Source organism: Dromiciops gliroides, chromosome 3 (assembly GCF_019393635.1).
Source record: "Dromiciops gliroides isolate mDroGli1 chromosome 3, mDroGli1.pri, whole genome shotgun sequence".
Taxonomy (NCBI): domain Eukaryota; kingdom Metazoa; phylum Chordata; class Mammalia; order Microbiotheria; family Microbiotheriidae; genus Dromiciops; species Dromiciops gliroides.
In genome coordinates, this window is record NC_057863.1 from 381259642 (window position 1) to 381403820 (window position 144179).

General features: G+C 36.7%; 1 protein-coding gene across 1 annotated transcript; it reads left to right on the top strand.

The window, feature by feature from the left end:
- Nucleotides 1-25922: 25922 nt before the first annotated feature.
- Nucleotides 25923-86491, top strand: ACTR3 (actin related protein 3). The gene is made up of 12 exons (XM_043993287.1): nucleotides 25923-26116; nucleotides 56474-56529; nucleotides 61993-62117; nucleotides 63443-63553; nucleotides 64710-64805; nucleotides 67304-67411; nucleotides 71632-71775; nucleotides 74634-74807; nucleotides 78517-78609; nucleotides 78806-78931; nucleotides 81423-81506; nucleotides 83914-86491. The coding sequence occupies exons 1-12, from the start codon at nucleotides 26073-26075 to the stop codon at nucleotides 84007-84009; spliced, it is 1257 nt and encodes a 418-aa protein (XP_043849222.1). The 5' UTR covers nucleotides 25923-26072; the 3' UTR covers nucleotides 84010-86491.
- Nucleotides 86492-144179: the final 57688 nt, after the last annotated feature.

Sequence of the window (144179 nt, forward strand, 5' to 3'; positions counted from 1 at the left end):
GATAAAACACCAGCCCTGGATTCAGGAGGACCTGAGTTCAAATGTGACCTCAGACACTTGACACTTACTAGCTGTGTGACCCTGGGCAAGTCACTTAACCCCCATTGTCCCACAAAACAAAACAAAACAAAACAAAACCAAACAAAACAACAACAACAAAGGATATTGACTAGGCAATTACTAAATTACCACTTGAAAAATGTAGATGCCTTCCTAATAACAGGAAGTATTTTGATATTTTACTGTTTATTGTGTCTTCATAATTTTTTTTAAGTCAACAACTTGTCACCATATTTCTTTCTTGAACTTTCATACTTGTGGAGAGTTATTCAATTCAATAACTATTTATTTAGTGCCATTATGTGTAAGGCACTTTACGATAAACATGCAAACAAAACAAAGGCTTCCATAGCTGTGTGACCTTGGACAAATCATTTAACCTCTGTTTGCCTGAGTTTTCTCAGCTGTAAAATGAGGAAAATAGAAGCACTTACTTCCTAGAGTTGTTGTGAGGATCAAATGAGATAATATTTGTAAAGTGCTTACTTAGCACAGTGCCTAGCATGAAGTAGGTGCTATATAAATATCCATTTCCTTCCTTTCTCCCTTGTCCCTTTACATGATACTGAGAGGAAACAAGGTGAACAGAGATGATATGGGCTAGGTAGTGAAGGGATTAAAGAGTATTTGGGTAAATAACTTGGAATATTTGAGGTAGCTGAGAGCACCAATAGTTGGAGTGTTTGGATTAAGTGCAAGAAAACAGGGAAAGCTTCCCAAAAGAAGAGCTGAGCTTCGAAGAAGGATAAAAATTTTGACAAATGGAGAGAAAGAAGATTGTATTATTTATTTCTTTTTTAGGCTCTGGGGTTAAGTGACTTGCCTAGGATCACACAGCTAGGAGAATGCATTCTAAGGACAAAGATAAATGGCTCATCTGTGCAAAGGCATGGGAAGGACGTGTCATATTGAGTTGAGGAAATAGCAAGTAGTTCAGTTTGGCTGGAACTGTTTGATGGAGAATGATGTAAAATAAACCTGGGGTACTGAGATAGATTGTAGAGGGTATTAAATGCCAACCTAATGAATCTGTGTGCAGTAGAGATGTACTAAAGGTTTTTGAGGAGGGTATTGATGTGGTCAGTCCTTTACCTTAGAAAGATTTTTTTTTCTTTTTTCTTTTGCGGGGCAATGAGGGTTAAGTGACTTACCCAGGGTCACACAGCTAGTAAGTGTGTCAAGTGTCTGAGGCGGGATTTGAACTCAGGTCCTCCTGAATCCAGGGCCAATGCTTTATCCACTGTGTCACCTAGCTGCCTCTAGAAAGATAATTTTAAGAGTTATATGAAGCCTATGTCAGAGAGGAGAAAAAAAACTAGCAATAGGAAAAACAACTAGGAGGCTATTGTGGTGGTATAAAGGAATAGAACTTGGGAAACCATTTATGGGAGGTAAGGGAGAGGGAAGGGTTCTGAACCTTGACCCCTGGAAGGATAGTGGTGCCCTCAAGAGAAACAGTGAAATTTAGAGAGGGGAAGGTTTAGGAAGGAAGATGGATTTCATTTTGCATTCAAGCTGAAGTGTCAATGGGACATCTAGTTGGAGATGTCCCACATTTATCTTTCACATTCGCATTGTAGAAAGTACTTTCCGTCCCACTATTTCAGAGGAAGATTGGCTATATCTACCCCCTGAGAGTTCTAGGGATACCTCTGAAAAGTTGGATTTTTTTTCTTCTCTAATTTTATTAGTTTGAGCCCCCATGTTGAGGGCTCCCCCCCCCCAACTCAGACTGTTAGGTGCCAATGATTACCACTCCAGTGCCATTTAGCTAATTAATATCAATTAGCTTTTACATTGACTTCAAAGATATAGCAAGAATAGAAGTACAAAGTCTTTCCCCACATGCACATGTGCACATACATGTGCCCAATTCTCATTCTCTATAGAGAGTGGATTCAGGTTTAATTTAGTTTCTACATTTGTTCCACCAAGTTCACATCCAAATTCAATGTTGTTGCTAGATAAGTCTTTGTCTCAACTACTGGTGGGGTGGGTCCAGAAGGTTGCTCCAGTGCAAAGTCCTGGCACAAATTCCACCCCTGGATCTGCTCATGGCTTCCCTTAAAACCTTCCAAAATTCACAAAGTCATAATCATCTCTTTCTTCTTTACCTAGAACAAAAGAAAACATGCCAAGACAAAACAAACAAAAGCAAAAAAAAACCCCAAAACACAAAAAAAACCCCAAACCTAAAAGAACTCAAGGCCTGTGTACAGGGGCGGCACATTGGCCTCAGAGGGGAGGGTCAGAGGCCTTTCCTCTGATAGCATTGTCTCTCTTCTCTCACCAGATCCCATCAGCGAGGAAGAAGTCACAAAGAGAAGAGGCTGAGGCTTTTGTGCATTTTGAATGTAATCTCAGTTCTAACTACACAAGTAGAGCCAAAGAAGTTCTTATTTACCAAAGATTAGCAGACCAGAATGAGTAACAGAACACCTGAGGATGCCCCAAATCTCTCCATTACATATCATCATGATTCTCCCAGAACCAGGCTTCTCCAGCTATACCAGGGAGTAATTGCACCAGCAGCACTTACTCATGTTCATAGGGACTGGGTTCCATGGCCAGTCCTCTGTTCCACACATGTTAAATGCTCCTTAACTTTTCTTCATAGACCCTATTTTCTTTTTCTAATGTGAAAATTTTTATATTTTACTTTTTCCCCCAATCACATGTTAAAACAATCTTTAACATTTTTTAAAAATTTTGGGGTCTAAGGGGAGGCTAGGTGGCGCAGTGGATAAAGCACCAGCCCTGGAGTCAGGAGTACCTGAGTTCAAATCTTGCCTCAGACACTTGACACTTACTAGCTGTGTGACCCTGGGCAAGTCACTTAACCCCAATTGCCTCACTAAAAAAAAAAAAAATTTTTTTTTAAATTTTGAGGTCTAAATTCTCTCCCTCCCTCTCTTCCTCCCCTCCCTCCTCCTTGAGAAGGCAAGCAATTTGATATGGATTATATATGTGCAGTCATGCAAAACATATTTCCCTATTAACCATGCTGTAAAAGAAAACACAGACTATAAACAAGCAAACAAGAAAAATAAATAAAGTTTTTAACAGTATGCTTCAATCTGCATTCAGACTCCATTAATTCTTTCTCTGGAGAAAGCATTTTTCATCATAAGTCCTTCAGAATTTCATATATTGCTGAGGATAGTGTAAGGGCTAAATTTATTATGGGGAGTTAATTGGGCGGCTCACTGTAATATTGGGGTTCAGAAAATAATGAGAGGCATCTAGGTCCAAAGTTTTCTCCCTTCCAAACTGCCTTTTTTAGTTATTTCTCCCAGGCTAATAAGAAAGGAGATTAACAGCCTCTTTTCCACAAATAAACCAGGTTTTATTAATGAGAAAAAATTTACAACAAAGGTGAAATTAATAAAGCCAGGGACGAGGGAATAAGGGAAGAGAAAACGAATAAGCTCCCTGGCTCTAGCAAAGATTGACTCAAACCCCAAACTTGCTTCCAGCTCAGCTATCTCGAAGAGCTGGCCTTAATTCCACAAACTCACCACCTGGGGTCTGTAGTTTCAATGAGAGTCAGCTGTGCAGTCCCTCCCTGGTACAGTTCCGAAGCTCACCAAAAGGAAAAGAGAGCGCTCCTCAGAGTGAGCGTTCCCCTTCCTACTTTCTCTCTCCCTCCCCCAAAGGGGAGGTCCTTCAAGCTGGTTGGCTGAGAATGGTCCCCTGCTGAAATCAGTAGTACACCAACACGTCACTCAGGGCCAGCCAGGTGTGGCCTCCATCTAATCATCCCACTTAGTTTCTCATTCTCACCCAATTCAAACAATATTAAATCAATCAGGTGGGGCCCCTAGGTGTCTGCCAAATTCCATTATTTTATCACAATAGCTAAGTCATAGAGAGTTGATCATGGTACAATATTGCTATTACTGTATACAGTGTTCTCCTACTTCTATTCCACTTTGCAACAATTTTTTAAAGTCTTTCCAGGTTTTTCTGAAAGTATCCTGCTCACATAGACCCTATTTTCAAGTTGTTCAATCATTCTAATTACTTACTCTTTTCCCATCCTTCCCAAAATATACACAGAATTTAAATAAAGGACTTGAGAAAATTTATATTGAAAATAATTAAATTGAAGAAAGAAGTAAAGATTAGAATGAAGACTACTGAATAGATGACCTCAAAGTTTTCTCCAGTTCTATCATTCCATAACTCCGAGGATGAATTGCAAAAGCTGGCTTTTAAATGTGGACAACAGTTACAGAGATTTAGCTTTCTGTGTAAGGATGACTGGCTTCGCGAAATAAACAAATGAATAAACATGTGGAACTCTAAACTTAAAAATATATAATTATCTAAGGAATCTGTGTTTCATATTTATAAAGATACTCAACTTAAAAAATTATTCATTAGGCAATCTTTCTAGGTTGTACATCCTCTCAGTGAATTAAAGATGTGTTTTGATTTATACAGATTCCACACATCCATTGTATCAAGTAAGACACACCTATGCTTGATCAAAGATAAGTGTGCATTTGCTACACTATGGTGAGGATTAGGCTTTGTAATGAGGCCATTATAACCAATGGATTGAATAATTTTTAGCTTTTAATATAATTTCTCTGATAGGAATAGCTCAAGCTCATAAGCAGTGTGGATGAAATGGATATTGAAATAATCAAAAAGCTACTGTAATAATATACTGACTGCTTCTTGTCAGGAGAAGTGCCTTTTCCAGTTCAGGGTAGATTGAATCATTAAGTACTTACTTTAATGCATTGTGTGGAAAAGGTCCAAAGGCTTAGTTGGTCTTTCTGCTAGTATGAATCTATGGACTGATAATATGGAACAGCCAAGGAGAGAAAAAAAAGATAGTTCATCAACATTTGTTGTAAATCCAGCAAAATTTTCCAGTATATTTCTTTGTTATCTGAGCATATTGTATTCTATTGCTAATAACTGTTTTATATGAAAATTCCTCTGTGCAGGGAAATTATACTTTTAGTTTTGTTACTTTACAAGCTGATATAAATGTAAACATCCTGGACCCTGATTTTATCAATGTGGCAGGATTTGCTTTTTTCACAAGTATTGTATGTCTATTAAATGAGGTTTCACCTTTTGTAATATAAACTAAATGGCACAAATTTAATTTTAAAATTCTTTTTTTAAAAAAGCACTGATAAGACATTAGATTTGAGTGCAATATAAGAACTAAAAACCCCAAACTAGAAGCTCCAGTTTAGGGAGGGAATAAAATGATTTCCTTTAAGATCAAAAAAGAAAACCAGTATTTTTTTTATATTAGCATCATTAGCTTCCCCCATGATTTGGCAACTTGTTCTAGAAATGGAAGAACAACTCTCGCAGGCTGTCAGTTTGCAAGAGGATGAAAATAGAAGATGTGTCAGAAAAAATGCAACCACAATCCACAAAGGCAGTTTCCCCTCTCCCCCCCCCCTTTGCTAAACCAGAACTGACTTCAAATTTTTAGACTGACACAAATGACTTTTACATTTTTCAGACATGTGCCCTGAGTTGGGTAGAGGTCCAGGAAAGAAATAGACAAGGTGCAAAACACAGGATTTGTTCTTAATGAAACTCAGAGTGTTAGAGTTGAAATGACCCTTAGAGATAATCGATTTCAGTTCCCTTGTTTTATATATAAGGAATCTGAGCCCAAGAGAAGAAAAGTGGTTAGTCTAAGGTCACCTAGGCAATAAGTAGGCAGAGCTAGGATCCTAACTCAGGTCTTCTGAATTCTTTGATCCAAGTTCAATATATTTTCCATGAATGTCAAACTTCTCAATTTCTCAAACTGGTGAGCAGTATTTTAAAACTGCAGCCTTGGGGGGGGGGGGGGGGGGGAAGCACTGATGTAAGAAATACAGCAATTTGGTTCCTGGTTGGAAAGAGGACAAAGGTTGACAGCTTCTACAGGTTCCACCCTGCCCCTTTTCACCTTGTTCTGAGGTTGATTTGCATAGTAACCAGTGTCATTGCCTGGGTTGGGAAAGAAGCCCTTCGTTCTGGCTCCACCCAGTTCCCTTTTTGCTAAGTGGCATCTCTTGTATCATTTGAAAGGGACCTTGACTCCTGAGCCAGAGACAGTGTAGTTAATAGAAATTTTGGACCATGACCCAGATAAGAATTTAGAATGAGGGACTTTTCTGTACTGCAGCTAGAGAAAAGGAATTGAAAGGACCAAGTTAAAAATATCTGAAGGCTTCTCTAGCTTGTTGACTGGGTGAGACTAAGTGTATTCTACTTTCAACTGGCTAAGGAGAGAGCCCCAGGACTAAATAAAGAGCTAACAGACCATGTTCCCACCCTCCATGAAGAAGAAGCTCATAACAGCCATAGTGGAGCAGAGAGAATAGAGAAACCAAGGACCCCCATTTTGTGGAGAAAGCCGTTGATCTGATAATATCACCAGAAGACAGAAGGATGTCTGCTTCACTGGAGTCCTGCTGGGGAGGAACATGCTGCCTACTCATGCCCCTTCATGAATGTTCTCTGGCCATATGTGTTCCCTTGTTTCCTCTCCCCCACTGGTAATGTGGTAACTTGTGGGAGAGCATACTGTACTTCCTGTCTATGAGAGAGAAAAAACTTTCTTACCACTTATTTTGTCGTGCTTTGTAATTATATTTACTTTGTAATAATGTGTTCTCTGGTTGGCTTAGTAAAAATAAACATTTGTGGGAAAAATTTTCAATTTTGATTTTCAATGGATGCTTCCCCACAAAGCACCTCAAACTCGGGGTAACTTTCTGCGAACCTTTGTGTGAGGGGTTTGCCAAAGACTAAAGTTATTTAAAAAAAAAAGATCCAAATCAGTAGACTTGTTTAAATTATACGGAGGAGGAGGAGGAGGAGGAGGAGGAGGAGGTGAGGGTGGTGGTGATGGTGATGATGATGATCATGATGATTTTGGAAGAGAATAGGCTGGAAATTCAAACATTTTTCAATGTTTTTAATGACCATCAAATTTTCCCTAAAAAAAAAAAAAAGCCAAACTGGGAAAGTCACTTAACATCTGTCTGACTCAGTTTCTTCAACTGGAGTTGACAATAGAACCTATTTCACAGGGTTGTTGTGAGGAGCAGGTGTAAAGTACACAGCATAGTGCCTGGCACATAGCAGATACTTTAATAAATGCATGTTTTCTTCCCTTTTCCTTCTGGTGAATAATCTATAGTATATTGCTAATGAAGAATCGTACACCAAAGGCAAGTCAGAGACACAAAATGATGTAGGACCAGAAGAGAAGGTACAAGTCTATTGTCATGTAGTGACAATGAGGGATAGACCATTTACATGGTCCATTGATACTTACATAATGTCCTGAAATCTCAATGATTCCCAGAATGTTTAAAGGACTCCTTGTAGAGGATCTATGGGAAGATATGCAGAAGAGTCACAGGATGAGAAAACATCAGTAGATTGTGATCTACCTCCCTTTCAATAGTATATACATCTACTAATAAGCTACACCAAATTAGAATTTCAAAACTCAAAGAATGTTTCTTATTCTTTCTATTTTTTATAAAATAGAAAAAAAGAAACCCAGTAAAGAGTGCTTGGAACACTTAAAGAAATCTTTTTTATTATTTTAATAACATTTTTAACCTTAAACAGTTTTATCAGATTAGTAAATGTATAGTTAGTGAAGAAGAATCAACTGCATATAGCATAGACTATACCTTTCATTCAATCACTGGATAGCTTCTCCTAAGGCAGAAACACATCATTTCTCAGCTACAACATGGTATTATAAGAGAAAAAGAACCCAGGTCTCATTATCCTGTGACAGTCCTCCCATCTTCCTGTGAAATTGGAGCAGCACGGTTGGTTAACTCACAGTCAGTTGTCTACACAAATTTTCCAAAGTACTGTGGAACCTTTCAGTGATTCTCATGGTTACTGCTACATGAGTAAATGGGAAAGCAGAAGGCCAACTTTGGGGATTCAGGAACTCCTTTGCTAGGTCAGGAACTCTGTTCTATGGTCTACCCCAAAACCTCCAACACTGAAGTGGGAGGGAAGGAGAGAAGGAAACAAACATTATTCAGTGCCTAATATGTGTAAGGCACTGTTAGTCATATTACAAATGTTTTACAAATCTTCACAACAACCCTGGGAGGTAGTTACTATTCTTACCTCTATTTTACAATGGAGGAAACTGAGGCAGAGTGACTTGACATGGGTCATACAGCTAGTGTTTGACACTGCATTTAACTCAGATCTTCCTGACTCCAGACCCACACTCTGTTCACTGTACAACCTGGACACAGCTAGAACCAAAAGTGTGCTGGAGTTTGCATATGTTTTCTTTCTATTTCCCTCCTTTCTCCCATCCCTCCACCCTTCAATTGCTTGTTAAACATTTACCAGCTTACCTCTGTATTGTTCTAATAGTCTATAAACATTACTTGTGCTCAGTAGGATTGCAGTAGAAGGCTTAGGGAATGAAGGAATCGATGTATTGGAGACCTGATGACCTTCAAGCTAACAACAACAACTGGCATTTCTATAGTGTTTTAAGGTTTACAAAGTACTTTACATCCATTATCTCATTTGAGCCTCCCAATACCCCTGGCTAGCACCCAGAGAGTACCTCCTGACTGTTACAAATCTAATTCTGACAATGATAGGGTCATGGATGCTACCTAGCCTCTACTGTGTCTCTCTCCATACCTGTATTTACCTTGTTGCCTTGTCACCTTGCTTGGCCTCTGTTCAAACATGCTGGCCAGTCAATTTTATTATATTATAAAACATTTTGAACTTAAACTCAAACAATATAGTGATACACATAGCAGAACAGACACAAAAATGGGTTTTATGTGAAACCATTAATCTCAATTTTATTGTTTTTTAAATGCATAAAGCCTACCCACTACTTTCAAAATTGCCCTGCCTGCCTCTGCTTCTTTCTGAATTTCTTTTTGTTCTCTTCCTTCCCCTCAATAAAAATAAGTGAAGAAAAAAAAACATTGTAATTTTAAAAAAAAGCACAGTCAAGAAAAATGAATCCATGCAGTGGTCAGGTTTAAAAATATATGCTTTTAGGGGCAGCTAGGTGGTGCAGTAGATAAAGCACAGGCCCTGGATTCAGGAGTACCTGAGTTCAAATCTGACCTCAGACACTTGACACTTACTAGCTGTGTGACCCTGGGCAAGTCACTTAACCCCCATTGCCCTGCAAAAAAGAAAAACAAAGCAAAACAAAAAATGTATGCTTTTTCTGCACCATTAGTTCATCATCTTTCTGTCAGAAGTTGGATTATGTTTCATCATAGGTCCTCTAGAATGGTGGTTGGTCGTTGCATTGATTAGGTTTCTTAAATCTTTAAGTTTTTTATTTTATTTTTCAATTAACAAGCATTTATTTTTCTCTCCTTCCCACACCTCCCTTACCCACTGAGAAGGCAAGCAATATGATAGCAATCATATATGTGAAATTACACAAAGCTTATTTCCATAGTAGTAGCCATATTGTTAAAATAAACCAAACAAACAAGATAAAGTGAAAATTATACTTCAATTTGCACTCAGAGTTCATCATTTCTCTATCTGGAGGTAGGTGGCATTTTTTTCCATCATGAGTCCTTTGGAATTGTCTTGAATCACTGAATTGATCACTGTAGGCAACTTTTTCACAATTGCTCATTATCATAACATTGCTGTTACCATACATATTAATCTCCTAGTTCATCTCCCTTTACTTTGCATTAGTTTATATAGGTCTTGCCATCTTTTTCTGAAACTACTCTCAGCCCCCTGTAATTTCTTATAGGACAGAATTATAATTAATCACAATCATATGGCACAATTGGTTCAGCCATTCCCCAAATGATGAGCATTCCCTTGAAGTTCAATTCTTTGCAACCTCAAAAATAGCTGCTATAAATATTTTTGTACATACATGTCCTTTCCCTTTTTCTTTGCTCTCCTTGGGGTACAGATCTGGAAGGGCATTGCTCAGTCAAAAGTTATACATGATAGATGCTGAATAAACCATACTATTTCTTTTGTTTTTGGTGTTGATGTTTTTCTATTTTGATGTTTTTCGTCATTGCTCTGATTTTTCTCTTATAACATGACTAATGCAGAAATATGTTTAATGTTATTATGTATATATATATGTGATAAAATAATGAGATTTAGCAGATACTCAAAGACCCACCTGGAGATTAATCTAAGCTGATTGAATCAAGTGAGAGTGATTGACTGCTGATTAGCCTACTTCAAAGTTAACTAGATTGTAATCACACCTGGCTAGCCCTTAATGGATTTGGAGGATGCCAACCAATCAGCTTGAAGAAGTGTGTAAAGCCCGACTCTATTCCAGACCTATAAAAAGCTTCCACAATCAGTTTGCTAAAGAGTTCCTGATTAAAGCAGGCTCTTGGAGGAGGACTTCAGGAAGAACCCAACCAGGCTAGAATTCCAGGCTAGGTAGGACTTCTTTTTCTTAACTTTCTGAACTCCTCGTGAATACCTCTGTGCTTTAATAAATGTTTAATGCCCAAAGACTGGTGCTGAAGCTTCTAATTTAAGGTGACCACAATTTAGATTTTAAACATCATATATATATATATATATATATATATATGTAAATAACCTATATCAGATTACCTGCTGTCTAGGGGAAGGGGGAGGGAGGGAGAAAAATCTGAAATTGGAAAGCTTGTATAAACAAAAGTTGATAACTATCTTTACATGTAATGGGGGAAAATACTTTATTAATTTTTTAAAAAGTTATACATAGTTTTATTGCCCTTTGGACATAATTCCAAATTGTTTTCCAGAATGGTTGGACCAGTTCGCAGCTCTACCAACAGTGCGTTAGTGTACCTATTTTCCCTCCTAAAGAATAATACTCAGTTTTGCTAGTTAGATTATTCTTGGTTGTAATCCTAGATTCTTTGCCTTCCGGAATATCCTATTCCAAGCCTTCCTCTTCTATAACATGAGAGCCACCAGATTTTTTGTGACTCTGACTGTGGCTACATGATTTTGAATTGTTTTGTTCTGCCTGTTTGCAATATTTTCTTCTTGACCTGGGTGCTCTGGAATTTAACTATAAAATTCTTGGGAGTTTTCATTTTGGAATCTCTTTCAGAAAGTTATTGTTTTCAACTTCTCTTTCACCCTCTGGTTCTAGGATATCAGGGCAGTTTTCCTTGATAATTTCTTGAAAAATAATGTCTCAGTTCTTTTTTTGATCATGGCTTTTAGGTAGTCTGATATTTTTTTTTTATGGATAGTCTAATAATTCTTAAGTTATCTCTCCTTGATATATTTTGCAGACTTTGTTCGATTGTTTCTTGATGTCTCATGGATTTATTAGATTCCACTTGCCCAATTCTAATTTTTAGGGAATTATTTTCTTCAGTGAGCTTTTGTACCTCCTTTTCTATTTGGTCTTTCCTGATTTTTTAGGAGGGTTTTATTTTTTTTTAATTTTTTTTTTCTTCAGTGAATTTTTGTGCCTCCTTTTCCATTTGATTTAGCCTGCTTTTTAAGGAGCTATTTTCTTCAGTGAATTTTTGTGCCTCTTTTGTCATTAGGCTAATTCTGTTTTTTTTTTTTCAGTTTTTTTTTCATGCCTCTTTTACCAAGCTGTTGATTTTCTTTTCATAATTTTCTTGTATCAATCTCATTTCTCTTACCAATTTTTCCTCTACCACTCATCTCTTTCTTTTACTTTTCCAGGAATTATTATTGGACTTGTGTCCAGTTATTATTATTTTTTCCTTTGAGGCTTTTCTCGTAGCTATTTTCATGTTTTCATCTTCTGAGTTTGTGTCTTGTTCTTCTCTGCCACCACAGTAGCTTTTTATGCTCAAGGTTTTTTTGTTTTGTTTTGTTCTTTCTAATTTTTCCAGCATATTTTTTGACTTTGAACTTTATGTTGAAGTTGTGCTCTGCTTACTTGGGTTTGGGTAGGCCTTGTCTCGAGCTTAAAACTTGTTTTGTGCTGCTGTTTTCAGAGCTAGTTCTAGGGATCTGCAGATTTTCAGTGCTTCCAAGGTGCTTTGATCCAGAGAGAGGTGTGGTCACTGCTTTCCTGGTCTGCCCTCTGGCCTTTACTCAGGGAAACCCCCTGCTCTCCTGTAACCACAAAACTAGGTCTTCTTTCTGCTTTGGAACAGCCACCAGGGCCCCTGCTCCCTTGTGACTGACTGACTACAAGGATTCCTCTCCACTCTGGAAATGCAAAACTGCATATGTACAATAGAATTGCCAAGTAGCACCAAATGGATCCAGTGCCAGCAAAAGAACCCCTTTAATCTCTTTCTGACCTCTGACCCTCATCATCTGGGCTAAGAACTCCCAATGCTGCTGCTGTATCCCCTCCTCCTTTTAAAAGCAAAACAAAACCCTTGCAACAAATATGAACAGTAAAGGCTAATATCCAATTTTTCCATTTCTAAAAATGTATGTCTTGTTATGGGAGAGATATCTTTTTTATTTCATGAGGTAGGTTATTAATGCTAAATAAACTTATCAGAACACAGAAATTGCAGAGGTAAAAAGTTAGGTTTTATTATGCTTCAGCACAGGTTCAGGAGGTAGAAAAGTAATTCTGAATCTAGATTAGAGATTCTGACAAGCTGTGATAGAGAAAATTACATCTGAGAGACAGAGAAATAGATAAACATATAACCATCTTTATAGTTGTTTAGGCCATAAAGGTCACACAGGCCTAGTCAAACAAATTCATTATTTCATGTTTCCTTCAATTAAAGCTAAACAAACTGTTACACCAAATTAGTAAATAGACTATAAGTTACATATTTAAACAATAGGTTTGCAAAATCCTGCATTTATTTTTTTTAAATAGTAAACATTTTTGTTTAAAGTTTTGAGTTCCAACTTTTATCCTTCCTTCCCTCCCTCCCCTCCCCACTCCTGGGCAGTAAACAATCAGATATAGCTTAGACGTGTGCAATTATGTACAACATTACCATATCAGTAATTTTGTATAAGAAAACTTGAATAAAAGAAAGAAATGAAAGTGAAAAATAGCATGCTTCAGTCTTTGTTCAATCAATATCAGTTCTTTCTTTGGAGGTGGGTAGTATACTTCCTCATTAGTCTTTTGAGGTTGTCTTAAATCACTGTATTATTGAGAATAGTTGTCATTCACAGTTATTCATTGAATAATATTGCTGTCACTGTTCACAATGTTCTCCTGGTTCAGCTCACTTTACTATACATCAGTTCATACAAGTCTTTCCAAGCCTTTCTGAAATTATCCTGCTTGTCATTTCTTACAGCACAATAATATTCCATCACCACTATGTACTACAACTTGTTTAGCCATTTCCCAATTTATGGCTATTTCCTTGATTTTTCAATACTTAGCCACCATAAAAAGAGCCACTATAAATATTTTTGTACAAATAGGCCTTTTTCTCTTTTGTGGGGGATGTCTTTGGGATATAAACCTAGCAGTTGTACTGCTGCATAAATGGGTATGTACAATTCTATAGCCCTTTAGGCATAGTTTAGGAGGTTTTAAAAGAGACTATTCCCTTCTCTCATTTGGTTTCTTAGAAATAACAAAAGTTTTTCCTTAATACTATCATTCCATGAGTCAGGTTTTAGCCAAATGAGGTTAATATTAATAGGAAATAGGCTTTGGTTAACTAAATGTTCCAGGAGGAATGGCATAATAAAAATCAAATAAAAGGAAAATGAAAATTTATCATTATAGTCTAATTTTGCATATGGAATCCATCACCTTTTGGATAAGAGGTAGGTATCATAGTTCATTAGCAGTCCTTTGGAATCATGACTGGTCATTGTACTGATCAGAAATCTTAAGACTTTAAAAGTTGTTTTTCTTTACAGTGGTCTCCTTGTATAAATTGTTCTTTTGGTTCTTTACTTCGCTATGAATCAATTCATACTGCCCAGGAGTCCCTATAATCATCTCTTTTGTCATTTCTTTTTTTTTCTTTTATTTGTGATATATAATTAAATTTTATACATATATCAAACGTAAATATAATATATACACAAACACATTTATGACATATATAATGTATATTTTCTACATTATTACATTTAGATATACCTAGATATATTCTGGTACATGTAACTTAATATTTTAAATCCTTCCTCTTCCTTTTTTTTTAATAAACAGGTAGTTTTCTTTTTAAAAAATATATACAGGTAGGGGGCAGCTAGGTGGCACAGTGTATAAAGCACTGGCCCTGGATTCAGGAGGACCTGAGTTCCAATCCGGCCTCAGACATTTGACACTTACTAGCTGTGTGACCTTGGGCAAGTCACTTAACCCTCATTGCCCCACCAACCAAAAAAACAAAGAAAAATATATACAGGTAAATAATGGTATTATAAATAATATATACATATGAATTTATATATGACAAATTTGTTTAAATATAATTACTATAGAAATAAGACCTAAATAACTCATATATATAACATATATATATATATATTTATGTATGTGTGTATAAATACATATATACATCCTGTGCACCCTTCCTAGCACACCCCTCCCCCATAGAAACTGGAACAGAAAAATATAAATAAAAATGCTTAATCTTTTGTCATTTCTTACAGTGTAATAATATTCCATTTCACTTGTACATCCCAATTTGTTCAGCTATTTCCACTTAGTTTCTAGGCTGGCTTGATTCCTTCCTTCCTTTTGTTCTTCCTTCCTTTTTTCCTTTCCTTCCTCCCTCCCTTCCTTCCTTTCCCTAAGAGGTTGTTCTACACACACACTAAACTCTTCACATTTCCAAACACAAATGTTCCTAAGTTATAACACAAATCTAAAGTACAATGGAAATTATCTATACATGATCTTTTTTTTCCTTGAAGTAGACACATTGCTACTTGGAAAGAGCCAGGAGATATATACAACTTGAAGTTGAATATGAGGATAGGATCAGAAAAAGGCAAGTGTCCTGTAGTAAGGAATTGAAATATGAAAGACAGCGGGTGAAGAAAAGTGAAAACCATGGCTAGATTTTTTTTCAGCACTTAATTGTGAGTAGTGGCAGATTAGGATTCTTGGGTACTCACCAGCACCAAGACATTGGGGAAAGGGTGGGAGAAGCTTTCTTTATAGGTTGAAATATTAAAAACAAACACCATACATAATAACAAACCCTATAAAACTGTGGTAACATGTTTCATAAAGGTTTTAAAATATATAGCAATGTAAAAATACTTTTCATGGCAATCAGGCTTACTTTTAAAATAAGTTTTGATGGATGTCTTTAAAAATATTACTAAAGTTATTGCTAGTATCACTCTGCCTCCTCCACCAGAGAGCCATCTCAACTAACAAACAGTATTTTTAAAGACAAAAAAAAAATCAGAACAATTGGTCAATACGTTGAAAAGTCTGAAAACATGTTCAATCTATATTTCCTATGGACCTCCAAATTCCACCAAGTTGGAGGTCTTCTTATATCTCTTCATGCTTAATCTTTATAACATTTTTACATTCACTTTTGATTTGTGTGTTGTGGTTGTTCTTTCCATTTACATTGTTGTAGTTATTGTGTATGTATTGTTTTATTTACTCTGACTATTTCACTCTGTATCAGTTTATGTAGATCTTTCCATGCTTCTTTGTATTCATTACACAAATCATTTCTTATAGCACATTAATATTTAATCATATTCATGTACCACAATTTGTTTGGCTATTCTGATTGATGGACATCTACTTTGTTTCCGAAATATGCTGCTATAAATATTTTGGTGTATTTGGGGACCTTCTCCTTATTGATAGCTTCTTTGAATTATAATTTCAATAATTACTTTCTGTTCAAAGGCCATTACTATTTTAGTCACTTTACATAATTCCAAATTATTTATGTTATTCCAAATTATCCACAGCTTTACCAACAATGTATTAGTATGTCTATCATTCCATAACCGAGCATTGACTAGGCAATGAGGCTTATTTTTTGGTTTACAATTTGATTACATATTATTTTAAAATATGTTAATGTTACTATAATTATCTCATGGGGCTGAGAAAATGGGACATTTCTACTTGCACGTCTAACATTTTCCTTCTAGACCTGACTCTTGTTAATGCTGTACAGGATTGGTGTCACCCTTCTAATCTTTTCTTAGAGGCTTTTAGTGGTTAGTTATCAGTGACCTAAAAAAAAAAAAAAGTCCTCCAAAAAAAGAGGGCAGTAGGAGCACAGCAAGAATCAGCCAAGCTGGTTCCAATCAGGGAGCCAGCACTATAAAAAGGAATTTTCTCTGGTCAGGGAGGAAAGGGATGCAAGCTAATTTCTTCCTACTTTTTTTTTTTTCTATAGCACTTACCCACAAAGTCTTGGACACAAACAAGGATACGAATGATTATGAATTGGAGGAAACTGATGGAAAGACACACTTATAAAGGTGACTGGTTGAGTACAACGGATAATGTAAAAACAAAAGACTTTGTGACTCGGGCTTTTAGAAGAAGAATCAGATGATGGGTGATGAAGAAATGATGGCAGAGCCTTTGATGGTGAAAAGAAAAAGGACATGATGGGGAAAAGACATGTTTCTTTTACTGATGTGGATGTGCTGAATTCATAACTTTAGGTGGCAGCCACATGGCTAAAATTGAGTCTATGTACACATTGAGAGATTATACAAATTAAGTTGAAATATCTTAGAACAGTAAAGCAGCAACAAATAAAGATAGCAGATGAAAAATCAGTGATATACAAGTTAGCTTTGCCACCTTGAGTGAGACCAGTAGAAGTACCTGGGTATAATGAAGTGGACACTTATCCTACCATGAGGTTTGATTTTTAAATGGGAAAGCCTAGAAGTAGACACATTGCTGTTTTCCTATGGGAGTGGCTAGAGGGAGGACTTGAGTTCATGGGTTTTTAGCTTTCTTGCCAAAAATGAGGGTTGCTTTGTGGTCAAAAGAGAATCTTATGGGCTAGGAAGAAATAAGATTGCTCGGTTAAATAATTTTTGCCCATTTTACACTCCTACTGTAATTAGAACTAATGGTATTTTCTCAGTTGGAGAGGCTGGTGGGGAATCTGCCTTTGGAAGATTCATGATTGTGAGAAAATTATTAATAATGGGGTTTGGGGGGGACCCAGGGACTCCCCCACCTCCCCATTCGGGGCCTGATTTGTTTCCCAGAGCCAGCACAGAGTCAGTAGAATTGCAAAAGAAATGTAGTCTGATCTTCTTGACTATCTAAAGGAAGTTAACTTCTTTTGGCAACCCCCAAATCATGTCAATCAATGAACTTGAATGTTACTGGCCAATTAGCTTGGCTCAATGTGCAGTGGCCCTCCTCTACCTGAGAGGGGATAAAAATCCTTGGGGGGGGGGGGTGTGTCACTCTCTTCTCTCCTTGCTTGCCTCTCCGAGATACTGACTTACCTTACCACAGGGCTCTCTGCCCAGCCTCCTTCCTGGGATTCTATGCTGGGTATAAACATGGTTAAATTTATAATAAATGCTAAATGCCCTCTAATTTATAAGTAGCAATATATTAGAAACCCCAACTAAGTTTCCCAGTAACTTAGAACAAGGACAGGCTCCCCAAAATATTTTCAAATGACACATAATGATATTTGATGAAAGTGTTTTTGAGCATACACAGGTAATTTATAATTGGTTCTGGTCTGGCAAGCACATGGTTAATAGGAGGTTCTTTGATTGGATGTCTAGCCAGAATTGGGTTTACCTTTAAAAACCTTAATCAAGTTTAGTTTTACCTAATTCTCTTCAGCTGCATTTTGATGAGTTGATTCCTTCACTGATAACATCTGGTAAATGACAGTACTGTAAGAGAAAAGGTATTAGGTCTTCTCCCCTGTGAGGTTGGTATGTGGACCTGTAAAAATGGGCCTCAGTCCCTTTGCCTAATCTGGAGGCTCTGGCCTTTTGACTTTCAAAGGGTCAGGAGAACAAGCCTCTGGAATTCCATGATTCCAAATCCACACCAAATTTTGTCACCAGACAAACATAAACTTCCTGAGGAGCAAGAAGTGACCACTGAGAATGACTTTTGGCACCCAATCTCGTGGTAGATGAGATAAGGACTCATTCGGCAGTCATGAGATGTGAACTTGGTAGGCCCAATACTAATGAGGAACTGAGACAGGTCTAACTAAGCCCACTCTTCTTAGAGAAAGCGGTAGCATGGGGAGAGTATACTTGCATACTGATTATATTTATAGCTTCAGTGCTTAGCAAAATGCCCTTTAAAGACTCAGGAAGATGCTGTCAGACGCGGCATGTGTCAGTACTGGTCATACAAAGAAAGTAAAAAACAAAAAATAACAAACAAAACGAGTCCCTGGCTCAAGGAACTCACATTTCTAATGGTAGAGACCAACATGCAAACAATTATATACATATAAGATATATACAGAGTAGATAGAAGGTAATCTCAGAGGGAAGTCAAGGGAGACTAGGACATGCCTCCCCCAGAAGTTGGAAGGAAGCAGAGGAGAAGAAGGAAAGGATTCCAGGCAGGATGGACACATAGCAAAAAGGCACAGTCAGGAGAAGGATTGTTGTGTGTGAGGGGAAGCAAGAAGGCCTGATTTTCTGAATTGTAAAGTATATAAAGGGGACTGAAGTATAACAATACCAGAAACATAAGAAGGGACAAGGATGTGAAGGTCTTTAAAGGCCAAGCAAAGGATTTTGTATTTGATCCTGGAAGTAAAAGGGAGCTACTGGACTTTATTGAGGCAGGGCAGTAGATGGGGTTAGGGATGGTGTGTGACATTATCAGACCTGAGCTTTAGAAAAATCACTTTTGAAGCTGAATGAAGGATGGATTGGAGTGGGGAGATACTTGAGGTAGGGAGATCAACCAAAAAGTTGTTGCAATAGGGGGCAGCTAGGTGGCACAGTGGATAAAGTACTGACCCTGGATTCAGGGGGACCTGAGTTCAAATCCAACCTCAGACACTTGACATTTAAGTAGCTGTGTGACCCTGGGCAAGTCACTTAACCCTCATTGCCCTGCCCCCCCCCCCCAAAAAAAGTTATTGTAATAGTCCTGGTGTGAAGTGATGAGAGTGCACTGAGTGGTAGATATATAAATGGGCACCCAGGAGAGATGCTGTGAAAGAAGAAAAGACAAAGCCTTGGCCACAGATTAGATATATCGAGTGAATGTGAGAAGGGAGTAAAGATATGAGTCTGAGTGACTGAGAGAATGGCCCAGTCCTTAACAGTAACTGGGAAGTATGGAAGATAGAAGGGTTTAGGGGCAAAGATAATCCATTCTGTTTTGAAAATGTTGAGTTTCAGATGCATACAGGTAGTTGTTGATACTAGACTACATACAAGTCAGGAGAGAGATTAGGAATGGATGTGTAGATATCAAAATCATCTGTATAGGAATGATAATTAAATCTCTGGGAGCTGATGAGATCATCAAATGAGATAGTATAGAGGAAAAAGAAAAAAATTGAGGTCTGAGACTTGGAGGATAGCTGCAGTTAGTGGACATAGCCTGGATCAAGATTCAGCAAAGTAGATTAAGAACAGTCATATAGGTAGGAGAACTATGAGAGAGCAGTGTACCAAAAACCTAGAAAGGAAAGAGTTGTTAGAAGAGGGCAGTCTATAGTGTCAAATGCCTTAGCTCAGTCAAGAAGGATGAGTATTGAGAAAAGGCCGTTATGTTTGGCAATGAAGAGATTTTGTTTTAAGAGAGTCCAAAGCTCAGTCTTTTTGGCAGCAAAACCGGAAGCAAGATAGGATTTCAGCAGCTTTTACTCTGACATCAGTTAGCGTAATCTCATCCATCCCAAACAAGCAAGGTACTCTTTTTCCCAACATAGCTTTAGAAAAAAAAATCAAAAATCTTTTTTTGTTGTTGGTTCCTTAAGCATTCCTCATCTGTATCAGCTCATTTGACCTTTGGCCTTCTTGACACTCTTCTACTAGCACTGGTGTCAGTTTTGTATTCATTCTTTGCCTCTTCTATTGGAATGAACCTGCCAGAATGATATAAGGTAAGGCAGAGTGACAAGGACTTTGACTATAATAGCCATTGCTACTGTAGACCAAGGTTCTACCAGTGTCTTGACTGGGGAAGAAAGTCTGTGCCTGGAGCTGGGATGAAGGTGGGAGTTGTGACAAGAGGGCATACTGAGTGTGAGCTTTTGTGAATCTAGTTAGGTTGGCAAGTTGATAAAGGGAGATTTATTTCAAATGCTCCACTTACTTTCTCTTGTTATAGTCCATGGTCAAGGTAGAGTCCTAGACATATATACATCTCTCTTCTCTTACTCTAACTATTGGAGTGGGTATTCCTGGAATTTGATTCTGCCACTAATGAAGATCTGTGAAGGAGAGTGAAAGGTTTACAAAATGGCTCTATGTAGGGGCACTTGATTTACTTCCTTTCATTTTCATTATGTTTAATAAACGATATAATTACAGCATATAAAGCATTTGAATCCTATTATTTTGAGTAAGTAATAACCTGAGAGAGCAGAGTCTACATACAGGGTTGGAGCTTTAGTGCTATGTACAACCACAGATTTCATAATTTCATATTTTGAGTACTATTCTATTTCATCACTTGGCTTAATTCTGAACCTGGCTAGCACTGACTCTTGCTCTGGGTTTTTTTTTTTTTAAACTGCATTATTTGGGCATGAGTGTACGGGTTTATCTAGAGCTTGTGGGAGTCACAGACTCTCCTCTGCCCAGCACTGACTCTTGAAGCTCAGCAGTGGAAGAACATCCTAGGAGTTCCATAGGCTGAATATTCTTTTGGTGGCTAGTGAAGATATTGTTAAAGGTTTTTAGGAAACCTCTCCCATGAATGTCATACTTAGTGGAGGTTACTTGGTGGATGGGTTACAAAGACCATCACCTGGGAGAAAACTTGGATAATGTACTCTCTCATTGGATTAATACACTGACCTACTCTCCTTTTGGTGGGTTTAAGAAAGGCAGCACTTCAGCTCATCATGTGAGTTCATTTGGACTGTATAAAATGCAATATAACTGGATTGTAAATAAAGTTGTACTGTATCAGGTTGGAATGTATAAAGTATCATAGGTATCTCTTTAAAGACAGTGAGGATTTTGTGAAGTAAATGTGCTTTTGGACAAAAAAAATAATCTCTACTTTAAAACAAAAAGTATTCTATTAGGAGGTGCTATGATACTAAGCATCCAGTATTGAAGCGACACTTTCTGGAATGCAATTTAATTCATCATTCATTAAGCAACTGTGGTGGGCCAAGCACTTTGCTAGAGCTGGTAATGGCAAAAATCACTAGTCCTTGCCCTCAAGGAGCTTATATTCTATTGGGGAGAAACAAGGTCATAGAAACTGCAAGTAAAAGTGCTCAACTTTGGGTGAAGAAATTAGAATTCTAGTCCTGGTTTTTGTCACTAATGAATTGGGTAATGTTGGGCAAGTCACTTAACTACTCTTCCTGTTTCCTTATCTGTAAAATAGGGTTGGGCTATTTGAGCTCCAACTCCCCTTCTGACTCTATAAGTTTATTATTCTATGGGTGTAAAGAAGGGATGTAAGCAGGATTACTATCTGGGGATATGCCCCAAACAGGTGCTAAGAATAGCTTCCCCTACAAACTGGAGTATATCTGAAATAATTTGGTATGGCTGAAGATTGCTGAGCAATAAGCGTAGCAGGCAGACCAATCAGGTTTGTAACAATCAGGAAATGGGCTGGGGGTGGGGGAGGGGGCCGGGGCCGTCTTTTTGAGCAAAATCTTTTTGAGGACTGGGGAAAGGAAGTAAATATGAAGCTAAGTTAGTGGAACAATAATTGCAACTGCAAACCAAAATACAATCATTATTGTATAGTAGATATTAACATGTTGTTTCCTCACCACATTCACATAAATATAACTATACAATCATAATCATAATTTTTGAAATTGAAGAGCAATAACAGAGACTCTAGACAGCATAACCTGTTACTTTCCAGCCCAGGACAAATTCATTGGCAGAGATCTCGCTAGCTAACCAGCTTGCCCTGATCCAGGTTATCTGTTCAAGCTTCAGGTGTCTGTCATGTCTTGAATTAATTGTCTCTTTCTTCCACCTTCAATGTTTACAAAGTGCTTAACACCCATTGTCTTGTCTGATTCTCATAACAACTCTGAGAGGCAGACAGTACAAGTTATCATCCCTCTTTTATAAAGGAATAAAATGGCTCAGAGGCTTGTTCGTGATCATACAGTTTAGTGGTTGCATGGTTTCCATGAAATATAATCTCAAGGAGAATGGACTGTTTCATTTTGTCTTGGTCTCCTCCATCCTTAGGATTGTGGGCAGCTAGGTGGCTCAGAAGATAGGGCACTGGCCCTGGAGTCAGGAGGACTGGAGTTCAAATACAGCTTCAGACACTTGATACTACTAGCTGTGTCACCCTGGGCAAGTCATTTAGCTCAACAGCCTCAAAACAACAAGGGCCATCTCCAGTGGTTCTGATGTATATCTTGGCACTGGACCCAGATGGCTCTGTTGGAAAGAGTGAAGCTGGTGACTTTGAACAGCACTGCCTCACTTAAATCCAATTCACTGCAAGTCATGACACCACCTCCTGATGTCATGGTTCTCTTTGAGAATGAAAGACAACCAACGACAGAGCAAGGGAGCCAACCCAAGTCTTCCTGTCTCCATGTTCAGCACTCTTCAGTGGGCCCTGATGTTTTATACCTTTTCTTTACAGAAATGATCCCAGACATGAAGTAGGCAAACAATGCAGTGGCATCCCAGACCCAAGGCCACCTCAGGTTTTATTAATGAACAGAATTGCATTCTGTACTTGTTAGATGTTAGCTTCTGCCAAGTTATAATATTTTTTCCTTGACAGATCCCAAAAGCCAACCTTGATTAAATGGAAGTAAAAAGTAAAACAAATAATCCTAATCTTACCCAGTTGTACTGTGTCCTGACCCTTCTCTCCCCTGCCCCGCCCACCAATTCTGGTTAACATAAAATGATTTATTAAAAACAGAAAAAATACTATTGTTTTTTGGGAAGATACTTTTAAGGGTCAGGTTAATTATTCTGTAAATATAAAATGAGGATATTGATGGTCTTTTTTTGGGAGGCAATCTAGGTTGTGACTTGCCTAAGGTCACACAGCTAGTACATGCAGAGGTAGGATTTGAACTCAGGTCCTGATTCCAGGGCTGGTGCTCTATCTACTTCATCACCTAGCTGTCTCTGATATCTTTAGGTGGGTCTCTTTTTTCATGGCAGGGGCAGAGAATAAACATTTATTATAGCACCTACTACGTACTAGGAACTGTCCTTTTTTTTTTTTTAACAAAAGTTATCTCGTTTGATCACAAAGAGTAGGACAGCACTGAACAACAAAAATCTCATCTGATCGTGGGGGTTGGGAGAGGGAGGAGAGGGAGTTGCCTTATTCAGATCACTTAAATAACAGTAGATGGATCTATGGGCTTTAAGTCAGGAAAATCTGAGTTCAGATCTGGTCTCTGAATCTTACTAGCTGAGGGACTCTAGGGCAAGTCACTTAACCATGTTTGCCTCAGTTTCCTCATCTATAAAATGAGCTGGAGAAGAAAATGGCAAACTACTCCAGTATCTCTACCAAGAAAATCCCAAACGAATTTTCAGACATGACTGAAAAATGACAGCAACAAAAATCAACAATGCCATCCAAGGAATTATGATAAACAATGTATTATACACTTAATTCAGTGCCCAACCCATACCTGTTAGGTTTTTTTTTTTGTTCTAACACATCAAAATATCCTAAGAAAATCAAAGGTTGCTTTGTCAGTGGTGTTATTTGCTACATAAATGATCATCCAATGGCTACATTTTATCATGTAATTTTTTTATATCATAGTCTGCTTCTGCCTTTCCCCCCCTACTATAATATAAGCTCCAAGATGTGTGTGTGGGGGGCGGCTCTTATCTAAACTTTCCATTTACACCAGAGAATAGCACAGTGATCTTCACACAAGGAGTGTTTTAATAAATATTTGTGGAACTTAATGGCCTACTTTGAGATACTAGTAAGATTAACCACCTCCACATAGGGCTACCACCCTCCTCACTTCACTCCAGAATTATTGTAAGAGTACCTAAATTGGTCTCTGGCTCCACTTTCCATTCCAATCATTCCCCTACATAGATTCTAAATAAATTTTCCATAAGTCCAAGTCTGACGATGTCACTTTCCTACTTAATAAACTCCAGTGACTCATTACTGCCTCTAGAATCAAGGATAAATTTCAATTTGGCATTTAAAACTGTTCACAACCTTGCAACAACCTACCTTTTCCAGGCTTATTACACATTCCTCTTACCCAATCAAGAGGCACTTAAATGCTTGACACTTCCCCCAACCTCCAACACTACAGTATAACCAAACTGGCCTTATTTTGTTTTCCTCCTAGAGGACACAACAATTGTCTCCTGTCTCTTTGCCTTTGCACAGCCCTGGAAAATACACTCTTCCTTACTTCCTCTCTCAGAATCCTTAGTTTCCTTCAAGTCTCGGCTCAAGCTCTACTTTATACATGAAAGCTTTCCCAGCACGCCAATTGCTGGTGTTTTTTTCCTCCATATTACCTCTCATCCGTTTTGAACATTGTAGGCTCTTCCAAGACAAACGATTTCATTTGTCTTTGTATACAGGACGCCTAGCGCCCTGTCTGGCACATAGTGGACAATTAATAAAATGCTTGCTTAATCATCTTTCTTTACTTTTTCTCTTCTTTGCGCTTCTCTTCCTCTCCCCTTTCTGTCTTCATATGGACAAAGATTCCCTTTCAGAAAGGTCTGACGACTCACTCCAACAGGAAATTTATCTTTGTCTTGGTCGAAGTCGTCGTCATCATTGTCATGTCTTAAGTTCCCAATTTTGTGAGGAGTCCAACCCTGTGTACTCGATAGACCACAACATTTCAGATGAATATCTAGAAAGGGGTTCTTAACTTGGGGAGGGGTGTCTATGAACTTAAATTTTTTAAATAACTATTTCAATATAATTCATGTCCTTGGTAATTCTATTTATTTTATGCATTTAAAAACATTAGTTTGAGAAGGGCTCCATAGGCTTCATTAGACTGCCAATGGGGGTCTATTACACAAAAAAGGTTAAGAACCCACGAATGACAATGAAACACTTAAAATATACAGTTTGTCATATTTTGCCTCAGTTTTTTTTCCACCCAGAATCTCTCTTTATTCTTTTTCCCATTGTGAAGTAGCAACTTAAGTCACAGAAGACACGTGCTACTGATTTTATATTGGAATACTTTTTCCTTTGGATTCTTGAGAGAATATACGCCCCCCTTGCCTTTTTAAGGCTCTGCGCCAACCCTGGTAGCTGGCACCAGCCTCGCACCAGGAAGCTCTCGCAACCTACAGAACTAATAATTGAGGAGTAAGAAAAGGAGGCGGCTCCTCCTCACGTTTGTAAGGACCTCTGCTGACTTCACAGCTCCGCCTCCCCTGGAAAACCCGGCGTTGAATTAGCCAGAGCAAGTTCGGATCGGAGCCAGGAACCTGGGTGGGGAAGCTGCCACCGCCTCCGCCGCGCGCGCATGCTCCTTGGCTTCCTCCTGCTGGGTGGGAGGAAGCTGTGGCAGCTTTCTCCTTCGGGCTGGGCCGGGCTTGGGCGTCAGCGCCGGCGGCCATCTTGGCTTCTCCGAGAAAGGAATTGAGAGGGGAGAAGTTGTAGAGGGGGAGGGCCGGAGTGGGGCGGGGAGAGAGAGCAAGAGAGCGGGGAGGCGGCGGCGGCAGGGCTGGGCGGAGACTGCCGGTCTGACTGACTGGCTGGGTTGCGGAAGTGGAAGCCGCTGGCCGAGGCTGCTGCCCTCCCTCCCTGCTCGCCCGCCGCTGCCGCTGCTCCAGCTTCCTCTCTGCCTCCCGGGAGCGCGAGGCCGGCCCGGCTGTGGATGGTTAGATAGCGCCCGTCGCCAGCCCCCCGTCCTCCCCGCATCCAGCACGGACCCGACGGCGGCGGCGGCTGCAGCAAGAGCAGGAGGAGGCGGAAGATGGCGGGACGGCTGCCGGCCTGTGTGGTGGACTGTGGCACCGGGTGAGTGGCGAGGACGGGCCCCCCTCGGGGACCGAGCAGCGCCGAAGGGGGTGCGGGGGGAACTCCGGCGGAGAGGGAAAATGGCGGGGCGAGGGTGTGTGTGTGTGGGTGAGAGTGTGTGTGAGAAAGAGAGAGGGTGTGGGGGGAGAGATGAATGGCGTGGGGAGTTGCCACCGCCGCCGGTCGGGGTGTCAGTCACCGGCTCTGCTGGGTTCGGGAGGGGTGGGGCCCTGTAGAGAGGGACCCTCCCTCGGCTCCCCCTGACCTCGCCCTTCTCGGCCCTGGGCAAGTGTAGGGGGAAATTGGGGGGAGGGCGAGCACTCTTCTGGGGTTCAGGATCGGGGGTACAGTGAACAGGTTCTGTGAGCACCCCCTTTTTCTGGGCCTGCCCCTCCCCCATTCCCTCCTCTTGCCTTGGAAGACATGGGGACCCCCTTGCTTCTCAAAGATTGGGAGGAGGGTCTTCTCTCTGATCAAAAGCCCACACCCATTTCTCTCTGGCTCTCTCACCCTCCCTCCCGCCTCTTCGGGGAGAGCATGAGGGGTGGGGACCGGAGGAAGAGGACTAGACTGGGGAGGGGAAAAAAAAAAAGGCAAGCCCACGTTGTGGGTTTTGCAAGGTTGCTCTGACAAGACTCATGCCCAGGGTGTGGGTTGGGGAAAGGGAGGAATGCGCTTCCTTCATGGGAATTGAGAGCAGGGTTTAAGGGGAGAAAAACAGCACCCCACCCCCCTCAAAACTCGCTCACTATAGCTCTAAACATCCTCTTCGTTCCAACCTAGTCGCTGTAGCTCCATTCCCTTTTCATATTTTTCAAGGGAATCAAGTCACATTTTAATTTAGAGTGAAAGATGTCATGTGTTACTTCTCTAGTCTGAAAGAAAAAAAGTCCCTCAATGAGCAAGCGCGCAGCAACTTCCTTAGTTTTGTCAAAGCCTCTTCCTGCTTTAAATCTTTTATATCCTTATAAGGTAGTTTTCGATTTCAAACCTGAACAAATCGACTAGATTTTTTTTTTTAATTAAGCAAGTTTAGATACATGGTAGGCTAAGTTGCGGATGTTAGGCATTTTTATGAATTAAAATAAATTGCATCTCTGTCCCAGAAAAAGTTACCGAGAAAACATTTTATTAAGTAATTGTAGTCTTTCTGTTGCAATATTTTTTAAAAGGAGAAGTTGTCTAGGTGATTTTACAATAAATGTGGTAAACTTGGAAGTATTTCATTTTGTATCATGTAGGTTACCAAACAAAATTCAGAATATCTGGAAAACCTGGCCAGTATTGTGAGTGTTTTTTAAAAAATGTATTACAGAACACCTTATGTATTAAACATGTTTTAGTTTTAATAAGTTGTGGTATCTCAAAGAAAAATAAACTTTTTGCTGTACTTATTTGTTTATATGGTGCTTCACGATTTTCACAGCACCCTTTCCCCCCCATTAAGCCAGAGGCTAGATGGTTCAAAGTAGTTTTGCCCCTATTTTATGGAAGAGAAAAAACTGAGGCCCTGTGGTAAAGTGACTTGCTAAAGGTCACACACAACTAAGTTTTGGATCCAGTAGTAGGCTATTTTGCAGTCATCTTAATGCAGGTTCGTTTCTGTTTCCCATTAAACAGTATTTCTCATCTGCTTGACTTGACTTCTAATTCCCAAACATTTTCTTTTAAGTTTTGGTTTGCAGATTTTTTCTTTTCAGACTTTATTTTTGTTGCAAAATGTTTATCCCTTTTCTATATAAGGTACTACCTGTTATATTAATATAAGGTCTCTTTACACTAATATTCCACAACAGTGTCTGTTCTAAAGACAGTTTTAGAAGTTACACTGTTGTTAGAAAGAAACAGCAGAATTCCTAATACAGAACTTTACTTCAGTGGTCACATAAGTAGATATGTATCTGAATTTATCGTTTTCTGATAAAATCTTTCAGAATGAAAAATACTATCAATTTTTATAACATTTCATATTATTTTGAAATAGCAATGGCATTTTCAAGTTAGATATAGTCCTAGTAATTTTGCATTTTTGTTATTTTCTTTGTAATAGTTTTTTAGTTATTTTATGCTGGTATAATGAGGCTGAAGTTCAGTGTCCTCATATGACCCCATTTTCCAAAGGACAGCCTTGAATTTAACCTGTATTTCTAGTAGAAAAGGTCAGGTTTTTTTGAATTGCAAAAACACTTAAAATTAACATTTAATGTATAAGAAGATTTTCCCTAGAAAAACTATTTCTGAATCTGCATAATTAGGATTAATTCATATTTGGCAGGAATCTCAGTCACCATTTCATCCAATCCTTGGATGAAAGGAATTTCTTTAACATGTCCAACAAGTGGTCATTCTATTTCTGTTTGAAAACTTTCTGGGGGTAGAGGGGAGGGAACATGGGGTGGGGTGGGATGGGATGATCCATCATTTCCAGACTCAGCTCATATAACTTTTCAATAGTTCTAATAGCTTGAACCAAAGGGCTTTTTTATTTAAGTAATTTTTTGGTGGGAGTGGATTGAGGTACAACTCTATTTTCATCATTATTGGAATACCCAGTGTCAAATTCTCTCCAACACAAATTTGCAACTCCTCTGAAACTTGGGAAGTTGCCCTGAAGTATTGAGAAGCTGATACGGTAGAAAGAGCCATGATTCTGGAAATGGAGGGCTTGGGTTCAAATTCCATCGAAGAACATATTTTATAAAAGTCAGAGGTCCTGGGTTCAAATCCCATCTATGGTACTTACTAGCTGCTTGATTTCTGACAAGACATTTAACCTCATAGAATTTGAGAGTTGGGATTTTGAACCAACCGCCTAGTCTAAATCATACAAAAAGGAATCCCTACATAGTTGAAAGGTAGTGGATCCAATAACCTCTGTAAACTAGGGGGCTAGACAAAATAGCCTCTAAAGCACTAACCATCCCTTTCAGTCCTAGTTCTAGGATCCTGTGACAAATCATGGACTTGAATCTAGGTTTTCTCACTCCAAGGTACAATATCCCTATCTGGATATTATTTTTATAAATATACTATTTAAATGACAGTGTGTCCTTTGTATTATTACTGTTTAGCTAATATTTGACAAGAGAAAGTAGGTATTGGCCTAGTGGAACAGAATGTGAATGTGAGTGGAACAAAAATAGCTCAACTATTCTACCTCAGGTGTCTGACATAGTATTAGAGATTCATTTCTTTGTGTCTTCTCCCCATGGGAGGTAGAAAACCTTGTTATTTTCACATTTTCGTTTTCATCTGAGGACAAGACCCTGCTGAAATGCAACATAAAACAAGCATTTTGAAGACACTTTTAAAAAGGAATTCCCAAGGGCAGATTTTGCCTATTTTGTAATATTTTTGCAAGTTTTAGATACTTTTTAAAAAATTAAATTTATCCCGTTTAATAGAAATAGAACATACTGAATCAAATCCATCTTTCCATTATGTCAGTTTGTCAAAGCTTGTATGACAAAAGGAAAGAGATGACTTGTTTTAGAGACTGAAAAATGTTGACAAGATTCAGAAAAGTTACTAGTTCCAACAAAGTTCTGTTTTTCTCCCCATTCTCTACCCCCCCAATTTTTCTTTTTTTTTTTGGAGACTAGGTTTCTCTTTCTTCTAAGATGGAATGTAGGGGTCATTCATTGCCTTATCCTACAATAGACCATCTTGGAAGCTTTGACCTGTTCAGTTTCTGACCTGGATTGCCTCACCCCTTCTTAGGTGGTGTAGAGGCCTTGCACTTTTGGGAGTTCACCATATTGGTCAATCAACAGCCATTTATTAAGCACATATGTGGCAGGCACTGTGCTAAGTGCTAGAGATACAAGGAAAGGCTGTATTTGCCTTTACTGTTTTTGGGAGCTTACATTCTTTTTTTTTAAATTTTTAATTTTTTTTAGGAGTTTACATTCTAATGTAGAGATAATATATAAATATATATATATATATATATATATATATATATATATATATATATATATGTTGGTGTCAGACTTAGTTTGGCCCCCCAGTCCATCAGTTTTGGCCCTATTGGGGCTTAGAACTCCAGTACTCAAGGCATTCATCAGCCTCCCTAAATAACAGAGATTACAGACTTGTGCCAACAAGCCCAGCCCCTTCATTTTAATTTTTTTAATTTTAATTTTTCCCTTATTGTTAACAATTAAAAATCGGGAACTTTAAGCAGAAGTAACTCTGACCTTCTACATTAAGAAATAAGCAGCCAGGCCTCAGACCAGCCTCAAATTTTATCTTTTACAATGATAAGTTTTGAAACCACCCGGAAAAAGAAAATTCATCCTGCATAATAGTAAAATTAAATTTCTGTACTTTAAAAAAAAAAAAATTTTAAGTGAGGCAGTTGGGGTTAAGTGACTTGCTCAAAGTCACACAGTAAGTGTTGAGTGTCTGAGGCCGGATTTGAACTCAGGTACTCCTGACTCCAGGGCTGGTGCTCTATTCACTGTGCCACCTAGCTGCCCCCTGTACTTTTTTGTTGTAGATTGAAATTAGAACATAAAACTATCTCCATTCTGAGGCTGATTTTTTTTTCAATTTCCCAAAGTTTAATTGATAAGAATTAAATTCCTAGAACTGTAGCACATGGTAAAGTTTTAAATTATTTCCTGTATGCATTCAAGGTTCTCCAACATTTAAAAAAATAACATTTCCTTTTCCCCTTGTTTTAGATATCATCAGTTTTAATTATGAAATTTTGCTTTTTGATTTTGTCACATCATTTAAAAATTGTTAGTAAAATCTTTTTTTATTGGATACAATACCAGAATGCTGTCTCCTAACTATGGGACTCTTAATTGTTGGAATAGGCCACTGTTCGATAAACAGTTAAACTTTCCAAAAGTCATAATACAGATTAGTAGTAAACATTAGTAAATGTTTATTGAATGAATGGTCATGTGCTCTCCTTCCATCCCAAAGGACTGAAGGATTTGTAGTCCCTTTTGTTGTCATCATTAAATGTACTTATTAGTCCTTATCTGTACCTGGGGTGTTTGTTGTAGTTGCTTCACCAGTTAGGATATAAATAAGTTTAGAGTTTTGTCCCCTGTTCTCTAGGAGCTTATATTCATGGATTTAGACACCCTTTCTAGTTCATTATAATCTCTGGTTCTTTCCTCCACCCTAGGTGGAAAGATTTATTTTAGATTGTGTATATGTTTAATAAATGAACATTACTACTTTACTCTGGAGCTCACTTAAGCAACTTTTTTTGTATAGAATTCTAAGTGTTTCCTTTGAAATTTTTTGTTAGTGATGACCATTAGACTGCAATTGTACTATTTTACTTCATCAAAACATAATTATTTTTAAGGGTATAATGTTTTAGCTTTTTGAGACTTAATTTGATTGGAGCAATCTTCCATGACATTCTGTGAAATCGTGCAGTGTTTGGGGCTTTGATATTTTAGATGTGTGACTCCTCAGAATATCTATTACTGTGACCCAGGACTTAACTTTCTTTTTTTGGTTTTGCTAAATGAAAGAATAGAATTTTGGAAAAGAGTTTTAAATTGATAATATATCTTCCTTAGAATGTAGTTATGTAAGTAACTTGGTATTTGCAAATCATGCAAAAATGTGCTTGCACAGCTGGCAAAAGTGGCATTAATTGTAAAATTAAATTGAATCGGGTCTGTGCTCTATGCTTAATACTTCTAATTTCTCTGAAGAGGTGAAATACATCTAATAACACTTTTCCCATAAGATTACAATCCTAATGGGAAGATAAGACACATAATGCTCTTTGAGATATTGTTTCTTGCTGAAATGTATACTACATGTAAGTATTATGGGAATATGGAAGGGAGATGTTGGCTGGTGTAGTTAGGAAAGACTTTCCGATAGCGGAGGGGTTTGGGTTGACCTTTGAAGGATTTGGGTACTTATAAATTCAAGGGAAAATTGTGAACAAAGATAAGGTAGGAAAGAGTTGGTCTACTCAGTGAGGGGAGTAACTGATATGAAGAGTGTATATTGTTGGAAAATCTGACAGAAGGCCCTGATTGCCAGGTTGAAGATCTGAGTCTGATCATGTAGGGTCTTCATAAGCACTTGAGAGAACAATTGACATTATGAAAGTGGAGCTTAAGGAAGATTAATATGGCAGAAGTGTGCAAAGATTGGATGGGATGGGAGGGAGAGTTGGATGTGGGGAGAGAGACAGATATTCATAGTAAATCAGAGAGATGCTACAAAGGAAAGGCCTGGTTAATATGGTGGCAGAGGAAATAGAAAAGGAATAAATCTGGGAGAAAATATAAAGCCAAAAATAAATAGTGCTTGGTGATGGATTATATATGGTAAAAAGGATTTTGTGATTTTAGAACATGGTGGGGAGGATGCTTTTTGCAAAGCGGTAAACTGAGGCTTAATCAAAGATCACAAGATTTAAAGCCTGGATATAATAGCTAGGTAGAATCAGGTAGACTGAAGGAATTTGAGGTACACATTTTACATTTTGTAATCATATGTGAAAATAGGCCCTGGATAAAGGTTTAGCTTTGCTGATAGGCTAATGCTTACTCCGGATGCAGAATTTCCAAACCACCTACCAAAAGAAATACAAAGTCTAGGAATTTGGAAGATAAAAGGAGTGTACTTCCCCCATTGGATTCAGAGTATTAGTAACTGACTCAGTGTAGAGAAGTATCAGTGTTGGAAGTATCTTGAAGAACTCTTATGAAAAAATTTACCCTCAATTTCTTGAAAGTCCAGAAATGGCATTTTTTTATATAGATTATAGTTAGAAGCATAGAGATAAGAATAAGTTCCTTAATAAAGCAATTAAACGTGAGGACCAGTGAGATTCCTGGATTATTTGTTTTATTTTAAATTTAGTTCTTCCAGGCAGCATAATTCAATGGACCTTTGATCTTACATATTTACTTCCTCCAGTAATGTCGAATGCAGCTTATCCTGAATGATTTTTGTCTGTTTTAAATACTCATTAGAGGATCTGCTCTAGATCATTTAGTAGTCCATGGGTGTCAGTGACATAATTAGGCTGAACATCTGTTATTCTTTTTCAGCTATATAATGGCTGGACAACCCTTTCAACCTCCTTTTCAAATCACATTTCCTTATGTACAAACAACTGTTGATAATATGCTAACTTAAACCCACCATGTGTCATCTCTCCATTGCTTTTTGGGTCACCTTAGTTTTTCTTCAGAGACCATGGTATGGGGGGCAGCTAGGTGGTGCAGTAGATAGAACACCAGCCCCGGATTCATGAGGACCTGAGTTCAAATCTAGCCTCAGACACTTGACACTTACTAGCTGTGTGACCCTGGGCAAGTCAATTAACCCTCATTGCCCCACCAAAAAATTCCCCCCCCCCCAAAACTGAAGAGACTATGGTATGCCTTCTTTGAAGCCATATATATATATATATATATATATATATATATAAATTTATATATATATATACATAAATGGGAAAATACTGGTTTTGAAAATGTGGGTTTTGCATTGGAAAGCAGTTTGTCCCAAGTTTCTTCCCATTCCAGTCCATCCTCCATTAAGGATTTGGGTCTGACTATGTCATCTCTCTACTCATTAAACTCTAGTAACTCCCCAATATGGTAGCTTCAAATATAAGAGCCTCTCTTGGCATTTACAACTCATTTAAAATTGACCCCTTTCTAAGTTTTCCAATTTTCTTATACTTTTCTCCTCTTCAGGCAGTCTATAAGCCAGATACATTATTCTTCATACATGATAGACCCATCTCCTGTCCAGACCCATCTCTTGTCTTTGTGCCTTTGCACAGCTTGGTCCCCTTGCCTGTAATTTCTTCCCTCCTTACATACTCTTATCTTCCTTGGCTTTCTTCAAGTTATACCTCCAATCCCACCTTCTACGGGAGCTCTTTCTGGGCCCCCTCAGTAGCTACTTCCTTCTCTCCTGAGGTTTCTCACCATCAGCTTTGTGTATATTTTGTATATACTTAGCTATTTACATGTTGTTTCTACCATTAGAATATGAGTTGCCTAAGGGAAATGACTGATCTTGCCTTTGTATCCTTAGTGCCTGGCACATGGTAAGTGATTTATAAATACCTTTTGATTGACTGATTTTTATCATTGAAAGTATCGTACAATTTCCCAAAAGTATTTCAATGCTTGCTTCTTTTTTTTGGGGGGGGGGGATGAGGCAGTTGGGGTTAAGTGATTTGCCTAGGGTCATGCAGCTAGTAAGTGTCAAGTGTCTCAGGTCAGATTTGAACTCAGGTCCTCCTGGTTCCAGGGCCGGTTCTCTATCCACTGCGCCACCTAGCTGCTCCAGTGCTTGCCTTAAAAAAATTTTTTTTTTCCTATTTAATTATCTATTGGCCCTTTCCTTGTTTTTCTACAGTGACTATCCAATATGGATGTACTGATAGATTAACTCATTGGATTGCCCATGCAGCTGAATGTCTGGGCAGTAAGCAACTCCTGTTACCTTTGCTTTTTCTAACCAAAAATGTCCCACAGGGTTCTATCTTGGGCTCTTTTCTCTCTATATACTATTTGATAATCTCATTAGTTCCCATGGATTTAATTATTTCTATGTTTATGTTTCACAAATCTACCTTTTCCACCCTAACTGATCTCACAACTTCAGCTACATTTTAGATTTGAACTGTATGCCCAATAGACATCTTGAACTCAAAATGTCTAGAAGAGAACTTACTATTTTCCCCTTTAAACCCTCACCCTTTCCAAGCTTCCTTGTTACTGTGGAGGGCATTACCATCTTCCCATTCCCCCAAGCTCGAAATTTAGGTTTCATCCTTGACTCGTCACTATCTCCCCCCCCCCCCCCCCCCCATTAAGTCTATTGTCAAGGCCTTTAAATTTCATCTTTTCAACTTTGTTTCCTCTGACAGTGCCTTCACTCTAGTACAGATCCTCATCACCTAAAGCCTGGGCTGTTCCAATAGCCTGCAGGCACATCTGCCTGCCTCAAATCTCCCTATTTCAATCCATCCTCCATCCAGCTGGCAAAGTGATTTCTACTAAAGAGCAGGTCTGACTATGTAAATATCCCCCCATCCCCCCACACCCCAAACCCCAAACCCCAAACAAAACCAACAACAAAAAACAAAACCTAAAAAATTTCCAGGGGCTCTCTCTTGTCTCCAGGCTCAAATACAAAATGCTGTTTGTGAAAGCCCTTCATAACGTAGCCTCCTTCAACCTTTTTAGTCTTGTTACACCTATTCTCCACTATATACTATTTTTTGATCTAGAGAAACTGGCTTCCTTGCTGTTTCATGACCTCACATCTCTTGGCTCCAGGCATTTTCTCTGGTTGTCCCTCTATGACTGGAATGCTTTCCCTCCTCATCACTGCTTACTGATTTCCCTTAAGTCTCAACTAAAATCCCAGCTTTCCCAACTCTTCTTATTTCTAGTGCTTTCCCTCTCTAAATTATTTCATATTTATCCTATATGTAGCTTGTTTGTACATATTTATTTGCTTGTTGCTGCCCCATTAGAATGTGAGCTCTTGAGGGCAAGGACTGTCTTTTTCTTCTTTTTGTATCCCTACCACTTAGCACAGTGCCTGGAACATAGTGGACACTTAAATGTTTGACTGACCATTTGATTTTTCTTAAATGAATTGTTAAATTATCTCTTCTTCAAAAAAATTTCTTTTGAATGATAAGTTTAACGAGGTGCTTGTTCAGTATGTGCTTGACCCAACCAAACATTGTAGTGGTGAGAGGGGAGAGAAGGTTCAGAATAAGGTGTATATGAAATAAGGTGTATATGTGCAGAGGCAGAGAGAGTAAGGAGTTAGAATGCTGGATTCAGGGCATGGCAAGGTGGTCACTTTGCTGGAACATAGTGTATGAAAGGGAGTGATATGAAATAAGCCTTGAAAAGTAAATTAGAGCTATTTTGTGAAGGGATTTAAATGTCAAACAGGATTTCATGCTAACCTAGAGGCAGTGGGAACCACTGAAGCTTCTTGAGCAGGAGAATGGCAAGATCACATGTGCTTTAGGTAGAGTATTTTGGTTCTGTGTGGGATAGGGCAGCTAGGAAGACTTGAACTAGGATGGTGACAACATGAACAGAGAAAGGGGAACAGATGTATTGTGGAGTTGGGAGCTATAAGATTTGTTGTTGTTGTTTGTCCTTCGATCTCAAAGAGGACCTTGACAGATGTCATGCCTTACACTGAATTGGATTTAAGTGAGGAAGGGCGGTGCAAAATCACCAGCCTCACTTTCTCCTCCTGAGCCATTTGGGTCCAGTGGCAAGATATATATCAGGACAACTGGCCCTGGATGTTTGAGCCAGTTGGGGTTAAGTGACTTGCCCAAGGCCACACAGCTAGTAAATGGTTAGATTTGAACTCAGGTCCTCCCAACTTCAGGGCCAGTGCTTTATCCACTACACCACCTCATGTGAATATGCTGTGAGGGAAAGGGAAGACACACTTCTTTCATTCTTCTGGATTTAGGACTTAATCTGCAATTTAATTCATTGAATACTTAACTGTCAGTTCTATACAGACTGTGGTAGAGAGATGAAAAACAATAAAGCCTCCATCCTCAAGAAGGTTGGGAGAATGTGCAACTGTCCCACAACAGAGAAAGGGCAGGATAGTTTGGGGAAGGTGGCAGGGTGACCTCCAGTTGGAGGGAGGGGAGTTAAAGGAGTACTTCCAAGCTTTGATTCCTTATAACCGTAAAACTCTATATAATAGAAAGAAAGTTAATGTTTCTGTAAAGTTAATGCTGTAAGATTTTTCCTGTCAATTTAAGTAATAGAGTTTTTGAATGCAATCACAGATATATAAATATAGAAAAAATGTTTTGTATTTTTTCCCAACAATGAATGCATCTGGCACAGTAAAAGGTGTTAAGATGCCATTAACTATTTATAAATTGTGAACCTTGGTTCAGTAGATTGTGAATGTAACTAATAGCTAATAGAATTATAATCTTTCAGAGATGGAAGGGACCTTAGACATCTTTTCCAGTCTTGTTTCACAGATGAAATAAGGCATAGAAGATGCCTTATAGTATAATTTCTTCAAGATAGCTTTGGTTTAATATGAATTTCTTAAGGTTTAAAAAAAAATCATTTGTGCCTCTTTCCATAAACTTTTAACTTTATAGTAGTTGAAATTTTTGCCTAGGTAGTTGGTGCTATTTACATTTAGAAAAAGGAAGCTTGGTTGAAGCTCAGCATGATACATTTGAAATTCTGTTTTATATATCTGTTGTAATACAGAAGCATACTGTATGGTGCAAATGAAAAATGAATGTTGAATTCCCAGAAGACTTAGTAATAAGAAATGCAACATTCTGTGGATTCCAGGACAGACTACTTTAAAAATAAACATGACATTCAGACAAAAGTACTGTTTATCCCAAAGATTTAAGTCTCATCATTTTTTAATTTACTGGAATTTTTCATCCTATACATCTGTTAATAGGCAGTGTGAAATGAATAAGAACAATTTTCAAAATGCTGTATTGTATGAAAATTTAAAGGTAACCTAATGTTGGCATGACTATTATTTGTAGTTACTTTAGGTATTCCTAACAACAATTAAAATTGTAGGTCAAGTGTGTAATGAGTGACTATCCATTTTGAATAATTATTTTTAAAAATCTCATTATCTTTAGACCTAGTTTTAGTATAAATATAGAACATATAGGGAGCCTACTCACCACTAGGTTAATTTTTTATTAATTTTGATCTCCTGAGTTAAATTAGAATAGTTTTACCAGTTTGAACATTTAGAAGTTATTTTACAACTAAATGTTAGTTAAATTGGCCATTGCTAGTTAATACTGTAGGAATAACTAATACAGTATAATGAAGGATATTTATAAAGGAGCAGTTTGAATAAAGACAATCGACACCTTTAATTTTGATCTGAATTTTTTTTGTTATTCATCTTTCAAGTAGACACCCTCAAACAGAAGAAGGTTATAAAGATAAAATGACATTGACTAATACTTCAGTTCTTCAAGATAGGCACTTTTGTTAGTGTGATTTCTTAGGACTCATTGCAGCTCCTTTATTAATGCTTTATGGTATTGCTTTGAACAAAAAAATGAATCTATTGGGTGAAAGTGATAATGAATCTACAAAGTAAAGAACAGTAGAATGATTTTTGTTTTGGGATCCTGGAGTACTTTGAGGAGAGTACTATACTGGTTCACAGTGTGCCTCATTTTCCTATTAGAGGCTTCCCACTCTCCTCTCATGTTTTTCTTCGACTCTTCCATAGGCTTTGGGTTTCTTCTTAAGGATGCTGTAATGACAGTAGTATCAGTGGCCTATCAGAGATATGAGAAACTTAATCATGCTTAATCATGGAATTTGGGGTGACTAGTTTAAGAAAATAATTTGATGTGATTATGACCACATCTTCTGTGAATATAATATTCATTTTTATTTGCATCATAACAGTATGCTTCTTTATTACAACAGATATGTAAGCAGAATTTCAAATGTGTAATTCTGGGCTTTATCCAAGATTCTCGAGTAACTTTTTAAAATTTAAATTCCTTATGATGAACTTTGAATGGTTCTGTAAGGTCAGGTTTTATTAACACAGATTGTCTGTTGGATACTCTTATTTTTAAGGTCTTCTAGATAGGAGGTACGAAATAAAAAGTGAAAAGGAAGAGAAGGGCAGTGTTTTCCTTTTCCAAGAGAATTTGCCATTGTGGTTTAAGATTAGAGAGAAAACATGATATAGTGAAAATTAGGATGAACTTGAAAACTTGGATTTAAATTCCAGCTTGCCACTATTAATGCTTGTATGACTTTAGGCAAGTCACTTAGCTTCTCTAAGGACTTAGTTTCCTCATCTATAAAATAATGGTGGTTGTATCAAGTGGCCTCTGAGGTCTTTTTTATCTCTGCATCTCTGATTCTGTGATCGATTGGAAATGTTCGTACTTTTCATTGTTAACATTTTAGAGGTGGTATGGTCACTGATTCATAGGTTTTGGATGTAGGTAATTGAACTGCATATCTTTTTTTTGTAGTCTGATTGTGCTGAATATAGGATTTACAGGCAATTACCAGGGACTTCTGGGCTCAGAAGAAGGAGGAAAGAAAATATTGGAGACAGCAACAATTCAGAGGAGGGAGGGAATGCAGTAGGAAGTTTGAGGAGAAAAGAGATTTAGAAAAGCCACTGCAACAAGTGGGATAAAAGATCATTTAGGGAGAAGAAGGATTAGCCTAGTGGAGACTGTATAATATAAATTTGTAGTGGATTCAGTCATAGCTTTGTAACTTCTCCATCTCTGTTACTAATAGCATGAGATGGGGAGTAATAGAGTGTTAGAGTCTGGTAGAGTATTATCTGTAAACAGACAAAAGAGCAAAAGGATTAGAGTGGAGAATGGTGTTGAATTGAACTGGTTCACCAAAAGTTCAAAAGGAGAGTGTAGCCAGGAGCAAATGGCCTTGGAAAGTACTGTGGGATGGAGGGTTTGGAGCTCAGGATGAGGACAGAAACTAGATTTAGGAGTAATTAAAGCATAGGGAGAGATGGAATGATAGTAGATTGTGATTGGATAAATGAATTTCAGGGGTTTTTGCACATGGAAGTAGAACATATATGTGGTAGCAAGATCAAGGTTTCCCTATGTCTTATATAAGCTGAGGTGGAGTAGAGGAATAGGTCACGAGAGTTTAGTAGATTGAGTAAAATTTTCATTTTATTTTGATAACTTACTAAAATGCCACTACAGATTCCTCTGACTTATTAAGCACTGTGTGTATGTATATATCTTTTTATACAAGTTTATACAAGTTTGTACAGGTATGAAGCTGGAAAGGTTATCAGACTGATAGCTTTTTGGGCATTATAATTCAGTGGAATTGTTTTCTTAGTAACAGCTTACACCAGCTGCATTGATGAAATAGAACATTTTATAGTGGGGAGGAGTGCATTTTGAGAAGGTAAGATAGGTTGGAGGAGGTGGGGGTACAGCATTGGAAGTTTTTAGAGCAATATAGGGCACTGGAAAGGCTGGGTATAGAGAACTGGCCTTTTAGTCAGGAAGACTTGTGTTCTTTTCCTACCTGTCTGACATCTGTTGGCTTTGTGACAGAGCCAGTCACTTAACCTCTCTGTGCAATAGGCAACTGTCTAAGACTAAAGTTGCAGATCTATATTAGTAGATGAAATTATTAGTCCAGTTTAAAAGGGGATTTTAGGATTATAGGAGGTTGCCAAGGACAAATTGAGACTTTGACAATTTTATCTTTTCCCCAGGGAATTGCATGCCTCTTTGTTCAAGGATGCAGAATTTAGGCAGTCATTATATCCATTTAAATTTCCTTAACCTATATGATTTCACAATTACATGTTAATACATTGTAATTAATTTTACACTAAAACAAGATTCTTTTCTGTGAGGAAGGGTTTTCAACTAGTCCTAGGAATTGAACCCATTTTAGCCCTTGTACACAGTTGGAGTCTTAGTGGATTACTCCAGTTTTAAAATATCACAGAAATGTTAAATATTTTATTAATTTAATTTACTGATAAAGTCATTGCTGCTATGTGTAACTGTCTCTTGCAAGACAGCCTTCAAATCACCTAGGTGGTGCAGTGGATAGAGTATTGAACTTGGAGTCAGGAAATATTGAGCCTCCAAGCAAGTAAAATGGGGATAATAATAACTTCCCAGAGTTGTGAGGTTAAAAATGATATATATTTGTAGAGTGAGTTGTATTAAATATATTTGTCAAGTGCTTTGTAAACCTTAAAGTGTGTTATAAATGCTAGCTGTTATTAGTAATTATTATCAAATTAATTATTCTCTCTAGTTTTTGAAAGCCTTTAGGAAGCTTGATTGAGGATTCTTGCTCTGAGGTCCCTGTCAACTCTGAAATTCTGTCGGAAGTAGAGGGGTAGGGGAACGAACCCCAACTATGAGATTAAAATGTTTAGCTCAGTGTCTGCAATCTCAGCATCACCATTGGCTGCTATTCTTCTTAAGACTTGGAGAAAGTCAAAGGAGGGCATGTAAGTTCAGGGTAGACATCTGGGAGATCTGGCTCTTGAGCTCCTCAGCACCTGCAAAAAAGTTACCCTATTCTTTCCATCTGCTAGTGTAAAGCTTAACATTTTTCCGTTATTGTTCTGGTCCTTTAGTTAGATTGATTTTAACTTCTCTAGATACGAACGGTAGTTTTTCTAGGGATAAACATTTTCTGAACTTTTGAGATTGTCATCTACAGGTAGATCTAGAGGTAAAGAGATTTTTAAGGGAAAAAGTTTTTTTTTTTTTTTAAACTATTTTTCTCTCATATCACTGGATATCTGTCTCCCTTAACCATGGGAGGGTCCCATGTACTATATTTGCTTTTTAGTATCAAGCTGGCCCCCTTTCTCTAATCTCTGCCCCCTATATGCTCACCTTCATTTGGTCTCTTTACTTTATTCTATCATATTTGCAAATTAAATTCCCAATTTTTTAATCCCTGGAACTCTAGTCCTGAATTTCCAAACTCCCTTTTGCTTTGGATTCACATCTACCCATGACACTTAGCTGTGTGACCTTGGGCACAAGTCATTTAACTGCTGAGCCTCAGGTTCCTCATTTCTAAAATTGGAATAACAAAACCTGTAGGACCTATTTCACAGGGTTATTGTATGGCTAATATGATATAAATTCTAAAGAGATTGCAAACTTTAAGGTGATATACAAATGTGACAGGATGATTTCCTCATGAATGTCTCATTGATAACTCAAACTCAGACGTGGCATTTAGAGCTGGAAAAAGAATCTTGGAGATTTAAAATCCAAAACCTTTATTTTACAGATGAGGAATATAAGCCTAGAGAAGTTAAGTGACTTGTTCTATCTTTCAGATTTGCCTGTTTCTTTTCCTAGTCACCTAGGTTCATTATCTAGGACTCATTGACAAGCAATTCCTAAAAGTCTTGTAAATTCTCCCTTTACAGTATCTTTCACATCCCTTCTTTTTTTCCCCTTACTTACCTGGTGACTATTCTAGTTCAGGCCCTCATCACCACTCAGTTGGACTGTCATAATCTTCTGTTGTTTTCTATTGCCTCTCGAGTTTAAAAAAAAAATAATGCCAATGATAATGATGCCTTCTCCCTACCAGAGAGCCATCCCATTTAATAAAGAAGAAAAAAAGAAAGGAAAAGCAGTTCAACAAAACTTAACTAAGACTTCAGAAAAATCTAACATTTCTAGTGTTCCTCACCTATGTTTTCCCTCATGCATTGAAGCAGAAGGAAAGGAAATACTTTCTCATGTCTCTTTGGGCCAAGCTTTGTTGTTATTTTTCTATTTCCATTGACATTAGAGATATTTTCCTGATTCTTACATACTTTCCCATCAATTCATGTAAATTTTCCTATTTCCTATATTTATCAGTATCATTGTTTCTTTTTCTTTCTTTCTTTCTTTCTTTTTTTTTTTTTTGGTGGGGCAATGAGGTTTAAGTAACTTGCCCAGGGTCACACAGCTAGTAAGTGTCAAGTGTCTCAGGCTGGATTTGAACTCAGGTCCTCCTGAATCCAGGGCCTGTGTTTTATCCACTGCGCCACCTAGCTGCCCATTGTCATTGTTTCTTATAGCACAGTACAGTAATTCCTTCACATTAATGTACTACAACTGTTTTAGTCATTAGCCTTTCAATGACCATTGTTTTTGGTTCTTTGAGACTAAAAAAAAAAGTATTGCTATGTATATATAGAGCTTTTCATTAGCCTTTATCATTAGCCTTCTTGAGGTATATGCTTAGTTGTGCAATCTTTGGATCTCAAAGGATATGGACATTTTAGTCACTTTTCCCATAATTCAGCTTCAAAATGTGCCTCCAGCTTTTTAACCTTATGTCACAGTACTCTTCTTCATGTACTATTTATCCCAGGCAAGCTCTTTCTTGAATTCAACATGTCATTTCTCTGCCTCCTTTCATTTCCACAAAGCATTCTTCATACATACATGGTATATACTCTTAAGTAAGGTCTCCCACTGCATCCGGGGCCATCTTCAGTCATCCTGATCTTTCCACTGTATCTCTCCACTGGACCTAGGTGGCTGTGGAGGAAAGAGTGAGGGTGGTGTCTTTGCACAGCCCTCCCTCACTTAAGTGCTATTCACTTGCAAGCCATGTCATCACTTTTTTGATGTCATGGTCCTCTTCAAGAATGAAGGACAAAAACAAAGACCAGTTCTCCCAGCTCTTAGTGGATTCTTTCCTTTCAGCTTTTCCTGGAGCCCTGTGATCTCTTCCTCCCCTTTACCCCCTCACCTCCCTCACCCCCAACCTTGCTTTGTTTTATGGGACTAAGTTGTAAACTCTGGTGGCAGGGATTTGAATTTTTTTGTCTTTGTATCCTCATTGCTTAGTTTGGTAACTTACACACAGTAGGAACTTAAACAGTTGTTGAATCAGATTGAATTCCTTAGATTCTTATCCATAAGTGGTATATTTCTGGCAGCAGACTCTGTGTTTTAGCCATGAGTTGCAGGTCTTTGTAAAAACTTTGAAAAACTTTTTAGTTAGAATTTTAACCGTCCTGAATTGTATTTGCCATATGTAACATTGTTACTTTGAAACGAAGTCTTCCCCTATATTGCTATTGGATCTAAAGTCATCTTTTCTTAGAACCAGTTAATGGCATTAGGTGGGGTATTCAAAGTAATGTTTACTCACAGTAGGGACTAAGTAAATTTTGGTAGACTAGTTCTTGGAGCTTCATACCTTTTTATAATGTTTATATATGAAAACATATTTTGACTATTACTATGGGAGAATAATTGAATACATATACAAAGAAGTCATTAAATTTACCTTTTAAGGCAAGTGCAATTAGTATTAATATTCAGTATTATTTTTTTCTGCACTTTTAAAACCGAAATCTTGAAATGGTTTACAGTTTTACTTTCAGGACCATATGATCTAGTTGGGGAGTAGATGATAAGAGTTAACATTTACATAACTATTTAAGGTTTGCAAAATGTTTCCTGTATTATTTCATTAGATCCTCACAATCAAATCCTTGAGATATGTGTTATATTATTCCCATTTTACAGATGAGGAAAATGATGCTGAGAGAATTAAGTGACTTGCCTAGAGACACAAAGCAATTTAAGGTGTCAGAGGCATAGGATTTAAACTTAGGTTTTCCTGACTTCTAATATGGACTCTAGCACATCTAACAAACAATAAATGGTAGTTGTTACTAAGTATTTAATTGTGGCATAAAGTATTTAGGAGTTCAGAGAATGGGAAAATAGGTGAGGCCTGGAGTAGATAGAGAAGAGTTCATATAGTAGATAGAACTAGATCAGGGTCATGGGAGATCCATAAATTGTGGTGAAAAGGAAAGCTTTTCAGGAATATGATTTCTATGAGGAATGGGAGAAGAGATAATAATAATAGTGATGTTTACATAGCTTCTCAAAGTTTTCAATGTTCTTAAGATACATTACCTCATTTGAGCTTTCTGACAACCCTTTGACCTATCAGTAATGTGTGACCTGTTGGCACACCAAGGAGATTAATTTGAATGGAGGGGTGGGTCTCTGTTCAAAACAATGAGAAGTTAGTGAAGGTGCTGTCTGCTTTGGTAGAGTTCTTCACTCTTCTCTAGTCTTTCAAAAACCACTGACTTAAGTCAGCAGATTTGCTGGTTCTTTTCCGTATGCTAGGATATTCTTTTGGGTTAGGTGACTGAATTTGTGAAGAGCAACTAACTAGGTGTTCTCTTATTATCTCCTTGTCTATCTTGGGTATCAACTACTTACTAGTTATTTCTTGTTGAACCTTTTCCAGGACAAAAGTTGTTCTTTCTCCTTGGCAGAGAAAATAGAAGCAAAATAAAGGTTGAGTTTTTTTTATCTCTGGTGGTATTGTTATTGTCCAGTTCACGCTAAGTGGCCATCCTATCCCTTCTTTGATCTTCCTCTTTTCCTCAGTTCGGTTAAAAACAAAAACCAAACATACTTTATATCACTTTCCAGACTCAGTTCACCTTGAGCTGTACTTTCAAAACATTAGTTGCTTGTGCTGCTTTGTCTTCTTTATATGTTTCCTTAAAATTAAAGTTCATTGGTGAATTCCCTGAAAACAACTTTAAATGCCACTCAATGAAACTTCACAATTCTTTACATTAGAAATAAGCTTTCCCGGGCAGCTAGATGGTGAAGTGGATAGAGCACCAGCCCTGGATTCAGGAGTACCTGAGTTCAAATCCGGCCTCAGACACTTAACACTTACTAGCTGTGTGACCCTGGGCAAGTCACTTAACCCCAATTGCCTCAGTAAAAAAAAAAAAAAAGAAAGAAAGGAAAAAAAGAAATAAGCTTTCCCACCCTTCACTCACAACCTCCTTGAATATTGTTTTTCTTTTTTAAATTAATTTTTATTAATATCTTTGGGTTTCCCTTTAAACTATTAATAGCACTTTATTTGCACTTCTGTAATGTGTTTATTGATATTTATATACTATTTTGATTACTATAAACAGTGCTAATATCTCCATTTTACAGATGAGGAAACTGAGGCAAAGAAAGGTTGAAGTGACTTGCCCAGGATCACTCAACTACTAAGGGTTTAATTCAGGTCTTCCTGGCTCCAATTCCAGCAGTCTGTGTACTGTACCGCCTAGCTATCTACTATAAACTCCTTGAGGGCAGGAGTCTTATTTAAGTTTTTTTATTCTCCCTTAGCTTAGGCATTCTGTATTCAGTAGGTAATTAATAAATATTGCTGAGTGAAATCCACTCTTTGAGGACTGGGAACTTTGTATTAGGTACTTAATAAATCCTGATTGAACGGACATAGGTTTGTTACAAACTACTGTTTGAGTTTTGATTGGACGAGCATTGGTCTTATATGATTTCTTTAACCTAATTATTTTCCATTATTAATTAAGTGAACAATTGATTATTTGTTTTGAAAAATCTGAGTTTTAAAAGATTTTTTTGTTATTAAAATAATATTTTTATAACATTGTTTTAAATTGCTCTTTTTCATCTGTACATAGATAGGGCCTAATGTGTTTAAAATAGGCACACCCATTTTCAAATGGAACTAAACATTGCTTGAATGTTTTTGTTTAATTGGTGTCTTAAATATTATGAACAGTGTTGTATTTTTTTGGCCTATAGAATGTGTACTTTGAATTTTATTTTGGACATTTTATTAAATATTTGTCATTCAATAAGTTTTTATTGATGTCTTCTGTTTCTTATATCATCATACTTATTCCAAGTATCTTTCTTTCTCCCAGAGAGCCATCCCAGATAACAAATATTTTTAAAGAGGAAAAAAATATTTAAAATTTAAAATAATTTTAAAAATACAAAAATGGACTTTTTTTGGTCTTATGTAAAACTTGTGGGGGGTTTTAACCCACAGAGGGATTGGTTGGGAGTGTCCTCATCTCTTCATTTAAGTACTGCTTAATCTGTATAATTTTGTCAGATTCACTTTTGATTTTTTTGGTGTATAGTTTTTTTTCCATTTATGTTATAGTTATTGCGTATTGTTTTCTCAACTCTGCTTATTTTACCCTGCATCAGTTCATGTAGATCTTCCCATGTTTCTTTATACAGTATTCATCACACATAATTTCTTACAGCACAGTCATATTCCATTACATTCATATACTACAGTTTGTTTAGTCATACCTAATAGACAAATATCTATTTTGTTTCTAATTCCTTGCTAACACAATAAATGCTGCTAAATATTTTGGTGTATATTCGGCCTTTCCTATTATATCTTTCTGGGGCTATAAACCTAGTAATGGAGTTTGTTATTCAAAGGATGTGGACATTTTAGTCACTTTATTTGTATTGTCACTAAGTTTTGACTATCTAAATCAGTTTTGTCAAAGCAGTGGTTCGAATCAATGGGAGCCAATAGAAAAACCTGCTTTTCCATCATAAAATGGCAGGAATAGAGTCAGAGGACCTGGGTTTGAATGCCAACTCTGTAACTACCTGTGAGACTGGGCAAATGACTTAACCTTTATAAGCCTTAGTTTCATCAGCCAAAAAAATGATAGAGTTGGACTAGATGACTTGCCATGCAAGGTACCTTTTGGTTCAAAATCTATAGTTTTATGAAAGGCTAAAGTTGATGGGAAGGGTTTCTAAATCTGAGTGATCTTATTTTCTACTGTTAGTGGAGTCTTTCTTTTTTCTATAGAAGTGGTATATTTTGAAATTTGCTCATTTCTATGTGTTAATTTCTACTTTTCTGCGTGAAAAATTACTCTTTTAGGTTTTAAAAAATCATCTAATATGGCATAGACATTTTTTTCCCCTTCAGTTTTAAGGACACAAATAAAGTTTGAATTGTGTCTTATGCTGGTTTTTTTCTTTTTATATCCTAAGCAGTTTTTAAGATGTGATAAACTAGGTTTTGCCCACCCACATATTCATAAAAATTCACAAAAACTTTTTAATTGTATCTTAAGTACTTTCACATGTTATAAGCACAAAGCGTATGGCACAAAGAATATTAGTCTTGAAGGTAGGTAGAAACAAGTTCATATCCTTTCTGTAGCTCAGTAGAATGTGAATATACAAGTCACATCTTTGAATCTATTTCCTTATCTGTAAAACAGGTAGTAATAACTATATTAACTATTTTGCAGTATTTTTAGGAGAATCAAATGAGATAAATCTTATGCAAAGTGCTTTACAAACCTTACAGTGCTATAAAATTTTAGCTCTTACTAACATTATAATTATTGTGGTTTTGCTGGAGTATGTATAATGGGTCTCTGTCCCGAATACTATAATGTTTGAACTTGGCATTGAAGGTAGCATAATGCTAGTCAGTGTATTTGAAGGACATTGGCTTAGAGCACATTTGGAAAACTTCTTTTTTTTGATTACTACATTAAAAGTAATTTGACTTACTAGCTGTGTGACCCTGGGTAAGTCACTTAACCCTCATTACCCTGCCCCCCCCACCCCCGAAAAAAAGGTAACTTGAAACTGAAATTAATAAAGAAAGCAAAGATTGCAGAGTATGGAATGGTTATATTCAAGTTTGGAAAAGATTATACTACCATGGACAAGAATTTCATATTTATACATAATGGTTTTTTTGCAATCACTTCGTGCAAATAAATGCTTCACCATTTTATCTCCAGATGAAGTGAGACTTATAGTGTTGTGATTTGTTCAGTTATATAGATAGGAAGCCTCACTTTGAGCTAACATCTTCTCTATCTCTTATACCATATTATAGGAAATATGAGTGGGTTTCTGATAGAAGTAGAAGTAGCAATCATCTACAACTATTCTTGCTTTCTTTCTTTTTTTTTTTTTTTGCAGGGCAATGAGGGTTAAGTGACTTGCCCAGGGTCACACAGCTAGTTAAGTGTCAAGTGTCTGAGGCTGGATTTGAACTCAGGTCCCTCCTGAATCCAAGGCCAGTGCTTTATCCACTGCGTCACCTAGCTGCCCCTACAACTATTCTTGTACATGACTTCCCATAAATCATTCTGATAATATCTACCCAGTAGACTTGAGACCTTTACCTAGGTTTTTTTTAATATTTAGTGGGTAGCAATACAGCACTTGAGTTTACTTTTGTTATCCCTCATACTCTTTAAGCTACTTCCTGTGCATAAATCAATAATATACTTTCAGCTCACACATACTATTTTCCTCTCTTTATTCCATTTTGGATTAACTAAAATTTTGATTCTTTGAAGAAAGACATTGCATGACTTGCAGCCATATAACATAATTAGGTGAACACTAATGCTATCTTAGCTCTAGCTATTTTGCTCTAGGGTACAGTTTGGGGTCATTGAAAGTGCTTTATAGTTTCTCAGATGCATTCCAGCTCACTTTCCTCCTTTTCAGTTGTGGCCTCAATCTTGTAATAGATAGCAACAGATATTGCTTTCAATGAATTTAAATCTTTTGGTAATCTGCCACTGAATATGTATACATACTCACTAACATCCTTTGTATGGGTGATACAGATGAGCTTAAAGTTAGGGGTTTGATAGTATCCACAGCCAAGTGTATTCCTATGTTCCTCACTACAGGCCACCAGTTTGGTTGTGATATGCATATTATTGGTAAAAAGGAAAAAAAAATAAAAAGAGAATAGTTGAAGATTCAACCATATCTCCCTAGTCTTCAATAAATTTAGCCTCCTTTTCCCTTTCTGGAATTTTCATTATCTCTAAATATATTTTGCTCATTCCAAGCCTTTTTTTCTCCCCCTTCGTTTCCCCTGCCTGATCAGCAGTGTGTTCAAAAGAAATGTAATCAATGGACTCTCCTCTTTTTTTCCTTCCTCCTCTCCAAATCCTATCTTTTAAAAATTTTTATTTTTTTTTATTTTTCAGGTCTCTTCATCAAACCTTTTTTCCATGAGACCTTTTCTAGTTACTTTGGTGTCAGGTATTTTCTAAACTCCAATGTTACTTTTTTTTGATGAGGCAATTGGGGTTAAGTGATCCAATATTACTTACTAACTATGTAACTTATTTTGTCACTTAAATCATATGTTACCCTTTGTTTAAGAGTTTTATGATGTACATTCTGGACTTAAATCACAAGTATATATTTTTTCTTCCTTTTTTTCTAGCAATTAAATGGGAAATATGGCTTGCAAGAACTATATTTTTGCATTTCTTTGATATTCTTTCACCATTTAGCAAACTATATTTAAATATTTGAACCAGTGAACAAAAGAAGGTTCAGTTTCATTCATGGATCTTTAAAAAAAGTATAAGGCTTATTGATCACAGAAATAACCCATCTTTATTTAGAAAGAATACATTAGCATATATTTTGATTAGAAAACTATTTGAGAGGAACTTTTTAATAGTGAAAACTTGAATATGTTTTCCCAAAATGAACTTCTAATTTTTCTACCCAATAGCTATATGTATCCTTGTTTATCTATTTTTGTGGATGGCTCCACTTTTATTTCCTAGTTACCTAGGCCCCAAATTGTAATAGTCATCTTTGACTCTTCCTTTACTCTCATCACTTATATTGATTCGGTTACAAAGTATCATCAATTCAAATTCTATATTATTATTTCTCTAGTAGTATTCACCTTTACATTCCTACTGTAACCACCTTAGTTTAGGCCTTCACTGTCTTTTGCTTGGACTGTTGTAGTACTTTTTTTTTTCTTTTCTTTTCTTTTTTTTTTTTGCAGGGCAATGAGGGTTAAGTGACTTGCCCAGGGTCATACAGCTAGTTAAGTGTCAAGTGTCTGAGGCCGGATTCGAACTCAGGTACTCCTGAATCCAGAGCTGGTGCTTTATCCACTACACCACCTAGCTCCCCCTGTTGTAATACTTTTCTAACGTGTCTCCTTGTCCTCAGAGTCTTCCTTTTCTATACTATAGAGTGAGTTTATAAGTTTGGAAGCACTATAAATTCATATTTCCTTTTTTCATCCTCTAAATTCAGGGTATAACCTGTATTAATGCTTGACCTTCCCAACAGTGATTTAATGTATATACATGTATGATTCATTTTTCAACATGTGCTTTTGCCATCTTTATACACAGATTTAAAAAAAAAAGTTTCCTTCAGCTACTATTTAGAAAACATAGGATGGATTTTGTCCAATAAAATTGTAAGGTTTTTGTTTTTGGTTTTTTTTTGGCAGAGGTTTGGGGGAAGAGGGAGTCATGAACCCTCTTACAATATACCAGTAAGGTTTTCAGCCTTTTGTTTGAAGACTTGAAGTGAGAGAACTTGTTGTATCTTGTGGCAGCCCTTTCTACTTTCAGAACACAATATTTGTGGGAAGTTTTTCCTTACATTAAGGTCAAATTTGTTCTTGTCATTTTCTTTGCATTGATCCTAGTCCAGCCTCTGGATCCAAATAGAACAAGTCTAATTACCTATTCTTCATGATTGCCCTTCAGATATTTGTAGACAGATACTGTAGCCTACCCAAATCTTCTCTTCAAGTGTATTATCTCCATTTCCTTCAGTGGATTCTTATGTGGCCTGAACTTAAGGCTCCTCACTTTCTGGGTTGCTGTCATTTGGATATCTTCAGGCTTACTAATATCTTTCCTAAAATGTGATTCCCAGAACTGAACATAACATTTTATTCAGGATCTCACTAGGGCAAAGTGCAACAGGACTATTGTTCCCTGGGCTTTATCTTAATACAGCTTAAATGCATTCTTTTTCTTGCCTGCTATATTACACTGTTGATTCAGTGAGCTCATAGTTCACTAAAACCTCCAGATCTTTTTCAAACTGCTCTTTAGTCATACTTCCCTCATTTTGTATTTGTGAAATTCATTTCTTGAACTTGAGTGTAAGACTTTATATTTATCCCTATTTGATTGAATAGATTTGGCTTATATTCTATCCTATCATGATACTTTATAATCCTTTCACCAAGTATATTAACTGTCCTTCCAGCTTTGTGTCATCCACAGATTTCATAAGCATAACATCTATGACTTTATTTAGGACCGTTCTCTGGAGACTTCTTTTCAATTTGTAATCCTGCTATTCAAGCACTTCTAAACTTACCTATTTATATTATAATACATCCACCTTTTCTCCATTTTCCCCACAAGAATAGCATGAGAGTTTTGTCATATGCTTTGCTAACATCTAGGTAAACTCTATCTATAGCATTTGCCTGATGTACTCAGCTTAATAACCCTGTCATAAAATAAAATAGAGTTAATCTGGTGTGTTTATCCTTGATAAACTTTGGTGTCTCTTTGTCATTACTGCTTTTTCTTCTTAAATGCTTACTATCACTTTAATAATACTTTCTAGAATTGTGCCAGGAGTCAATCACACTCAAGTTCAGAATTTATTATCTATTCTTTTCCTTTTTATGTAAATTAGGGCATTATGCTTTTCAATTAATTATTGACATAAAATTGAGATTCTCACTGTAGTGCAGAATAGGATAGGGCTATCAACTGGTACAGTGTGAAAGGAACTCCCAGGTGAGGGAAACTCCTCTATCCACAAAGATCAGCTTATATCTCATTGGGGAATTGTTGACCTTTTTTTTTTTTTTTTAAAGTGAGGCAATTGGGGTTAAGTGACTTGCCCCAGGGTCACACAGCTAGTGTTAAGTGTTTGAAGCCGGATTTGAACTCAGGTACTTCTGACTCCAGGGCTGGTGCTCTATCTACTGCTCCACCTAGCTGCTGCCCCGTTGACCTTATTTTAATTGTGCTTCTGCTGTTTTAGTATGGAATTGTATTTCTGACTAACTAAATTTTATACAGCTTAAAAGTATACCTTAATTTTCTTTATGAGAATGAGACTACTTGAATCTTTGTTAACTACAGAATTTTTTAGTTGAAATTACAGCTCATAACAGCTTCCAGGTTTGAAGATTTCTTTTATAAAACAGATTGGTGGCTATGAAACTAAAATTTATGTTTCTGTCCTTGTCTTTTGCATTAGCATAACAGCAACCACATTAAACTCTGGTTAAGGTTATTTTTCTAAATTAAAATCTAGTCTTAGAATACTTTTCTCATTCAGATGAAATGTTTGACTATGTTTTCTAAATGATTTTCTAAAGGTTTTCTATTGGGAACAAAAAAGAATAAAAATAGCTGTTAATTCTTAATTCTGTGTTTGAAAGATGGAGCAAGGTGCTTGGTTTTGATGACTTCTTGGTTCTTTTAAGCTATACTTAAAAAAAAAAATTATGTGTTTTTGTGGGGCAGTGAAGCTTAAGTGATTTGTCCAGGGTCACACAGCTCATGCCAAGTGTTTGAGGCTGGATCTGAACTCAGGTCCTCCTGAATCCAGGGCCAGTGATTTATCCACTGTGCCACCTAATTGCCCCCTATATTTTTTTATAAGAAGTCATTTTACATACGTTAAAAATGCTAACCTATTAATACCCTGCATTATAATACTGAATTTTAAACATGGAATATTTGGTTTTTGACTCCCATTTCTTCCCCCAGCCTCCCCTCCCCCTTCCCCAGAAGTTTGAGTATTCAGTTATTATCTGTTAATTCTTACGATAATTCCTTCAATCACTCATTAACTTGAATACAAAAATAGTCCATTGAATCATAGAAAAACAAAAACCCAAACAGCCCATTTTCTGAGCACTTAATATTTGTGAGATACTTTATTATGATCTGAGTTTTCAAATAGATAGTTTCTTGCCTTTAGGGACCTTAAGTCTAGTTGGGATACATGAAATATCTTACTCTTCACTATTTTCCTACAATATGAATTGTTGTATGTTGATGGAGAAGAGATTGGGTCAGTGGAACTTAACATCCATTTGAGAAGAACCATGGTACAGTGGAGAAAAGGTACAACTGAAACTGCTTTCTTCATTGTTTTGTGTGTGTGTTTTTTGTTTTTTGGTGAGGCAGTTGGGGTTAAGTGACTTGCCAGGGTCACACAGTTAGTAAATGTCAAGTGTCTGAGGACAGATTTGAACTCAGGTCCTCCTGACTCCAGGGCCAGTGCTCTATCCACCGTGCCACCTAGCTGCCCCGAAATCCAATGGCCTTTTTTCAATTCTCCTCATTCTTGACTTCTCTGCAGCCTTTGCTACTATCGTTCACTCTTTTCTTGAAACTCCCTTCTCTCTGGGGTTTGGGACACTAGTCTCCTGATTCTCTTCCTATCTATCTGACATTCCTTCTCAATTTATTTTGCTAGATCTTCATCCAAGTTACTTTTGCTAAGCATGGGTGTCACTCAGAGCTCTGTCCAAGGTTCTTTTGTTCTTCCCTCTATACAGTTTTATTTGGTTATCTCATCAACTCCTATGGATTCAGTTGTCATCTCTATGTTGATGATTCTTAAATCTCCTTATCCAGTTCAAACTCTGCTGACCTCCAATCTTACATGTCCAACTGCACATTAGACATTTTAAACTGGGTGTTATGTAGACATCTCTAGCTCAGCATGTTCCAAACTGAACTCATCTTTCTACCCAAACCCTTCCCTGTCTTTCAAAATTCCCAGTTACAGTCAAGGGTATCACTATCATTCCAGTCTTCTAGGCTGGCAATGTAAGAGGTCATCTTCTATCTGTCACTGTCTATTTCAACATCCAATCTCTTGCCAAGATCTGTTGATTTTAATAACTTTGTAACTAATGTCTTTTTTATATGCCCCCTTTTTTCCTCTGAAACTGCTCAACACCCTGGTGAGGGCCCTCATGTCTTACTTCTATACTGTTGGGATAGTGTTTGTTGATCTGCTTGCCACAAGTCTCTCTCCACAAGTCCATCCTTCACTTAGCAGTCATAGTGATCTTCTTAAAGCACAGATCTGATCATGTCACCCCACAAACTCAGCAATTCCAGTGACTTCCTATCCCCTCCAGAATCAAATATAAAATCGTGTTTTGTGTTTAAAGCTCTTCATTACTTGCCTTTCTCCTACTTTTCCAGTCTTTTTACGTGTCACCGCCCCCTCCTTCCCCCCAGTTATTAACCCCTGCCCCCAGCCTGTAATGCTGTCCTTCATCTTAGCCTCTTGGCTTCCTTCAAGTCCCATCTAAAATCCCACCTTCCATAGGAATCCTTTCTCGAGCCTTAATTTCAGTGACTTCCCTCTTGATTATTTCCAGTTTACGCTGTATATGGCTTTATACATAATTGTTTGCATGTTGTCGCCTTCATTAGATTGTGAGCTTCTTGACACCAGGGACTGACTATTCTCTTCCCTTGTATCCCCAGTGCTTAGCCCAACGCCTGCCATATAGTAGATGTTTAATAAATGTTGACTGACTGGATTAGAATCAAGAGGCTTGAGTTCAAATGTGCCTCTGAGGCTGTGTGAGTTTAAGCAAGTCACTTCAACTCTTGGTTTCTTCATCCATAAAGTGAGAAATAGGAATAGAGAGTTTCTGAGGTCCCTTCTAGTTCTAAATCTATGATTCAATGATCCTATGGTCCTTTTTAGAAAGAGTAGAACTTAAATTCCAAGTGGAGGAAATGAAACAAAGAAATACAACACAGTTTTCCAGTTCATTTCATCATGTTTTTGAAAAATGAGCAGAATGTTTTAGTTGGAGTGAAAGGGTAGTATAGGGAAATAGTAGGAAATAAGGTTGGAAAGAGAGAGGCCAGATTATAGATTTCTTTGATAAACTAAAGACTTTTGCCCCTAGGGAGTACCTTACAATGTTTTAGGAAGATTGAACATTTATTCCCTCAACAAGCATTCATCAGGCGCTTAACCCTGTACAGAACACTAGAGAGAAAACTGAAATATCTTTGATCTGTGGTCTCATGAGTACAATTGCCTTTCCTATGGTAAAGTTTATAAGTCTCATCCCATAAGACTCTTGCCCATGCTTTCTTATAAATCACTATTGGGAATCCATTTGGTATATTGGGCATTTCTAGATCTGGTCATGTTGCTTAAGGTCTGACCATTGGTTATCCTTTGTTCATATCATATGACTTATCTCTCTTTTTTTGGTGTTATGAATTATGTCTATTGGAGTTTTTCATTGGTAATAAGATGTTCACTACTTAAAACCACCATGTACTCCATTGCTATTTAGGTGACCTGAAACTTTAATTTGGAAGTTTTGATATTTCATAGCTCATCATACAGCATCACCAAAAGAATATTGATATAAAAATATAGAATATATTGTTATAAAAATATGAAATATTTTTATATAACAATTCCTATGTTCTCATGAAACTTACAGTATAGTAGCAATGTGACATAGGGTAGACTAAAAATGGAGGGATAGTACTTGAAAAAGAGACTTTTACAATAATTCTAGTTTGATGAGGCACTATGATGATGGCAGGTATGTAGTAGCACAGTGTATAGAGTACTCTTCCTGAAATTAGGAAGACTTATTTTCCTGAGTTGAACTCTGGCCCTAGACACTTACCAGCTGTGTGACCCTGAGGAAGTCACTTAAATCACCCCTGTTTGTCTCAGTTCCTCATCTGTAAAATGAGCTGGAGAAGGAAAATGGCAAACTACTCCAATATCTTTGCCAAGAAAACTCCAAATGGAGTCATGAAAAATTGGACATAACTAAAATGACTGAACAGCTGAACGATTAGGATGATGTCATTGTTAATAGAATAGAGGGGGACATTGGATATGGTGAAGTGAAGGAAGATTTCTGAGGATTCTGGTGTATTACATGTGAGGAGAGAAGAATAAGTATAAGGTAACTTGTTTAGAGATTGCTAGTTAGTATCATTGGGAAAAGTAGAATGTGGTGAGAAATAGGATTATTAATTGGGGTTCTAGCAAGTTGTTTTATAAAATTTTCATTTTTGAGATAGGGTTGATTCTTGGGCATATATGAATTAGATTCTCATACTAATGAAGGGTTTTACAGAATGTTTTCTGTTTTTCAGGTATACAAAACTTGGATATGCTGGAAATACTGAACCTCAGTTTATCATCCCTTCATGTAAGTACTGCCTCAAATGAACACATAGATTTAATATTGTTTCTGCTTGCTGTAAATTTCTAATTAGTAAATAATTCTGCTAAAGTAATAGGCATATAGTTTACCACATTCCAAGCATTCCATGTATTTCTAAGACTGAGTGAGGGAATAACTTCACTATAAAGAGCACAGTTAGCATTAAATTTAGAATTAAAGTTTTTCTAAAAGAAGAAAGGATGGGAAAAGTCAGAAAATATGAGACAAAATATCTCCCCTCTTTTCCTTTCCCTCCCCACCTCCTTTTTACTTTTATTTTCAATATTTCATTTTTTCCCCCAATTACATATGAAGTGTTAAAGGCTAAAATTCTAGCTAGTCTGTCTCAAATATCTAATGAGTGGTCACCAATAAATTATAAGCTTTAGCAAGAGTTAGACTTTTAAGCATTTATTAAGGAGAATAAGAATTTGGTAAAGAGAGAGAGAAAGGCCTACATTCATCTATCTATTAAAGGGAGAGCGCATTTCTAGCTCCGCTCTCCGCCAGAGTCCACAGGAAAGAGCCGGAGTCAGGGCGCCAGGCTCCCCCCTTCTTCCTCCCACAAGCAAACGAGTGACAGCAAAGAAAAGACATGGTCTCCCCCTCAAAGACCTTCGCCTCATGGGCGGAGCTCTTCTACAGTAAGTCTCCAGCAGGTGGCGTCATTCCAATCGTTACAAAAGACAATTTTAAACTTTTTGGCGGGGGAGGTGGGGCAATGAGGGTTAAGTGATTTGCCCAGGGTCACATAGCTAGTAAGTGTCATGTGTCTGAGGCTGGATTTGAACTCAGGTCCTCCTGCATCCAGGGCTGGTGGTTTATCCACTACGCCACCTAGCTTCCCTTTTAACCTTCTTTTCTTTTTTTTTTTTTTTTTTTCTGGTGAGGCAATCAGGGTTAAGTGACTTGCCCAGGATCACACAGCTAGTGTCGTATCTGAGGCTGCATTTGAACTCAGGTCCTCCTGACTCCAGATCCAGTACTCTATTAAATGATCCACCTAGCTGCCCCTAACATTCATTTAAAAAAACCCAAAAACTTGAGTTCCAAACTTTCCCTCTCTCACCTTCCCTCTCCTTAAGATGGTAAGCAATTTGGTATAGGTTATATATGTGCAGCCATGTAAAACATTTCCAAATTAGTCATATTGTGAAAGAAGAAACTGTAACGATTGGAATAACGCCACCTGCTGGATACTAACTGTAGAAGAGTTCTGCCCATGAAGCGAAGGTCTTTGAGGGCAAGACCAGGAGTCTTGTCTTTGGTATCAGGAAGTGACGCGGACTAGTGGGAGGAAAAAGAGCGAGACTGAGCGCCAGTCTCTTCCTTCCTCCTCCCACTAGTCCGCGTCACTTCCTGATACCAAAGACAAGACTCCTGGTCTTGCCCTCAAAGACCTTCGCTTCATGGGCAGAACTCTTCTACAGTTAGTATCCAGCAGGTGGCGTTATTCCAATCGTTACAGTACAGACCAAAAGAAAAAAATATATACTTCCTTTAAACAAACAAACAAAAAAAATCCATTTGGATTGTCTTCCTGCAGGGCTGTTGACATTGCTTTTCATGGGTATGGGTAGCTGATTCCCTTCCACTACAGACTTATGTGGATGTGCCCTTTGATTTATGGTTAGGTAACCACTGAACTTGTATCTGTTGTCATTCCTGCGTCTCTCATTTTAGGCTCCACTTAGTTCAAAATGAGGTATCTTATTTCATAAACAGTTGATATATTTCCACTACTACAAGTTTTTGCTGATTATTTGAATTTATGTATCAGTATGTCTCTTAAAGTGTATTTGTTGTCTGTCTTTTTTGTGCTTCTAGCACCTCAGCTGTCCTGCTTACTTACATACAGCCTTGTGGAGCAGTGCTGCACAAGCATTCCTTGGGTTTTCATAGTTTGTATACCAGGGCCATTATTGGGTTATTATTTAATATTGAACAATGTAATACCATTTAATCTAAACAATGACTTTTCAGCTTATTGATGCTGGTAGTTGTTTGTTGAGTTGCTTTTAGTTGTGTGTAATTCTTTGTGACCCCATTTGGGGTTTTCTTTGGCAGAGGTATTGGAGTGGTTTGCCATTTCCTTCTGCAGCTCATTTTATAGATGAGGAACTGAGGCAAACAGTATTAAATGACTTGCACAGGGTCACATAGCTAGTAAGTGTCTGAGGCTGGATTTGAAATCATGAAGCTGAGTCTCTCATTCTAAGCCTGGTGCTCTATCCATTGTACCACCTAGCTGCCCCAAAGATAACTATGATAGATCTTGTGATATAGGACCCCTATACATTTCAGCCATTTCAGTTGTTTCCAGCTCTTTGTGACCCCATTTGGGGTTTTCTTGGCAAAGATACTGGAGTAGTTTGTCATTTCCTTTCCAGCTTATTTTACAGATGAGGAAACTGAAACAAAAAGGGTAAAGTAACTTGCCCAGGGCTACACAGCTACTAAGAGTCAGAGGCCACATTTGAACTCATGAAGATGGATCTTCCTGACTCTAGTCCCAGTGTTCTATCCATTTAACTATCTAGCTGCAATGCTTGTAGACTGAATGAAAATAAACTGCCTTTTCAGTTGGATTTGTTAGTCTATTTTTGAAGCTAATTGTTTTCTAGAATCTCTCTGCTTCATTGGTGTTGTCATAAGAAGTTTTAACAAAGGATGATGTCCTGGTTTTCTTTGTTTTTACTTTTATAAATCATATTATCTTTTATTTTTGTGATAGATTTCGTTTCTCTTGCTGAATATCTTGAGATAACTATATATCCATATCTGTCTGTCTGTCTCTGTCTTTCTAATCTATCATCCATTCATCCATCCATCTATCATGATTTCTCCCAGGAAGCTTTGTCTATGACAAAATGTATGTTGTTGTTTTTTTTTCCTAATTATTCTTTGCTTATTCTGCAAAATAGGCCATAGTACCATGAATTCAATCTTGTTTGTTTTTGTAACATTTGGTGTAGTGGAAATAGCATTGGAGTTGAAATTATAAAATTATGTTGAAATCTCTACTATGACTTAACCTGTGTGACCTTGGGTAAAGTGGTTAACTCTGGGTGCCTCACTTTTCTCAACTGTAAAATGAGGATATTAGGGTAGATGGCCTTTAAAGGTTCTTCTAAGTCTTATTCTATGATCCATTGAGTTTAACATGATGGTTATAAGTGCATTACAGAAAATCATTAGCTTGTAATTTCTTTGACTTATGTGACCCTTGGCAAATCACTTAACTTCTGGATCTCTGTTTCCTCTAGGATGAGACTAGATGATCTGAGGTCCCTTTGAACAGTAAATCCTGTAATACTAAATCTCCATGGAATTCCTGTTTTTGTTTTTAAGTAACACCAAGGGAATTGGATAGGCTTCTACTTTTCAGGGTTTAGAAGGTTTAAATTTTTAGAAAGTTGTATAGAAGCAATCTTTTGCATTTCATTTCTGCTTGCATGTGTTCTTGCTATTTCATTTTATTTCAAAATCCAGACTTGGCTTTCATTCTTTCTTTTTTCTTATGAGGATCTGAAATATTTATAATTTATTTATTTGCTGCAAGTAACTGTTGGATTTTCAAGTCTTTTTCATCAAACTAGTTCTGAGGCTGCTGACTCAGTATTATAATCACTTTATGGCTTTTATAATTATTTTCATCATTTAATCACAGTAAGTATTTAAATTAGAAAGCCTGTTAGTAATACTTTGAGTAGCTTAATTTATTTTGAGCCATATAGATGCCACTATGAATTAGAAATATATTGCTTGTGAGAATGTAGAGCATGTTAACTGATGGCACAAATATTTTAAATAAACCACTGGATATGCTGAAGGAATATCAGGAATTCTAGGGGATAATTATATCTTACAAAAAATTTCCTGTTTCTGTCTTAAAAGTTTTTAGTTGGAATTAAAATGAAAAAAAAATATGTATACTTGAAGGGTTTCCAAGACTTCAGTAGTGGTGGTTGCTATTATATTTCATATGTTAATAAGGTTGGCACAATGCTGTTTATTCCCCTTCCTTACTCTTGAAAATTACACTTAGAAGATATTGGTAAGCTAAGCCTTGTTGCTACACATTTTTGTTTATAAGGCCAATCTCTTCGAGTACCATTTTCTTGTATGAGCTATGAAAATACTAAGACCTAGATGATGAATTGCTTTTTGAATTTTAAATGATATTCTCAATTTTTGATTTTTAAAGTTAGCAATTTTTGCTACATGGTTTTTAGTTTTTACTGGCTGATTGATAAAATATATAGAATGAGCATGACATTTTAGGTTAATTACTGTTTGAGAGTCTTGTATATAGCTTTCAAAAGCATAACAGTTACATAATTTTCACTATTTCTACCCTCGGGTTAACATTTTATTCTCAGGTCATGTAGTACTTTTATTTTGCTTTGGTTCACTAAGGATAAACTTAGAGACATATGTTATGCTGAATCCAACTTAACCTGTCTTCTTGAATTGCCATATTTTCCAAACACTGAACCAGGAGTAGACAACTGCAATAGTACTTTTTTGCCCAAATATCAACAAACAACATTGAAATACACTGAAATAAATTCAAGATAATTGTTTTCCAATTGGCTTTTTAAATACTTAGCAATTTGGGCACATTTTGGGACAGGTTTTTAGAGAATCTTGGACATTTGATCCCCTTTTGATTTACAAGATTGCCTAATACCAATAGGTTGTTTATATAAAAGTTAGAAGGGGCTGACTGTGGATACAGAATTTTTCTCTTTCAGTATTCTCTGCCCAACTTATTAAGGATTTAACTATTAAAAAATGATGGCAACACAGTTGAATGCCAGATCAACCTAAGTACATTCAGATAAAGACTGTTATGAATGAAGAACTGTTTTACTTGAAGGATTCAAAATTTCATAATTTAAGTAAGTTTTAGCTGTGATGTGATGTGTTAAATTGGATAAATAGTTTGAGAATTATTGTTGGTTTTGAAAAGTGACTTGATTTTTAAAAAATGACCTTTAAAACTAAATCCTATCAGTATTTTTAGTTCAAACTATTGTTCATCATCTGTAGTACAAAATTACAGAATAGAAAAGTTTGAAGGGGAAAATATTTTTGTATGTCCTCTGCAGTTCTTTTTTGTTGGTGTATTTCACCTTTTCCTTTTTGGGCTTTCAGATGACTTTTGAGGTGATGATAATGTCTGCTGGTTAAAAAGGAATCTCATGGTTATTGAAATACCAAGAAAAAAATTTCTCCGTAATACATTTTTAGTTTTCATTACATTTACAGTTTTTTTATGCCATTATCTATTTAAAGTTTCATATGTGGTCTCATACATGAGTGTGATAAAATGAAAGATTATATTTGTATATGTCTAAGGTGGGAGAGATGAAAGATACAGTATAAATGTAGTTTGAGGAATGCCAGCTTCTAACATGTCTAAATAACTGTTTCTTTTTAAAGGTATTGCTATCAAGGAGTCTGCAAAAGTAGGAGATCAAGCCCAAAGGAGGGTGATGAAGGGTGTTGATGATCTAGACTTCTTTATTGGGGATGAAGCAATAGAAAAGCCAACTTATGCAACAAAGGTATGATTCTGTGGTTAGGTGAGAAAAATGAGAAATTTTGTTTAAAAATTCCATGGTGTTTCTAAGAATATTTGTTTTCTACCCTCATGAATCCTGGCTCTGTCACTTTCTGCCTGTTAAGTCTTGACTGCCTTGGTTAAGTCTTAACTTTTCTGATATTTAGTTTACTCTTCTTTAGGATAAAGAGTTTATATATATACTAGGTTGACATCTAAGGTTCCTTCTACTTCAAAATCTGTGATCTGTGATCTCCAGTTCTCTAAATCCTTAGTTGCCTTAAAGGCTCAACTGAGATGTCATCTCTTGTGTGTAAGCTACTCCAGTCTTGCTTAATTATTAATGCTCTCTGTCTTCCCCTAAATTACTTTATATTTACCTATATGTAGCATGTTACATATCTCCAAATAGATTGATAACTCTTCAAGAACAAGGACTATTTAATTTTTCTATTTTAATCTATTTCCATCCATAGTGTCTAGAACTAGTAAATACTTTAATAAATAGTTTTTGAGTTGAATTGGGTAGTAATACAACTTTAAAAAATGTTATTTTTAAAAAGATTGATAAAATAGAAGAGCATTTTAAAAGGTATCTAATTATCAAATATGTTACATGTAAGTATTAAACAAAAGGAAAATAAAAAATACTTAGGAAAAAACGAACTGTGAAGTGTTAGCTCCAGGACATGGTTTTAGGAATTGAGGATTGGAGAAAATGGAAGATTAGACGTAATGGAACAAATAGGAGTGTGTTTGTTTGAATGAGCAATGAATCATGACCACAGCTAACCAGTGATTTGTTGCTTCCAAAAAAGGTATATTCAGTAACTACTGTACATATTAAATGCTGTCATGGCTTTCTTTAAAAATGTAAAACAGGGGGGCAGCTAGGTGGCGTAGTGGATAAAGCACCGGCCCTGGATTCAGGACTCCCTGAGTTCAAATCCGGCCTCAGACACTTGACACTTAACTAGCTGTGTGACCCTGGGCAAGTCACTTAATCCTCATTGCCCTGAAAAAAAAAATGTAAAACAGGGTTCCTGCTTTCTTGAAGCTCATACTTCAAGGTTTTGCTGAAGTGTTTTTGGTTTATGATTTTTCAGGTTATCTAACATCAAAGTATATTGTGCATAGTAGTTTTTTAGAAATAATTTATTAAATGGATGAATGCTTTGACAAAATACTTAAATACAATTTTGTAACTGAGTATTATTGCAGATTTTTACTTCTTGTAGACATTAAGTTCAACTGGATGAATTTTTTCTTATAAAATTAGTGCTATTTAAAAATTAAAATAAGATTATATTTTGTTTGTTTATTTAATAGTGGCCAATCCGTCATGGTATAGTTGAAGATTGGGACCTGATGGAGAGATTCATGGAACAAGTGATCTTTAAATACCTAAGGGCAGAACCTGAAGATCATTATTTTCTTTTGGTGAGTTCAAATAACAGTTTTGTTGAATAGACTTTCTAAAAGATTTCATTGAAGTCTTTATGAGTTACCTCACTAAATACACTGTTTTTATAGATTGGGCCTTTAGAGGTATCTAAGAGGTGTTAAGGTATTCTCACCTATAAGACAATTTGATATTTGGGATTACAAGAATAGTTTTATAATAAAGCTCTAATTCAGGTACTTAAAAATTATTTTATTATGAGGTAATAACAAAAGACTTGCATAATGTATGAACATTAATAATTCTTGACTTCTTTCTCCTAAGTCTCTCATATCCATTTAGTAAAAAATTCTGCCATTTTTACTTCTCCACTGTTTCTTGCATCATTTTTTCTCATCTACTCATCATTTCTACTGCCTCTATTCTAGTTGTTCTCCAATAACGTCTTTCTCTCCCATCTTCTGTATTCAGCTTTTGAAATTATGCTCATTCTTTAATGCCCAGTCAAAAAACTCTCTCCTCCTTTAAGTCTTTTGTTATTCCTTCACCTTGTCACAAAACCCTCACCTTACCTTCTATGAATGTTCATAGCATCTTGCTCTTAACTGTGCTGTATCTCTTTTCTAGTCTGTATTTTTGTTATGTATGTTCATGTCTTACCTCCTATACTAGATTATGACCTCTCTGAAACCAGTTAGTGTGTCTTATTTATCTTTATCTCACTCAGTGCCACGCATAGTGACTTGTACATGAGACACTTAATAAATGTTTTCTGAGTGAATAATAACTCACATTTTATAGATTTTAAGGTTGCAAGTACATTTTCCTTGTAATCTATTGCCAACAAAACGACATGTCATATTAATATGGCATATTATTATGACATAATATTAATATGTTAGATGCTATTATCTTTGTTGCTATTCATAATAAGCAGATTTGATTGAATTACAAGTATTTAGAAAGTTTTAATTCATGCATATTGTATATGGTAACTTTTTGTTAATCAGTATATCTAGTTGATTAGACTACTCTATAACTCTGACAGTAGAAATTAATTGAATCAGTGATATTTTATGCAAAGTAATAAATTCTTTCTCTTGTATTTATTTGCTTGAGAAGAGGTTTCTTCATTAATGGGACTTTTAGAAATTTTTAAACTTGGCTTATTTTAAAATATTCTTTATTGAATAGACTGAACCTCCACTAAATACACCAGAAAACAGGGAATATACAGCTGAAATTATGTTTGAATCCTTTAATGTTCCAGGCCTATACATAGCTGTACAGGTAAGCATGTATTCATGTTTCTCTAAACCTGAATCTTAAGAATTAAAAATCTCACTTTTTGAATGTCATATTTTTAGTATTTTTCACAGCAAAAATAAATTCATAATAAATGTTAATTAGTTCTAAACATAGTGTACTTTGTGAATTATTAATTCTAGTTATTTGTCTTTACAATGGATAAACCGTTCACTGTTTTATAAATTTCTGGTTTTTCTAATGGTTGTAAAATATCCTTTCTACATAAAATTGTTTATAATTATCTGTTCAGAAAACTTGTCTATTGGCTATTTCAGAGTTTTTCCTTAAAAGTGATATATATATATATATACATTATGTCCTAGAACTTCTTCCATTAGGTATCAACCCATTCATGCTTTCTTTTCCCATATATTTATTGCACAATTTATGTTCTATAAATCCTCTCCATTATACCCTCCTCGAGGGTTGAAGGTTTTCCCACTGGTCTTTTTATCTGGGGTACTTGGTTCTCCACCTGATGTACCACGACAGCCTCACATCCCTTTCCTTTCATACATTGCCTAAGTAGCTTTTATGCTACTTCTTGAGCCAGAATCATCATTGGAAATTTGATATCCCTATGCAGCTAGGGGGAATAATGGATAGAGCTGTGGGCCTGGAGTCTGGAAGACCAGATTCAAATCTAGCCTCTGAAACTTAGTAGCTATGGTACTTTTGCCAAGTCCTATAACTTTTTTTTTTTTTTTTTTGGCCTCAATTTCCTTAACTGTAAAATGAGGGAAATAATAGCACCTGCCTTACAGGGTTTTTGCAAGGATCAAATGAGATACTATTTATAAAACTCTTAGCATAGTACCTGATGCAAAATAAGTGCTTAATAAATGCTTATTCTTTCCCCACCCCATCTATCACTCCATTGCCTTTTGGGTCAACTGTAATTGTATTGAAGGGAGAAAGAACATAATGTTAATGTGCCAAGGGAAATTATATATTTTTTTTTGTGAGGCAATTGGGGTTGAGTGACTTGCCCAGGGTCACACAGCTAGTAAGTGTTAAGTGTCTGAGGCCAGATTTGAACTCATATACTCCTGACTCCAGGGCCAGTGCTCTATCCACTGCGCCACCTAGCTGCCCCCAATTGTATTTGTTTTTAAAATTAAAAAGCAATCTTTTAAGGTTCATTCCCTGTTATTTCTGGTTGATGTCAAATGTCCATTTGATTTCTACACCCACAAAATTGAGCCTTTTCCCCCTAATAATTTGAGGTTCTTAATTTGGTATCCTTTTGACTAAATGTTATTAATTTTATCACATAGCAAATTTGTGGTGAAGGTCAGTTAGGAACATGAACTTTTGGATTCCCAAAGTCCAAGTAATTGGATGGAATGTAAAGAAGAAATAGAAGGCATCATTCTACCCCTCTAGTTGAAAATGTATAAATATATGCATGTGAAAAAAGACTTACACAATTACAAATGCATCCCATGACTATATTTGAAGGAATTAACAGAGAAAAGAACTTTCTTTTCGTTACACCCTAGTTTAAGGACCAGTAACTGATTGATATGGGAAACATAGGGAATCTTTCATTTGAGATTTTTAAAGCTAGGACTTGGTCTCCAACCATCTGTAATGATTGGGGGGGGCGGGGAGGTCGGGTCCTACCTAAAGGTAGGGATTGGAATAGAGGATATCTTCCCATATCTTTTAGCTAACATTTTGCAAGTGAATAAAATAAAGTAGATGGTAATTTTTAAAAGCATTCTGTATTTGGTATAGCTTCATTCAGTATTTTCTTTGTATTTTCCCCATAAAGCTATTCTGGCTAACTTTTAAATGTTAGTTGTTAAAGTTGGTGTTTGTAAGGTGACTAAATTTAAAAATTAAGTACAGGTTGAATTTTATGAACATCATTTTAGTATTAGCTCTCACCTAGCCTTCCTTGGGAAAGAAAGGGTTATTTAGCCATTGATTAAGTCATAGTGATAATTTTTGAGACATACAGTAGAATATCCCTCATTTATAGTCACTAATTTTACAGTTTTTAAAATTGCTACTTTTTTCTTGAATGTAATCACTTCCCAAGAAACAATTCTCCTTCCCTCAAAAGGCCTTTGTAATAGAACTTTTTAAAAATCTATAAGTCTTTTTTGAAGTTGATCTTTGTATAAGGAAATGGCTAATTAATTAGAACAATAATTTACAACTTGGTAATTCACATAGTTGCCTGTGTTCACTTCACCATATTTTTGTAAGTATGTTCCATGTCAAGGTTTTGAAAAATTCTAGCTTCTTTTGCATGTTATATTTCATGAGAAAGCTATGCATTTTTAAAGTAATTCTTTATTTTTTAAAATACTGAAATTAGTAAGATTGTATGAATTAAAATTCCTTTATTGAAATGAAAATAATGGGCAGTTTTGATTTTGGAAGATTTTGCTTTTGAGATTATAAGGTAAATAAAAACAGTATGCCTTTTGATATTTCTCACTGTTTTTCCTTTTTATATTTTTGTCAAGGCTGTCCTTGCTTTAGCTGCATCTTGGACATCAAGACAGGTAGGAGAGCGGACATTGACTGGTACAGTTATAGACAGTGGAGATGGTGTCACTCATGTCATTCCTGTGGTAAGAATGTTTTAAAAATATCTATCAAGAGAATACTAGTGTAAAAGGCCATCTGGCACTAGTAAAAAGCCTGTCTGGTATATTTAGAATATGAAAATTACCATTACTAAAACCTCCAAGTATCCCTTCATTAGTTACTATAATTATTTGAATTTTTTTTTCAGTTACTGCTATATTTGGATAAAAATGCCAAAATGTGTTTTTTTAAAAAAGTCTTAACCCTTGCTGTAAAACTACGTTACATTTCAGATGATTACATACTGCAAAAAAAAAATTTGGAATATGTAATTTCTTATCTTAATCAGCAAGAAATTAGCTTTTCTTATTTTTAATATTTTTATAGCCATTTGATGACTTTCCATTCATAATTTAGCCATTTAAAGAACCAAAGGCTATTTTACAATTACTAGTAAGCACATCAGTTTAAGAGAATTTTCATAGTGATTTATTTTTTTATTGAAGTAACATTTTAGTTGTACTTAACTATTTCTGGTTATTAAAACATTTTAACAAAAACTTTTAGTATGTTGCTTTTGGGAAAGTACATTTTTTCTGCCAAGGTTTATTTAACCATTGAGTTTCTAGTGCTTAATGGGTAAATTTCATTGCTTTTTATTGTGCCAAATGGATTGAAAATGACTATTGAAAATGACTGAGCTTATTAAGGACCTGAAATTTTTAATGTTTTTATGGAATTGAAGGCATCTTTTAAAGAACCACATTTTTTTAATTGATTTAATTACTTCATTAAAATATAATTGTGGGGACATTGAAAGACAGATATATAAGATATGTGAATGTGGGTAAGATTCTAAAATTGTGGTGAAAAATGTGGGACAGTATTAATGCTGAAAAAGGTGACCTATCTATACAGAATCTTTATAAGGGTCATCATCTATTCATGAATTGAGGGAATCTTTGATCAGTTTATTAGTTAGGATGGAACAGGCTTTTTCTAGTTAGAGTCGACAGTGGACCTCATTTTTATCATGTCACAATTAAGTGAAAAGATGTAGGAAATATAAGATGTCATTAGGCTTATTATTGATTGCAAAAAGTTAAACATTTGATTTGATGAGGCTCTTCTGTTTACACATCATGATCATTCAGGATTCTGTAGATTTTACTGTTTATAATAATATAATACAATATAATGTTTATATTTTACTGATATAAGCATCAGGTAAGGTATAAAACAGATGTATGCTCATAAAAGGTATTTGCCACTGTGATGGAAGAAAATCTTGTGCAGAGTTTAGGTTGAAGAGGGTTTCTCTAGATGTTCCTGTTTGTGGATGACATTGTTTTGATTGCATCAAGTCCCAAGACTTTGCAGAACCTTCTAGAAGAGATCATCACTCAAAGGAGTTTGACATATCTATCCATCTAGGAAAGACCAAGTAGAAAAAGACTACTGTCTCTTGCCCAAATATCAGCATTCATTTAGATGGACACTCTAGTTTGGACGGTGAGCTGTGCCCACAGTTGAAAAGAAGTAAGAAAGTGGGCTGGATTGCTTTCTGGAAATTTTAAAGCTTTATGCTACTCCTCGAAGCTTCTCATGGAAGCAAAGATCCACTGTTTGAATACTAATGTTTTACTGGTGTTGCTTTATGACAGAGAAGATGAATAATATACAGAGGGCAACAGCAAGGTTTATGGTGAGTGTGACTTCATTGTGTAACCAATGAGAAACTCCAAAGAAGATCAGGGTAAAGGATTTTATCAAGGGATTATATGATAAGAAGAGAAGTTAAACTGGTCTTGTGGCAAGGGGAGGGGATGACAGGTGGACTAGTCAGACTGCTGACTAGTCCTCTAGCATGTTGGGTGGACTTTAGTAGTGAACTTTTGGGAAAATGGAAAGAAAAGTCATTCAGGATGGGGAGACATGAATGAGAGTAATCTTCATTATTGGAGGGAACTCCAGAATCAAGAGATCACAGATCCATTTGAGTATTGAGAGATTACAGCTTCTTTTTCCCATTTATGTTTTGAGATTTTATTGCTTCATTACCCTCATTTATGTTTTTAATACTGCTACTTTAATAAATATTCCTAATAAATGCCTTTTTAGTATTATCTTCTAAAGGGAGGTAGTGGAGTATAGCGGAAAGAGTGTTAGACATTGAATTTGGGAAACCTGGGTTCAAATCCTGCCTTAGACAATTAGTAGCTAGCTGTATGACTTTAGGCATGTTACTTAACTTCTCTGAACCTCAGTTTCATTATTTGTCAAATGAAGGTACCAGTAGTTTCTATCTGCATTGTCATGTATGTAAAATATTTCCATTTCTTAATGTTCTGTATAAATGCACCTAGTTGGTTACTATCATTGGGTTAGGATTTTAAAGTGGTCTTCATAAGAGGTTAATTAGAGCCAATGATTGTCACATATAGGGTGTGCATTAAGTTTACATGTGACTTGTAAGTGAATAGAATTGTCAACAGTTTAGAACAAGTGTTCTTAACTTGGCGTCCATGAATTAAAAAAATCTAAAACATTTCAGTATAATTGGCATCTTTTGTAATTCTATGCATGTGATGTGTTTAAAAACATTCTGGAAAGTATTCCATAAGCTTCACCAGACTTCTGAAGGTGTCCATGATACAGGAAAGGTTTAGAACCCCTACTTTCAAAAATAGGATCATAGTAATGATTTGCTGATTTAGAGAAGACCAGTAGTAAGCAATTATTTTCAGTCAGGAAAGTTCTAGAGAAAATACCACTGGGAGGAAAAAACAAAACAACCCATGTGGATTGAAGGGTAAAAAAAAAGTTGAAATTAAAAGTGCAATGTGGTAAAAATTTGGGGTAGAAGTGATAATTTTTATGGTTTGATACAACAAAGAATATTCTGATAAGCTATTGTTTGGTACCTCCCAACCAGGCATTCCAGCTCCCTAAGTCACACCATGCATGATGTATCCTTTTGTTCAGACAAAATATATGGCACTGATAGTTTTATTTGGCAAAAAAAAAAATTTTTTAGATAATGAAATTATAGTAATCTCTAACTTGAAACAGTCATAATTTCAAGACTATATTTAGTACCTTTTATAGATGCTTCAAAGTTTAAGATTGTTTCACACAAATTTTTAGATGGTTTTATGCTTTTTCTTTGTTCCTTTAAAAGCATTTTGTTATTGATATAATAAACTGGGAACATTTTAATGATTCCTGGCAGTTTGGAGTTGCAAGTAGACTTGGTCTTGGAGTGAAGCTGCCCGTGTTGTGTTGTAGAAAGTTTAGTCTATTCTGGTCCAGTAATTAGCTACTTTCTAAAAAAAAATCAAATCATTTTGCCTTTGGTTAAATAAAAAGATATTAGTTCTTTTTACTGAAGTCTATATATATTCAAGAGCTTTTAAAAAATATACTATTTGATAGTAAGTAGACTATCCTTAAGCTTAGTTATGCTTAACATACATCTTTTCAAGCTTGTTGCTTTCTTCCTTTTTTTTTTTTTTTTTTTTTTGGATGAGGCAATTGGGGTTAAGTGACTTGCCCAGGGTCACCCAGCTAGTAAGTGTTAAGTGTCTGAAGTCAGATTTGAACTCAGGTACTCCTGAATCCAGGGCCGGTGCTCTATCTACTGCGCCATCTAGTTGCCCCACTGCGCCATCTAGCTGCCCCGTTGCTTTCTTGATTAATTGAAGTATAGTTGTAAATTCTCTATATATTAATGGAAGAAAAAACTTAAAATAATGGTAAATTACTTAGTTAGGAAAATTGCATTTCTGCTCTGTCTTCATTTACTGTTACTGTTCCACATTACTGTTAGAAGTAGTAAGTAAAGAATGAAATTGTCATTTAAAAAAAAAGAGTTTTTTCTAATTGAGATGGTGCATAGATGGAATTCCAGTAGTTAACATATTGAATCATATTAATTTTACCTTTAAATTGTTAATAGAAATTTTATACCTGTCATTTAAAGCCCTGTTCTCATGCCACCTGTGTGATCTTTTCTGTTAATAACAACTTTCCCCCTTATTTAGGAGTTTGTTTTGCATCCCTGTAATGCCTTGGTATTATGTCATAGATTTTAGTTGTCTTTGTGACTTACCTCACATTGAGTTATAGGCCTCAAGAGGTATGGTTTTTGTTTTTTGGGGGAGTTTTCCCAGTTCATGTCACCAGACTGCACCCAAAAGGTGCCCAATAAATATTACTTAAATTTGGATTGACTTTTTTTGTTTGTTTGTTTTTTTATTCCTAGGCTGAAGGATATGTCATTGGCAGCTGTATCAAGCACATTCCAATTGCTGGGAGAGATATAACATATTTTATTCAACAGTTATTGAGAGAACGAGAAGTAGGAATTCCTCCTGAACAATCTCTGGAAACAGCTAAAGCTGTGAAGGTAAAGTGGAAATGTATTGATTGGGGTAAGGGTGGGACTTACCTAGGAACTGAAAATTAAATTTATACTATAAAATACCTATATTGAATGACAGTGCTTGTTCATCTTAAAAGTTATTTACCCATTAAAATTATTGTTGATTACTTGTATTTCTTAAAAGTAAGTCGTTGAGGGGCCAGCCAGATGGCGCAGTGGATAAAGCACCGGCCCTGGATTCAGGAGTACCTGAGTTCAAATCCGGCCTCAGACACTTGACACTTACTAGCTGTGTGACCCTGGGCAAGTCACTTAACCCCCATTACCCTGCTTCCCCAAAATAAAATTAAATTAAATTAAAAAAGTAAGTTGTTGAAAGTTACCAGCACCTTTATGTCCTTTCTTAACACTAAAACAGTTGCATTTTAAGAGAGAGCACATTCTTTTATTTTTTGTTTTTGTTTTGTTTTGGTTTTTTGTGGGGCAGCGAGGGTTAAGTGACTTGCCCAGGGTCACACAGCTAGTAAGTGTTAAGTGTCTGAGGCTAGATTTGAACTCAGGTCCTCCTGAATCCAGGGCCGGTGCTCTATCCACTGCACCACCTAGCTGCCCCCAGAGCATATTCTTTTAATGAAGCTTTTCTTATTTGGCAAAACTTGGAAATGGAAACATTTATACAACATTGTCATTGCACATTGTTTATATGTATTCCTTTTGATAAAAGTAAAAATAACCATCTCTTGATGCAAATTCTTCCACATCTAATTTTTCAATAAATTCCTTGTGTTCTCCCTAACATTGTTTTACAAATTGCCTTGATTGATGTCATACTGTACTCTTCAATAGATTGTAGAACCGAAGAAATTACATCAGTTTAAGTAGGTTGTATTTTGGCAAATGGAAGAGAAATATGAGTTATCATTTAGATATTTTCATTTGCTATGAGTCTTCCTTACTTAACTCACCAGAACATTTGCAACATTTTAACAAATTAATCAGCCCCCAAAATGATACTTATTTGCATATTGGAGATATGTTCTTGCACTTGAGCAATGCTAAGGAGTAATTCTCTTACCTGAGCAGAATGTCCTTCTCTTCTTTTTTTCCTTCTCTTGCATATTGCAGAATTCTTCTGTTATTCTGTCTAATATCTCACAAACTGAAGATAATCCAAGCTATATAAATGCCATTTCTGTTTTTTTTCTTTGTTTTTCTGATGCCTATTCTTTTGGGAGCATTGAAAAGTATAATAAATTATCCATGAAACTACCAGAAGTATATTGTATGAATAGGCAAACTTTAGTCTTGTTTGTTTGCTGTTACTTAGGGTGACTGTGACTGGCCTAATCCTGTTTATAAACTCTCTGTGGGGAAATAAAAAAATTACATATATCAAATTCACTTCAGAGTAGACAAAGGACCAGGACAAAACTAACTAAACTAAGCTTTTTAAGTGAGCCTCTATTTCCTTGGGAGACTTTAGTTTGTGTAGAGGCTAAGTGTCATCTTAATCTGGGTGTAATTTAATATTTCCAATAATCTTACCACAGATGGCATGTTTTAAGGCAAATGACCATTCATTCACCAGTCCACTGGTTTCATTCTTTTATTTACTCTCTATAAAGGCAGTCACATTGGGTTAGGGACCTGAAATAAAAAGTAAATGTGTCTTCTGCATTCTTTTAAAGTAAATTCTTTGCTGAGTCTTTTGAAAGTAGTTTTTTGCTTGAATGTCTTGACTTTATATCTTTTCTTAGATTTGGTTTTTCTTGAAGGAAAAAAAAAACCCTGTAAATTAGCACATACTTTGTATCAGTATTTATGATACCAAGAAGAAGTAGCTTGCCACTGAAAATTTATCAACTCATTTTTTTCTTGATCATGAATAGCCTAAAGAGATTGGTTTACATATTTTCTCCTTTTTTTATTTTACAAAAATCAATCTAGCCGTGTTGACCCTGGGCAAGTCACTTAACCCTCGTTTTCCTGCCGCCCCCCCCCCCATCAGTCTTATTTAAGCAGTGTTTTTCTTAATTTAAAAAATTTTGAACCCAATAACCATCAACTAAAACAAGCACACGAAGTAGTATGTTATAAGAAGTCTTTATAGCTACGAATTTCTATTATTTACAACTTTTTAAAAGTATAATAAATTGAACATGTTATTTTTTGTAACTCCTTTTGGCTTCTAAGTATTTCATAAAAAACTTGTAAACATTTCAAAAATATGTTTCTTTATCTTTTTTTAAGGGTAAAACTTCGTCCATAATTCTCTTTCTTCCCAATTCACTTTCCCCATAACCACTCAGTTGAGAAAAGTGGAAAATAAAACCTTTAGAACAAATTTGTTTGCCCAGTAATTTATGTTCTCAGTTTTATTTGTACTAGGACTTGAGGTCTGTGCCGATTTATGTTGCTCTATCACCTATTGTAAGGGATTGGTAAATTTTGAAGATTTTTTTTTCTTGAATATGTAGCATATACTTCATCCTTTCTGTATTATAAATATTTATTATTATTAATGGGTACTGCACAAAGAAGACTGCTTTCATGATAGTAGATTGGTTTAGTTTAGTACTATTTGCATGTTTCATAAAAAAATAGAAATCAGAACTTTTGTCTTATATATTCTGTTCACACTATGTAGTATGAAAATGAAATATAGCAGAAAAATTAAATACTTAAATTTATAAATTGCAATTATAAAATTATTTGGCAACCTTATTAATTTTCCTGCATCCTAAATTATTCTCTGAAGAGTTTTCCCCTCCCCTTTTACCTATTTGGTTCTTGGTCACTGAAAATACCTGTCTTTATTCCTTTCCATTATGTTTTTTAAAGAATTTTGGAGATGAAGTTCTTTTTCTTTTTTCTTTTTTAAGGAACGTTATAGTTATGTCTGCCCCGATTTAGTCAAAGAATTTAACAAGTATGATACAGATGGGTCGAAGTGGATTAAACAGTATACTGGAATCAATGCAATCTCAAAGAAAGAATTTTCCATTGATGTTGGTTATGAACGGTTTCTGGGTCCAGAAATCTTCTTTCACCCAGAGGTAAGTTTGCTTGGATTGAGTCATGCTTCCAAATGTAAGAAAATGTTAACTTTAGTTTTAGATATTCACAAATTTGACAAATATTCTTATAGGGAGAGAGATAATCCTAAATGGGGAAAAAATTATTTCACATTTTTGTTACAAAGTCATCTGAGTAAAACTATGAAAATGTACGTGACTTATTTTAGAAACTAAATTCTGAAATAATTATTGATGTCTAATAGTTTTTTAAAGTATAAAGATTTTGAAATGCTTCTATGTAAGAAATTTTCTGTATTAAAGTTCTTTTTTTTGACATTTCAAAACAATATTTTGATGGTATAGGTCTTAGTGTGCCTTTATGTTATTAAAGTATTTATTAAATGTCTACTATGTATCAGACACCCTGCTAAGTTCTGGAGGTATGAAAAATGGCAAAAGACAGCCCCTGACATCAGAGAGCTAACATTCTAATTGGGGAGACTACATGCAAATAACTATATACAAGTACACTATTTATAGAATAAGTAGGAAATAATCAATAGAGGAAAGGCACTAGAATTGAGATCAAGAAGACTTCAATAAGAATTGAGATTTGAAGGAAGCCAGGGAAGTTAGGAGAATCAGATGAGGTGTATTTCAGACATGAGGGACAACCAGAAATGGAATATCATTTTCCTTCATCACTGAGGAAGCCAATGTCACTGTTTTCCTCAGCCTAGATACCCCCTTCTATTTGCTTTTGAGTCCTTATCCTCAAGGATCTGACATTCTATCTGAGGAAACAATGTGTACATTCATAAAGATATACTCAAATAAGTACAAAATAAATACAAAGTAGTTTAAAAGGGAGAGAACTAGCAAATGTAGAATTAGGAAGAGATTCACTTGATCTGAGTTTTGGAGGAAGTAAGGGATTTTAAGATTTGTGGTGAGGAGCGGAATGCATTACAGGCATAAAGACCTACAGATAGGTGATAGTGAATGAGAACAAGGCCACTTTGGTAGAATCTTTGAGTTCAGAAATTAACATAATGATAGTGGAAGGGTGGGTTCGGGCTTGGTTGTGAAAGTCTTCAAGAGCCAAAGAGGAGAGTGTATATTTTATTATAGAGATAGTAGAGAACCATTGGAATTTAATAAATTTATTAAAAATAGTTCAGGTATCTGTAGTCAGAAAGAAAAGCCACTGGCAGCTGTGTGGAAGATGTTTTGGAGTGGGGAGAGACTTGTGACAGGCAGAGCAGTTAGGAAGATATTTCAGTAGGTCAGGTGAGAGATGAAGACCTGGGGTGGTAGTATGAGTAGTTAGACATCAAAAGATGTGAAAGATGTTATCAAGATAGAAATCTAAAGATTAGCAACTGATTAGTTATTTGCAATGAGTAAAGAATCAACCAAGGATGACAGCAAGATTTCAAACTGAGAGACTGAAAAGGTGTTGGTGCCCTGGAGAGAAATAGAAAAATTAGGAAGATGATTTCTCTTTGGACATGTTGATTTTGAGATATCTATGGGACATCCATTTTGAAGTATTCAGTGGAAGAGAGCTCAGGAGAGAGACTTAAGCTGGAAGTCATCAGTAGAGAGATAATTAAAGCAATGGTAGCTAATGAGGTCACAAAGCGAGATCATAGATGGTGAGAGAAGAGAAGGCCCAAGATAGAGCTGTGGGGTAAGGGTTAGGGTACATGATATGGATTTTAAGGCAGCAAAGGCAATTTGGTGTTAGGTGTGTAGGAAAGCAGAGTAGCAAAAAGGGCAGAAGTAATTAGAGGAGAGTTTAGTTAGACTGATTAAGTCTAGGATTGAGATTAGGACAGGAAGAAAATTAAGCAAGATTTGCAGACGTAATGACCTGAAAAAGTACTGAGAGATTCAAAATCATAGGAGGATGAAGAATACATTTTGAAAGGGTAAGGTATAGGGAGAGATTGAATGATAGGATGTGATTAGAGGAATATCAGAATTTTTGGTGATGGAAGTGGAAAACATTTGAATGAAAGCCAGATTGTGTGATCCACCTATAAGTGGTTGAGGTGGAGTGAAATAGTAAGTAGGTCACAGGCTTAGAGGATACTGAGGAACTGGGAGGGTGTTTTAGGGAACATTATCATGAATGTTGAAGTCCTCTAAGAAAGAGGAAGATAGTGAGCCACATTGCGGGCATGGTAGAAAACCTAACTTTCCCTATTATCTGGATTGGGTGATACATTTTTACTCAGCTCTGATTTCATCCTCTTCTTTTTTCTTTATCCAGGATACAATGTGATTTGCTTCTATCTTGGGCATCCTAACAATTTGGGCTGGCAAAAACCTAGGAGTCACCCATTCTGCTTGTATTTTCTTACATATTGCTTCTGTGATTTCTTTTTCTCCCTCCCTTCTCTTAACATGGAAGTAGGGTATTATGTAATTCAAGTTAATTAGAACTGTTATATTCCACATAAAACCATTTTCTCCATTATGCTTCATAGTCTAAAAAGTTTTATCATTTAGTACCTTTTGTCACCATGTAATAAATTAATAACTCTAAAATTTCTATGATCAATAATATGTTCTCTGGCAGTCTGATTTGTAGGTGTGTTGTTAAGTGAAAAGTGGAATAAGAACTTGGATCAAACTTATTTACAAGACAGTGTTCACATTTTATTTTTCTTTTAATTTAGCTTTTAAAAGTACAGTATGCATTTTAACTCATAGATCAGGATATATAGTCACTTGGATTTATTTATTTTTTATTTAAATTTTTGTTTTTGTTTTTGCGGGGCTATGGGGGGTTAAGTGACTTGCCCAGGGTCACACAACTAGTAAGTGTCAAGTATTTGAGGCTGGATTTTGAATTCAGGTTCTCCTGAATCCAGGGCTGGTAGGTGCTTTATCCACTGTGCCACCTAGCTGTCCCCTGATTTATTTTTTTTAAAGGCTCAGGTAATTGAGATTATCTTCGTACTTCTGCAGAATTCTTTTATTCATTCATTCATCTATCGTCTATCTATCAATTTATCTGTCTATCTAGGCAATGAAGGTTAAGTGACTTACCCCAGGGTCACGAAGCTAGTAAGTGTCATTTGTCTGAGGCCAGATCTGAACTTAGGTCCTCCTGAATTCAGGGCCAGTGCTCTCTCCACTGTGCCACCTAGCTGCTCCCTTTGCAGAATTCTTAAGAGGAAGCTAGGAAGCATTGGATAGAACACTGAGTTCAGATTCAGCCTTAGACACTTGCTGAATGACCCTAGGCAGTTAGTTACCTCTGTCTGCCTTAGTTTCCTCAACTGTAAAATGGGGATAATAATAGAAACTGTTTTATAGGGGTATTGTAAAGGTCAGATGACAACCTGTTTAGAAAGTACTTAGCACAATGCTTGGCACATCATAGGTGCTTAATAAATACTTATTCCCATACCCATGCTGAATATATCAGGTTCCTGGAGCTAAAATGTAAAATACTTATTCTAGAAAAAAGAGGGAAAATCTGTCCCTCTTACTTAATAAATGATTTAAATTTTTTTTCTTCCATCTCATACCAATATTGGTAAATGCTTTCTTTTAAACTAAAACACTGGTGACCATTCATTAGTTATTTCTCAGTTCCCTTAATTCTTTTTAAATTCACTGTAATCATTTACATTTCTGTATGTATAATGACTTATATATAATTAACATTTTCTTTTTCTTAACTTTAATGAGTAAATCCATTTGGACTTGTTCAATTTGTCTTGTTTTTCAGTTTGCTAATCCAGACTTCACACAGCCTATCTCAGAAGTAGTAGATGAGGTAATTCAGAATTGTCCCATCGATGTCAGACGTCCTCTCTACAAGGTCAGTGTTTCAGGGAAAGTGTCATGTAGGGTGATCCTGTAGTGTTGATATCAGTTTGTTAAATATTGAAAAGGGTTTTTAACATCATTAAAAAGATGCAGACATTTTTTTGGAAAGTATACAATGGGGTTTCAGCTTTAAAATGGTCTCATTAATAATTTTGGTTTTAAAAATTATTTCAATTTTTTCAATATAGAATATTGTCCTCTCTGGGGGTTCAACCATGTTCAGGGATTTTGGACGTCGACTACAACGAGATTTGAAAAGAACTGTTGATGCAAGGCTAAAACTAAGTGAAGAATTAAGTGGTGGTAGACTGAAGGTTGGTTTTCTTATTTTTTCTTTCTTTCTTTTTTTTTGCTGGGCAATGAGGGTTAAGTGACTTGCCCAGGGTCACACAGCTAGTAAGTGTCAAGTGTCTGAGGCCGGATTTGAACTCAAGTACTCCTGAATCCAGGGCTGGTGTTTTATCCACTGCGCCACCTAGCTGCCCCTGGTTTTCTTAATTACATTTTGGATAGGATATATGTACATGGTATTAACAAATAAGTTTAGTCATATAACTTGACTATATGCATCTTGGTAAAACTTCATAATCATTAACATTGTTGGAATAGTTATGACTTATGATCTCTCAGCTTTCAGTATTCTGCGTAATTTTTATGAACTATGAACCATGTAATGAATTTTTAATCTTTAAAATGGCTATCAGAATGCCAAATGAAGGTATTGTAATTTGTAAGTTATTTGTAACAATGGCTTTTACAAAGTATGCACTGTTGAATGAATATATGAAATTATAAATGCGCATACATTTATTGAGTTATGTATATTATTTTATTTCCCATGAAAATAAATAAGGAATCTTAAGACAAATAGCAGTTGCCTATTTAAATGTAGACTAAAAAAATCAGGGATATGATGTTTGGTGAGAGATATACTTGTTAGCCGATACTTTATTATCTGATGACCCTACTTCATGTAAACATATTCCCTGGAGTGCAGTGGAATGGAAAAGGGTATGGTGGAGTCAGGGCCAGAGGTGTTAAGTTTTATTGAACTGTGAAGCCATAATGGCATGATCTGAAACTTCAAACAGTTTTGTTGTTCTTTGTAATAGACAACTTTTGCCTTGTTTAAAAAAAAAAATTCCATCTATGAGTCTCTTTGACTTGGGAAATGTACTAATAATCATGGTGATAACCTGCCCAAATCAGAATTCATTGCCCTTTCTTCCAAAGATTTCCTTCCTTCCAAATTTCCCTATTTGTTTTTAAGGCACCACCATCCTTCCATTTTCCCAGGTTCAGACATAAACTTAAAGTTGAATTCTTGTTGACTGATACCCTCTTCTTTCACCCCACTTAGTTAGTCACTTGCCAGATATTACTGTGTACTTCCACATCATGCCCATCCATAGTCTTTTATTGATACTTTAGTTCAAAACCCCTATCATCTCTTGCTTAATTTTTTTGTATGATATCTTTCTAAGTAGTCCCACTGTCTCAAGTCTTTCACTACTCCATTCCATTCTACACACTGCTGCCAAAGTAATTTTTCTTCAGCAGAGATTTGACTTCAGTGTCTTTCTAGTGCTTCCAGCTTAAGAATATATACTCTTCTGATTAAAGTCCTACATGACTTAGTTCCAACCTATTTTTCTGGGTTGTTCTTTATGTACAACCTGAGCTGTGTGTCTTTGTATTGGCTGTCCTACAAGATTTTTAACTTTACCTCACAGAGTCCCTCTCTAACTTTAAGATTTATTGTTTTCTGTGTGAAGCCTTTCTTTTTTTTTTTTAAGTGAGGCAATTGGGGTTAAGTGACTTGCCCAGGGTCACACAGCTAGTAAGTGTTAAGTGTCTGAGGCCAGATTTGAACCCAGGTACTCCTGACTCCAGGGCCAGTGCTCTATCCATTATGCTACCTAGCTGCCCCCATATGAAGCCTTTCTTGATCCCTACAACTATTGGTGCCTTCCCTTCTAAACTACCTTATATTTAACTACGTTGTATGTATTTGTCCACTTTATATTTATGCTGAATATATTTATATATGTACTTACTTAGTTCCCCATTAGAATGTAAGCTCATTGAGAGAAGGGATTGTTTTACTCTTTGTATCCCTGTGCACCATAGCACCTTGCCATATATGAGGTGCTAAGTAAATAATTGGTGATTGATCGATTGGTTGATTCTCATCTCTGTTATGCCAAGTAGTTGGCATGTATAATTTCTACATAATACTGAAGTAACAATCAGTGGACTTCGTTACTAGATTTCAGTTTTTACAGTTCCTTTTTCTGGCGGTTTAACAAATCAAAATGAATCTTCCTAAAAGCCATAATAGTGTTTTCTAGCCACGTTAAAAAGAATAATATTTTTGACATGTTTTTAAAACCTTTTTTTTTTTTGTAACTGCTAAAATAAGATTTTTTTTTAAAGTTTAGAATAAAAAACAAGGCATTATTATTTTCCCCAATAATGTAACTTAAATAAATGGTTTTAGAAGAGCCTTTTAATTTTGTTTCATTTTCATATCTTAATGATGAGCTATAAAACTATGACTATCTCTTGTATATAAAATAAAGATTCTTCATCTTGAACATTTAGACCCGTTTTCTGTAATAGCAGTCTGTTAATGGATTTATCATTTTCCCTTTTCCCCCTCCCCCATTAATTGTAAGCATTAACTTTTGATTGTATTTGTTTCAAAATGTATTATTTTTGTCTGGGGGTAGAAGTAATGTTGACATTTAAATCCTTTATTCTTAATTGACTTTAATTCCTAAAATACATTTTTTTCTGTTTTAGCCCAAGCCAATTGATGTGCAGGTCATTACACACCACATGCAGCGATACGCAGTATGGTTTGGGGGATCAATGCTGGCTTCCACAGTAAGTTTGCAAAAAACATCTTTATTTTAAATTTTCTTTTGCTTTTCTTCTTGCTGAAAATATGATGGTACAATTTAATATACTGTCAGTAATAATAACTAGTAAACTCTTACCAGTTAAGTAATTTTAATTTCATTAAACACTATTGTCTGAAAATTATAAGGTTTGGCATTATTTCCTTGTTTTATTAATTTTGTATGTAATTTTAAAATTAAAAAACTAATTTTTTTAAGGTGTGTTTTCTGCTATAGTAACTGATAACTTGTTTCCCTATGGCCTTGGAAAGATTAATTTATTGAATTTATTGAGTTATGTCATTGTAGTTAAATATACACATCTCAATAAGCCCAGGAAAAATTTATTTATTGAATTTTGTGGAAGTGTAAGTACATACATATCAATATTTTCTCTTCTGAAGGTCAACATGGTGTAGTAGAATAAGCACGGTACTTGAATTCAGAATTCAAGTTCCAACTTAAACATATTTTAACCTGTGACTTTGGGCAAATCACTTAATTCAGTATCTCATCTCCCTCAAAATTAAATGGGGTTACCTTCTGCTCAGACATATGACAGTAACAAAACTAGCTGCTTTAACATAAATATTTACAGTGTTAAGATGGGAATCAGCAGCCCTGGATTTAGGAGAACCTGAGTTCAAATCCAGCCCTAGACACTTAATTAGCTGTGTGATGCTGGGCAAGTCACTTAACCCCAGTTACTTCACCCCCCTCCCAATTTTATAGATTGTTTACAGCTGGGGTATAACCCAACCAACATTGTCTTCTAGCCCTCTGGAAATAAGGAAGCAAAAAGGATATGATTTGCACTTACCTGGCCTGTTTCTATCAAAGCTATCTAATTGGAGGTCAAACTAAGAAGTTTGGAAGCTGGTTGTGCTAGTATGTAGATCTGAGGCTTGTCTCCACCTTCACTTTTATCCCATTTTTAGATTACTGATTCATTTGAGATTTGTGGAAGCAGCCTTCAGTCAATATAGCCAAATTATTAAGGGAGAGTTTACCTTCCTTAACTAAAATATTTCTAGTCCTTAGTTAACTATCAGTTAAAAGAGCAAAGCAAAACCTAAAAAAAACTAACCCAAAATGAAAAATTATGCCTGAGCATTGATTGATGCTTTTTAGAAAATATTTGAGCATGAATCATGCCACCCATTTCCTGCCAGAGATGGTATGCTTAATTTTTCAAAATTCATTTTTAACTTAAATACAAAAAGATAAAAAAATTTTCCATGTACACAGCACAACACAAAGAGAGGATTTGATATGAATCTCCATTTTGCACTATTAAAAAACCTCCAAAACTATAATAAAATATTATACATGGTTTTCAACCCTACCTTGCTTTTCTGTGCTTCCTTCTGAGTTTTTTTTTGTTCTCTGCTGTGCACTTTTTATTTTTTCCTCCCTCACCACCCCACACTAGAGAGGGTCACCATTAAACATGCATTCGGTGTGTAAAACCATACTATACATACTTCTCTTTGTCAGTTTTCTCTGGAGGTGGATAGCATCTTCCTTTATAGGTCCTTTGTAGTTGATTTGAGTATAACATAAAGATAATTTAGTCATTCACAGTTGTTCTTTGAGCAATGTTGCTTTTACTGTATACAATGTTCTCTTGGTTCTGCTCATTTCATTTTTCATTATTTCATGCAAGTCTTTCTAAAATTAACCCATTCATCATTTCTTATATCACAGTAGTATTCCATCACAATCATATCCCACAACTTTTGTAGCCATTCCCCAGTTGTTGAGCATCCCCTCAATTTCCAGTTCTTTGACACCACAGAGAGCTGCTATAATTATTTAGAACATACAAGTTCTTTTTACCCTGATCACCTTGGCAAACAGACCCAATAGTAATATTGTTGGGTCAGAGAGCATATACAGTTTTTTAACTCTTTGGGCATAATTCAAAATGGTGGATGTATATAATCCAGAATGAAAACAGTTTTGGATTTGACCAATACTGGAATGTTTTGTTGGACTTATGAGTGTTATCTGTGAGAGTTTTATTTTGTTTTTAATTGTCCATAGCAGGGAGGGGTCATGGAATAGAGAGATAAAATGCTTGTAAAAACTAATTTTTAAAAATTAGAAAAAGTTTTTGGAGATAAGGCAATTAATGGCTTTATTAAAAAACAACAGCAAGAAATGCTTTGAGCCAAGTTTGTTTTTGACATAGACTCTTCATTTGTAAAATAAGAATTATAAAGTAAATCTTTTCACAATAGTACTGCTAATGATTTGATTCAGAGGTTTTTTTCCCAAAAGTATTCATAGCAGACCTGGGTGAACCAGATGATGTAGATAAAAACATACTAATTTTAAAAATATTGCATAGTAACAAGTGTTATTGACAGTTTTTGTGTTTTCTTTTCCAGCCTGAGTTCTACCAAGTATGCCACACCAAAAAGGATTATGAAGAAATTGGACCTAGTATTTGCCGCCACAACCCAGTGTTTGGGGTCATGTCTTAAAATTGACTTCATAGATAACAGTTAGGGAAGTGGGGAAGAGCTCATCTTTCTGATTACCTGTTTTGTCTGGATGGCTGATATTAAGATAGCAAACTGACTTGACAAGTAAAAGACCAAACATAATTCAACAGGAATATTTTAATAAATGTATCAACATACGAATGTAGAAGAAAGCCAAAATGATTAAAAGTGTTTTTTCTTTAGACAATATTTGAATCTGTGTGTAACAAAAAGAAGTGGGTTTTAGTTCTGTGACCTGATATTTTGTATATTAATGGATTATCCAAGATTTGATGGAATTTAACGGTATGTAGATAGCTCTATGATGCTTGAATTATACACTTTTAAGTGTACAATGCAAGAGCTTGTTTATATTTCATACTTTTTTATACTTTGAGGAAAAAATGTCAAAGAAAAACTGTCGTATTTGAGGAAAAGAGAGACCAACCCTAAGGTAAATTTAAAAAAGAGCCTCATGACACTTGCTTACACACACATATTATTCTAGTTATTAAAATTTTCAACCATCCAAAAAAAAAAAATCTGGTTTTCTTTGCAAGTGCTTTTTGGAACTAAAGCTAGTATCGTGGATTAACTGATGCCTGCTAGTGCTTTCTGAATATTCTCATTCTGTTTCTTGCTTTAGAAGAAAAGTAAAGACAAGACTGTTGGACCAGTATTGCAGTTATGTAGTGTCATTTCTGATAAAAAACAAATCCGAATATCAAAATTGGTGTGTTTAAAGCCTAACACCATTCCAATAAAGACACAAAATTTCTTTTGATGTTTGTTTGAAGCTCTTCAATCTCCTTACAAGATAAATGATAAATCTTTTCTGAAGACCTCACAATCAACAGTTGGGTTAGCAAGATGAATTTTTTTATGTGCTTTGTACAACCAAGTGTGTAATTTTAGAACTAAAATATTGACTGCTTTCATTTTGATAACTGTACCAACATTTGATATTTTCATTTGCATAATGAATTTTCACAGTTTTTTTTTTCCCGGTCACCAACAATATCATGCAGGTTAGATTTTCATTGCATTTTTAAATCTCTGGATCATGCAAAAAAAAAAAAAAGGAAAATAAATTGAAACTGAACTACCTTTTCTAATGTTTTTTAAAAAGCAATATAATTTCATTTTATGTATATTAGATGTGATTTCTTCTACATTCTATTGAAGTTGTGGAAATTGAAATCTTTATAGTGTGTGTGGTGGGAAAAATTATCTTGAACTCACTTATACCTGTTATGTACAAAAGACCAGAAGAGGGAAATTTTTTAGACAGTTTTTTGTTCTACAGTATGATTGCATCAGTAATGTCAATATTTGAACTGTAAAATGTGTTATCTTTGAAAATAATATATAGTTAGAACATTAAAGTAAATCTGTCCAAAAGATGAAGACCAATTTTTTAAAAAGTTGGAATATGTTATAGTGTAGGTACAGAATTTGGGAGCAAAAACTAGTTTTCATTTGGAATGATTCTGAAATGTGAGAATTTACTAAATATATGTCAAAGTTCATTCTTTGAGAATGGGAGTAAATGCTAATAGAATGTATGTCGTCTATTCTTTGTAGCAATCATTTTTCAAAAATCATGTGGTTTAGAAATAAATTGGATAAACAATGAAAAAGGAATTTTCTCTCCCCCCTCCATTTAAGGATTGTTTAAATTCCAGAATTCATAAATTTGTTTCATTCAGGACCAGTTTTATAATTTGGGCAAATGAACTGGAACTACATGGTTACAAAGTTGTTGGTTATAAGTAAATGTTTTTATGGGAAAAAAAATTCTCTAGAATGTAAAAAAAAAACCCAAACCATGTCAAAAATTAACTTTGATCAGCTGTTGCAAATGTTGAAGCAAGATGAACAAATACATTTCATTCATTGCACACAATATTTACAGTGGCCTTTTGAAGAGAGCACTGGAGTCTGTCCCTTTTCCTTCTTGTCTTCCTCCCCATGTTTTCCTTTTCCTTTCCCCCTCCTTCAGTGTTCCTTTGAAAATAAGTAAACCATTATTTCCACTAATTCCATTCTCTGTAAGAATTGGCAAAAACTTAAACTTTCCTTTCTCAGTAGATGAATTTTGAGAACATGGGTAAAATTTGTGACTCTATATAGAAAACAAAGCCTCCTATATATAATGCAGCCCATTTGTTTTTATTTGTTTCTTTTCTCAGTACCTTTTGATAAAGGATTATAAGATGGGCATATATTCACATGGCCAAAAGTCTTTTACTTGTAAAGCCTGCTTCATTAGAGTTTGAAATGTCAAAAATCTAGGATCCATTCTTAAAAAATATTTGTAGAAAATTAAACATTTCAGTCATCTTTAAAAACATGTTAAGGATGTTATAGATCTCATTTATATTTGAATTTATTATGAACCTTTCAGTATCTGTTTTCGTTTCAATAGTAAATTAACTTAGAAAAACAGATTTTGCTCTTTTAAATAAACTTAAAAATGGTATCAGTGTGTTTGTAAAATTATCAGGGAATAACTCATACAATTAGGTTTCCTTATGCTGTTGTATGAAGCAGTATCCCCTAAATATCCAATTCAAATGAGGTAATATGTGTAAAAAATTATACATTGTCAAACACTTCATATAGACATACCTATACCTATATGCACAGACACATACACATATTTAGGAAATTTGACATTTTCTTTTTATTCTTATCTATACAACTTTGTAGTGACTTGTATTCCTAGATGATATGTATATTTCCATCAAAGGCATATACTTTCCTATGAGTGACATCCTGGTGCCATTTCTCTGGGTTTTGTGGGGTTCTCTGCCTGGTCTTGGCACAGAAACTTCAGATCTTACCATATGAGTTAGGATACTTATAAACAGATATGTAGATGATAACTTTTGCTCTTATATTAACTAGATTGAAATCTTTTGAAATACTCTTGCAAGACAGAGAATCCTTTAACGTGGAGGACAGTCCGTGTATAGTGTTTATTAGCATTAAAATGATGTCAGCTGGAGCTGAAAATATTGCCTTCAAGTCCCATGTTGAGATTGACTCTAGCTGATGTTTTTGGATTTGTGATAGGATCTGGGACATTTTTACACTTTGGTAAAAGCAGCTCTATGTATCTCAGTGCAACATTGCTTATGAAGGCTTGCTTTTTGCTTTATTTCCTTATATCTTGTATGTTTTATTTTAAGGAAGAGAACTCAAGTCTTTTAGTAGTTGATTTTCTTCATACTCTAAGCCTTCAAGTAAACTGATGAATTTTGAATGTGAAATGATATTAAAACCTACCTGAATTGAGTTTTTGCCTTACTTAGGTTGGGACAAAATCACTTTAATAGTTTACAGTGCTGCTCCATAAATGTGAGAATTAACTTACATTCATCTCTGATATAGTCAGTGTGAATATGCTACTTATCAGAATATATCCCGATACCTCCCTTCCATACCTTTATTTCTCTCTGATGAATAATGTTTTTTTGGTTTTTTGTTTTGTTTTGTTTTGTTTTTTTAGTGAGGCAATTGGGATTAAGTGACTTGCCCAGGGTCACACAGCTAGTAAGTGTTAAGTTTCTGAGGCCGAGTTTGAACTCAGGTACTCCTGATTCCAGGGCCGATGCTCTGCGCCACCTAGCTGCCCCTAATGTATTTTTTTTTTAACCACTTCAGTGCTATACTAAGTTGGTAATATATTGTAGTCTATCCACCACTGGAAAAAAGCCCCCACCAAAATCCGACTTGAAAATGGAAGTTAACCCACTACTTAATGTGAATGAGCAATTAATCATGCCTATTTCCAGATGTCCTAATTTTTTATTTTTTAAGCTTTGACATTTTGTTATTTTAAAATTAGTCTAAGGACTGATTTGGGGTTTATCAAGAAGTGGATGAAGGATCATTGGATTTGAAGTTAGTAGCTGAATAGATGTATCTCAGATCTATCTAATCTTGGGTAATCAATAAGCATTTTTAAAAAATGTATACTGTGTACTAGGCATTGTATTAGTTGCTGGGATTACACATACAAAAGTGACCTTATAGAGTACATTTTAATAAAAGGATATAATATATTGGGAGTAGTTACCGAGTCAAGATCAGGCAGATGGAGGACCAAATGCAAAGGATACTATATTACTATGCCATTTTCAGTGTCTTTCATTGCTTATTCTTAGAGGAAGATGTAGAAGGGAGTAATGGCAGGGCAAGTAACAAATACCTGTACCATATTATGTCTTTGTCTTTAAAGTGGATGGGATCTGAAACATTCAGAGTTGGCTAAATAGAGTAGGTTAGATGAATTTTTACTTACTCTGCATGTCAGTAATAATAGTAGTTGACATATAATGGGTTAAGATTTACAGAGCACACTTGAAGCTGTGTTATTTGGGTAGTGCTGGGAAGACCTGGGTTCAGATTCCACTCCTGATACTGATCACAGGCAGGTCACTATGCTGAACTTAGTGTCCTTATCTATAAAATGGAGATGATGATTAACAGGGTTGTAAGGTCCAAATGAGTTAAAGTATATATAACATGCATTGAAACTCTTAAGATACTAAGTAAATGTCATAGTTCTATAGACATGTATGTAACCATTACAACTTTGGTCACATAGCTATTAAGTGTTGGGAGTGATAGTTAAACCTAGATCTCTCCTGACTCCAAGCCCCTAAGCATTTTTCATTATTTCATTTAACTTCCTTGTACCACAGTTTCTTTACCTGGAAAATGGGTAAAGAAGAAATATACTAGTTATAAAGTTATTCCCAGAGCTAATTCCTATGATTTTATCAACATATAATGCATTTCGATTTTATTAGAACAGAGAATTTGCCTGTCTACAATTTGCAGTAACTATGCTAGTGTTTTGTAGGATTCATTTTTATATTTAGTGATATGTTTAGTTTCACCCCATGAAAGTATTTGAACTTTAAGAAGAAAAATAAACTATAGTAACTTCTGTCATATTCAGAGATGTTTCAGATAAATGTCAATCCAATGGATTATTTTTTACCTCATGGATTTGGTTATACTTTATGCAGTTTGCAGCCCATTCAAGCTTGCTCATCTTATATGCCTCGATGTCAGAAATTTTCCACAGAGATGTCCAATATTCTGGGGACATTATTCACATGTTCTTCACATTGTAAGGATATTAGTGTATCATACAGGTTGCACATTATTTATCCCTTGCTCTATGTGTCTAGTCCTCTTGGTACCCCTTACCCCACCCTCCCTTTTTTTAAACTTAAGTTGCCTTTGATAAAGTTTATTACATCACTTCGTAATTATTTGTTTGTAATGTATTATTCATACCAACCACTTCCCTTTTGGTAATGCTCAACTTTAAACCTTAGAGACTAATGTCCTATGACACCCAGCCGCACATCACCATGGAAGGAGTTAAAATGTATTAAAAATCTGGACTTTTGTTTCAGGGGGAAGCTTGGGATCTTTAAAAGAACTATAATCCATCTCCCAATGGAAAGTAAGGTCTTTATTTGATCATAGTATAGTTTGTTGTACATTTGAAACATCTGGCCAAGTACCTTTTTTTTTTTTTAAAGTGTTTTTCTGAACTTCATCAAATAGAATCTATAAAAACAGGATTATACGTGAAATTATAGCTCTATTATGTACAGTTTTCTTTTTAAGTATTTAAGATCATCTATAGATTTCAAAGCTATTTTCCTTCTCTTTCTGTTCTTTTCTCCATTAAAAAGATGATCTAAATGACCCTCGTCATTTTAATTTGCTTTCTTATTTGGGACTCCTTATTGACTTTTTGACTCACTCCTGTGGCAGGAGATTGGGGTGGAGGGAGGGGGAAGAAAGACCTTGTAACAATATAACTCCGGAAGGAAAGAAACACACTTCTATTAAGCAGCTGCTTGGGCACTGTGGCAAGTGCTTTACAAATATTTGATTCTTAGAACAACCCTTTGAGGTAGGTGGGGTCATTCTCATTTTACAGTTGAGGAAATGGCCAGACAAGTGACTTCCCTAGGTTTGTCCAGTGTCTGAGCCTGGATATGAACTCAAGACTTTAAGACTCCAGACCCAGTGTTATATCCATTTTGCCACCTGGATAGTCAAGGAAAAGGAATTACTACTTTGCCCGTACCTGAAAATATGCCTCATTATTGGTCTTGAATCCATTCCCTCTGTTAAAAGGTGGATAGGAAGCTTCATCATCAGCCCTCTGGATTTGTTGTTGGTCATTGCATTGATAAAAGTTCTGAAGCCTGTTGCAACTTTATAATGTGGTGAGTTTATAAGTTGTAGTTATGCTGAATTTACTGAATCCATACAAGTCTTCCCAAGTTTCTCTGAAACTGTCCATTTCATCATTTCTTGTGATGCAATAGTATTCTTATACCGCAATTTGACTGGTTCCCAATAGACAACTCTTAGTTTTTATTTCTTTACTATTTCAAAAAGCTGCTATATATGGGTGTTTCTCTATTTGATCTTGATGTGCAGACAATGATACTGGCTGAAAGGCTGTGGACAGTTTAGTAACTTTAGGGCATTATTTCAATTTGCTTTACAGAATGGATATACCAATTCACATCTCTGCCAACAGTGCATTAGTGTTCTTGTCTTGTCATTTTCCATTTTTGTCACCTTCTAATCTGATGTGAAGCCTCAAGAACTTCCTTAATTTTTATTTCCCTAAAAGTGAGATAATGGAGCACTTGTTGTGTGTTGATTTCTTCCTTTGGAAAATGCCTGATCATAATCTTAGGACCATTTATCTATTTCTTATAAATTTGAATTAGTTCCTTATACTCATTATGCACTGACAAATAAGCTCAACAGGTTACCCATCTAGCTGCCCATCTAGTTAAGACAGTGAATGTTACTTATGTTTCCCTTATAGATAAAGTCAGTTTATTATAGATCTTACTTAGAAAGCTGCAGTGTTCATTGGCTTGATGCAGGCAGCACAGTGTCAACCACAAAGAATAGTATCTGGAGTAACATTTACTGAGAACAGTCTCTACACTGAATGCTTCCAGAAGGCTTGGTGAACACCTTTGGTAAATATATGTCTCCTCGTGACTTTCCCCATGAATTATGTTAATAATCAGTGCAGTTGAACAAAGTTATTTCATATTTGAAGATAGATAATTTTTGCATGCAGAGAGCCTTTAAGCTGACATTTTGCTTTACTGAATCAAATGCTATATCATAGTAAAAAAGTTCAATCCTATATTTTCTATATCTCTTCAGTAAGCAGTGTGATTGAAAAGATATTTTATACAGATAAAATACTGTTTGTAAAACCTTTATCTTTCTAGTTACTTCATCAGGTATGGCCTGGATATATGTATAGATTCTCAATAATAGTAAAATAAGTTAGATTGTTCAACATTTAATTTCCTGTTATGTGCCATGTATTATGCTAGGATCTATGGATGCAGACAGCAGTCCGTACTCAAGGAATTTACAATCTATTGGGAAAAACAACAGGCACGCAAGTAAATACATAATACAAGATAATTCAAAGGTAAAGAGGAAACACTTTATAGTTGGTGGAGGGAGGGATTAGGAAAGGCTTAATTTAGGACATGGTATTCAAGCTTTGGAAGAACTAAGGAATCCTACCAGGCAGAGATGTGGAGGGCCATCTTGTACAAAGGTACAGAAGTGGATGGTGGTGTATTGTGTAAAGAGTAACTACAATGTGAGTTTGGAAGGGATAGGGCATGTGGTAGGGAGTAATATATAATAAGTGTAAAGGTAGACTAGTGGTAGTTTGTGAAGGGAGTTAAATAAACAGAGAAATTTATATTTTTATCTGGGAATCAGTAGAGAGCTTTTTGAGCAGGTAAGTTGTAAATGTGCTTCATGATAACTGTCAGCTGTGGAGAATGAATTGGAAAGGTGAGAGACTGGTGTGGCAGGGCAATTATAATTAGACTTATTAGTCAGCAAGATTTACTAAGTATTTTCTATGTGCCCATCTCCATCAGAGGTGATGAGGACCTGAGTCGGGTTGGTGGCTCTGTGAGTAGAGAGACAAGGATGGATGTGAGAGATGTTGTGAAGATAGATTCAACAGTATTTGTCAGCTGATTAGCTATAAGGGATAAAGCAGAGTGAGAGATTGAGAGCAACTTTGAAGTTGTGAACTTGAGTGACTAGAGGATGGTAGTGCTATTGAGATTAATGAAGTCCCAATAGGGGTGAGTTTAAGAGAGCGATAAATTTGAGATGTTTTCAGAACAGCTATTCATAAATGTCTAATAGATGGTTGGTGATATGGGTCTGAAACTCATCTTGATAGAGATAATAGCTGAACCCAGGTATGATGACATCACTGAGGGTGGACATAAAGCAAGTCTGTGTGTGTGGGGGGGGGGGGAGGGACACACAGCCCCATTGGACTCCATTGGCAATCTCCATTGGAATTCTATAGATCCCTTCTCAGAACAATGCTTTCAAGTGCATGAAATAAAATACATAGCATTACAAAAGAAATTATATTGAAAATAGTTATTTAAGTGTTTTTAGTTATTAAAATTATTAAGAAGTTCATGGATCCCAGATTAAGGACTCCAGATACAGAGAAAGAAAAGACGAGGGTTTTAGATAGAGCTTTAGGATCTACAGTTTGGACGTGGATGGCATTCAGTGAAAGAGTACTAGACAGGTTAGAAGAAGAACCAAAAGTAGTGTCAGGAAAATCTAGTGAAGAGGAGGGTAGTCAACAGTCAGTGTTGCAGAGAATTCAAGAAAGATGAAGATAGAGAAAAGGCTTTTGGTTATTTTTTTTGTAGGATAAGTTCCAAGGTTTTTCCCATTCCTTTGGTGTTATCCCCTTATTTGATATGTTTAGAATCAACAACATCAGAATTGTATTGTGTTCAGCACAACCTTAATGGGTTGTACATAACTGATGTCATCCGGCTACTCTCTCCATCTTTGTTTCAATATGGCTTCTATTTAGTAAGTATATGGTGGTTCCATTGTCCTTGATGCAAGGTTTGTCATAAAAATCTTTACAGATATTTTCCATCTTTCATGAGTTTTTTGTCTTCGGGTTTTATTGTTAAATGCCTTTAATGACTTTTTACTGCCTGTTAGAGTGGAATTATGGTATGGAAAATGGTATTTGCAAATTTGAATTGCCTTTTAAAAAAAGTTGGTGTCGATGTTTTTGTTGCTGTTTAGAGTCAATAATCAGTAAAGAACAAGCTGCCTTCTGTTTGTCATATGTTAGCACAATTTTTTGAATCATTTGAGTATAACATTTTGGTTTGTGAAAAATTTTTATCTTTTGAAAATATCCATATTTATCAAAAGAGATAGCACAGTTATTTTTCTTGTAAGCTAGAGAAATGTCCTCTATCTTTCCAGCATCATTTATCAAGGATCTTTTGGTTGGAATAAATTTGATAGACATTAAAGTGTAGTACCCCATTTAGGTTAACTCCCGCTTAACTGATGCTCATACCTTCAGGTTGGGGTTCCGCAGGTGAGTGGCTACTATTCCAGGTTCAACCCTTTGTATGTGGCTATACTGCTAACACTGTAGCTCTTGTGTTTCTTTTATGCTTCCTTTTAGTAATTACTCTTGCTCATTTATATTTAAATGCACATTTAACAGATAATAAATAATGGCAAGAATACATATTGATAAATTATAATATTTTGACCAACATCAAGATATTGAACCAATATGACTAATGTCACCATCCAGGTAACCTCTAATTCTTGAAATATCAGTAGTTGACTATATATTATATCTATATTTATCTGTTTCAAGGTAACAAGTTTTTTTTGTTTGTTTTGTTTTGGTGGGGCAATGAGGGTTAAGTGACTTGCCCAGGGTCACACAGCTAGTAAGTGTCAAGTGTCTGAAGCTGGATTTGAACTCAGGTACTCCTGAATCCAGGGCTAGCACTTTATCCATTGTGCCACCTAGCTGCCCCACAAGTCTCTTTTCTTAATTCTTTTTCCTAAGATAAAGTTGGAAATAGTATTCTCAGAAAAGAAAAATCTTTTTATCTCTCTGTCTTAATTTATTCTCCACTAGTGACAAGAAATATCTCTTCATCTTCTCTCAAATTAACACATAGTTATATCTTAACACAGATTGTTGAGGAATCTTCACAGATAAAAAGTCAAAATATACAATCTTCCTATAATTCCATAGGGAAACTATATAACAGTACAAAATCTTATGTAATCACAGTAAACACACCTTTATGACTCTAGAGTGAGATGCCATTTCTAAAATGTCATGCACAGTTGCCAACTTTCCCCAAGATTAGATTTGCTCTTAAAGCTACAATAACAATATCATTGCTATGATAAAGATTTTTGAAACAAGAATTATATTCTGCCCTGTAGTCAAAAGTTTCCAGCCCCTTAGACTAAGGATCCATCAAAGCCACAGTAATACTAATTAATATGTGTTAAATACACATATATCAATGCAAAGTACTTGGTAACAGGATGCTGATTATATAAAGTACCATAGTGGCTTATGATTACTACATGAATACTTTTCAGTGTTGATTCTGAGACATTTCCCAGCTCAGTCTGATCCAAATTAGTTGTGGGATACATCTGTAAAGGAAGTATTAAGTGTCCTGTCCACTAAGAACAAAAATCAATAAAGAACTAAGATTATAATTAATCTGATAATTATTTTAGTTGGTCTTTCAGTCAGCTAACTGATGTAAGGGGCTAAAATTCTAGCTATACTGTCTAAAATATCTAATGAGTGGTCGCCAATAAATTATAAGCTTTAGCAAGAATTTGGAATTTTTAAGCATTTATTAAGGAGAATAAGAATTTGGTGAAGAGAGAGAGAAAGGCCTAGATTCTTCTGTCTCTCGTGGGGAGCCACGAGAGTCCTGGTGAAAGAGAGCAAGAGAGCCAGCCTCGCCCCTTCTTCCTCCCACAAGCAAATGTCACTTTCTGACATCAAAGAAAAGCCTCATGGTTTGCCCTCAGATGCCTTCTCCTCATGGTGGAGCTTTCCTACAGTAGCTCTCCAGCAGGTGGCGTTATTCTAATCGTTACACTGACCAACTGATCAACTAGGCTCTGTGAGCCTATATGAAAAACCAATTCAGTCATCTCTTAATAAGTTAGTTCAAAGAAGTCAAGAAGAAATCCAGCTATGGAGGAAGAACTTAGCTATTAGAGAATTCTCTCAACTTTCCTTGCACTTCCAACACAGTGTGGGGGGTGGGGCAGGTGTTAACATTTTTCCTTTCTCCCTTCCAGTGGTAATGCCAGCAAAAGCATATGGCAACATTTAGTAAAACTGGAGCCCATTGAGTTAGTGAAACAGAAAACTTGATGCCAACTGGGGTCCTACTTAAAAAATTATAGGCCTTTGGACCAAGTATTCTGCTGGTCCAAGTGTGTGGCATCTGGTTCCTTTTTTTTTTTTTTTTTTTTGGTGAGGCAATGTGGGTTAAGTGACTTGCCCAGGGTCACACAGCTAGTAAGTGTCAAGTGTCTGAGGCCAGATTTGAACTCAGGTCCTCCTGAATCCAGGGCCGGTGCTTTATCCACTGTGCCACCTAGCTGCCCTGGTTCCTTTTTCAAAAGCATGATATCTTAAGCTAGGATTTCACCTGTGTCTAAATATGGAGACAGTGGAAATTATGACCAGGCAACAGAGTTACAGTAGGGAGCAAACTTGAGAATCCCAGGAGAATGATATATCCCATAGAGATATCACTCCCCAAGAAGGATAATTGGATGACAGTTTGAGAGGACATCAGGGGCTTTGCATTATTAGAGGCACAAGTGGCCCCTTGCACATGTATTAGTCATGTGTGTTCTTCAGATGTGACTTTTTTTATTCTATTCCATGTGTTGCCACTCTTCCACCAGCACTGTGTGCATTTGTGGAAGCATATACCTTGGGTTTAAATGGGTGGTGATGTATTACTACTCTTCTTACTAAACCACACCAGTAAATGTGTTTGCCTTGAGCTAATTGTGTCTTCTGACTAATTATTCAGAATGTCCACCCCAGTGGGGTCTTATGGACCATAGTTTTAAGGGTGTGGACCCCCAGAGGACCTTGTACTTGGAGTAGTTATACCTTGAGGAATTCAACCTATCAGTGTGAGTTTTGTTTTGTTTTGTTTCTAGATAGGGTATAGGCAGCACTTTTGTTGTTCAGTCATTTTTGACTCTTGTTTTGGTCCCATGGACCATAGCATACCAGGACTATCCCCCAAAGTCTGGCCAAGCTCAAGTTCATTGCTTCTTTGACACTATCTTATCCTGTCCCATCCCCTTCTCTTTTTGTTTTCAATCTTTCCCAGAATCAGGATTTTTCCCAATGAGTCCTGTTCTTACCATTATGTGGCCAAAGTATTTACACTTCAGCTTCAGAATTTGTCTTTCCAATGAGTAGTCTGAATTAATTTCTTTAAATATTGATTAATTTGATCTCCTTGGTGTCCAAGGTCAAAAGTCTCTAGCACCACAATTTGAAAGCTTCAATTCTGCAATACTCAGTTTTCCTTATAGCTCAACTCTTGCAGCTATGCATTGCTGCTGGAAAAGCCATAGCTTTGACTATATGGACATGTGTCAGCAAGGTGATGTCTCTGCTTTTTAGTATGCTGTTCAGATTTTCCATAGCTTTCCTTCCAAGAAGCAAGCATCTTTTGATTCCATGGCTCCAGTTGCCAGAATCTGCAGCAATCTTTGAGCCCAAGAATATAAAAACCAACATTGCTTCCATTTTTTCCCCCCTCTTTTTGACAGGAAGTGATGGGATCAGTTGCCATAATCTTAGGGTTTTTTTTTGTTTTGTTGTTAAGCTTCAAGCCAGATTTTACACTCTCCTCTTTCACACTCATCAAGAGACTTAAGTCTTTTTCACTCTCTGCCATCAGATTGGTATGTCTGCATCTCTGAGATTGTAGATATTTCTCCCAACAAGATTAATTTCACCTTTTGATTCATACATAGTGGCATTTCACATGATGTACTCTGCATATAAGTTAAATAAATAAGGTGACGACATATAGCCTTCTTGTATTCCTTTTCCAATCTTAAACCAATTAGTTGTTTCATGTTTGATTCTAACTGTTGCTTCTTGACCTGCACATAGGTTCCTCAGGAGACAAGTAAGATCATCTGGCACTCCCATCTCTGAGGCCTTGCCACATTTTGTTGTGATCCACACAGTCAAAGGCTTCAGTGTAGTCAATGAAGCAGAAGTAAATGCCTTTCTGGAACTCTTTTACTTTCTTCATAATCCAGAGAATGTTGTCGATTTGGTCTTTAGTTCCTCTGCCTCTTTGAAAACCAGCTTACTTTTCTAGTAATTCTCAGTTCACATATTGCTGAAGCCTAGCTTTCAGAATCTTAAATATAACCTTGCTGGCATGTGAAATAAGTGCAATTGTTTGGTAATTTGAACATCCTTTGGTATTGCCATTCTTTAGTATTGGGACCTAAACTGATCTTTTCCAATCCGGTGGCCACAATTTTTTCCAAATTTGCTTCCATGTTGAGGGCCTTTTAGGATTTTAAATAGCTCAATTGGAATTCCATTACCTCCACCAGCCTTATTGTTAGCAATTCTTCATAAGGCTCAGTTGTCTTCATTCTCCAGGATGTTTTGCTCTGGATCAGTAACCATACCAACGTGGTTATTGGTGATGTTAAGATCTTTCTTGCATAGCTCTTCTGTATATTCTTGCCACCTCTTCTTAATCTCTTCTACTTCTGTTATGTCTCTACTATTTTTGAATTTTATAATGCCGATTTTTTGCATGAAACATTCCCTTGATATCTCTAATTTTCTTGGAGAGGAATTTTGTCTTTCCTATAATATTATTTTCTTCCATTTCTTTGCTCATTGCTCATTGAAGAAGACCTTATCTCTCCTTGCTATTCTCCAGAATTCTGCATTCAGTTGTGTATATCTTTCCCTTTTCCTTTTCCTTCCTTTTCCTTCTTTCCTCACTTATTTGTAAAGCCTCATCAGACAGCCATTTTGCTTTCTTGCTCTTCTTTTCCTTTGGGATTTGTTGTTGTTGTTGTTGCTGCCTCCTATATGATATTGTGATCCTTTATTCATAGTTCTTCAAGCACTCTATCTACCAAATCTAATCCCTTAAATCTACTCATCACTTCCACTTCATATTCATAAGGGATGTTATTTATGTCATACCCATATGGCTTGATGGTTTTCCTAACTTCAATTTAAATCTGAATTTTTCAATAAGAAGCTCATGATATGAGACACAGTCAGCTACAGGTCTTGTTTTAACTGATTACATAGATCTTTTCTACCTTTGTCTGCAAAGTCTGATTTCTGTAATCACCATTTGGTGTTCATGTGTAGATTTGCCTTTTGGGTTGTTGAAAAAGAGTATTTGCTATGACCAGCGAGTTATCTTGACACAATTCTCTTAGTCTCTGCCTTGTTTCATTTTGTACTACAAGTCTAAAATTGTTATTCCAAATATCTTCTGATTTCCTACTTTAGCACTCCAATCTCCTATGATGAATGTGACATCTTTTTGGAGGTGTTATTTCTACAAGATGTTGTAAATCCTCATAGAATGAGTAACATTGGTATCACTGGTTGTAACATAGACTTGTGTCACTGTGGGTGTTAAATGGTTTGGCTTGGATTTGAACAGATATTTGAGAATATATCCCACTACTGCTTTTCTCACCCTTCTATTGATAATGAGGACTACTTCATTTCAGGGATTTTCTCCACTATGACATATCTGGCTTGGGTAACTCTGCACAACATAGCTCATGGTTTCACTGAGCTATGCCCTTCTGCCATGACAAGGCAGTGGTCTGGGAGGGGAAGGGGGATCATTAATATCAATGAATATTTATTAAGTATTTACATAGGTTAAATACCTTGATAGGTTAAAGCAATGTCATAAGACTTAGCTATTTATACCAGATCACTCATGCTGACCCACCAGCCCCAGACTGTGAGCTGATAAAAGTCCTAGAATAACCTGGAACCCAGGCAGGTTCTAAATCCTGCTTATGTTATTACCTTTGAGCTCTTGGGCCTGTCACCCTCTCTGTGCCTCAGTTTCCTCATAAAATGAGGATGTTGGACTAGATAACCACTGAGGTCCCTTCCAGTTCTAGATCTGTGATCCTAGTTTTTTCATTTTGTAAAGAAGGACAAAGAGATAAATGAATTGCTCTAAGACATGCAATAAATGTGATAAAGAAATAGAACCCCACTCGTTTGGATTTCTAGTCCCTTGGACCAACCACTAGATGTCTCCCTGCCCCCCCCTTTTAAAATAGCCATTTAACCTAGGCTTGTAGTTTCCAAACGCAAATTGGAATGTATAAAAATGTTCAAATTTTGTTTTTCCACTTAGGGATGCAGCATTTTTACAGACTTCAAATGGAAGAAACAAGCTCTATTCTTCAAACCTGAAAAACAATGCATAATGGCAAATATTTTAAAATAGATATTAATTGAAGTAAATAGTCCAGTGATATTAACAGTATTGTTCAAACTATTTTTAAAAATCATTCAGCTATTTCCATTAAAAATATTAAAAAGTGTTGCACAAAATTTCCAACACGTGGTATTGTTAAATTTCAAGTTCAGTTTTTAGCACAATACTTACTATGGTCTAAAAGTTTTTTGAGGTCGAGCTGTTTCTTCTTAGTTGGTGTAAGTCTAAGTGATTGAAGCAATAGCAAGGTTAATTGCAAAGTCAGCTGAAAAATGTAAGTTTAAATTGAATGATTTTTTTTCTGAAAATTAGATCATTTGGCACTATATAATTATTTTAATTTATCATGTAGCTCTAAGATGCCAAATGAATTTGTATCTTCGATCCTTCACTGGCCAGGGAGAGATGAGGAGGTTGGGAAGATAATTTTATTTGCAATTAACTCTTCTCTATTTTTTCCCAGAAGGAAAAAAAGAAAAAACACCTTGTTCTCCCCAGATTTGTAATGTGCCATCTAGAATGCTTATTGTCTCTGAATACTGGGGCCTGGTGTTAGAAAGGAATAGGGCAGATACTCTTCTTAATACCATTTGCTAAAACACTTGTTGGTTACTTCCAAATTTTTATAATTAGGACATTTTGAAATAAGGTTAGATGAGTCTGACCTATCATGAATCCTTTATTGTTAGAATTGTAAAACTAGTTTCTAGGTTTGCTTTGGAGAGTTCAGACTTTGTCTGATTAGCTATAAAAAGATGGAAAGCCCATTGGCATTAAATATGCCAAGAAAACTCAGAATTACAATATTTTTTGGAAAACTAAACCTAATTAAAACCCTAATTCTGATTTAGATAAATGCCCTTACTATTTAGTAATACAGGTGACAACTGTTTAAGTCTGAAAAACACTTTTCTTCCCTGGGCATTGACCTAGAAGAAAAATATGTTACAGTAGAAAGAACATTGGGTTATATAAATCATAGAAAATGTGGAAATTTGTTTTGAATGACTATACATATTTGTAATGGGTTTTATTTTTCTTGCTTTGTTGATGGGCAGGAGAGGAAAGGGAAAATTTGGAACTGAAAATTAAAAAAAAAGTATATATGTATCTGTGTCTATATACATACATAAACATACACACATATATACATACATATATGAAAGGGCATTGGGCTACCTGAATTTGAACCCCAGCTCTATTAGTTACTACTTGTATGACTTGAATAAGTATCTTAATCTCTCTGAGTCTCAGTTTTCTCATCTGCAAAATTAGGGAGGTAGATTAGGTGATCTTGAAGTTTCTCTTCCTGCTTTAGATTTATGATCCTATGATTTTTGACATATAGATTTTCTCTGGAAAAAGAAGTTCTCTAAGAAACAACTCTGAAAGAACTCAGAACTCTGACCTAAACATTGATCAAGAGGACATCAAGGGGCAGCTAGGTGGCACAGTGGATAGAGCACTGGCCCTGGAGTCAGGAGTACCTGAGTTCAAATCCAGCCTCAGTCACTTAACACTTACTAGTTGTGTGACCCTGAGCAAGTCACTTAACCCCCATTGCCTCACTAAAAAAAAGAAAGAAAGAAAAAAAAAAAAGAGGACATCAAAAGGCTGCTGATGAAGCATATCTTGTGCCTCTTGGCAAAGAGGTGATAGACCAGAGAGAGATAAAAGACCAGAAATGCACACTCAGACATGGCCAATGGATGTATTTGTTTTGCTTGAGACTTCATATATTTGTTATAAGGAAAATTTTCTACTAGGAGGTGAGGAGAGACTTGGATTGATGGGTAGTGATAGACATAGACATATAAACAGCATTTTATAAGGTACATGGAAGAAATGTGCCAAAAGGGGTAAAACAACACTTTGAATGTATTTGGTTAAGTTCATTTATGTGTGTCTATTTATTTTTATGTGTATGCATATAGATATATATGCATACACAAATATACATACATATATTTTTTAAAAAACACTGAATGTTGAGGAAGTTCATAGTTGATTTTTTTAATAGGCCTCTTCCCTATTCTGTTTCTTGAAATGTTTATGAGTATTGATGACTATTGAATTTACAATAATTTTTTTTAAATAAAGAAAATAACTTTATTATTGTTTAGTCATGTCTGACTCTTTGTGACCCCATTTGGGATTTTCTTGGCAGATACTGGAATGGTTTGCCATTTCCTTCTCCAGCTCACTTTATGGAAGAGGAAACGGGCAAATAGGGTTAAGCTACAGTCACATGGATAGTAAGTATCTAAGGCCAGATTTGAACTCAGGAACATTAGTCTTCCTGATTTTAGGACTGTCACTCTATCTACTGTACCACCTAGCTTTTTTTTTTTCAGCTTTTCAGCTGATTTCAATTCTAATAAGCAGTCAGGGGATATCTCTGAAGTAAATGAAGTCTGGAGTCCAAACTATATCATTTTTCAAAGATCAAAGTGAACAAGTTAAATATATACATAGACATATACATGCATACACACACATATATACATTATATATATATATATATTCTGAGGTATATCCATCCATCCATCCATCCATCCATCTATCTATCTATCTATCTATCTATCTATCTATCTATCTATCTATCTATCTGTCTGTCTGTCTGTCTGTCTGTCTGTCTGTCTGTCTGTCTGTCTGTCTGTCTGTCTATCATCTATCTAAGAATCCAGAATACTAAATACCACCTAGACTTCCATGTACTCTGCACCTCTCACACCCCTGAGCTAGATAATTTTCATAAGTTATCTTCCAGGTCAGTCCTATTAGATACCTAGAATGAGTAATGGTAGCATAGAGAAGTGATTCAAGTCTCAGGGAAGCAGAAGTGTTGAAATAAGCCATATTAGCTAAAACTGTGAAGTAAGAATCAAGAACTAAGTTGAGATTGAAGTGTATGCATCAGGAAAACAAGACTTTTCATTGCCACAAAAGCATGTGCCTGGCAATTGTATTTCCCCACAGTGTCCCTGGGAAACATTTCAAAATGAATTATAGAAACCTAAAGTTAACTATGTAGAAGAATAATTCCCACATCCCCAGAGTGATGCCTGGGAGTTTTCAGTGTTCTAATAAAAAATGTGGGGTCTTAAGCATTTAAAAATTATAATAGAAGTCTATGGAAGTTGTTCTGAAGACACCAAGTTGTATTATGTGTGTGTGAAGGGGAGGAAGATGTAAAGAAAATGGTATTATATCCAGGATGCTTAAATAAATGTAGGAGGTTGATATTACCAGCTCAGCAGGAGTATTTGATGCCTAGGGGGCAAAATGGTGAATTATTACAGGAATTGTAAGAAGGAGCCTGAAAACAGGAGGAGAGAATGAAGTTGGAAACTTCCTTTGAAAGGGGAATAGAAGAGGAGGGAGGAGAACATGTGGGATTTGTGATTATAGATTGGCCAACTAGATTGTGAGGAAAATAGCTTCAGAGATGGGTCTTTGTCACAAATGGGAAAGAATACAGAACAAAAGAAGAAAAAGGACAATAATACCAGCTAACATATTGGTATACCAGCTAACATAGCTGGTATAACATACCAACTAATCTATTACTTTATAGCTAAATAGCACTTTACATACTAGATTCTATCCTTTGAGCCTCCCAACAACCTTGTGAGGTAGGCAGTGCTGGTATTAATATACCAAATCTTATAAATGAGAAACCAGGCTGGGAGGTATAAGGTGATTTGCCTAAGGTCACATAGCTAATAAGGGACTAGGCAAGGACTCAAATCCAGATCTTCTGACAAGGTCTAGGGTTCTTTCCATTGTACCTATATTTAGATCTTTATTTTATTTAATTTTTGCAGGATAATGAGGCTTAAGTGACTTGCCCAGGGTCACACAGCCAGTAAATGTCAAATCTCTGAGGTCAGATTTGAACTCGGGTTCTACTGCATCCAGGGCTGCAGCTTTATTCACTATGCCACCTAGCTGCCCCTATTTGGCTCTTTATAACCAAAACCCATCAGCTATAGCAGTTGCTGGGGTAAGTAAGGTTGGAAATCTGGGATAAATTAGCCAAACAATAGGTAGATAAATTAATATTTTTAATCATATTTGAAAAAGTAGCTGTGTGTTCAATAGAAATTCAGCCTTGGAACCAAGAAGACCTAGGTTCAAATCCTGCCTCTGATACACACAGGCTGTGTGATACTGTCAAGTTACTTAATTTCTCAGTGTCCCCAGGTACTTTTCTAGGACTATAAGTTGCAATGCATCTACCAACCTGTCCCAAGTCCAGTCCAAAAAGACATAATGACAAAAGAATCACTTCTGTTTTATACCTTGAAATATCCTCACCTTAGGGTAATGTTTAACCCATTAAAATTGTGTATCTTGGACTTTAGCAGACAAACTCCAATAAAGAAGTTAAAGAAGATGTGGAGAGAGATATTAAAACCATGGGTCCAAAATGAAATTTCTGACATCATTGACAAACTAGTGAAGAAAAATAATTTTAGTTTAAAAGGGGAAGCAGAGGGTAGGAGGAAAGGATTCTTCCCTGGACCTCTCAAAGAACCACATAGAGGGGCAGCTAGGTGGCACAGTGGACAGAGCACTAGCCCTAGAGTCAGGGGGACCTGAGTTCAAATCCGGACTCAGACACTTGACCCTAGCTGTGTGACCCTGGGCAAGTTACTTAACCCCAATTGCCTCACCAACAAAAAGCAAAAAACAAACAAAAAAAAAACTACATGGAGTCAATAATCTCCTGGGCCATGTCAAAGTCCACCATACTGTGGTGTAACCTGTAGAAAGAGCTTGCTATATTAGCAATGAAATATCTTGTTATATTTCCAAGAATAAACAAATTCCCTTGATGTAGAGTAATTGAGAATCTATTCTGAAGGTAAGCAAATTTTGCTTTTAGTGGCTAATGTCTCAGCTTTAAGATGGGGGTCATACCTAAGTAGAATGATAGCCCCAGAATGATAGCTCACATTTTTGTAATGCTTCATAGTTTACAGAATGAACTCCCTTTAAAATAATAGTGGCCAAATATTACTATCACTGTGTTCCAGACAAAGAGGTTGAGCTTTATTTAAATGACTCATCTGTAGTCTCAGAGTCACTGGGAGAGCCAGCGCTCAGGCACAAGGTCATCTAGCTCTAATTCTAGTTCATGTTCCAATATATAAACACATGTTTCCTCATATTGGAGGGAGCATGATGTATTTTCAAATTCAGTGCACTTTTTGTTGTTGTTTAGTTTTTTAGTCATGTCCCACTCTTCATGAGCCCATTTGGGGTTTTTTCAGCAAAGATACTGGAGTGGTTTGATATTTCCTTCTTCAGCTCATTTTACAGATGAGGAAAATGAGGCAAACGGTAAAGTGACTTGCCCACAGCCACACAGCTAGTGTCTGAGGCCAGATTTAAATTCAGTAAGATGAGTCTTCCTCATTGCAGGCCTGGTACTCTATCCATTGTGCCACCTAGTTGACCTCAATATACTTATTAAGTGCTTTTTGAATAGAGAAATAGAAAGCACTGTGTTAGGTCCTATGGATACTAAGACCAAAAAAAAAAAAATACAAAGCCATCCAAGAATTTACATTCTTCTGTAGGGGAGTGGTGGTGATGGTGACATGAACTTTCAGCAGGGAGAGAACACTAACAACTGGGTATCCAAGAGTATGCAGTAGCACTTAAATTGAGCCTCAAAGGAAGCTAGGGATATAAGATTACACAAAGTTCTAGAATCAGAAGAAACCTCAGGGGCCATCTTGTATAACCCATATTTGCAAAAGCTTTTCCATTCCAACATAGTGGAATGGTCATCCAACTTTTGCTTGAACATTTCTAGTGAGGAGGCACTCACTACCTCTGGAGACAGTCCATTCTATTTTTGGAAAGCTCTAATTTTTAGGAAGTTTTTCCCAACCTCAAGCCTAAATTTGACACTGAAATTTATGTCTATTTCTCCTAACTCTGCCCTTTGGGGTAAAGCAGAAAATTAATCCCTCATTCATATAATAGCCTTTTAAATTCTTGAAGAAAGCTATCTCATAGTTCATGACTTTTCTCTTTTCCATGCTAAAATCCTCAGTTCCTTCAATTAATTGTTGAATGCATGGATTCTAGGCCCTTTATCTCTTGGTAGCCTCCTCTGCATGTTCTCCAGTTTATCAGTATCATTCCTAACTGGGGTACGAAGAATTGACCATAATGCTCCAGATGTGGTAGGATTAGGACAAAAGACAGTGTGACTATCACCTTCTTATTTCAGAAATGTATGCTTCTCTTAATGTAGCCCAAGATTACATAAGGTTTTTGTTTGTTTTTTGAGGGGAATGGAGGGTTAATATAGTTCGCTGTTGACTCATATGGAGGGTACAGTTTACTAAAACTCCCATTTTTTCCTCAAACTTTTGTCTAACCATGTTACTTCTATCTTGCACTTGGGAAGTTGATCTTTTGAACCTACATGTCAGACTTTCTAGTAATAATTTCATCTTGGTTAGTGTTAGTCTACTACTCTACACTGTCAAGATCACCTGGGATCTAAATTCTCTTATTCATCATGTTAGCTAATTGTCCTATTTTTGTGTCATCTATAATTAAAAGAAAATGTTGATATTTCTTATTTTTTCATTTCCTGAAATATCTTTCTTTCCCCTTCCTAGAGAGTCATCACCTATAACAAAGAATAAAAAGGTTTGGCAAAATCAATGAACAAATTCATCAAGTCTGGCATTATGTAGAGTGTCCACACCTATATTTCCCCAACTTTGCAAAGTGGGCAAAGAGGTATATTCTTATATTTCTTTGGGGCTAACTTTGGTCATTATACTCTCAATGTCTATTATTTCCTTTTTCTTTTATTTACATTATTGTAATGAATATGTACATTGCTTTGCTGGTTTTGTTAACTTTGCTTTGCACCAATTCATAGAAATCTTCCAGTGGGTCTCAATTAATAATATTTATTATTTTATATAGCATAGTCATATTCCATGACATTCATGTACTATAATGGGCATCTTTGTTGTTGTTCAGCCATTTAGTTGTATCCAACTCTTGATGAGCCTAAGGACCATACTGTCCATGGGGTTTTTTGGGGCAAAAGATACAGAAGTGATTTGCCATTTTCTTCTCTAGTGGATCAAGGCAAACAGAATTTAAGTGACTTACCCAAGGTCACACAGCTAGTATCTGAGGACAGATCTTCCTGAGGCTTAGCACTCTATCCACTTAGCTATCTCCTAGGCAAACAGAGGTGAAGTAACTTGCCTAAGGTCATACATCTAGAAGTTGGATTTGAATTTAGCTCTTCCTGACTCCATACTCAGCTCTCAATCCACTGAGCCTTCTGTCTTAAGGCCCCTCCTTGTTTTCTAATTCTTTGCTACTACAAAAAGTATTGTTATAAATATGTTGGTGTATATGGGACATTTTAAACTTTTTTTGGTCTTGACCTCCTCAGAGTATATACCTAGCAATTGGATCCCAGGGTCAAAGGGAATGGATATTTTTGCCACTTTTTTTTTGCATAATTCTAAATTATTTTTTCCAATGGTTGGGCCAATTCACAATTCTACCAATAGTATATTTGTGCATTTATTTCTCTCCAACTCTCTCTCCATCCCCAGCATTGATTATTTATTTATTTCTTTGGCAGGGCAATGAGGGTTAAGTGACTTGCCCAAGGTCACACAGCTAGTAAGTGTCAAGTGTCTGAGGCCAGATTGGAACTCAGGTCTCCTGAATCCAGGGCTGGTGCTTTATCCACTGTGCTGCCTCCCACCCCCAGCATTGGTTATTTCCATGTTTTATCATCTTTGTGAATTTGCTGAGTGTGAAGTGAAGAATTGCATTGTTTTGATTTGTGGTTCTTTTCCTATTAGTAATTTGGATCAATCTTTCCTAAGATTGTTAATTGTTTGCAGTTCTTATTTTGAGAACTTTTGTTCATATTCTTTGACCACTTATTCACTGGGGAATGGCTCTTGGTGTTATGTATTTGTGCTAGTTCCCTATATATATTGAATTTATATCCTTGTCAGAGATAATTGATGCATTTTTTTCTCAGTGATCACTTCTACCTAATCAGGATTAGGTTGACTCATCAATTGGGGAATAGCTAAATAAGCTGTGGCATATGATTGCGATGGAATATTATTGTGCTATGAGAAATGACAAGCAGAATGGTTTCAGAAAAACCTGGAAAGACTTACATGAACTGATATAAATGGAAATGAGCAGAACCAGGAGGATGTTGTACTCAGTAACTAATATTTTACAGTGAAAAATTGTGAATGACTCAGCTATTCTCAGCAATACAATGATACAATACAATCCCAAAGACTAATAATAAAGCATACTATCCACCTCCAGAGAAAGAAATGATATTGTCTGAATACAGACCAAAGCATGCCATTTTCACTCTCTTTTATTATTTTTTTTTTAAATTTGAGTCTTCTTATAAAAAATGACTAATAAGGAAATGTTTTACCTGAGTGCACATGTATAACCTATATCTGATTGCTTACTCTCTTAGTGAGGAGGGAATGAGGAAGGAAGATATTGAATTTGTAACCAAAATTTAAAAAAAACCTCCACAAATGCAAAAATAAAAAGAAGGGTTGACTGATCAACTGCTATTAGCAATTTGTTACAGAACTGCTTTGTCAGAAGTTTAGTCCCTTACTGTTTGCTGAAATCCAAGTCACTTTATGCTAACATTATCAGTTACATCAGTAAACCCCTGGGCAACTCATCCTTTTTTCCCATCCTTGTGAATGACAGTTTCTTATACTCTGTTCTCTAGTTTACTCCCACACAGGCCAATTTACAAACAATCCTATGTGGTATGTTAGAATTTCATTATGAGATGCAGCCCTTCTGTGCTAAGTGGTTTTGGGAACACAAAAGAGCCTTACTTAGTGGGTAGTGAGGGGTTAAGAAGAGTTTACCACTCCAAATGGCTTCATTATGTACACCATATAAGTGATGTGATTGTTAAATTACTGCGGATTTGAGCAGAGATGATTGAACATATATTATCTGAGCAATAAAACATGACAGGGTATGCCTTTCTAGGCAATTAATGTATGCCTGGGGTGGGATAAGAAGGCAAGAAAAGGCTAAATGACTTTAACCACCCGAGAAGATCAACACTTTGAGAGTTACACTGGGCACAAAGCAGCTTTTTCTTCCTTTGAAGTAGGATTTACAAATGGGAGTCACCCTGTGCCCTTTGCAGTTGCCAGCTATTTCCTAACAAAACTCCCTTTCCATCTGCAACTTTGTTGAATGGATTTCCATTGAAATCCTATTAAAACAATAGTATTTCCAACCAGCCTCCAAAGACAGCAGTGGCCTCATTTATATTCTACTGAGCAAAGGGTTTTTTGAGTTGCAATCCCCAGGCTCCTCGCTTGTCTATCTAACTTTGGCAAATACATTATGGTCTCTTGGCATCCTTTCCTCTGATGAAACTGGAGTTTCACCACTTGTTAGATAGGTGGTTTGAAGAAGAGCTCATTGTTCACAACACCACGACTATTGGTTAGCACTATTACAGTTACAATTAGAGTGAAAATGAGCAAAAATAGCACCGAATGTACCTAGGACAAATAGCATATGCCAATAGGTCACAGGGGTGATCTTGTCTCTATAGTCAGACTTCAGGCTACTAGGGAGGCTGCTGTCCTAGTAGGAAAAGGACCACATGGGTCAAACCTAAAGAGGAATTTACTTGAAGTGTCACACATGTACACCATCTAGAAGCTTCCTGTTTTAATAATAATAATAATAAAGGTGATAATAATAGCTAATATTTATATAGCATTTAATATGTGCCAGATACTGTGCTGAATGCTTTACAATTATCATCTCATTTGATCCTCACAACAACACCCCCATTTTACAGATGTGGAAACTGAGGCAAACAAGGGTTAAGTGACTTGCCCAGGGTCAGACAGCTAGTAAATGTCTTAAGGTCAGTCAGGTTTTTCTGACTCTAAACTGGATACTCTATCTATTGCACCACCTAGCTGCCCATACTATTAACTAAGTATTCTTGCTAAATAGTGCCTCAGTTGTTTTCACTCTTCTGTTTAGCTTTTAAAGCCCTTCATGATCAGCCTCTAATTTATCTTTTCCAGTCTAAATGGAAATGACTCCCACTCTCGTATTCTGAAATCTAGTTAAAGTAGAATTCTCTCTATTCCTCGTACACAACACTAGAGCTTTCATCTCCCATCTCCTATCATTGTACCTTTGGACTGGGCATCCTACATGCTTGGATTGCCTGCCCTCCTTAGCTCTGCATCAGAGTCCCTTTCTTTCTTTAAGTCTTATCCCATACCGGATATACATTAATTGCCTAGAAAGGCACAACCTGTCATGTTTTATTTGCTCAGATAATAAACATTTAATTATCTCTGCTCAAATCTGCAGTAATTTAATAATCACATCATCATCTTCTACATGAAGCCTTTCCTGATTCTTCAATTTCTAGCACCCTCCTTCCAAACTACTATGTATTTAAATGTTTTGTATATATTCATAATCATTTATATTTATGTGACATGTATATTTATTCGTACTCATTGTCTTCCCTACTAGAATGTAAGCTCTTTGTCAGAAGGAATTATTTTAGTCTTTGTTTTTTAGTTTTTATAATGCTAGTACCTAGCACGTTGCCTGGCACATAGAAGATGATTAACAAATACTTAAAAAAACAAAAACAAATACTTGATTGATTATAATCCTGAAAGACTGCAAATTTCTACCTTTTGAAGGACCTGCCTGTGCTATCAATACCCTCTAAACTTCAGTGCCCTGAAGGCAAGTTCCTTGTTGTTTTCGCCTAGTTATACATATAGTTACTTATAAAGGAAACTTAGATATTATGTAGATAGCAGTGTCAAACTCATAGAAATGGAGGCCATTAAACCATACATAAGGATATCTGTGTTCTACATATTGACTTAGAAATCTGCATATTAATGTTATCAACATTCTATTGTATTTTTATTTATTTTGTTCATTATTTCCTATTTATACCTGGTTCAGGAATGTTCAAGAGTGTTGCTGTATATTTGACACTTTTGGATAGACTAACCTTCTTCTTTAATATTTGAATATTATAGATCTCTGAGTCACATTTGTCCCTTCTTGCCTGTACCATATGCTTTGGCATTTGGTTAATCTCCATTTATTAGTTACTTTTAGAATTTTATATACCACATCTGACTCACACACATAAACTTTGTCCCTACACCTAAATCTTAAGCCTTGGGAGTTGTTCAGTTGTATGACTCTTTGTGACCCTATTTGGGGTTTTCTTGGCAAAGATACTGGAGTGGTTTGTCATTTCCTTCTCCAGCTCATTTTATGGATGAAGAAACGGAGGCAAACAAAGTTAAGTGACTTGCCCATGTTCACACAACTACTAAGTATCTGAGGTTGTATTTGAACTCATGAAGTTAAGCTTCCCTGATTCCAAGGCCATTCATTGCTCTTTTCCACTGTGACACCTAGCTTCCCCTCAAGCCTCAGGGGACAGAGTATCTATTGTTTACATATCCCACAGTATTTTACCTGACTTGAGATGCATAGTAAACTCAGTCAATTCTTCCTGAATTGAATTGAAGGAACTACCCATTTCTGTTCACATTCTTGAGACTTTTTCAAAGTTTGAAGTCCAACAGATCATCTTCAGTGTTCTCCTGAGTCAAACTGTCAGCTCTCCCTAATAAAGCAGAAATTAAGTTTGTGGCAATGAAGCAATGAGCAATTGAAGCTTTTAATGATTCCATTTGTCTAAAGTCACCTAAATGTCTGTGGACAGATGTTTCTCATAATGTATGGTAAGAGCAAATAGTCCCAGAGTTTTCAGTATAACTAGAAAAGAAATGGATATCTAATAACTAAGGGAGGTGTCAGGTTGTCAGATTCCTCTCCAGGTGAAATTTCCTTTTGCAAGTGTGTAATAGTGAATGAATGTATAGACAAGGACTCCAACCCAATCAATTGCAATTTGTTCCCACATTTCTTCTTGCTTATTAATATTTCACTGCCAAGGCATAGGAAAATAGATAGTTAATTAAAACAGTCCACATACCCTACGGAGGTTATGAATAATACATCAGAATATGCAGCTGCATAGAAGTTGTAGCCTTAGCTTACTGCCACTCTCCACGATGGGCCAATCTTGGCTGATGTCCTCTATGGAATTTTTTTTTGGTATTGGCAGAAGACAAGAAGTTAAAAAGGTGAAATCTCAAGTATTTGTGCTAATGGAAGAGACTTGTTAAACTGTATATATACAATAATACTTCCATCTATCTCGAACTGAGTTGTCTGGTGACCATAGTAAGATGGAATACAAATGAGAACCTGAAAGAAAGCAAAAAAGGCTAGTCCATGGACTATATGCAAGGAAAGAAAATATAAATAGAATAGAATATATGGAATATAAATAAAAATGGAAAATATAGAATTAGAAAAAAGCTTGTAAATTAATTGATAGGAAAGTACTTCACTTAGAGCTTAATTTCTCTTATTTCTGACTCTAGCTTAGAAGAGCACACTGGATAGAAGTAGGAGAAACCACTCTACATGGGCACACTGAGAACTGGAAAGCCCCATCTGAAAGCAAGGAAGTAGGGAATGGGAGGGGGAGGGGAGGAGATGTTAAAAAAAAATAACAAACAACCCAGCAACAACAACTATAAAAAATAAATATAAGAACTCAAAAAACATATCCATGTGGGGCCACTTAGTGGAAAGGTGAATACACTTTAGTCAAATCCTGTATGTATGTGTGTATGTATGTATGTACATGTATATATATATATATATAATATATATATATGTATATATGCGTATGTGTGTGTATAAGGATTTTTTGGTTTTTCTTCCCATTACACATTGTGTTGTAACAAGTATTTATGTGTGTGTGTGTGTGTGTGTATATATAAATTATATGTGTGTATTTGTATACATATAAAATATACATATTGCCCATATATTGTGTGTATATGTATACTATAACAAGTATGTATGTACACACAACTATATGTAACTATATATACAACTCTATGTGTGTATTTATACACATATGTATATGTAGATTTCACACATATTTATATATGCACACACATACATATATGTATACATATATACATACATATTTGTCATATCACAATGTATAATAGAAAAAACACCCTGAAACCCTGGCTTCGGAGACCTGAGTTCTAGACCAAACTTTGACCCTAATGATGTAAAAAGCCATTTTACCTTTCTTCATTTTCCTCATTTGTAAAATGAGGAAGTTAAATTAGTTGATCTTTAAGGTCTTTCCACATCTAAGATTCTACATTCATAATAATGACCTAGAGTCATCAACAAAAGTTAAGTTCAGAACTGTCTGTTTAAAAAGGCCAGGAAATCCCCAATAGATAAGTTGCCAAAAGATATGAATGAGTGGTTTTCAAAAGAAGAAATGCAAGCTATAAAAATCGTCATCTGAAAGAATGTTCCAAATCACTATGAATTACAGAAATGTAAGTTAAACACATCTGAAGTTTTATTTCCTATCCATCAGACTGGCAAAGATGAAAATGGTGACTATTGGAAGCACCATGAGAAGATAGAATAATAAGGTACTGGTAATAGAGCTGTGAATTAATATATCTATTCGGAAAAACAATTTGACAATTATACTTTTTAAAAGTTACTAAATTGTGTATATCCTCCAACCCATTTTATAGCATTAATATGTCAATTAATCAACAAGCACTTTTTAAATGCTTACTATAAGGCACAATGGGGCAGCTAGGTGGTGCAGTGGCTAGAGTGCTGAACCTGAAGTCAGACAGACTCATCCTCCTGAGTTCAAGTCTGACCTCAAACACTTACTAGGTGTGTGACCCTGGGTAAGTCACTTAACCCTGTTTGTCTCAGTTCTTTATCTATAAAATGAATTGAAGAAGGAAATGGAAAACCACTCCAGTATTTCTGCCAGGAAATCTTCAAATAGTGTCATAAAAGTTGGGCAAGACTGAAATGACTGAATAACAAAAACAACATTGAGATACTGTGCTAAATGCTTGAGGATTATGAAGAAAAGGAAAAAAAAACCAGTACTTGATCTCAAGAAGTTGACATTCTAATGGGGGAGGGGGGAACAATATATAAATCAATACATATAAGAAATACAGAGAAGTTAGAACCTTAGAAGGAATAGGCATCAATTGGTGGGAGGTCCTAGAAGGGTCGCCTGGAGGAGTTGGCATTTGAGCTGGGTCTTAAATGAAGCCAGAGATTCTAAGAATCTGAGGTTGTGATGGAGACCATTCCAAAAGAGGGGAACAGCCAGTGCCAAGGCACAGAAATAGGAGATGAAGTACCATGGGGAAAAAAACAAAACAGCAAATAGGTCAGTATGGCTAGATTACAGAATGCATGGAAGTGTATGCAAGAAGATTGGAAAGGTGGAAAGGGCTCAGAATCTGAAGAGATTTAAATCGTAAAGGACTTTTATATTTGATCATTCAGGCAAAAAGGAGTCACTGGAGTTTATTGAGAAGGGGCAGGGAGAAATAGGGAGGCGATATGGTTAGGTATATACTTTAGTTGTTTTGTTTTGTTTTGTTTTGCGGGGCAATTGGGGTTAAGTGACTTGCCCAGGGTCACACAACTAGTAAATGTCAAGTGTCTGAGGCCTAATTTGAACTCAGGGCCTCCTGAATCCAGGGCCGCTGCTCTTTCCACTGTGCCACCTAGCTGCCCCCAGTATATACTTTATTTTTTTTATTTTTTTTATTTTTTTTATTTTTTTTATTTTTTTTTAATGAGATATTTTATTTTTTCCGTTACATGTAAAGATAGTTCTCAACTTTTGTTTATACATGCTTTACAATTTCAGATTTTTCTCCCTCCCTCCCCTACCTCCCCCCTCCCCTAGACAGCAGGTAATCTGATATAGGTTATATCTATATATCTCTATACATATACATATATATATATATATATATACACACACATATATATACACATAATAACATTAATCCTATTTCTGCATTAATCCTGTTACAAGAGAATCAGAGCAGTGATGCAAAACCTCAAAATAGAAAAAAAAAACAACAGCACCCAAAACAAAAGAAATAATATGGTTCAATCAGCATCTATACTCCACAGTTCTTTCTTTCTTTTTTTTTTCTTGGATTTGGAGATCCTCTTCTATCATGAGTTCCCTGGAACTCTTCTGTACCATTGCATTGGTGAGAAGAATATAGTCCATCACAGTAGGTCAACACTCAATGTTGATGATACTGTGTACAATGTTCTTCTGGTTCTGCTCATCTCACTCATCATCAGCTCACGTAAGACCCTCCAGGTTTCTCTGAACTCTTCCTGCTCATCATTTCTTACAGCACAATAGTATTCCATTGTATTCATATACCACAACTTGTCCAGCCATTCCCCAATTGATGGGCACCCCCTCAACTTCCAATTCCTTGCTACCACGTAAAGAGCAGCTATAAATATTTTTGTACATGTGGGTCCCTTTCCCCCTTCCATGATTTCTTTGGGCAAAAGACCTAAAAGTGGGATTGCTGGGTCAAAGGGTATGCATAGCTTTATCGCCCTTTGGGCATAATTCCAAATTGCTCTCCAGAATGGTTGGATCAGCTCACAGCTCCACCAACAATGCATTAGTGTTCCAATTTTCCCACAGCCTCTCCAACATTTATTATCTTCCTTTTTTGTCATTTTAGCCAATCTGATAGGTGTCAGGTGGTACCTCAGAGTTGTTTTAATTTGCATCTCTCTAATCATTAGAGATTTAGAGCATTTTTTCATATGGGAATAGATAGCTTTGGTTTCTTCATCAGAAAACTGCCTGTTCATATCCTTTGACCATTTCTCAATTGGGGAATGACTTGGATTCTTATAAATTTGATTTAATTCCCTATATATTTTAGAGATGAGGCCTTTATCAGAAGCACTGGCCTCAAAAATTGTTTCCCAGCTTTCTGCCTCCCTTCTAATTTTGGATGCATTGCTTCTGTTTGTACAAAAATTTTTTAATTTAATATAATCAAAATCATCCACTTTGCATTTTATAATATACTCTATCTCATGTTTGGTCAAAAACTGTTCTCCTTTCCAAAGATCTGATAGGTACACTATTCCTTTCTCTCCTAATTTACCTATGGTATCACCTCTTATGTCTAAATCATGTATCCATTTTGACCTTATTTTAGTATAAGGTGTAAGATGTTGGTCTAAGCCTAATTTCTGCCATACTATCTTCCAGTTTTCCCAGCAGTTTTTGTCAAATACTGAGTTCCTATCCCAGAAGCTGGAGTCTTTGGGTTTATCAAACACTACATTACTAGTGTCATTTACTACTGCGTTTCCTGAGCCTAGCCTATTCCATTGATCTACCACTCTATTTTTTAGCCAGTACCAGATAGTTTTGATGACTGCCGCTTTATAGTAAAGCTCCAGGTTTGGTACTGCTAACCCACCTTCCTGTGAATTTTTTTTCATTATTTCCCTGGATATTCTTGATTTTTTGTTTTTCCAGATGAATTTTGTTATTATTTTTTCTAGCTGTATAAAATAATTTTTAGGTAGCCTGATTGGTATGGCACTGAATAAGTAAATTAATTTAGGCAGTATTGTCATTTTTACTATATTAGCTCTGCCTATCCATGAGCAATTGATATCTTTCCAATTATTTAGATCTGATTTGATTTGTGTGAAGAGTGTTTGGTAGTTGTGTTCATAGAGTTCCTGGGTTTGTCTTGGCAAGTAGACTCCCAAGTATTTTATATTACCTACCGTTACTTTAAATGGAATTTCTCTTTCTATCTCTTGCTGCTGGACTTTGTTGGTCATGTATAGAAATGCTGATGATTTATGTGGATTTATTTTATATCCTGCTACTTTGCTAAAGTTGTCAATTGTTTCAAGTAACTTTTGAGTTGATTCTCTAGGATTCCTTAAGTATACCATCATATCATCTGCAAAGAGTGATAGTTTTGTTTCCTCCTTGCCTATTCTAATTCCTTTAATTCCTTTCTCTTCTCTGATTGCTAAAGCTAACATTTCTAGGACAATATTAAATAATAGGGGTGATAATGGACATCCCTGTTTCACCCCTGATCTTATTGGGAAGGCCTCTAATTTATCTCCATTGCATATAATACTTGCTGATGGCTTTAGGTAGATACTGTTTATTATTCTAAGGAAAGCTCCCCCTATTCCTAAACTCTCTAGTGTTTTTATTAGGAATGGGTGCTGTACTTTGTCAAAAGCTTTCTCTGCATCTATTGAGATAATCATATGATTTTGGTTGGTTTTCTTATTGATGTGGTTGATTATGTTAATAGTTTTCCTAATGTTGAACCAGCCCTGCATTCCTGGTATAAATCCCACCTGGTCATAGTGTATTATCCTGGTGATCACTTGCTGTAATCTCCTTGCTAATATCTTATTTAAGATTTTAGCATCAATATTCATTAGGGAGATTGGTCTATAATTTTCTTTCTCTGTTTTTGCTTTGCCTGGTTTTGGTATCACCACCATATTTGTGTCATAAAACGAATTTGGTAGAACTCCTTCTTCACCTATTTTTCCAAATAATTTGTATAATATTGGAATTAATTGTTCTTTAAATATTTGGTAAAATTCACCCGTAAACCCATCTGGCCCTGGGGATTTTTTCTTAGGGAGTTCATTAATAGCTTGTTCAATTTCTTTTTCTAATATGGGTTTATTTAAGGATTTTATTTCCTCTTCAGTTAACCTGGGCAGTTTGTGTCTTTGTAAATATTCATCCATTTCATTTATATTGTCAAATTTATTGGCATACAGTTGGGCAAAATATTTCCTAATTATTGCTTTAATTTCCACTTCATTGGTGGTAACATCACCCTTTTCATTTTTGATACTGGTAATTTGGTTTTCTTCTTTCTTTTTTTTAATCAAATTAACCAATATTTTATCTATTTTATTGGTTTTTTCATAAAACCAGCTCTTAGTTTTATTGATTAATTCTATAGTTTTTTTGCTTTCAATCTTATTAATTTCTCCTTTAATTTTCAGGATCTCTAATTTAGTGTCTAATTGGGGATTTCTAATTTGTTCTTTTTCTAGCTTTTTAAGTTGCATGCCCAATTCATTAATCTCCTCTTTCTCTTTCTTATTCATGTAAGCATTTAGAGCTATAAATTTTCCCCTAAGCACTGCTTTGGCTGCATCCCATAGATTTTGGTATGTTGTCTCATTATTGTCATTCTCTTGGATAAAGTTATTGATTGTTTCTATGATTTCTTGTTTGGCCCATTCATTCTTTAGAATGAAATTATTTAGTTTCCAATTGATTTTCATTCTACTTTACCCTGGCTCTTTCTTACATGTAATTTTTATTGCATCATGATCTGAGAAGGATGCATTTACTATTTCTGCCTTTCTACATTTGACTATGATGTTTTTGTGCCCTAATACATGGTCAATTTTTGAAAATGTGCCATGTACTGCTGAGAAAAAGGTATATTCCTTTCTATCCCCATTCAATTTTCTCCAGACATCTATCATGTCTAACTTTTCTAGTAATCTATTCACCTCTTTCACTTCTTTCTTATTTATTTTTTGGCTAGATTTATCTAATTCTGAGAGGGGGAGATTCAGATCCCCCACTAGTATAGTATTACTATCTAATTCCTCTTGTAACTCATTTAACTTCTCCTCTAAGAACTTGGATGCTATACCACTTGGCGCATACATATTCAATATTGATATTACTTCATTATCTATAGTACCTTTAAGTAAGATGTAATTTCCTTCCTTATCTCTTTTAATGAGATCTATTTTTGCCTGCACTTTGTCTGAGATAAGGATTGCTACCCCTGCCTTTTTTACTTTAGCTGAGGCATAATATATTCTGCTCCAGCCTTTTACCTTTACTCTGTGTGTATCTCGCTGCTTCAAATGTGTTTCTTGTAAACAGCATATTGTAGGGTTCTGGTTTTTAATCCACTTTGCAATTTGCTTCCGTTTTATAGCAGAGTTCATCCCATTCACATTCACAGTTATTATTACTGACTGTCTATTCCCCTCCATTCTATTTACCCCCTTTGTACTTTTCCCCCCTTCTTTCACCCTATTCCTCCTCACCGACGTTTTTCTTCTTACCCCTGCCTCCCCCAATCTGCCCTCCCTTTTTATCACCCCCCTCTCTTTTCTTTACCCTTTTCTCCCTTGCTTTTGTCCTCCCTTCTATCAGTCCCCCCCTTTCCCTTCCCCTTTTGTTTCCCTAAAGAATGAGTTAAGTTTCTTTATCCCAATGAACGTATATGTTATTCCCTCTTTGAGTCAAATCTAATGAGAATAGGGTTGAAACCATGTTCCCCCCTCCTTTCTTTCCCTCTATTATAATAGGTTTTTTTCCACCTCTTCATATGATATAATTCATCCCATTCCACCTCCCCTTTCCTCTCCTCCCCATAGACTCCCTTTTTATCCCCTTAATTCTTTTGTATCATCACATCAAAGACAATTTATATTTATACCCTCTATATAAAGTCCTTCTCTCTGCCCAAATACATTTACAGTTCTTAAGAGTTATGAGTATTATCTTCCTGTGTAGGGATATAAACAGTTTAACCTAATAGGGTAACTTTTTTTTTTCCCCTCTGTTTACCTTTTTAAACTTCTCTTGAGTCTTGTATGTTGAGATCAAATTTTCTATTCAGTTCTGGTCTTTTCACCAGGAAAGATTGAAAGTCCCCAATGTCATTAAATGTCCATCTTTTCCCCTGAAAGAAAATGCACATTTTTGCTGGGTAATAGATTCTCGGCTGCAATCCAATCTCCTTTGCCTTCCGGAATATCATATTCCAAGCCTTGCGGTCCTTTAATGTTGAAGCAGCCAGGTCCTGAGCAATCCTGACTGTGGCTCCATGATATTTAAATTGCTTCTTTCTGGCTGCTTGGAGTATTTTCTCCTTCACCTGATAATTCTGGAATTTGGCTACAATATTCCTTGGAGTTTTCCTTTTGGGGTCTCTTTCAGGAGGTGATCGATGGATTCTTTCAATGATGATTTTATCCTCTGATTCTATGATATCAGGGCAGTTCTCCTTGATAATTTCCTGGAATATGGTATCTAGATTCTTTTTCTGGTCATGGCTTTCAGGCAGTCCAATGATTCTCAAATTGTCTCTCCTCGATCTGTTTTCCAGATCAGTTGTCTTTCCAATGAGGTATTTCACATTTTCTTCTATTTTTTCATTTTTTTTATTCTGCTTGACTGATTCTTGGTGTCTCATGGATTCCTTTTCTTCCAACTGTCCCACTTTAATTTTTAAGGCATTGTTTTCTTCAGTGAGATTATGCACCTTTTTTTCCATTTGGCTAAGTGAATTTTTTAAGGTATTGTTTTCTTCAGTGAGATTTTGTACCTTTTTTTCCATTTGGCTAAGTGAATTTTTTAAGGTATTGTTTTCTTCAGTGAGATTATGCAGCTTTTTTTCCATTTGGCCAAATGAATTTTTTAAGGCTTTGTTTTCTTCAGCTTCCTTTTCCAAGCTGCTGATTCTTTTTTCATAGTTTTTTTGTTTTGCTTTCATTTCTCTCCCCATTTTTTCTTCTACCTCTTGCAATTGATTTTTAAAATCCTTTTTGAGCTCTTCCAGGAAGGCTTTTTGTTCTTGCGACCAATTCACCTTCCCTTGTGAGGCTTCAGATGTAGACAATTTGAGGCTATTGTCCTCATCTGAGTTTGTGTTGGCTTCTTCCCTATTGATACAGAAGCTCTCAATGGAGAGGGCTCTTTTTTGCTTCTTACTCATTATTGCAGCTTATTTATTTATTCTTTAAGTTGAGGTCTGCTCTGGGGGCACCAGGGTCCCTGTTTTGGGCTTCTTGTGCAGGTGTATAGGTGCTGTGTGACCGGGCTTTTACTCTGAGGCCTTTATGGTGTGGGGAGATGCCCCGCCCTGCACTTCCTGTCTGATTGTGCTCGGCCAGCCAGGCGCCAGACCCCGGCGTCTGATCCCGCCGTTCGTGGCCCTCTCGGCCGGTGCAGGTAGGTTTTTCCACTGTCCTTCTTGGCCACCAGATTTTTGAACCAGGTTCCGGGAGCCTCAGTTGTTCGGCTGTGGCCTGCAGCTCCTGCTGACTTGCCCCGACCCCCTCGGCGCTGGGTTGCTGCCCTGCGCTGGGCCTCCCTTTTGCCCGAGTCAGACCGACCTTTTCCTGAAGTCTTCTAAATTATCTCTGGTTGGAGGACTGTGTCTCTCTGTCTCTTTGCAGGTTCTGTAGTTTCAGAATCCGTCCAGAGGCTTGATTTAATGTTCGTTTTGAGGGAACAGAAGGAGAGCTCAGGCAGCTTGCTGCTTCCTCTCCGCCATCTTGGCTCCGCCCCCCCCCCCCCCCCCCCAGTATATACTTTAGAAAAATATTTGGGAAGCTTTGAGGAGGATAGATTGATATGTGGAAAGAATTGAGGAAAACAGACCAATTAAAAGGCTATTTCAATACTCCATATGAGACATGATGAGGACCTGAACTAGGGTGGCATTTGTGTGTGTTGTTGTTTGTCCTTCATTCTCTTTCTTTTTTTCCTTTTTTTTATCAATTAAAATTTAATAGCAAGTCCACCAATACTATTGCTAATTTTTTTTATTATGAAATATATGTAAAAACAAATTTTAACATCAGTTTTTTTAAAAAAAATTGTTCTAACTTCTCTTCCTCCTCTATTCCCACCCCCACCCACTAGAACTCAAGCATTTCAAAATAAATTATACATGAGTAGTCATGGAAAACATTCCCACATTAGCTAGGTTGTGAGGAAAAAACAGTCAAAAAACTCCCCAAACTTCAGACTGAGGAATTGTCAAAGAGAAAAAACATTTTTTTTTTAAAATGTGTTTCCAGGGGCAGCTAGGTGGTGCAACGGACAGAGCACCGGCCCTGGAACCAGGAGCACCCGAGCCCAAATCCAGCCCCACACACCCAACACCCACCAGCCACATGACCCCGGGCAAGCCACCCAACCCCAATTGCCTCACCCAAAAAGAAAAAAAAAAGAGAAAAGAAAAAAAAATGTGTTTCCAACTATTTCAGATACTATCACTTCTTTCTCTGTAGATGGGTTGCCATTTTCATAGTCCTTCAGGGTTATATTGGACCATTGCCTTGCTGAAAATAACCACATGCTTCACGGCAGATCATTTTACACTATTGCTGTTATTTTGTATACAGTGCATTTCACTCTGCTTCAGTTCATGTAGGTCTTTCCAGGTTTTTCTAATAGTATCCTGTTCATCATACCCTAAATAATGTACCTTAAACTTGACAAAGAATTTTCTTCGTATTAGCCCAGCAAAGTCATCATAACTATTTCCCTCCATCCTATTCCCTTCCCGTGATATTTACTCTATTTTCCATCTTCTTTTAAACTATTCCTCCTCAAAAGTATTTTACTTCTGACTGTCCCCTCCCCTACTCTACACTCCCTTTTTTTCCACCCTTCCTTCCTTATCCTCTTCCCCTCATACTTTCCTGTAAGGTTAAATAGATTACTCCTCCCAACTGGGTATGAATGTTATTCCCTCCATGAGCCAACTCTGATGAGTTTAAGGTCTTTGAGCTAATTCTATGTTCCAAATTTTCTTCCTCCCTCTCTCCTCAACCCTCCCTATGAAATCAAGCAATTCAATATGTCATACTTGTGCAGTAATGCAGAACATCTTCACCTTCCTTGAAAGTATTTTGCTTTTTACTACTCTCTCCCAGAATCTGCCCTTCCCTCCCCCCCCCTTATCTCCCTCCCCTCCCTCAGGGCAAAATATATTACTATACCCACTTGAGTATGTATGTTAGTCCTTTTTTGAGTCAATTCTGATGATATTAAGGTTCAATCACTCCCCAATTCCTTCCCCCTCTTCCCCTCCCCTCCATAAGCTTTTTTCTTGTTTCCTTCATATGAATAACCTCTCCCCAGACCATCTCTCCCCTTCCCCCTCCCCCAGTCTATTTCTCCTACACCTCAACCCTATTTTAAGGATGTCATTATGAGTTAGTTAGGTGGCACAGTGGACAATGCACCAGCCCTGGACCCAGGAGGCCCCAAGCCCAAATCCGGCCCCATACATAAGACACCCCACAAAGAACAAAACATAACTTCCCTTCGTATTCAGTTCAGACCTGTGTCCTATGTATTATCTTCCCATATAGGAATGTTAACAGTTTGATCTTTTAATATCCCTCATGAATTCTTTTTCCTGTTTATCTTTTTATGCTTCTCCAGGGTGTTGTATTTGAAAGTCAAATTTTCTATTCAGTTCAGGTCTTTTCATAACAAATGCCTGAAAGTCTTCTTTCTCCTTGAAGTTCCATGTTTGCCTCTGAAAGAGGATGCTTAGTTTTGCTGGGTACGTGATTTTTGGCTGTAGTCCCAGTTCCTTTGCCCTCTGGAATATCATATTCCATGCCCTCCGGTCCTTTAATGTAGAAGCTGCTAGATCTTGCTTTATCCTTATTGGAGCTCCACAGTATTTAAATTCCTTTTTTCTAGCTGCTTGCAATATTTTCTCCTTGACCTGGGAGTTCTGGAATTTGGCTATAATATTCCTGGAGGTTTTCCTTTTGGGATCTCTTTCAGGAGGTGATCGGTGGATTTTTTCAATTTCTATTTTAGCTTCTGCTTCAAGAATATCAGGGCAATTTTCCCTCACAAACTCTTGGAGGATGGTGTCTAAACTCTTGTTTTGGTCATGGTTTTCAGGTAGTCCAATGATTTTCAAATTATCTCTCCTAGATTTATTTTCTAGGTCAGCTGTTTTTCCAAGGAGATATTTCACATTGCCTTCTATTTTTTCATTCAATTGGATTTGCTTTACTGTGTCTTGGTTTCTCATAAGCTCACTAGCTTCCATTTGTTCAATCCTAATTCTTAGGCAATTATTTTCAGCAGACAGTTTTTTAATCTCCTTTTCCATTTGGCTTTTCAAACTGTTGACTTTTTTCTCATGACTCTCCTGCATTGCTCTCATTTCTCTTTCCATTCCTTCCTCTCTTTCTCTACATCTTCGTTCTATCTCTCCTACTTTCTCTTCAAAGTCCCTTTTGAGAGCTTCCATGGCCTGAGACCAGTTCAAATTTTTCTTGGAAGCTTTGGATGTTGGAGCTTTGACCCTATTATTATCTTCTTCTTCTGAGGATGTATTGTGGTCTACCTTTCCCCCAAAGAAGTTTTCGATGGTCTTCTGCTTTCTCTGCCTACTCATCCTGGCTTACTGTTTCTTGGCTTTTTACTCCTTAAAGTGTAGTGCTGCTTCCCGGACACACCGTTCATGCTACAGCGTGGCCCAGGGGGTGATTGGGCTTCTTCTCAGCCTGCCTGGCTTGTGAGTAATCACAGCCGCTTTCTCTTTGACCCGGAAACAGAAGTCTGATTGAACTCTGATTCTCTATGGTCGGAAGCTTGGCGTGCTTTTACCCCTCCCCCACTGGGCCACCACCACTCGATTCAGCCCACTGGTTCAGACCCAGGGCGCTTTGCCCCAACTCCAGCAGATACTGCCTCAACTTCACCCCGGCCTACCTCCGAACCCCCTCACCAGTCCGTGATCGGAGCCTCAGAAGCTGCTGGTGCTGAAGACTCTGACGTGTTGGAAGCACTGTCCCTGGCTGGGTCCAGACCGTGTGCTGAGCTGTTCAGCCTGATCAGTAGGTGATCAGAATCACCCTCTTTTGTGGAGAAACAGTCTCACTCTGTTCTTATGTGCATTAGGCTGTTCTGGGTTTTGATTTTTACCGCATTATTTGGGCGTGAATGGACGGGTTTATCTGGAGCTTGTGGGAGTCACAGCCTCTCCTCCGCCATCTTGGCTCCGCCCCCCGCTAATTTTTTAAAAATAAAAGTATTTAATTATTTTCCAGTTACATGTAAGGGTAGTTTTCAACATTTGTTTTCATAGGATTTTTTAGTTCCATTTTTTTTCTCCCACCCTCCCTTCCCTCCACCTCCCCCCCCACCGAAGATGGAAAGCAATCAGATATAGGTTATATATGTACAAACACATTAAACATATTTCTGCATTAGTCATATTGTGAAAGAAGAATCAGAGCACAAGGAAAAAACCTCAAAAAAGAAGGGGAAAAACAGCCACAAAGTAGAAACAGTATGGTTCAATCTGCACTCAGAATCCACAGTTCTTTTTTCTGGATGTGAAGAACATTTTCTGTCATGAGTTCTTTGAAATTGTTTTGGATCATTGCACTGCTGAGAAGAACCAAATCTATCACAGTTGATCATCATACAATGTTGCTGTTACTGTGTACAATATTCTCCTGGTTCTGCTCCTCTCACTCAGCATCAGTTCATGAAAGTCCTTCCAGGTTTCTCTGAAATCCTCCTGCTCATTGTTTTTTACAGCACAATAGTATTCCATTACATTCATATACCACAACTTGTTTAGCCATTCCCCAATTGATGGGCATTCCTTCGATTTCCAGTTCTTTGCCACCAAAAAGAGAACTGCTATAAATATTTTTATACATGTGGGTCCTTTTCCCTCTTCTATGATATCTTTGGGATACAGGTTTGTCCTTCATTCTCAAAGAGGGCCATGACATCAGAAGTTGATGTCATGACTTACAGTGAATTGGATTTAAGTGAGGCAGGGCTGTACATGGTCACCAGCCTTACTGTCTCCTCCAGAGCCATCGGGGTCCAGTGGCAAGATGCATCAGGATGACTGGAGATAGCCCTGGATGTTTGAGGCATTTGGGGTTGACTTTTCCAGGGTCACATAGCCAGTAAATGTGAAGTGTCTGAGGCTGGATTTGAACTTACATCTTCCTGACTCCTGGGCCAGTGCTCTATCCACTGTGCTATGGAGCAGAGTAGATAGATAGTTGCACAATTTGTTTGTATGTTTTTTTTAAAGGATAGGGGAGACATAGGCATATTTCTAGACATCAGGGAAAGAGTCAAAAGACAGAGTGATTGGAGATTAGAGATGGGGAGATGATGGGGGTGATCTGCTGGACAAGATTAGAGAGAACATATAGAGTGATTGTTCTTGGCAAATAGAAAGACTACTTCATTGCCAGAGACTTAAATGGAGAAGATAGTGAGGAAGGATGTGAGACCTACATACAAGATAAAGAGGAGAGGAGAAAAGAGTGCTATTGGTGAAAGGTCTCAATTTTTATGAAGTATGAATCAGCATTCTCAGTAGAGAGAATTGGGGAGGAAGTTTTATGAGAGATGGGTGAGAAAGAATAATTTGGAACAGCTACTTTGGAAAGATGGACAGGGGTTCAGTCAGGGAGGAAGAGTATTCTTTTCTTGCTATAGTCAGTGTCCAGTTGAGATTAGCTAGCATAAATCTGTGGTGGATCCAGTTAGCATGGTTTTGTGGTTTCCTCTGGTGCTGTTCAGCAGTATGAGAGTGAAAGAGTGAAGGAGGCAGATGATAGGTGCAATTTATGTTGGAGTTTGGCAAAGCCTGATTGATGATAGGAATAGGGAATAAGGGATGCAGGAGTAAAAGATCATGTACAGTTGAATTGGTTCACTAGCTGGTCAATCAATCAACAAGTATTTATAAGTACTTACTATGAATCTGGCACTGAGGATGGAAGTCCAAAAAATGAAACCATCTCTTTTACAAGAGAGCTTACATTCTAATGGGGGAGAATTGGAAAGTGTAGCCAGATTAGTTTGGGTGGCTTATGCAGTACTAAAGGATGGAGGAATTGGAGGTCATGGCAAGGATAAATAACAAGTTTGGGTATTGAGAGAAATGAAAAGAAAAAAAAAGATTCTAAGAAAGAAAATTCAAAGTTCTTGAATATGCAAGAGGAACATTTGAGGGTGATGACACAATTAAAGGTATGAGTATCCTTATGTGTAGATGAGGGGGAATAGAGGACTAGTTCAAGGGAACTGAAAAGACAGAAGAACTAAGAAGTTAGGGTATTGAGGGAATATCAACATGTATGTAAAAGTGCCCTGGAATAAGGGAATGAGCTGGGGGATACAGAGGATGTCTGTGGGCCTGCCACTGAACTCACTGAGAAATAAGGGAGAATGTCTTCAGAGTTGGTAGATAATAGATACCAAAATCTGAAATGGGTGATAAATTTCAATGGAAAGAACCTCAAAAAAAGAGTCACTGACTGAGAGTCTGGAAGCAGTAATGGGGAGCAAGAAGTATTACCAACTCTCCTACTATAACCAGTGAGTTTAGTGTATGAGTGAAAGTGCATCCAGTGCTGGAAAGGGTGGCTAGAGTTGTAGTGTCATCAGGAAAGAGCCAGATCTTAGTGAATCTCAGAAGATGGAAGGAGTGAGAAACGAACAGACTTAAGATGAAAGGAAGTTTGATTATTATGGAGGATGTACCCTTAGAAAGTCAAAGACATTAGTCGTTGCTGTTCATTGTTTTTCAGTCATGTCCAACTCTTTATGACCCGATTTGGGGTTTTCTTGGCAAAGATACCAGAGTAGTTTGTCATTTCCTTCTCCAGCTCATTTTACAGGTCAGGAAACTGCTGCAAAGGTTAAGTGACTTCTCCAGGGTCACACTGCTAGTAAGTATCTGAAGCCGAATTGGAACTCAGGAAAATGAATCTTCTTTTAACTCCAGGCCTCTGACTCTATTAATCCCACTTCCTAGTTGCCCTGTCAAAAACATAGGAAAAGGGGTGTGTTTGTGTGTGTCCCTGTTCACGCACACATTTTTTGTAGAATTTTAAATGAGATGCCTTTGATTAGGGATTGGTTGAACTTAAGAAGACTTCTATGAGTCGATCAAGAGGGAAGCAAACGGAACTAAAAAAATGGTTTACATGATGACTATTATAATATAAAGGAAGACAACACTGAAAGACTATGGTCCTTTGATCTTGTGTTTGACTTGCTTTCAGGGGATTGATAATGAAACATGAATAGGGCATGCTTTTTTTTTTTTTTTGGTGAGGCAATTGGGGTTCAGTGACTTGCCCAGGGTCACACAGCTAGTTAAGTGTCAAGTATCTGACGCAGGATGTGAACTCAGGTCCTCCTGACTCCAGGGCTGGTGCTCTATCCACTGTGCCACCTAGCTGTCTCTTAGGGCATACATTTTCAGATGTGGTCAATGTGTCGATGTGTTTTGTTATATTGTACTTATTATTTTACAAGGGAGCCATTTGAAGGTTCAGTGATCTAAAAAAAGAGCACAAAAACATTTTAAAAGGAAGGCAGGATAGTGTGTAATACATTTAGAAAGGTTTCCTTTTAAAATTGGCTTAAAAGTTTTGCTGCCTGTAAAACTCAGCTGAGTTTTGAATGGTAGTATGATGTAGTATATAGGATCCAGCAAAGAAGACTGCAAAAAAAATGGTTAGGTAACCAGAAGGAGAACCAGGAGAGAGTGATGTCCTGGAAACCTAGAGAGAAGGAAGAAAGGGGAATTGGTGTCAAAGGCTGCATAGAGGTTGAGGAGAATGAAGATTGAAAAAAGACTATTGGATAATAGTAGGCCCTCCCTCAAAGGATTTTTGTGAAGATCGAATGAGATAACATGTATAAGGCACTTTGCAAAACTTAAAATGATCTATCCATCCACATATCTTAACCATTATTAACTATTATTATGATATTTTATTTGTTCAAGATGCCTATAAATTACCTTCAATCTTCTTGGAGTAGAGAGTAAAGTCAATGGGCATGGGGAAGTCTTGCCATATGTACATGCCTCTCTAAACCAGCCATAGCTTTATATTCAATTAATGCTAAATTATATAAAATAGTTTCTATTTGTGCCTAAAATGCAGGATGTAATATTAATTATTTTTTCTGTGAGAAGATAAAACACTCATTGGAGCCCATAAAGAGATTTAATATACACACACAGAGTATTCAAGACTTCTGCTTTTCTCAGAAGGGAACTGAATCTAGGGTTGTTTTCAGGTTAACCATCTGAAATTCCAATGAGTTCCTCTTTTCCACAGAATCCTACACAATTCTCCCCCTCCCCCCCATCCTCTCCCATGGAGACTAATAGTGTCAGTTTCTCTCTGGAAGGTAAATATTCTTTGAGGCTATTGAACAACCTCTCTTCCTCAGATCCTGAATCATGTGACTAATTCATCTGCTTTGATCTCCAAGTAGGATGTTACTTAGGAACAACGTGGATGATCTTCCTCCACCTTTTGTTTTTTTCCTGAGTAGCATGTGGCATCAGGAAATTACCTTCTCCCTTTAGATCAAGGGTTCCTAACTATTCCCTGGTTTGGTTTGTGTGCTACCTGGTCATCACCAAACTAGGGTTGATACACCATGGAAAGGTGAGTTTTTCCATAGAAGGTAGTATTCAGTATAGTCCAAAAATGTGTGGGAAACGAGGGGTCCAACCTGCAGATGGTGTTAGAGTGGACGTGGTGCTGGAAATCTCCTTAAGCAGTAGGCAGCATCTTTGGCACAAGCTGGAGGCTGGCACACAGGAAGAAAGTAAGATTGGGCTGTCTACCACCATTAACAAAGAGGTTAGTGTGATATAAAGAGGTACCTGAATGAAGCAACAAACTGAGAGGTCTGCCAGGTAAATCTTGGAGATGTTTCTAGTGGGAGACAATCTGGACTAGAAGACAGACTTTGTGGCAGTGTGACAAATTGAGAGACAAATGAACTTGGAACCAGGGTACATGGGGTTCAAACCCCAGTTTTGCCATTTATTGCCTTTGTGACTCTGTCACTTCTCTTGGCCTCATTTTCCTCTTCTGTGAAATTAGTGGGTTGTATAATCTTATAAATCTCTTCTACCTCTAAATTCCATGTTCTCTTTGAGAGACGATCTGCCATACAGTAAACTGCTTAGTTGTGATAAAAACAAGCCATAATAATATTTTGAGGGATTTAATAAAAAACTAACTAATACAATGAAAATCAACAAGGAACCTTGGAGTCAGGTAGCCTTAGGTTCAAATCCTGTCTAAGATGTGTATTTTCTGGGTGACCTTGGGCAAGACATTAAAACTATTAAAGTTCCAGGCAAATCCCTTGGATTATAAATTGCATGACAGTTTCTTATCTGCATTGGTAGAAGGGATATCCTTGTTGGAGTACCTTACAGTATAGATGTACTGCTGGAAGCAGATTAAAATGTAATTGGAAAATATTTAACACAATAAATAAAAATATAATACAACATAGATAATGTCAGTATGTATTTTCTAAGTTAATATGCAGCCACAGGGTTCCTTATGTATGATTTAGTGGTCTCCATTTTTATTTGAGTTTGACACCACTACTCTACACTAACGAAATAAATCACAAGTCTGGATAAAGGAGATGGGGAGCTCAATGGATAGAGTGTCAGGCCTGGAGTGAGGAAGACTTATCTTCCTGAGTTCATATCTGGTTTTAGGTACTAGCTGTGAGCCTGGCCAAGTCATTTAACCCTGTTTGCTTCAGTTTTCTCATCTGTAAAATGAGCTGGAGAAGGAATTGGCAAACCACTCCAGTTTCTTTGTCAAGAAAATTCCAAGGGGCAGCTAGATGGCACAGTGGATAGAGCACCGGCCCTGGAGTCAGGAGTACCTGAGTTCAAATCCGACCTCAAACACTTAACACTTACTACCTGTGTGACCCTGGGCAAGTCACTTAACCCCAATTGCCTCACCAAAAAAAAAAAAAAAGAAAAAAAAAAGAAAAAGAAAGTTCCAAATGGGGTCATGAAGAGTTAGACACGATTTAAATGACTGAACAACAAAAATGAAAAGATAAAAGACAGAGGTACAGAGAGACAGAGATAAGACAAAGAGAAGAAATGAAGAAAAAAGCAAAGGAAAGAGAAATAAAAGGAGAAAAGAGGAAAAGGAAGAGAATAAAATAAAAGAATGAGTGTGTGTTATATGTAAGGTGAACAAAGAGAAATGAAGACACAAGGAAATTATGCTAGAATTTTACAAACATAATCATTCATCATGAAGAATATTAAAAGAGCTGGTGTTAATTTATATGTTGTCCCATCATTTGGATCTTGAGAAATATTTCCATTGAAATTCTGAGAGGCTAGCAGGTTTCACATCTTTTTTTCAAATGTAGTACGTGAGTAGTTTCACAATTAACCACCAGATGGTACTTTTCTACCAGAAATAGGTTTGAGATCAAGTGAAGCCTGGTCAAAGTAATTCTCACAGTATGGATATCCTGCAGGACTGGGTCTCTGCCTCTGATTTCTCAAAGGGGAGACATATATGGGTAGAGGATTATGGAAAAAGGTTGTCAGTGTTCTTTGTAAAGTATTCATCAAGTTCTGCATTGAAATGGTGGCAGTCACTAGAGGCCTTTCAGTGGATCTCTAAAATTAGATGTGTGCAAGGGGTAGAAAGATTGAAAAATTAGCTCCCAAGTGGTCATAGTCAAATCATCCTTTTTCCAATGAGGTCTTGATTCCATCACAATTTATGCCAAACACATGCTGGGATTGTTAAAACCACGATAGAATCCAGTGAAATCCTACTTGATGGGAAGATGCTCTATAAAATAAGTATAAATCAAGCAGATTTATTTGTTAAAAGAAAAAACCAAAAGTTTGGGCTTTAATCATTTGGATCTAATTCCTCCAGGGCTATTGACATTCCTTGATATACATTCGGACCTTCAGGAAACAAGTTAATTTATTGAGCCCAACTAGGCCTACATCCTGAAAATTTCATGAATTTCCAACCTTTTTTGGTTCCTATGGCCCCAGGATTTCAAGAAACCTTCCATTCCTCCATTCAATATAAAAGGAAATGAATTCCAGAGTTCATCAAGTCAAGCATATATACATAAGAATTAAAAGAGATTAGCTTCAATCAGATAATATAGTTATTTTCCAAATATAGAGAGTAATTTACTATACTCTGTACCCCCTTGACAGGTTTCTTATACCCCCTGGGAACCCCTTTTCTATGGTATAATGAGCATGATGATGATGGCCCATGATGGAATTTTGTTTCATGTTACCTATTCCTGTCCTTTGAATGGTAAGATGATGTCAGGATGATAACTGCCAGGTCTGGCTCTGTGTATAGATACTTTGGTTTGGACTGGCTGTTTTCTGAGGCCCCTTCCAACTCTGCTCAAGGCCACCCAGCTATCAAGTGGCAGACCCAGTATAGAATAGAACATAGGTTCCCTGTTTTCAGGTTCAGCGCTCTTTCCTTTATACCACAGTATAATAGAAGTCATCTCAATCACAAGGCAAACGTTCTGTTAGACTTCGTGTTTCAGTGTTAGTCGCTAATCATTCAGCAAGAGGCCACAGCCATCCTTTCAAATCTGAGAGTTCATCTCGCACAACTGTTACCAACAAGTAAGAAGGTGAGCCTTTCTATGACACTCATTTTTCTCTGTCCTAAGAAAAAAAGTCCCTTTTGACAGGCTGAGAGTTGTACTTTTCCCAACAACAACAACTGGCAATGAACATTCGGAGGAGAGTCAGCTTTTCTGTCATCCACTTGCCTGCTAGTCCTGGGAAAGGCATGATGGATGCACTAGATGTAGGTGGGTAGCAGAGGCTGTGTTTTTTGAGGCCCTTTTGCTGGGGCAGTGAAAGCCAGCTGGGCTGGTAAGCAACCTAAACCCATTAGAAGGTGAAGAGTCATCTCTATGCCACGGAAAATTGCCCTCTGTCTTCTTGCTCCTGTGATAGTGGGTTTTGACATAGAGATTTAGTGGTAGAGAAGAGCAGGAGGCAGGTGACAGAAGACTTGGGGTCAAATTCCATTTTAGCTGTTTTCTACCCATGTAATCTTGGGCAAGTAAAATAATAGTGAAAATGATAATAGTAGTAGAAGTAGTAATAGTAATAGCTAGCATTTATATAGTAAGTTTTGAAAAGTAATTCACAAATTTTATCTCATCTTATCTTTACAATAACTCTGGGATGTAGGTGCTAATATTATCCCAATTTTACAGATAAAAAATCTGAGGCAAGTGGAAGTTAGATGACTTGCCCAGGTTCACACAAGTAGTAAGTAACTACAGGTGGATTTGAATTCAGGTCTTCCTGACTTTTAAGAACTGTGCTCTATCCATCCCACTGCTTAGCTGTCTCACTTGGCCTTTCTGGGCTTCAGTTTCCTCACCTGTAAAGTAGGGGTTGGACTAGATAGCATATGGGGTCCCTTACACTATGATCCTCAGCAGCAGATGCCTTATGAAGCTCTTATACATTGATTTAGCATCCTGGGGCTAGGTGTCTGGTCTGCTTCTTCCCTTAAAAACACACACACACACACACACACACACAGATGTACTCTGCTTCCATTGTCCTTTTGCCTGATATTTTTTACCCCACCCAACTGCCTTTGGTGTTTTTTGTTTGTTTGTTTGCTTGTTTTTTTTTTTTTTACCAGATTTCATCTGTGTGTGGGAACCCCCATTCCATGAGATTTTCCCCTATATTCCTCAGACACCTCCTGAAGGGCCTGATAAAGTCCTTAGGTTAGCTTTGGCTTAGGCTACTAATTAGCTTTAATTATTCCCAATATAGACTCATCGACCAATCAATCATCAAATATTTATTGGATGCCTACTTTATATGTAAAGTACTGTTTCAGCCATCTTTATCCCAGTGAAACTGAGAAATTACGGTGCCCTTTCCACTTGTTACTGATGTTAAACTCAATTCAATGAGCATGTATTAAACTCCTATCTGTACTAGGAACAGCGATACAAATATAAAATGAATGATATTCCCTGGTCTCAGGCTACCTTCTACATAAAGCTTTTCCTGGTCCCTCTCCACAGCCTAGTGTCCTCCCTCTCAAATCCCTCATAGTATTTGTCTTCTATTATAGGTACTTGTCTCTCCCATTGACTGTAAGTTACTTGAGAGTAGGATTAATTTATTCTTCACATTTGTATCTTAAGTGCCCAGCACTGTACCTGCCAAATAAAAAATGTCTATTAATGATTGTTGATGTCTCCATGGATTGCCCTCAAGGATTATACATTTTTGGGATGGGAGGAGAGGGGGACATGTGATACTAATACTTACACTCTTTTACTTGGAAACTAGTTTGCACACTTCAAAACACTTCCTTCTATTATCTCATTTGATTTCTGTAACAATATCTAAGGTAGCTGGGGCAGGCTACATTTTCTACACTGCACAAATAAGAAAATTAAACCTTAGAAAGGTTAATAATTTGGCCAAGGGTGTGCGGTACCCATCCCATGGCCGTGGAAGTATACACAAACGACAGAATGAGTACAAGTTAATATTTATTCATTGTTTTTGTTGGGGAGGCACTAGTAGATGGGGCAACCAGGAGAAGCCTCATGGAAGGCTTGCCATTTGATCTAAGATTTAGCATATATCTTCATTTGTCAATGGCCTTTTGTATCTATGCTGGATAACATTGCTGAATTTTCTAAGTGGATTGGGAGGTTGGGGATTTGGGCTCTTCTGTGAGCCTCTGGGTTACCAGTAAATTCTACAAGAGTTTTCTTCTGGAGTTGCAGCTATCAACCTTGTCAACTGTAGTTAACCTCTTTGACCTCACCCTCATTCATGAGTTAGGGGAATAGTTTCCTAGTTTCCCTTAATAATATAATGTGGATCTATCATCCAAGAATTTTTTCTAAACCCATTTATGTTTTCAAACTTAAAACACCTTCTTGGGTAATGAGTCCTACAAAGTTATTCACAGTCCTTTTATCTGGCCTAAAACTACTACTATCAATAGTTTTTTCCTCATTCTAGTACTCTGGGATTTTGTGAAAAAGGCTCTACTGATTTACTTCTTTGCTGACTTTATATGCTTTGAAAATACCTTCTTAGCCTTCATATTTTGACTGTGGGGGCCTAGATGTATCTTTATATGGAAATCTAAAATTTATAAATACATTTAAGCAAATCTGAAGTATAGTCATTAACAAGCAATTTTTGCATCACTCCCTTTCCCAGGGAGTGACACAAAAATTCAGGAATGTGCTGGAACCAGTCCTTCCTGACTTGTGAGAAGCAATTATTTAATTTTCAGTGTAAATATTTGCATCTCATGAATTGGCAAAATATTTTTAGATTAATTAATTAATTTTGTGGGGGCAATGAGGGTTAAGTGACTTGCCCAGAGTCACATAGCTGGTGTCAAATGCCTGAGGCCAAATTTGAACTCAGGTCCTCCTGAATCCAGGGCCAATGCTTTATCCACTGCACCACCTAGCTACTCATGAATTGGCAAATGGTACAAATCAGGGTTTAATTTGTTGTCTTGTTGATTGCCTAGACTTAAGAAAGTGATAGAGAAATGTTAAAAGTATAGATTAAATTTAAATGTGTGTCTTGTTTTTTTGAAAGCCAGTTGTTAAACATTTATGAGCACATCACCACACAAAGTATATTTGTAGAAAATTGCATGAAATGTGGCATTAATTTAATTGAATGGGAAAGAGAAGCAGTGGTAGAGGTTTTTGTGGGAGCTGGGGCTAAAGCATGGTGGGAATAGAATTGAGGGAGGGAGAAGAGCTCACTTAGGGTGAGTTGGGGTAGAGAAAAAGTGAGAACCATTTAGTACCTTATTATTATTATTATTATTATCATCATTATTATTATTATTTAGTGAGGCAATTGGGGTTAAGTGACTTGCCCAGGGTCACACAGCTAGTAAGTGTTAAGTGTCTGAGGCCGGATCTGAACTCAGGTCCTCCTGACTCCAGAGCTGGTACTCTATCCACTGCGACACCTAGCTGCCCCCCTTTTTATTATTCTTGTTAATCAAGCCTAGCTGTTTCTGTATTCTTGAATGATTGAAAATGTTGTTGGTGTCCTCACATGGGTCAAATCTTTAGTGCCCTAGTTATAGCTATTATCAACAGTGCTCTTTGTAGGTGGCCTCTCAGGTTTTTTTTTTTAAGCTAACCTATATGAGAAGAAACTGGAGGAAGTAGTTTGGTGGGACTGGGGATAGTTACAAAAGGAATGAATGGATCAAGGTGAGAGTAGAAGAGATAACTAAGTGTAACCATGGTCCCAAAGCCCATTGGTAAGGGACTATCTCCATATTGGTGGAGATGAAGGCCCTGCCCTGTGTGAGGGGTGGGGTGGAGTTGGTGAGAGGCTAGACAGCTCCAGGATTCACCAGTTCCCCTTCTGGACTTTTTAGGGTTTGTTCCCTTTAGGGACTCTTCAAGGAAGACTTTCATGTCTGCCAGCAGGGAAGCCTGAGGGCACTTTGCTCTCTTCAGAGGGAGGTGTTTCTGGGCTAGAATTTTATCTATATGCTCTCTTAAATACAGTCTAGGGGATGTGACTGAGTTCCATCTAACTTCTGATCACTTTGTCATTTGTGGGGGAGGAGGGGATGGAGGACTCAAGGTTCTGTGTCCAAGATTCACCCCTTTTCTATCAAATCCCAGTTCTACAATGAACACATAGTGAATAGTAAACCCATTTATGCAAATTAGTAGCCAAACAGATCAGGGAAGGTATACACATAGGAGAATATATACCATACAATACAGAATGAGCTCTCCCACTGGGACTGAGGTAACTCAGCTCAACCAAGAATGTATAGCAAGCTGGAGATAGAGATGATGGAAGCTGCCAGCTCCATTCATGTCTTTCCAGGGTTTTTTCCTTTAGCAACTTCAAGTGGGATTGGACTGGCCCTGGAAAGTCCCAAAGGGGAACTGGTGAAGACTGAAACCTGGAGCTGTTGCCTTTCACCAACTCTTCTCTGTCCTTCACACAGGGTAGGACCTTCATCTCCACCAATAAAGAGAGAGTCCCATACCAATGGGTTTTGAGACAGGGATTAGATAAGAAAAATGTGTGTGTTCCCCAGCCCATGATCCTGGTATGTTTCTTCCATATCTCTTTTCCTACTCTTCCCATCTAACTTTTCTCCATTGCTGGGCATCAATGAGGAAAGAGGTGGTGGTGTCTACAGTTTAACTTCCTGGTTGTTTTTAAGTTAGTTGACCCTTGGACTCTCCTTAGGCCCTACTATCTGAATAGTTTAGCAGGCCCAAAGAATTAGACTTCCAGAAGGGTGAACCACCAACATGAACCATTTGAAAACCATTATCTGACTTAGTCTATGAAAAAATGTTATCTCTGCTGCTGCCAGCAGTATTCAGTTCTTGAATTCAGATATAATCTCTCTAGTTTAACACAATCTCTCCTCAAGAACTATGTCCCAGAGGAACGGAAAATGTGATAAACAGGCAATGCTGTCCTTGAATCATAAATGAATCAAAACATCATTTCTGGGTTGTCATGGATCTCTCAGCCCATCCAGATGGAGAAATCTAAGGTAGAATCAATCAGCCGCAGAGAGAATCATAAAATGTTTGATATGGTACATTAAATATTTAAAAATAGAAAGAGAACCTAGTATGCCTTGGATGAGTAGATGTCCAGATTGAGTGAGAAATACTTAGCCAAAACCATCATTAATATTAAGCATTTATGAGCTACTTTGTACCCACAAAGTGAATTTCAATCATTTATTAGCCCATCTTTGCACTATCACAATAACATATTAATATATATGTTAATACTGAAAGTACAAACTTGAAATACCAAATAAAAACAGGGGTTAATGATTAGTAAATTAATGATTGGGGCTCCTTTCTCTAGTCTATTGGGAAGTATTGTTTTGTGCTAGTCAAAATAAGAAGTTATGCTTTCATAAGACTTGTTATTCTTAAAATATAATACAGTGCAACATAGAAGACTATAATTCCTAAATACTTGTTAAATGCAAGCACATTATCTCTTACTGACAAGCAGTCATGATTGTGATAAAGCAATCAAACAAATGCTTATTGTTGACAATAGATGTACAAGCAGATTTCTATTCAATGAGAAATCTTGTTTAAAGTAATGGTTCAGGACCTTATATGCAAATGTAGTAGGCAGTGATCTGTGTGCTATGATAAAAGAGATAAGGTCTACCTAACTCCCAAATACTTGAAGTGTCAAGTGGAAGATTAGATTTGTTCTATTCTTTTTGTCTCTTTAAAACATTGGAGATACAACATTGGAGAAAGGAAGCTTGGGAGTTGAAGAGGTGATGACAGTGTCCATTTTAGCAATGCAAGGTAGCCTGGGCAGAGACATGGAGGTAAAAGATAGAGAGCCCCTTCTTTGGAACTATTAGTAGGCTAGCTTGCTTGGAATGTCAAGTGAAAAAAGGAAATGGGCCATAATCCAGGAAAGTTAGGCTAGAGCTTGATTTTGACAGGCTTTTAATGTTAAGTGAAGGAGTTTTTACTTTATTCTAGAGGTGATGGAAGGGCAACTGAAGTTGTGTGTGTGCATGTGTGTGTATACATATGTGGGTGTGTATTTATGTGTATATCATGATCAAACTTGCCTTAGAAGGATTATTTCAGTAGGTGGGAAGGATGGATTGGTGTTGGGGGAGACTGGAAGATCTTTAAGTAAAGGCTGGATGGCTGCCTATGGATGTTCTTATTCAAGAATTGGATGAACTACTTTGCTTCTGATGTCCCTTCCAATTCTGACATTCAATAATTGTGGGAGGGGCAGCTAGGTGGTGTAGTGGATAGAGTTCAAATCCAGCCTGAGACCCTTGACACTTACTAGCTGTGTGACTCTGGGCAAGTCACTTAACCCCAATTGCCTCACCAAAAAAAAAAATAATTGTGGGAAAATGCAAGTACCCTAGGTGGGTGAACACATTAAGCTATTTATTATTTGAACGTAAGCTCCTTGAGGACTGGGGCTGTTTTTGTCTTTGTAACCCCAATATTTAGCACAGTGCCTGGCACAAAGTAGGTACTTAATAAGTAATTGTTGGTTGATTGACATTAACCATAAATGATTTGATTAGTTCTCCCTTAAGGTAACAACTCTTTCAGAATAGCTTTCTGAAGAATGAGATACATGGTAAAATCACAGAATCTCAGGGTTGGAAAGACTACCAGAGTTCATCAAGTTTGATCCACTCTGAACACATCTGTTACAAGTGGACATTCAGCCTCCACTTTTAGATAGATCAAATGTTAGGGGAAGTTTTATCTTTTGCTGAGATGAAATACACATCTGTAAATTCCACCCTATTCCTAATTCTGTCTTTTGGAGTCAAGCATAACAAGTCTAATCTAACTTTCTCAGGATAATTTTATAAATACTTAAAGATAGCTATCTGACTTCCCCGACATTTTAAGTTTTCTCTTCTCCAAGTTAAACACTTCCCTTTTTTTCAACTCCTTCATGTTTGATTCATGTTTTCATAGACGGTAAAATAAGGGTTGCCCATGTGAAACTTGGGTAATCTTGGGGGGCGGTATCTGAAGGGACTTCAGTAGGGTGTTCTGGCAGTTACCAAAGTAGGATGCATGAGGGCTGGTCGAAAAAATTCCCTAAGATTCTGTAGACTCATCCCTCTTTATCATTTCATCTCAATTCAATTCATGAACATCTACTATTTACCTGCTATGTGCCAACCATCATGCTAACTTCTGGAGATACAAACATATAATCAAAAGAGTCCCTGCCCTCAAAGAACTTGTTCTCTAATTATGGTGGTGGTGGTCCTCAATATACACAAAATAAATACAGCATTAGTAAAATCATAATGGCAATAACTGTAATATTCAGTTGGTCACATGTCATGAATAAATTTTCCTTCAAAATAACTTTCTTTTCTCCACCACCACCTTAGTCCAGGGTCTCATTCCTAAATTATTGCAGCAGCCTTCTTCTAGGTTCCCTGGAATGTAGTTTCACACATCATCCACAACACAGAATAATGTCCCTTTCATCTCACATTCATGTCATGTCCCTGATCAAAAATTCTTAGACGATTTTCCATTTCTTAATTCCATACACACATACACACATAACCGCACCCTGCCCCTGACTCCCAGGCCAACTCTTCTGCCAGGATTTTAAGGTCTTCCACAATCTGGCCCTCCCCTACCTATCCAACATGTTTTCCAGCTACAACTTAATACTTGAACTCTATTCAGTCCAATCCCTTACATAATGTGGTTCCCTCTGTTTAGGCTAATAATAGCTCTATCATATTGTAGTTCTTCAAATATTTGAAGGCAGGGATTTTGCTCCCTCCCCTTTCTTACAAGTCTTCTCCAAGCTAAACATTCACAGTTCCTTCAACAGACCCTTGTCTCTTAAGCAAAGTTAACTGAAAAAGATAAACTTGCTGTGGCTGCAGAAAATTGTAATGCTATACACTTCAAAGGTAGATTTAAATGGTTTTCTGCTGTTTTGGTTTATTTGGACCATATTAGTATGATTAATTGCAAGCTGGCTTTATATAAGCCAGGCTTGAAACTGACAGATGCAGGTGTTTTGAGACATCTAAATTAAATTGGATAAAAAGCAGAAGCATAAATGTCCATTACGTTGGCCCTGGGCATTTTCTGTTTACATATATTCCCTGCTAGAAGTCAATATTGGAAATAATTTAGTTCACATCAGGAGAGGCCTGGGGGGAAAATAACAGAGAGGGATTTGATGCCTAAATAAATTTACTGACTCATCTTGATTTCTCTTTATCTCTTTTTAAAGAATTGTGTATATGGAAACATTTTGAAACAGGTACAGGCTTGGATAATTGGTTCATTTTTAACCCAATCGATCCTTTTTTCTTATGTCAGAAGCAAGATATGATTCAGTGCTCTGATAAATCTGATTTAATATTCTCTAGGACTCTAAGGTTATGCACTGTGTATAACCTTCTCCCCTAAATCTGATGGTGTCAATAAGGCCTGATATTTAATTATTTGTAAAACCTATTTAAAATTAAAGTGGCAACTGGCTCCAAGTTCTTTTTGGTTTTAATGCTCTATCATATATATATATATATATATATATATATATATAATAAATTCTTCTGCTCTTTGGCAGGGTATCACATTCTTCAATTCCTGTAATAAAAGTGGAATGGTGTGATGTGGGTGTGAAGTGTGGAATGTGGAGTACACTGTCATTCAACAAGAACAGAAATTGGTCAAATCTATTAATCAAAGTGAATCTCTGGAAATCGTGAAATGCAGCATCCATGGATTTGATTCAAGAGGAAATATGCCATAGCAGCTCAGGCAATGCTGCCCAGTAGGTGACCATGATCAAAGCATACAACAGAGATCTTGTTTTAAGAACATGACTTTAAAAGGATTTTGTTTTCATTGGACCTATTTTCAGAACTTATTTGATAGGAAGGAACAAAATGAGTCATAGTATCTGGCCTGGCTTTGTTCTTGGAAAAGTAGCAAATCTGTAATGCAGTGTCTTTGGGATTCATTTTAGCCCCATGAGGTTCAGATGTTTTTACCTGAAGAGTTCAGTCTTAATCTAACTTCCTTTATTCTATGACTCCGACATTCTACCTTCCTGATATACTTGACACTGGTGGGCAGCTAGGCAGTGCAGTGGACAGAACATGATATTGGGAGGACCTGACTTCAAATCTCACTTCAAGATACTTACTAGCTCTGTGCCCCTGGGCAAGTCACTTAACTCCAGTTGCCTTAAAACATCCGGGGATATCTCCAGTTGGCCTGATGTATATCTTGTCACTGGGCCCAGATGGCTCTGGAGGATAAAAGGAGACTAGTGACTTTGCACAGCCCTTCCTAACTTAAATCCAATTCAGTGCAAATCATGACATCTGTCATGGTCCTCTTCAAGAATGAAGGACAAACAACAATACTTGACACCCACTGCCCAAACAAACCACACATCATTTAGGGCATGTTTTAATCTCAGTCTTATTTCCATTATTCTAATATATGGATCCATCTTTCTGTTCCAGATCCAGCAGAGACATTACTGACTGAATGTTGCATATTAGTGGGAAAAACGGGAACAGGGCATTTTGAAAATGATAATCTAGTTATCTCTCTTTAATGGAGGAATTAGCTTAAGGGATCATAGGTTTAGACCTCTCCCTCTCCTCTCCTCTCCTCTCCTCTCCTCTCCTCTCCTCTCCTCTCCTCTCCTCTCCTCTCCTCTCCTCTCCTCTCCTCTCCTCTCCTCTCCTCTCCTCTCCTCTCCTCTCCTCTCCTCTCCTCTCCTCTCCTCTCCTCTCCTCTCCTCTCCTCTCCTCTCCTCTCCTCTCCTCTCCTCTCCTCTCCTCTCCTCTCCTCTCCTCTCCTCTCCTCTCCTCTCCTCTCCTCTCCTCTCCTCTCCTCTCCTCTCCTCTCCCTTCCCTTTCTTGTCTCATCATATCCTTTACTAGTTCCTCCTATTTGAAAGATAGTTCTTCTCAGCAGAACAAAACCAGGTTTGTTGAACCTGTTAAAACAATAAATTGTGAATGTTTTCAAAATGATTTAAAAAATATAGCTCTGCTCCATTTAGATGCTTAATTAGTATAGTAGAAATCGGAAAATTGAGGCCAGGAGTGTCAAAAGAGAAGAAATGGATCAATTTACTGATTATTGATGGATATTAGTCACTCTGTATCCTTTAATTATGACATACGAAGTGTGGTTATAAAGTAATGAGGTTAATTTCCCATGCCTGGCTAAAAAATCACTCCTACTGATAGTTATACTTGGGATTATGTGCATCACATTATAGATATTGTTCCTTATATTTGAAGAATTATTGCTATAGTGTGGTTATCCATTTATGCAGATGTAAATCAAATACATATATATTACTATAGAGTTCTTTAGACTAATAAACAATTATTTATTAAGTGCCTGTTATGTGCCAGACGCTATGGTAGGCTATTTAAACACTCACACGCACAGATATATAAAGGGAAATGCAAAAAGGTTTATATTGGGTGTTACACGGTGAAATCAGAACCAGAATTAGATACAGACTGTAGTTACATACAAATAGAAAAGAGGAAGAAAAAAAAGGGGCTAAAGGGGACAGAATTTTGAGGAGGCTTGGAAGGGAAACTAGAACAAAAATGTTTGCTTGTTTAATTTCTTTGGTTCTGCCTTATTAAAGGCTAAGAGCTTGAGATAAAACCTTGTCCCTTATTTTCTGTTTTATTTAATTGTGATTTAAAAAAAATGATGACTGTTCATAATAAAAAAATTAAAAGAAAATACCAATAGCCTGTCATTTTTGGTCCTCCAGACTCTGGCTCCGACTTATTTTCCCAGCCTTATTTTTCACATTATTGCCCATCAAGTACTCTATTTTCCAGTCAAACTGGACAACTGGCTATTCTTTTTTTTTTTTTTTTGCAAGGCAATGAGGGTTAAGTGACTTGCCCAGTGTCATACAGCTAGTAAGTGTCATGTGTCTGAGGCTGGATTTGAACTCAGGTCTTCCTGAATCCAGGCCCGGTGCTTTATCCACTGTGCCACCTAGCTGTCCCCCTGGTTCTTCTTTTAATTCAACATTCCATCTTCCACCTCAGAAACAGCCTGAGGTAATTTCCATAGGTCAGCACAGATGCTTTAGAGAAAAATTTGAGGAGAATCAAATGGCAAGAGAGTTAGAAGGCTTTTCAGAACCCTAACAGACAGTGGGACGTGGTGGCTTAAGGGAAAGCACACTGCTAAGGTGTTTAGGATTTTAGCATTTACTTCAACTGTCCCCAAGGCCTGGTGTGCTCTCTCTTCCCATCTAATGACTGACCTCCCTGGTTTCTTTTAAGTCCCAGCTAAATTCCTATAGGAAACTTTCCCTAACCTCTCTTAATTCCAGTGTGTTCCCTCTTTTAATTATTTTTCTATTTACCCTGTATATAACTTGCTTTGTATAGATTTGTTTATATGCTGTTTCCCCCCCCCCCCCCCCGCCCCAATTAGATTGTAAGCTCCTTGAGGGCAGGGACTGACTTTTGCCACTTTTTGTTATCACCAGCACTCAGCACAGTGCCTCTCACATAGTAAGTGCTTAAAAGATGCTTATTGATTGATTGCAAAGATGTAAATGACTATGAAACTAGAGTGGGAAACAAAAAGGTCCAAGAAAGACCACTGAAGAGATTGTTCATCTGGATGATAGTGCCATAGGATCCAGGTGCAAAAAATCAGAATATTTAAATATGGTTGTAGATAGGTCAAAGAGGCAACAGTCTGTAATTTGTTACTGGGTTAAAACAAATGCCACCAACCTTTTCGGTCTTTTCCAAATAGCTCAACCCTTACGTAGAATGAGGGTGTTTGAGTGGAGAAGTTAAAAGCAGTTTCTTTACCATATTTTCAGGAAGCTCCTTTTCTCTTTGAAGCAGAAGATCTCTGGGAATACTAGGTCTAGCCAGGGGGTTATGATAAGATCTAAGAACTAAAATGAGTTTCTAAATATGTCAGATGAGAATAGAATTGAGGGAATAAGGGGAGAGAGTGATGGGGAGGAAGACCTTATTTCCTGCTCCTTTGTGCCATCTCGGTTTGGCCTCTTATTTCTCAAACTATCTAGTTTCCTTGAAGGCCCAGAATAGGAGTCATCTCCCATGATTCCCCCTCTTATTAGTGCTTTTAGTGTATTTGCTTACCTGAGTATACTATACTCTTTAATTCAAGGACTGTTTCATGCTCATCTCCCTCTTCCCCTTCCCTAACAGATAGCATAGTGCCTTGCTAAATAAACATTTGTTAAATGGAATTGAATTTTAGAAGGGCTATTTGTGGACACTTGGGGCTAATAGATCTCTAGAAGAAATAATTAGCGTCAGCCAAAATGTAGCAGTGGATGTCAGTGGTTGACTAAGGTGTCCATCAGTATCAGGTCAGATAGTCTTGGTTTTTATCCTGTTCTGGCT

Bases quoted from the DNA above. Each gene is read 5' to 3' on its own strand.
- ACTR3 (XM_043993287.1), top strand. From the start codon at position 26,073: ATGGCGGGACGGCTGCCGGCCTGTGTGGTGGACTGTGGCACCGG. The intron at 74,808-78,516 runs GTAAGTTTGCTT...CTTGTTTTTCAG, and splicing joins AAATCTTCTTTCACCCAGAG to TTTGCTAATCCAGACTTCAC. The intron at 81,507-83,913 runs GTAAGTTTGCAA...TTTCTTTTCCAG, and splicing joins GATCAATGCTGGCTTCCACA to CCTGAGTTCTACCAAGTATG.